This window comes from Hyla sarda, chromosome 8 (genome assembly GCF_029499605.1).
Source record: "Hyla sarda isolate aHylSar1 chromosome 8, aHylSar1.hap1, whole genome shotgun sequence".
Lineage (NCBI taxonomy): Eukaryota > Metazoa > Chordata > Amphibia > Anura > Hylidae > Hyla > Hyla sarda.
In genome coordinates, this window is record NC_079196.1 from 34647259 (window position 1) to 34791437 (window position 144179).

Below are 144179 nucleotides of genomic sequence, written 5' to 3' on the forward strand. Positions count from 1 at the left end.
TGGTCGTCCCTGCCCAAGCTTCTTTGTTACCAATTCCTCCCAGAAAGACTTTTGTTCCCCCACATATTCGCCTCCAGACTCTCAAATGGGGTCATTCCTCCCACCTGGCGGGTCATGCTGGAATCAAAAAGTCCATACAGCTAATTGCCAGACACTATTGGTGGTCTTCCTTGGAGAAAGATGTGACCGATTTTGTATGGGCCTGTACAGTGTGTGCTCGAGACAAGACTCCACGCCAGAAACCGGCTGGTCTTCTCCTTCCTCTGTCTGTGCCTGAACAGCCATGGTCTCATATAGCTATGGACTTTATAACTGACCTTCCTTCATCTCATGGCAACACTGTCATTTGGTGTTCGTTGATCGTTTTTTCAAAATGGCTCATTTCGTCCCACTTCCTGGCCTTCTTTCTGCGCCTCAGTTGGCGAAGCAATTTTTTCTGCACATATTTCGTCTCCACAGGCTTCCCACGCATATCGTCTCTGATAGAGGCGTTCAATTTATCTAAAAATTTTGGAAAAGCACTCTGCACTCAATTAAAGATCAAATTGAATTTCTTGTCCGCCTATCACCCTCAATCCAATGGACAAGTGGAAAGAGTAAACCAGATTCTTGGTGACTACCTGCGACATTTTGTCTCCTCCCGCCAAGATGATTGGGTTGACCTGCTGCCCTGGGCCGAATTCTCGTACAATTTCAAGAATTCTGAATTTTCCTCCAAATCTCCAGCTTTTGTGGTGTACGGCCGTCACCCGCTTACCCCCCCCTTCCCATTCCCACTTCATCTGGAGTTCCTGCCGTAGATGAATTGACACAAAATTTCTCCTCCATCTGGAAGGAAACTCAAAAGCCACTCCTACTGGCCTCATCTCGCATGAAGAGACATGCCGATAAAAAGAGAAGAATTCCTCCTGATTTTGCCCCCGGTGACAAAGTGTGGCTTTCCGACAAATACATCCGTTTCTGTGTCCCTAGCTACAAGCTTGGTCCTCGGTACCTCGGGCCTTTTAAAATCAAGAATCAAAACAATTCTGTCTCTTACAAGCTTCATCTTCCCTCCTCTCTTCGCATTCCTAACTCTTTCCATGTGTCTCTTCTCAAACCTCTTGTTCTTAACCGCTTTTCTCCCAAGGTCACTGTTCCTGTTCCCATCTCTGGCTCCTCTGATGTCTTCTCCGTTAAAGAAATCCTCGCTTCCAAAGTCGTCCGAGGTAAAAAAAATTTTGGGGTAGATTGGGAGAATTGTGGTCCTGAGGAGAGATCATGGGAACCCGAGGCCAATATTTTAGACAAAGATCTCATCCACAGATTCCTCGGTTCTAAAAAGAGGGGGAGACCCAAGGGGGGGGGGTACTGTAATGCCAAGCGCTCCGGGTCCCGCTGCCTCCCTGGAGCGCTCACTGCGTCCCTCGCTATCGGGTGGAACGACCTGGGGGTTACCTGCCGCAGCAAGTCCATCCCGCTTTGGTGAAAACCAGTAACCCCTTAGATTCCGTTCCCCTGGTACGGCCCACGCCATCACCTCACTGACACAGAGGATCCACTACCTGTGTCATCCCTGCATACCAGTCCGGATCCTGACAGCAGGCCATGGGGACTATAGATGACCAGACTTGAGATGGTGACAGACAATTGAGATGACTTGACTTACTCAGGACCGACTGGTGGCTTGAGGCCTCCAATGGCCGGACACAGGCCCTGGAACACTTGACTGCACTGGACTGAAGCAGGAAAGAGAGATATTACAGCCCCTCCCCATATTATATAGGGGGCTGTGCAAGGAGCCCATAGGTCACTTGGGAGGTCACCTGGTCACTGGGGTTCTCTGTGTAACAATACAATCATGTGGTACAGGTTTAAAGGTATATTACACTTATAATACATAACTACATATAACCTGTAAATACTATAGGGTTTGCTGCAGGAGAGCCCCAAGGACATGCAGGGACTCTGCCTGACAGGGCAGGAGTACAGTGCAGCAACATCCCATACTGGGACATTACACTGTATTCATTCCCTGTCTGATCCTCTCCCTGTGGCATCATTCATCACAAGGTAGCATGCTGTAAACACACCTCATTCTCCCTAAATGTGGGAATGTCCTAAAATATGTGTAAATGTGTGTGTGTGTGTGTATATATATATATATATATATATATATATATATATATATAGGGATGTATCTGTAGGGGCTGTTCATAGGAGATGACATCACTCAGGGGGTGGGGACAGAGCTCCAAAACAAGATCCAGACCCACCTCCTGAGACAACAAATGAAGTGGCTTTGTCTAATTTGAGAGGGAGGATCAGCTAAAGCAAACAATGAAAGGACTACACAACTTCCTGTAAGGGTTGAATCACACAACAACTTGCTGAAGCTGGTAGTAAGTTATTTGTCTTGGGGTGAAAGTTTTATTTAACAAATTGTTTGGAGGGAATAGGTATAATACTAGTGTTGGTTTCTTTTAAAGGGGTACTCCGGTGCTTAGACATCTTATCCCCTATCCAAAGGATAGGGGATAAGATGCCTGATCACGGAAGTCCCGCCGCTGGGGACCCCCGGGATCTTGCACGCGGCACTCCGTTTGTAATCAGTCTCCGGAGGGTGTTCGCTACGGGTCTGATTACCGGCGACCACACGGCCGGTGGCGTGTGACGTCACGCTCTGCCACTCAATGCAAGCCTACGGGAGGGGGCGTGATAGCTATCCGGGGACTGATTACAAACGGGGTGCCGCGTGCAAAATCCCGGGGGTCCCCAGCGGCAGGACTCCCGCGATCAGGCATCTTATGCCCTATCCTTTGGATAGGGGATAAGATGTCTAAGCACCGGAGTACCCCTTTAACCTCAACACTGCTGCTCTTTGACAAGAACCTTGTATAATTATGTGCACTAATATGAAAGTCCTGTATAATACTTATATTTGTGCCTTATACACACACACCTATTGTTAATTAAAGATTCATTTTATGACAAAAAAACAAACAAACAGATTTGAACAAGAAAATGGTCCGGTCTTTTTAGGTAATGGCTATTGATTTGGAAGAAATTTTCAGGAGCTCATTTATTGCATGAAAAGTAAATATATTTTGTGTGCCTAAAATCTTATTTTTTGAAAGCTTAAATGCCTGTATGTGCACATTAGTGTTAAGCGCAAATATTCGAAATATCCGCAAATATCGACACTTAGAATATTTAGAATATAGGGATATATATACATAATGACTAATATTTTTTATGTGAATTTATGCGAATATTTATGCGAATTTCGGCACTTCCAGACTGGACATTGATCCCTCCCTTCTTTTAGGTGAAAGATATAATTGCACATGCGCACTGTAAATTTCATTATGAATTTTCACATGGAAAAAAAAGAGAATAAACATAGCGAATATGCGAATATTCGTCCATATATTCGCGAAATATTGCAAATTCGAATATGGCCCCTGCCGCCCATCACTAGTGCACAATATTATAATTTCCACACATATAGCCACTGGTACATTTAAAACATAATCCATTTATGCAACTCACTGTCTGGATTCATGCTGTGTACATATATGTAACATACACAGCACTTCACTTTGCACATATGCCACCTGCACAGTGGAAAGTGTCGCACATGGGTCATTTACACCATATATGTGCCTCTATGACGTTGGACATTTGTTGTACTCATTCCTTTCATACATTGAAGAAATAATATGCAAAGCAACTCTCACCCCACTTTTCCAAGTTGTTTTCCCTTTTAGGTCAGTATTTCACTCCAACAAAGAGTCATAGAAACCGACTAAGAATGTAAGCCAAGCCAGAAATAAATCTACAGACAGCAGTTTTGGGGTTATTGCCCCTTATCAGGACAGAGCAGAGTGCCTGCTGGATAGTGAGAGGCTTATCACTGTGGAACTAACAGGTAAGGTTTCTTCTTAAAGTGTACCTGTCGTCAACAAAAACTCTTTATATAATGTAGATAATACCATTATATGTATATTTGTAATATACATTGGTTAAAAAATATGTATATTTTTGTCCCTGCAGCTATTGTCTGTGTGTCTCTATGAGGAGACCAAATACAGGAAGTGAGGGTGGACAAGCAGGGCTCTGTGCAGGGAGGCTCTGTGACATGTTACGGGCTCATACATCAGGATGATTGACAAGCCAGGAGTCTGTACAGATCCCTGCTTATCCTGCCCTCACTTCCTGTATTTGGACTCCTCACTGAGACAAACATGCGTTAGCTGCAGAGACAGCATTTTTTCACCCAAAAATATACACATTTTTTAACCAATGTATATTACATATATAAATATCATGTTATTATCTGCATTATATGAAAAGTTTTTGTTGACGACAGGTACACTTTAAGGAGAGTGTCATAAAAACATTTGGAGACTTATACGCCATTTATGTTCCACTGGAAATTCTGGGAAGAAAGGATTTGGAAAGCAGCTCTCACACCAGCTTTCTAAGTTTTCCCCTCTAAAGTAAGTGGAGGAAATGTATCATTGGTTTCACCCTTTTTTGGTGCTAAATTGTTGCAAATGTTTGTGCAACTCATTTAGACTAATTCCAGAAAACAAGTTAAATGTAGTGTGACGCGGTTATTTTGTGGCAGTGATCATTGATTTATCAACTGCAACTTTTTTAAATTTTTTTTAATTGTAGAACAATCTTGTCATAAACACTCAAAATTTTGGCGCAATCTCACACCTGCTTGGACCTCACTTAGAAACCTGTCTACATTTAAGCTACATTGTTATTTATTAAAAACGTGAAGCTTTTTCATAAATATGGTGAAAGTACACATAATGTACACCCAGACAAACAGGGGTAAAAAGAAGATGGTCCGGCCCATATGCGCACCCCTCAGCTGAGTAGAATTTCAATATTTGCAGATGACACTAAACTGGGTAGGGGGATCACCACAGAGGATGATAACATAATATTACAGAGGAATCTGGGGAAGCTGGAGGCTTGGGCACAGACATGGCAAATAAAATTCAATGTGGATAAAGGTATGGTTATGCACTTAAAGGGGTACTCCGCTGCTCAGCGTTTGGAACAAACTGTTCCGAATGCTGGAGCAGGCGCCGGGAGCTTGTGAAGTCATACCCCCGCCCCCTCAATGCAAGTCTATGGGACTTGTATTGAGGGGGTGGGGCGTGACATTATGAGGGGGCATGGCTATGACGTCACGAGCTCCCGGCTTCGGCGCCAGCGTTCGGAACAGTTTGTTCCAAACGCTGAGCAGCAGAGTACCCCTTTAAGCCCATGAAAACAACATGTACAATAATGAGCTAAATAGTAAAATATTGGGTAAAACTAATATCGAAAAGGGCTCTGTGACCAGTACCACGCAGCTCCTGCCAAGGCTAACAAAGTAATTAGCTATATCAAGAGAGACAGGAACATAGTTTTACTTCTGTATAAATAATTAGTCAGACCACATATGGAGTATTGTGTCCAATTTTGGGCACCTGTATATAAGAAGGATATGGCAGAACTGAAGAGGGTGCAGAGGAGGGCAACAAAGAAAATTAATGGTATGGGAGGATTACAGGACCAAGTCAGGTTATCAAGCTTGGGGTCATTTAGTCTGGATAAAAGACGTCTTAGGGGCGATCTGATCACAATGCACAAATATATGAATGGACAGTACAGAGATCTTTCTAGTGATCTTTTTATACTTAGGTTGGTAACCATGACAACGGGGCATCCTCTACATCTAGAGGGAAGAAGGTTTTACCATCATCACAGTTGTTGCCCCACATAGTAAATTCAATTGGGTTGCATGTGCACAGGGCTATGAAATCAGCTAATTAAGTTATTGTTTGACTATAAGCATTAGCGGTAACCCCAGGAATGTCTCGATAGACTACAACCTTTTCTTCTTCCAGCACATTATTTCATGTGAGCAGACAGAGCGGGGGGAACCCCCGGCGTAGTGGCGCCTTGACAGGGTTTTTAGTGGCCCTTCCATATGGAATAGGGGGGTAATTTGGGTTACAGGAGATATGGCAAGGCAATGGGGGGTATAAAGGGTTAATTTACTAGTGCCCCTTTAAGGTGGCCTGAAGGTGGGGTGAAAGGGAGGTCATCTGGAGGGAAGGGGGGAGTGTATATAAGGGGGTGCTATGGGGGATGGTACTCACCAGTTGGCGTGTGAAAGCAGGAAGAAGGTCCCGGCCACCCGCCCCTTTTTTGTCGTCTGGTTGTTTGGGTTTTGATCGGTGGTGTGAAGTGTGAAAGGGTCCCGGGGGAGGTAGTAGTTTGAAAGATAAATGTTTGAGATTGTTCAATTGGGCCTCCTGGTGGTGGTTCTGGGCCTCAGGAGTTTGAGGGATTGTGCAGAAGGTTATCTGGGTGCCCCTGGGCCAGGTGGTCTCGGCCAGGGGTAAGAGCATGGTGCACAAGTCTGATTGGGGGAGGGGAGTGCCCTATGGGACCTATAACACTGCAAAAAAAAAGTTGAAAAAAAAGTGAATAAAGATCATTTAACTCCTCCCCTATTAAAAGTTTGAATCACCCCCCTTTTCCAATAAAAAAAAAACACAGTGTAAATAAAAATAAAAATAAACATATATGGTATCACCGCGTGCGGAAATGTCCGAATTATAAAAATATATCATTAATTAAACCGCTCGGTCAATGGCGTGCGCGGAAAAAAATTCCAAAGTCCAAAATATATTTCCAAAATGATCAATAAGTCCTATCAATGCAAAAATGGTACCGTTAAAAACTTCAGATCACGGCGCAAAAAATTAGCCCTCATACCGCCCCATACACGGAAAAATAAAAAAGTTATAGGGGTCAGAAGATGACAATTTTAAACGTATTAATTTTCCTGCATGTAGTTATGATTTTTTCCAGAAGTCTGACAAAATCAAACCTATATAAGTAGGGTATCATTTTAATCGTATGGACCTACAGAATATATATCAGGTGTAATTTTTACCGAAAAATGTACTACGTAGAAACGGAAGCCCCCAAAAGTTACAAAACAGCGGTTTTTTTTCAATTTTGTCGCACAATGATTTTTTTTCCCGCTTCACCATAGATTTTTGGGCAAAATGAATGACGTCATTACAAAGTAGAATTGGTGGCGCAAAAAATAAGCCATCATATGGATTTTTAGGTGTAAATTTGAAAGAGTTATGATTTTTTAAAGGCAAGGAGCAAAAAACGAAAATGCAAAAACGGAAAAACCCCCGGTCCTTAAGGGGTTAACTGTTATTTATTTGGTTGTTAAATAAACGGGCCACATGGCCCAATTTTTCCACAATATGTGTCAGTGTCCTTTTTGGGGAAAAAGGGGGGGGGGGGTTATAATCGGTTGGGTGTGGGTTTAGAGGGGAAGGGATGTATCTAAAATCCCATCCAGTCATGTCTTTGATTCTACATGTGCAGTTATTTCTTTACTCCACATACAGTAAGACAGCAACTATCATTACACTTATTTCTTGATTCACCTATTTTTCTTTATTGGGCTAAAGGCCTGAAAGGGTTTTTCTCCTTCTCCTATCCAGACAGACAAGATAAACCCCTAATAGTGAGAGAGTGAGCTCTCATCTCCTCATTGTGGTATACACACGAAGAAAGCAGCACTCCCAGTGAGAGTGCACGGGTGCCAACACGCCCGGACCCGTGTTCACACAGTCCAGCAAAGAAAGGCAGTGGCAGCTGCACGTTGGGCTAAATAAAGACCCTTTTTCTTCATCACAGTTGGAGTGCCACTGCCTTTCTTTGCTGGACTCATTGTGGTATAGTTAGGGGCTGGAGAGGAGACGGTGAGGGGTAGGTTCCGGTGCAGCGCCCCCCTTATTAGGGCGTTACACTCCACCTAGTATTAGGGGTAATGACTAGGGTGACAATGTAGGAGTAGTGAGGTAGGGACCGTCTATATCTAGGCGCTTCCTGTCCGTAGTTCCTTTTCCCACATTCCATCCCATTCTTCACGCCCTCTTACCCTTTAGACCTACTGTAGGTTTGCATCATTCTCATGTACTCTGGACTCTTTTTTCAACCTTATCAACTAAGCACACCATATATATATATATGCTTCTCACACCGGACATACGCTAGGTTTGAGCCAGGGAAAAAAATGATATGTAATCCAACTCACACCACTCTTTTCAAATAGTTTTCCCTTTAAAAGAGTTTCCCTCTAAATAGAAGTCTTGGTTACTGACTGGGAATGTATGCCAAGCCAGAGATCTCTCCAGAAGGAAAGGCTACCCATCTGCAGACACTGTTTTGGGGGTAATTGCCCCTCATCAGTACAGAGCAGAGTATTGGCTGGGTAGGGAGAGGTTTATCACTGGGGAGGGGCAATCACCCTAAAACAGCTGTCTGACGATGGGTCTTCTCTTCCAATGGATTGGCATAGATTCCCAGTCAGTATATAAATGTAACCAATCACAAAATTTTACCATACGTGTTATATATGGCAAAATCTGTATCCTCATCATCCCCGTGGGACGTTTTTGCCCCAAGGGATGGTGAAGATGAGAAGTTATAAAGTTTGTGATGTCATAGTCCCGCCCCTCATGACATCACACCCCGCCCCCTCAATGCAAGTCTATGGGAGAGGGCGGGGCTATGATGTCACAAGCTCCCAGCACCGGCTCCAGCGTTTGGAACAGTTTGTTCCAAAGTGGAGTACCCCTGTAAAGCTTAGATATAGCTGGTCAGGGCGGATCAGTGATCAGCATTGTAGTGGTTAATCATGAACTGAGCAGTGGGCACTCACCCAGTAACCGGCTGGTCATGACTCAGTGTTGGTATTGGTGTAGTCTGATGCAGGTTAACTTCCCACTCGTGCAGTATAAACACTTTATCGAGGGTCGTGAAGCTAAAATTTTAATAAGAACACATAGCGAGCACTCCCACCATGTCCAAAATAATAAGCCCTCCATTATATATTGTAAATATTTTATACTTCCTTCACACTCACCTCAAATCCACTTCCTGTCTTGGTAAAGTGTAGAGTGTACAAGCTGCATGGAAAGTCTCAGACGTCTGTTCCCATGTAAGACAATAGAAGACTTCAGTGCAAATACAGGAAGACTATTTAACTGTAAAAATGAATGGCACCAGTTGGATAAAGGAATAAAAAATGCTGTTCTAGGGGACACTCCAGACTACACAACCAGACTGCTGTTATAGGGGAGGTCCAGACTACACAACCAGACTGCTGTTATAGGGGAGGTCCAGACTACACAACCAGACTGCTGTAATAGGGGAGGTCCAGACTACACAGCCAGACTGCTGTTATAGGGGAGGTCCAGACTACACAACCAGACTGCTGTTATAGGGGAGGTACAGACTACACAGCCAGACTGCTGTTATAGGGGAGGTCCAGACTACACAGCCAGACTGCTATTATAGGGGAGGTCCAGACTACACAGCCAGACTGCTGTTATAGGGGAGGTCCAGTCTACACAGACTGCTGTTATAGGGGAGGTCCAGACTACACAACCAGACTGCTGTTATAGGGGAGGTCCAGACTACACAACCAGACTGCTGTTATAGGGGAGGTCCAGACTACACAACCAGACTGCTGTTATAGGGGAGGTCCAGACTACACAACCAGACTGCTGTTATAGGGGACACTCCAGACTACAAAACCAGACTGCTGTTATAGGGGAGGTCCAGACTACACAACCAGACTGCTGTTATAGGGGAGGTCCAGACTACACAACCAGACTGCTGTTATAGGAGAGGTCAAGACTACACAACCAGACTGCTGTTATAGGGGAGGTCCAGACTACACAGCCAGACTGCTGTAATAGGGGAGGTCCAGACTACACAACCAGACTGCTGTTATAGGGGAGATTCAGACTACACAACCAGACTACTGTTATAGGGGAGGTCCATACTACACAACCAGACTGCTGTTATAGGGGAGATCCAGACTACACAACCAGACTGCTGTTATAGGGGGGTCCAGACTGCACAACCAGACTGCTGTTATAGGGGAGGTCCAGACTACACAACCAGACTGCTGTTATAGGGGAGGTCCAGAATACACAACCAGACTGCTGTTATAGGGGAGGTCCAGACTACACAACCAGACTGCTGTTATAGGGGAGGTCCAGACTACACAGACTGCTGTTATAGGGGAGGTCCAGACTACACAACCAGACTGCTGTTATAGGGGAGGTCCAGACTACACAACCAGACTGCTTGTTACGCCGAGCGCTCCGGGTCCCTGCTCCTCCCCGGAGCGCTCACGGCGTCTCTCTCCCTGCAGCGCCCCGGTCGGTCCTGCTGACCGGGAGCGCTGCACTGACATGGCCGTCGGGGATGCGATTCGCACAGCGGGACGCGCCCGCTCGCGAATCGCATCCCAAGTCACTTACCCGTCCCGGTCCCCTGCTGTCATGTGCTGGCGCGCGCGGCTCCGCTCTCTAGGGCGCGCGCGCGCCAGCTCTCTGAGACTTAAAGGGCCAGTGCACCAATGATTGGTGCCTGGCCCAATTAGCTTAATTGGCTTCCACCTGCTCCCTGGCTATATCACATCACTTCCCCTGCACTCCCTTGCCGGATCTTGTTGCCTTGTGCCAGTGAAAGCGTATAGTGTTGTCCAAGCCTGTGTTACCTGAACTCTTGCTATCCATCTTGACTACGAACCTTGCCGCCTGCCCCGACCTTCTGCTACGTCTGACCTTGCCTCTGCCTAGTCCTTCTGTCCCACGCCTTCTCAGCAGTCAGCGAGGTTGAGCCGTTGCTAGTGGATACGACCTGGTTGCTACTGCCGCAGCAAGACCATCCCGCTTTGCGGCGGGCTCCGGTGAACACCAGTAGCCTCTTAGAACCGGTCCACCAGCACGGTCCACGCCAATCCCTCGCTGACACAGTGGATCCACAACCTGTAAGCCGAATCGTGACAGTAGATCCGGCCATGGATCCCGCTGAGGTGCCGCTGCCAAGTCTCGCTGACCTTCCCACGGTGGTCGCTCAGCAATCGCAGCAGATTGCCCAACAAGGACAGCAGCTGTCGCAGTTGACCGCCATGTTACAGCAACTTCTGCCTCTGCTACAGCAGCAACCATCTCCTCCGCCAGCTCCTGCACCTCCTCCGCAGCGAGTGGCCGCTCCTAGCCTCCGCTTGTCCCTGCCGGACAAATTTGATGGGGACTCTAGATTCTGCCGTGGATTTCTGTCTCAATGTTCCCTGCATATGGAGATGTTGTCGGACTTGTTTCCTACAGAATGGTCTAAGGTGGCGTTCGTAGTGAGCCTTCTTTCAGGAAAGGCCTTGTCTTGGGCCACACCGCTCTGGGACCGCAATGATCCTGCCACAGCCACAGTCAAGTCCTTCTTCGCTGAAGTCCGTAGTGTCTTCGAGGAACCAGCCCAAGCTTCTTCTGCCGAGACTGCCCTGCTGAACCTGGTCCAGGGTAATTCTTCAGTGGGCGAGTACGCCATCCAATTTCGTACTGTTGCTTCCTAATTATCATGGAATAACGAGGCTCTCTGCGCGACCTTTAAAAAAGGCCTATCCAGTAGCATCAAGGATGTGCTGGCCGCACGAGAGATTCCTGCCAACCTGCAAGAACTTATCCATTTGGCCACCCGCATTGACATGCGTTTTTCTGAGAGACATCAGGAGCTCCGCCAGGAAAAAGACTTAGATCTCTGGGCACCTCTCCCACAGCATCCTTTGCAGTCTACGCCTGGGCCTCCCGCCGAGGAGGCCATGCAAGTGGATCGGTCTCGCCTGACCCAGGAAGAGAGGAATCGCCGTAGGGAAGAAAATCTTTGTCTGTACTGTGCCAGTACCGAGCATTTCTTGGTGGATTGCCCTATTCGTCCTCCACGTCTGGGAAACGCACGCACGCACCCAGCTCACGTGGGTGTGGCGTCTCTTGGTTCAAAGTCTGCTTCTCCACGTCTCACGGTGCCCGTGCGGATTTCTCCTTCAGCCAACTCCTCCCTGTCAGCCGTGGCCTGCTTGGACTCTGGTGCCTCTGGGAATTTCATTTTGGAGTCTTTGGTGAATAAATTCTGCATCCCGGTGACCCGTCTCGTCAAGCCGCTCTACATTTCCGCGGTCAACGGAGTCAGATTGGATTGCACCGTGCGTTACCGCACAGAACCCCTCTTGATGTGTATTGGACCCCATCACGAAGTGATTGAGTTCTTCGTCCTTCCCAACTGTACCTCTGAGGTCCTCCTCGGTCTGCCATGGCTCCGGCTTCATTCTCCCACCCTTGACTGGACCACCGGGGAGATCAAGAACTGGGACTCTGCTTGCCATAGGAAGTGCCTCTCCCCCCCTCCCAGTCCCGTCAGGCAAGCCTCAGTGCCTCCTCATGGCCCCCGTCCTGGTGACACACTGCCCCGTGCCAGGCTTCGCCCTCTGCCCTCCCTCCCCATTCCAACTCCTGCTGTACTGCCTGCCTTTGAGGAAACCCTCCATTCACTCCCGGTGTCCTCGTCCCAGGTAAAGCAGTTGTCGGACAAAAAAAGGGGGAGACCTAAGGGGGGGGGGGGGGGTACTGTTACGCCGAGCGCTCCGGGTCCCTGCTCCTCCCCGGAGCGCTCACGGCGTCTCTCTCCCTGCAGCGCCCCGGTCGGTCCCGCTGACCGGGAGCGCTGCACTGACATGGCCGTCGGGGATGCGATTCGCACAGCGGGACGCGCCCGCTCGCGAATCGCATCCCAAGTCACTTACCCGTCCCGGTCCCCTGCTGTCATGTGCTGGCGCGCGCGGCTCCGCTCTCTAGGGCGCGCGCGCGCCAGCTCTCTGAGACTTAAAGGGCCAGTGCACCAATGATTGGTGCCTGGCCCAATTAGCTTAATTGGCTTCCACCTGCTCCCTGGCTATATCACATCACTTCCCCTGCACTCCCTTGCCGGATCTTGTTGCCTTGTGCCAGTGAAAGCGTATAGTGTTGTCCAAGCCTGTGTTACCTGAACTCTTGCTATCCATCTTGACTACGAACCTTGCCGCCTGCCCCGACCTTCTGCTACGTCTGACCTTGCCTCTGCCTAGTCCTTCTGTCCCACGCCTTCTCAGCAGTCAGCGAGGTTGAGCCGTTGCTAGTGGATACGACCTGGTTGCTACTGCCGCAGCAAGACCATCCCGCTTTGCGGCGGGCTCCGGTGAACACCAGTAGCCTCTTAGAACCGGTCCACCAGCACGGTCCACGCCAATCCCTCGCTGACACAGTGGATCCACAACCTGTAAGCCGAATCGTGACACTGCTGTTATAGGGGAGGTCCAGACTACACAACCAGACTGCTGTTATAGGGGAGGTCCAGACTACACAACCAGACTGCTGTTATAGGAGAGGTCCAGACTACACAACCAGACTGCTGTTATAGGGGAGGTCCAGACTACACAACCAGACTGCTGTTATAGGGGAGGTCCAGACTACACAACCAGACTGCTGTTATAGGGAGGTCCAGACTACACAACCAGACTGCTGTTATAGGGGAGATCCAGACTACACAGCCAGGCTGCTGTTATAGGGAGGTCCAGACTACACAACCAGACTGCTGTTATAGGGGAGGTCCAGACTACACAGCCAGACTGCTGTTATAGGGGAGGTCCAGACTACACAACCAGACTGCTGTTATAGGGGAGGTCCATACTACACAACCAGACTGCTGTTATAGGGGAGGTCCAGACTCCACAGCCAGACTGCTGTTATAGGGGAGGTCCAGACTACACAGCCAGACTGCTGTTATAGGGGAGGTCCAGACTACACTACCAGACTGCTGTTATAGGGGAGGTCCAGACTACACAGCCAGACTGCTGTTATAGGGGAAATCCAGACTACACAACCAGACTGCTGGTATAGGGGAGGTCCAGACTACAAAACACGGCTGCTGTTATAGGGGAGGTCCAGCCTACACAGCCAGACTGCTGTTATAGGGGAGATCCAGACTACACAACCAGACTGCTGTTATAGAGGAGGTACAGACTACACAGCCAGGCTGCTGTTATAGGGGCGGTCCAGACTACACAACCAGACTGCTGTTATAGGGGAGGTCCAGACTACACAACCAGACTGCTGTTATAGGGGAGGTCCAGACTACACAACCAGACTGCTGTTATAGGGGAGGTCCAGACTACACAGACTGCTGTTATAGGGGAGGTCCAGACTACACAACCAGACTGCTGTTATAGGGGAGATCCAGACTACACATCCAGACTGCTGGTATAAAGGGAGGTCTAGACTACATAGCCAGGCTGCTGTTATAGGGGGAGGCCCGTACTACACAGCCAGACTGCTGTTATAGGGGAGGTCCAGACTACACACCAGACTGCTGTTATAGGGGAGGTCCAGACTACACAACCAGACTGCTGTTATAGGGGAGGTCCAGACTACACACCAGACTGCTGTTATAGGGGAGGTCCAGACTACACACCAGACTGCTGTTATAAGGGAGGTCCAGACCACACAACCAGACTGCTGTTATAGGGGAGATCCAGACTACACAGCCAGACTGCTGTTATAAGGGAGGTCCAGACTACACAACCAGACTGCTGTTATAGGGGAGGTCCAGACTACACAGCCAGACTGCTGTTATAAGGGAGGTCCAGACTACACAACCAGACTGCTGTTATAAGGGAGGTCCAGACTACATAGCCAGACTGCTGTTATAGGGGGAGGCCTGTACTACACAACTAGATTGTAGATACAAACACAGAAGCAGAACACTCAAATCCTTTTTTGAAAATCATATTCATAGGCTTTTAAAAAAAATAAAAATAAATAAAAACATATATATATATTTGTTTGTTGCACCTACTTCATGATCACATGCATGGCTTGTCACTAAGAATGCCGAGAAATTTACTCCAGTCGTCTCCATCAAAACATTTAGCGCTCAATCATTCATAACATAGATTCCTTCAGAAAATGACTTTTCCCTTCATTATCAAACACACCTTCATGACAATGGATTCGGCTAGGCCACAGAAAAGCGCGGCCCCTTCCTTAAAGTCGCACATTATTCGCAGCCACCATTTATCTAGTACACACGACTATTGTATTGTTGCTAATGAGCTTGCAAAAATATTTGACAGCCAAGCATGTTCCTTCAGTATTTGACAGCAGCAGATCATCGCGCAGCGCAAATTGCCTGCAGCATCTTTCAGCTAATGGATTTTCTATCTGTGTAAACCACAAACCCTGGGAGGAGAATAAAGAGCTATATTTCATTCTCTATCATACCATTCCATGCTTGTCAGGACCACAAGCACTTGCCGATTTATGGAAAAAATATAATATTACACTGTCAGGAAAGACAACAGGCTCAGCCTAATAATCCAGCGCTGCAGTGAGCTGCAACATTTCTTTTCTGTAATGCTGTAGAAATGAACATCTATACATAAATTACAACCCCTTTAAATTTCAGATACATCCATGATTATCATTTAAAAAAAATATTTGATTTGCTACAGCTGCAATTTCAGCATTAATAAGAGATCCACATATTCTCCTATAAAGCAATGTTCAGCCTCATCTAAATTAAAGGGGTACTCCGGTGAAAACCTTTTTTCTTTTAAATCAACTGGTGGCAGAAAGTTAAACATATTTGTAAATTACTTCTATTAAAAAATCTTAATCCTTCCTGTACTTATTAGCTGCTGAATACTACAGAGGAAATTCTTTTCTTTTTGGAATGCTCTCTGATGACATCACGAGCACAGTGCTCTCTGCTGACGTTATTATAATAATAATAACGCTTTATTTATTGTTGTCCTTAGTGGGATTTGAACCCAAGTCCCCAGCACTGCAAGGCAGCAGTGCTAACCACTGAGCCACCATGCTGACCTTAGCATACACCTGCTTTGCATACACCTGCTTTGCATAGTTGCTAAAATGGACAGAGATGTCAGCAAAGAGCACTGTGCTCATGATGTCATCAGTGTTCCAAAAAGAAAGGAATTTCCTCTGTAGCATTCAGCAGCTAATAAGTACTGGAAGGATTAAGATTAGAAGTAATTAACAAATATGTATAACTTTCTGCCACCAGTTGATTTAAAAGAAAAAAGGTTTTCATCGGAGTACCCCTTTAAGTAGTTAAAGGGGTACTCCACTGCCCCAGCGTCATGAACATTTTGTTCTGAAAGCTGGGTGCAGGCTGCGGGGTTGTGACGTCATGGTCACGCCCCTCATAATGTCACGCCACGACTCCTCAATGCAAGTCTATGGGAGGGGGCGTGGCGGCCGCCACGCCCCCTCCCATAGACTTGCATTGAGGGGGCGTGGTGTGACGACACAAGGAACCGTGGCCGTGGCGTCGTAACCCCGAAGCCCACACCCAGCATTCGGAACAAAATGTTCCTGACGCTGGGGCAGTGGAGTATCCCTTTAAAAAGCAAGTGAACCCTTTGGAATTGCCTGAGTTCTACATCTACTCTATAATCACAATTAAAGACAGATACAATTTAACATAAACATCAGTACCTTTTGTGTCTTTTATTGACCACATTAAGTATACATCCACGGTGCAGGGAGAAAAAAATAAGTAAACCCTTTAATTAGTAGATCCCCCTTTAGTCACCTTAAAGGGGTACTCCGCTGGAAAACATTTTTTTTTAAATCAACTAGTGCCAGAAAGTTAAACAGATTTGTAAATTACTTCTATTTAAAAATCTTAATCCTTTCAGTACTTATCAGCTGCTGCATATTCCAGAGGAAGTTATTATCTTTTTGAATTTCCTTTCTGTCTGACCACAGTGCTCTCTGCTGACACCTCCGTCCATTTCAGGAACTGTCCAGTGTAGGAGCAAATCCACATAGCAAACCTCTCCTTCTCTGGACAGTTCCTAAAATGGACAGAGGTGTCAGCAGATAGCACTGTGGTCAGACAGGAAGGAAATTCAAAAAGAAAATAACTTCCTGTGGAGCATACAGAAGTACTAGAAACATTAAGATTTTTTAATAGAAGTAATTTACAAATCTTTTTAACTTTTAGGCGCCAGTTGATTAAAAAAAAAAAGTTTTCCAGTGGAGTACCCCTTTAACCCCTTAACCCCTTAAGGACTCAGGGTTTTTCAGTTTTTGCACTTTCGTTTTTTCCTCCTTACCTTTTAAAAATCATAACCCTTTCAATTTTCCACCTAAAAATCCATATTATGGCTTTTTTTTTGTGTCGCCAATTCTACTTTGCAGTGACATTAGTCATTTTACCCAATAATGCACGGCGAAACGGAAAAAAAAAATCATTGTGCGACAAAATCGAAGAAAAAACGCAATTTTGTAAATTTTGGGGGCTTCCGTTTCTACGCAGTGCATATTTCGGTAAAAATTATACCTTATCATTATTCTGTAGGTCCATACGGTTAAAATGATACCCTACTTATATAGGTTTGATTTTGTCGCACTTCTGGAAAAAATCATAACTACATGCAGGAAAATTTATACGTTTAAAAATGTAATCTTCTGACCCCTATAACTTTTTTATTTTTCCACGTACAGGGCGGTGTGAGGACTAATTTTTTGCGCCGTGATCTGAAGTTTTTATCGGTATGATTTTTGTTTTGATCGGACTTTTTGATCACTTTTTATTCATTTTTTAATGGTATAAAAAGTGACCAAAATGCTTTGGAATTTTTTTTGCGTGTACGCCATTGATCGTGCGGTTTAATTAATGATATATTTTTATAGTTCGGACATTTACGCACGCGGCGATACCACATATGTTTATTTATTTATTTTTTTACACTGTTTTATTTTTTTTATGGGAAAAGGGGGGTGATTCAAACTTTTATTAGGGAAGGGGTTAAATGACCTTTATTAACACTTTTTTTTGTAGTGTTATAGGTCCCATAGGGACCTATAACACTGCACACACTGATCTTTTACACAGATCACATTATCGGCGCTTGACTGCTCCTGCCTGGATCTCAGGCACGGAGCAGTCATTCGCCGATCGGACACCGAGGAGGCAGGTAAGGGCCCTCCCGGTGTCCTGTAGGCTGTTCGGGACGCTGCGATTTCACCGCGGCGGTCCCGAACAGCCCGACTGAGCAGCCGGGTCACTTTCACTTTCACTTTAGAAGCGGCGGTCAGCTTTGACCGCCGCTTCTAAGGGGTTAATACCGCACATCACCGCAATTGGCGATGTGTGGTATTAGCCGCGGGTCCCGGCCGTTGATGAGCGCCGGGACCGACGCTTCATATCGCGGGAGCCGGCGCAGGACGTAAATATACGTCCTGCGTCGTTAAGGGGTTAAGGACCGGGGGTTTTTCCGTTTTTGCATTTTCATTTTTGCTCCTTGCCTTTAAAAAAATCATAACTCTTTCAATTTTGCACCTAAAAATCCATATGATGGCTTATTTTTTGCGCCACCAATTCTACTTTGTAATGACGTCAGTCATTTTGCCCAAAAATCTACGGTGAAACGGAAAAAAAATCATTGTGTGACAAAATTGAAAAAAAAAAAACGCAGTTTTGTAACTTTTGGGGGCATCCGTTTCTACGTAGTACATTTTTCGGTAAAAATGACACCTTATCTTTATTCTGTAGGTCCATACGATTACAATGATACCCTACTTATATAGGTTTGATTTTGTCGCACTTCTGGAAAAAATCATAACTACATGCAGGAAAATTTATACGTTTAAAATTGTCATCTTCTGACCCCTATAACTTTTTTATTTTTCTGTGTATGGGGCGGTATAAGGACTCATTTCTTGCGCCGTGATCTGAAGTTTTTAACGGTACCATTTTTGCATTGATAGGACTTATTGATCGGAGTTTGGAATTTTTTTGCGCGTGCACCATTGACCGAGCGGTTTAATTAATGATATATTTTTATAATTCGGACATTTCCGAACTCGGTGATACTATATATGTTTATTTTTATTTTTATTTATACTGTGTTTTTTTTTTTTTTGTGAAAAGGGGGGTGATTCAAACTTTTAATAGGGGAGGGGTTAAATGATATTCATTCACTTTTTTTTCCCACTTTTTTTTTGCAGTGTTATAGCTCCCATAGGGACCTATAACACTGCACACACTGATCTTTATCATTGATCACTGGTTTCTCATAGGAAACCAGTGATCGATGATTCTGCCGCTTGACTGCTCATGACTGGATCTCAGGCACTGAGCAGTCATTCGGCGATCGGACAGCGAGGAGGCAGGTAGGGGCCCTCCCGCTGTCCTGTAAGCTGTTCGGGATGCCGCGATTTCGCCGCGGCTATCCCGAACAGCTCCCTGAGTTAACTGGCAGCTTTTACTTTCACTTTTAGCCGCTGAGCTCAGAGCGATCGGCTCTGCGCGCTATTAGCGGCGGGTCCCAGCTTCACTATGACGCCGGGCCCGCCGTGATATGATGTGGGGTTACCGTGTAACCCCGCGTTATATCACGGGAGCAGGACCAAGGACGTACCTGTACGTCCTTGGTCCTTAAGGGGTTAACTAAACGATTTCTTGTAACAGTAACTATGGATGAATTTTAGTGGACACGATTGGTGCTAAATGGGGATCTACTGGTTTTTAAATTCATTGGTTCACTCACTTTTTCTCCCTGCACTGTGGATGTTTACTTAATAGGTTCAATAAGACATGAGTGCTACAGCTGTATGTATTATTAGTTTACTTGGAGTGTGTTTGTCTATTGTGACATCAGACCACACTCCATTAGTTATCAATGCACAAAGGCAGGTAATTCCAGAGGGTTCACATACTTTGTTCTTGCAACTGTAACTCGAGTTCCAGAATTGTAAATGTGGCCATACACTGTAGATGGAAGTAGGTTAAAGGGGCTAGCCAGGGTTACAAAATTAAACTAAGCTAATTTCTTCAAGTGATGAGTATTAAACATGCCATTTAAAGGGTTAATGGCGGACATCACCAAGATTGTTGATGTCCGCCACAATCACAGCTCCTGCGCTCGCTTCATGTAAATGATGTAAAGGTACTCCCTGCAGCAGGGCACCAGGATGTACATTTTCATCCAATGTCCTTAAGGGGTTAAATATAGCATTCAGACATTATTACAGATTAATCGTTGTTTAATGAAAAAGTAAAAAAGATTTATGCCTCTTAGAAATTAAGAGTAAAAACGAAATCGCAAAAATTAAAGCTGGCTGTGTCCTTAAAGGGGTACTTAAAGGGAAAACTTTTTTTTTTTTTTATCAACTGGTGTCACATAGTTAAACAGATTTGTAAATGACTTCTATTTCAAAATATTAATCCTTCCAGTACTTATAAGCTGCTGTATGCTTCACAGGAAGTTGTATTTCTTTCAGCAGTTATTTCCAGTCTGACCACAGTGCTCTCTGCTGACACCTCTGTCTGTATCAGGAACTGTTCAAAGCAGGAGAGGTTTGCTATGGGGATTTGCTCCTACTCTGGACAGTTCCTGACATGGACAGAGGTGTCAGCAGAGAGCACTGTGGTCAGGCTGGAAAGAATTCCAGAAAGAAATACAACTTCCTGCGGAGCATACAGCAGCTGATAAGTACTGGAAGGATTAAGATTTTTTTAATAGTAGTAATTTACAAATCTGTTTAACTTTCTGGTACCAGTTGATTAATTTTTCTTTTGTTTTCCACCGAAGTACCCCTTTAATTAACTGGTGCCCGAAAGTTAAACAGATTTGTAAATAGCTTCTATTAAAAAAAAATGCTGTATGCTACAGAGGAAGCTGTGTAGGTCTTTCCTGTCTGACCACAGTGCTCTCTGCTGACACCTCTGTCCATGTCAGGAACTGTCAGGAGCAGGAGTAAATCCCCATAGCAAACCTCTCCTGCTCTGGACAGTTTCTGACATGGACAGAAGTGTCAGCAGAGAGCACTGTTGTCAGACAGGAAAGAACTACACAACTTCCTCTGGAGCATACAGCAGCTGATAAGTACTGGAAGGATTAACATTTTTAGATGAAAGTAATTTACAAATATGTATAACTTTCTTGCACCTGAGCACCCCTTTAAGGGGTTAACATTCAGATTTTGTGGATTATTTTTCACTTTATGAAAGTAAGTACAGTGATCCCTCAACTTACAATGGCCTCAACATACAATAGTTTCAACATACAATGGTCTTTTCTGGACCATTGTAACTTGAAACCAGACTCAACATACAATGCTACGGACCATCCAGATCGGTGAAATGTGTCAATACCCGGAAGAACTGACGAATCAGAATGGACATTTTACTGATAAAACCCCTGTATTACTGAAGTGCATGCACTGACAGGCTGGTAGCGCCCCCTACAATACAGGGAGGTATTACATGTTCTGTACTCTTTACCTGTACCAGGGTTACCTGCTCCTTTGAACACCAGGTGAGGGCGACTCCATGTTACTCTTTTAGGACATTGGCCCTCATTTACTTAGAAAATCGGGTTGTAAGTCTACCTTGCTTTCTTACCCGATTGCTTTTTTCCCCTGGTATTTATTATTATGTCGCATCCTGTTTGTCGCACTTGGTTTTTGTTGGTTTTGGTTTCCAACTCCTCTGAGTTGTCGGGAAAAAATCCACAGCAATTCAACAAATTCGGGTTGGAAACCTTTATAAATACGTGGGAAAGCTCAGAAATGTCGGGTTACGCCTCTTTTTCGGGTTTGGGAAAATCCACATCGGGTCCGTCGGGAAAAAATGTTGCATCGTGTCCAGACTGGCGCACGATGTCTGCGACATGTCGCAGACAAAGATGCGCCAAAAAAACCCGACAAAACAAGTTGGGTTTAGACTAGTAAATGAGGGCCATTGAGTATTCTGTACAAAACCCAGAAGAAGCTCCTGTCCTCTTCATAGACCAGCATTTCCCAACCAGAGTGCCTCCAGCTGTTGCAAAACTACAACTCCCAGCATGCCCGGACAGCCGAAGGCTGTCTGGGCATGCTGGGAGTTGTAGTTTTGCAACAGCTGGAGACACCCTGGTTGGGAAACACTGACATAGAAAGTGATTTATAGCTCCCAGCAGATCTTTCTTACTTTTATATGTAAGGATTTGCTTTATCTATATTAGTTATCTACTTATTTTTCTTTAATCCTCACTTTTTCCTATTTTTGGATGACAATTTGGGGCTTCAGAACCAATTACCAGGTTTCCATAGCGTTATGGTCTCAACATACAATGGTTTCAACATACAATGGTCATCCTGGAACCAATTAATATTGTAACTTGAGGGACCACTGTATATGGGGGTTATATAGTCCTGTATTTGCTAGTAATATATGTAATTGCACAGATGATATACAGAGCCTAAACATCCAGTCAGATGGCGCTGAGCGCACGCTGGTATTGTCTGTCGGAGGATTCCTTTTTGTTGTATGACAGGTAGCATATGCTCTGCCAACAAATATATTGGGGGAGATTTATCAAAACCTGTGCAGAGGAAAAGATGCCCAGTTGCCCATAGCAACCAATCAGATCGCTTCTTTCATTTTGCAGAGGCCTCGTTAGAAATGAAAGAAGTGATCTGATTGGTTGCTATGGGCAACTGGGCAAATTTTCCTCTGCACAGATTTTGATAAATCTCCCCCATTGTTGAAATATATCTAAATCCATACGAAGGAGCTTGGTTTGGCTGACAGGTGACTAACAAAGGTAGGTACAATGGGGGAAATTTATCAAAACCTGTGCAAAGGAAAAGATGCCCAGTTGCCCATAGCAACCAATCAGATCGCTTCTTTCATTTTGCAGAGGCCTTGTTAAAAATGAAAGAAGAGTTCTGATTGGTTGCTATGGGCAACTGGGCAACTTTTCCTCTGCACAGGTTTTGATAAATCTCCCCCAATGTGTGATCAGCTGTTCTGGAAGGATCCAATATATTGCTTCCATACGCAGAATTCTTTAAAGGGGATGTGTCATCAGAAAATAACATATTGTTTAAATCAAGTTTTTATGTTAAACATATTTCGTGACAATATTTTCTTATTTTCCATTTTCATGTGCATTTTTTGGCCATAATTGAACAATTGGCTGTATTAATTACGCAGTGCAGAGCATAGCTTAAACGGATACTCTGTCTGATCGCAGGGGTCCCGCCGCTGGGACCCCCTGCGAGCTCTGTGCAGCACCCGGCGTTCATTTAGTCACGCCCTCTCCCACAGACTTGCATTGAGGGGCAGCAGAGGACCCCTTTAAGCCTAAAACTAAGCCAAGAGTTACTGTTCTGCCAGTGATGATAAAGAGAAGGGTACTGAAAAGTGGTCAACGCAGCATTACAGTGAGTAAGGCAGGATTGTCACGATAGATGAAACTCACAGACCAGACTCCCCCTCCCAGTGGAATGAGGAGTATTCCCAGACACATTTCCCAATCATGTGAATAGAACAGCATCAATCTATTGCTGCATATCTCTTAATTCTTTTGCAAGCAGCTCAAGCGAGAGGGCAGCTCACATAATAATGTACAAAAAAAAGGAAATAAAAAATTATAATTTAAAAATAGAAACCTGTTAGAAAAAATGTTTCAGTACCTGGCTCTAATCAGGACGAAAACAATCAAGGTGACACATTCCCTTTAAGTGACCGTCCAGCCACAAATCAAATAATCTTATTACAAGTAAGTTGAATATAGACTAGACACACCAAAATTGATGATGCAATCAAAGTAATTTTATTAAGCAATCCACATGCATTAAAGGAGTACTCCGGCGCGCACTTTTTTCCTTTTATCCCGTCCGGGCTGCAAAATAAAAGAAAACTCACTTTCTCCTACCTGCCAACGAGCCCCCGGAGCTCCGGGCTGTATTCTTCTTACTTCCTGTTAGCCCGGCACGTCACACGCAGCTTCAGCCTATCACTGGCCGAGGCGGGACATCGCTGCAGCCCGGGGACCGAATACAGGCCGGGGACCAAACACCTGTACCGGAGCTCCGGGGGCTCGTTGGCAGGTAAGAGAAAGTGTGTTTTCTTTTATTTTGCAGCCCGGACGGGATAAAAGGAAAAAAGTGCGTGCCGGAGTACTCCTTTAAGTGTTACGTTTCGGTCATAAACAGACCTTCATCAGACCTGATTGCTGCGGGCTTGGAGAGAAAAGGGTGGTCGGCCAATATTGCCGTGCTTGATAGGATCGTGCACTGCGACCATAGGTCGCAGTGCACGATCCTATCAAGCACGGCATTACTGACCGACCACCCGCTTCTCTCCAACCCAGCAGCAATCCGGTCTGATGAAGGTCTGTTTATGGCAGAGGGACCCCAGGGGAGAGGCACAGGAAAACCCATATCTTAATGAGAAAATGCGCATAGATTATACCATAGGCCACCCCGCCTAGGTTTAGGGACTAGTTTTAGGGTCTAATAGCGTGTATCTAGGTCCACTAGGCCCCCGCATATTCTCCCTTTCCCCCCCCCGTTTTAAGCTAGGGGTTCCCCGCTCCCCAGCGGCCATTCACGCCTCAATTACAGCTGTTTTTATCTTACTTATTTGTATAATCTATGCGCATTTTCTCATTAAGATATGGGTTTTCCTGTGCCTCTCCCCTGGGGTCCCTCTGCCTGCATCGTTCCTCCTTACATATATTCTTTGATTAGTAGGAGGTCCACTACTTTAATCTGATTGGATATATTTGTTCAGTATCATTTACATCACTTGGTAACACTTTCCTCATCATTACTAATCCGGGTTTTCTCTTTGGTGTAATCTGGACTTATCCAAATAAAGCCCTTTTAGTTCATGGGCAAGCTTACCTCTGACCCATGAACCGTACTTATCCCACGGAGCTCAAAGGGTTAACTGTTCTTTGCCCGCTACCCCGCGATACGAGCGGTGTGTAGGTTACGCCCTCCAGCGTCAGGCGTTCGCATGGAGACGGCGGACGGGCGGAGACTCCTCCCATGGCTCCGGAAGCGGATAAGACGTCAGACGCCGTCAGCTCCGGACATGTGTGTGAGAAGCCGGCATACAGCTCGGCTCTCCGCCACTGCGGGTTACACACATTGTCCGGAGCGCCTTATACTTACCTCTTACGCCAGAACCGTGAGTAAATATCTTCCCTTGCAGGTATTGATCATAACTACCATAAGGGATAGGTGGAGAACAATATATTCCTCTATGCTTTATTACAGGTTTCACGTCGAGTCCCGACAGGACCGTGAGTGTATTTTTTTGTACTGTGGCTAGGCATCTCCCCTTCCCAGCTACGACATGTTGTACTGAATATGGTTTCTTGTTGTCTGCATCTTTCTTACAGGTGGAATCTGGGAAGGGTGAAGGAAGCGTTTCCGATACTTCGAGCCACATCCTGGCTATAGACCATTATCCAATAATTTACTGTGGATAAATGATTTTTTGCTTTATGGCATCCATTTGTTGAGCCCCTGAGGAGGACACATGTTACTTTGTGCCGAAACGCATAGGGCCGTTGTGTCATGGGATACATCTAGTCCCTCTGGGCAGATTGTATCCTGGATGTGATATCTTGTTATATATACTTGGGATTTTGTCCCCTGGTCTATATTTTAGCAGCATAGCTTTGGCGTACTATTGCTAAGAGGCCCCTATCTGGGTCAAATGGCTGATTATTATTCATCACTATTATTATAATATTTTAGAGGTGGTTATTAAAAGTTATATTTTATGCACACTCCCCCCATTTTTTCCAATTTAATTTTTGGGAGCTGATTAATTACACTGGTCCGTAGATACCACATCATCTACCTGTATATCATTAGTTATCTGGGGAAAAGCAATATGCTGAGGATCTCTGCATGAAAAAAAAACCTTTACTTATCTCCTGCCCTCCCCAGGAGCCTCTGGTATCCTGCTCCTGGCCTCTGGTGCAATCCTTTTTTGGTTCTGGGGCCCAGGACCTCACAGTGCAGCTCAGCGAATCACAGGCAGCAGCAGTGTCCCGCCTTGGCCTGTGATTGGCTGGGCGGCAATGTGATGTATTAGCCCTGAGCCCTGGTCTTCTTTTAGTGCCCGGACCCAATAGGTCACATTGCCACTCAGCCAATCACTGGCAGAGGCGGGACCCCTTTAACTCCAGAAAATACACTGGACCAATTGCATTTGTATGGGGGAACTCCTCTTGTAAAGCTGTTGTTTTAGCAAAGAAAACACCTTTCGAAAAGTGGCGGCTGGGGAGATCAGCTGACTTCTCCAAGCCCACATCCTGGTTCAAAAGAAGCCATAAAAAGCTTTCTTCATTTATCTACCCCTAGTAAAGAAAAGTAATTAATAAATGTGAATTGACACCTTCCCTAATAAAAAAAATCCCCCCCCCCTTTTCCCATAAAAAATATATATATGTAAACAAAAATATACATAAACATATGTGGTATCGCCGCATGCGTAAATGTCTGAACTATAAAAATATAACATTAATTAAACCGCACAGTCAATGGCATATGCATAAAAAATACCAAAGTCCAGATTTGTGTATTTTTGGTCACTTTGTATACCCTAAAAAAAATTGTAAAAAAAAGTCCCATCAAAACAAAAGCTACAGACCACGGCACAAAAATATGAACCCTTACACATCCCCACATACCGAAAAAGTTATAGGGGTCAGAATAGGAATTTTTTGAAAGTACTAATTTTCATACAAAATTTTTTAATTTTTAAAACAAAATCAAACCTATATAAGTTTGGTATCATTTTTATCGTATGGTCCTACTGAAAATTGGAAGCCCCCAAAAGTTACAAAATTGTGTATTTTTTTTTCAATTTTGTCCCACAAATAAAAAAAATAAAAAAAAAGACATTTAAAATGTAGACTAACCTGCAATTTTTACATTTGATTGTGTGAACATGGCCGCAATGCGCAGTTTTGTTCCGCTTTCATTGACAGACATGGACGTTCACCAATGTAAAACAGAAAACCTATGTTAAAAACGCAACAAAAACTCCCAGTGTGAACAGATGATGGGCACAGATGTGCAGCGTTGGAGGGCACTGCGCACTATATATAACCATATTACTACTTCATCAGCTCTAGGTGCTGCAGATCTATTGAGTGACTCAGGAGGACTCGAGATTTATTACAACACATTCTTGGCCCGTATACTTGTTGATGTCTTTACTTCCTGGCCGGCTCAATATATACACACTGCAGGACATGCCGTCTCACTCCTAATATATGTTTTACACAACAAAACATTTTGTACATACAGCTTTGTCTCCTCTTCAGGTACTTTTATGGTAATGTCAAAAGAACTTCGTAAAAAGTGATTAATTCATCAGTTAAAACAGCAGTAGTAGTTTGTGAACAGAATAATAAAGTCATTGTAGTAAAATAAAAAGAAGACTGGTGTATATGGTGATAAGGGACCATGCACACAAGCATCATGGCTTTGTTTACTATCTAGCCTTAAAGGGGAATTCCAGGAAAAACCATATATATATAGCAAATAGATTAAGACAGCACCTCAGTCGTCCAGAGTAGAAGAAGAAAATGAAAATGGGGTGCCCGCATTCCTGGAACCTGGGTCCACTGGTTCCTCAATCAAGATAAATAAAGATGATGCAGCACTCCACAAATATGCAAAAGGTGGTTGTTTATTCCATCATGTGCAAAGACAACGTTTCACCAGTCTCTCACTGGCTTTCTCAAATGGCTCCAGAAAGTTGAAAATATTTGTAAATTACTTCTATTACAAAATCTTAATCCTTTCAGTACTTGAGAGCTGCTGAAGTTGAGTTGATCTTTCCTGTCTAAGTGCTCTCTGATGACACCTGTCTCGGGAACTGTCCAGAGTAGAAGCAAATCCCCATAGCAAATCTCTTCTACTCTGTGCAGTTCCTGAGACAAGCAGAGGTGTCAGCAGAGAGCACTGTTGCCAGACAGAAAAGAACAACTCAACTTCAGCAGCTGATAATTATTGGAAATATTAAGATTTTTTAATAGAAGTAATTTACAAATCTGTTTAACTTTCTGGAGCCAGTTGATATCATTTTTTCCCCCTAGAATACCCCTTTAATAAAGCTGTTATAGAGGTAGATGAATCATTTACAGTGTCTTCTATAGAGGTCATATGAAAACCATAACAAACCATGCAGAGAGAAAAACAGGGCAAATGGCGCTGCCTTGTGCCGTTACCTTTGGTGGCCAAATATTAGGTTCAATGTCGTTGCCTACGTATCTCATGGTGTTGGGCTAAGAGCTCAACACCTCTAAGTGCATGGAAACAATTGCGTGGCTGCCACGACCTGAATCCCGCCTCATGGGAAGTATGCTGAAGAATCTCTTGGAACTGCTGGAGGACCTGCAACGGAGGAAAACATCAGGTTTGTTCCAGGCACACCCCGCTTCAATGGAATTCACTACAAACTCAGTGTTAGGAATAAATAGATTATTTTATTGTTAAAAAGCGACAATGGCAAAATAACCTATTTATTCCTAACACAGAGTTTGTAGTGAAGTACATTGCAGCGGCATGCACCCGGAATAAACCTGACGTTTCCCTCCGTGGATGTCCTCCAGCGGTTCCAAGAGATTCAGATGAAAGCCATAATGTAATGTAAGCAATATATACGCCATTCAAAGTAGCCATATGTACAGGTTCTGTTCCCATGATTCCATAGTGTAGATCATTTTCCATATATGCTGCATGGGTTCCTTAAGATGTAGATTATTGGAAATGCAATTGACAACATATACACCAAGGTGCTCAAAGACTGAATAGCCAAAGGTATTTTTCAGCCAGGCACTTCTACCTGCTTTCACAGATAGCATCCAACTTCATCCCTCACCAGAAGTGGTGAGGTTGTAGGGCTGGCTGGAGCCCTGCTGTGACTAATAGGGTAGTAAAGAGGTTTTCTATGAGTATAAGGAGAGTAGTTGGGGTCACTGTGACTACTGGGAAGATAAAGGAGGAGCTTGCTGTTACAACTAAATAGGTAGGAGGGGTCTGTAGTGACTTGGCATCTGGAGGGGCTTGCTGTGACTGCTGGGGGAGTATGGGAGACCTGCTAAGACTTTGTGTGGGAAGAGAGGCTATCGTCAGGAGGTCAGCTTGTCTGGACATTTCACGCTTGACCATTTTGTTATTGAGAGCCAGGCTTATTTCACCTTTACCCAGCCACCATGTGTTGGCTATAGCAAATGGTTAGCTACTAGATTTCACTTGCAATTGTTCTTGCTGCCCTTTCTTAAAAGGATTTACTGGCATCTTTGAAAAATTGATCTGTGGCAGGAAGAAAAAAAAGCTATACTTATCCCTCCACTCGCTCTTGCTGTTCTGGGCTCCCTGTCAGATGTGCCCCAAGGAAGCTCCTGTAGAGTCAGTGTGGGGCACAAAAGCCAGTTAGAGTTCATGTACTCTTCCTCTGGCATGTGACCAACTTGCCAACGTCTTTAGTGTATGGGGACATTATCATTGTATTTTAACCAGGGAGTTTGAAGAGGTGGCAGCAGCTCTGAATCGGGAGTGAGCAGTGGGGTGAGAATGTTTTTTTTTTCTACATTTTTTCAGGCAATGCCTTATCCCGTTCAATATTTTAGAGAGTCAAAGCAACCCAATCAGCTGATAAACCAGCAGTAGTTCATTTGTTGGCTGATCACTTTTCCTATTACAGTAAGCGATGTCGGCCTGTTTGGCCAATTATTGTCCCATGTGATATGGACCTTAGATAGTACTGTTATGCCTACTGGGAGTATGGGGGGTCTGGTTTGACATCTGATTTGAAGAAGACACTGTTGTTACTACCAAGAAGAACTCTATTTTGACTACTGGGGGACAAAACTTCAGGAGACATGTTAGGCCAGGCTCACACATCTCTGGATGTGCACCAAATACTCTTCAATTGTCTTAAGGCCTGGCTCTACAGATTGTCATTGGAGGTCTATAACTTTTAGTGCTGGTTCCCAGACAAGGCTAAGCTCTGTCCAAGGTTGTTCTAGTGCAGCGTTTCCCAAGCGCGGTCATCAAGTACCCCCAACAGGTCATGTTTTCAGGATTTCCTTAGTCTTTTGCAGGTGATATAATATTGGTGATACCTGGTGCACTGACCATAAATATATGACCTGTGAGAGACTAAGGAAATCTTGAAAACATGACCTGCTGGGGTTACTTGAGTACCAAGCTTGGAAACACTGAGTAACTTTAGGGGAAGGATATCAAACACAAGAAATACTGTAAAAGATTTCAGAAAAGAGTTGTTTCTTATAAACACTCTTCAGAGAATTGCCGAAATGATAAGGAGTCTTGTTTATCTCTAAAACATTAATGCCTTCCTTGTTATCTGTACAGAACGTGTTTATGTATCAATTACTCCTCTACAGTGTAATGTTATGCTCCAATAAAACACCGTCATGAATTTTTTCCCACCTTACATGAAAGTGAACTTATAACATAAGAGGAGAACTAGTGTCGAGATAAAAATGTTCCTTCTACATTAGAAAATATTGTTAGCCATGTAACACCTCAGCGGGGAGCCATCTTACATCCCTGTCACCTTGAGCGTGGCGTTCTCTCTAATTCCATCACCAAAGGAGAGTGGACACAATCACTCATCACATCCTTGATTTAATACTCTACTAAATAGAATTCATGAGGAGGATAATCCGAGCACCGCTATGCTTGTGATGAAATTAAGCTGCCAAACCTTTCAAGTGATTGTAATTGCATCCTATTATATACTGCGATTTAAAACACTTTTAATAGAATATACACTGGTAAGTCCACATTGAATTTTTTTGTGGTGTATTGAGTGCAGCTTGTCAAGTATCCATAATGCTATACATTAAGGTTAGATTAGGCAACGATAGTGTTCAATACCTTCAATTAAAGTCTAAGTACTTTCACAAGAGCCCAGCTGAAAATATATAGAATCTTTTCGCTAATGGTTTTCTGGTACAGGTTTCCCAATCTCTTTTTATAGCTATAGAATTATAAGTGATAACATTCTGTCTGCCTGCAGCTACCAACAATGAGACCCTAGGAATTTATTTTATACTGTTGTATTATTAGAGGAGGTTTTCTTGCATTACTAACTTGTTGGGGGTCCGACCAATATGACTCCCACTAACCATGAGAACGGGGGACCTAAGATAAGTTTAAGTTTGGACAATGGTCAAGTATTTGCACTGCTGCTTCTCGATAACACACAAAGAAAATCCCAGTATATCTAGAGGTCCATGGTATAAAAATGCTGCTTTTTAATCCACCTGTAACACCGATGGTCAATAAGTGCCAGCATACTATGACTTCCAGCACTAACCACCGCTGGCTCTTGGTCCATACCCTGCATGCTCTCCCCATCTGCTACCATGCTGCTTTTTCCTCCTGGGCTGTTTCTGCTGTAGCCATTAAGGGGCCCCAGCTGCCTTTTCTGTCCCTTATAGTGGTTGTGACACATTCAAAACCTGTCCCCACCTGTCCTGGCTAGGCATTTCCCATTTATAACTACCTAGCCCATTCTGTGGTGCCTTTGCAATATTGTAGTTCTGCCATAGTGAAGGTGGAAAGAAATATACAACGAAAAACCAGCTCACCGCCTTATATCACTGTAGATCAGAGGATCTCTTGATAGTTTTGGAAGAACACGGACTAAAAGTCCAGGCTGCATTCTTGGTGTGAACAGATTCATAACGAAAAATGTGCAAAACTTGGTTTTGTTTGGGAGCTGGAGTTTTGCACATTTTTCATTATAGTGAAGGTGGGTTATCCCTGATCTTCTATCCTGGATCTGACCTGTGTCTGTTCACTTGATGTTGCTTCTGCCTGACCCTTGTGTATAATGCTGACCCTCCAGTGCATGACCCGGACTGTTAAACACTGAACCTGTGCCAACCAGCTTTTTAACTTTAATGCTCCCTCCTTGCTGTGCAGGAACTAAAGCCCAAACCTATTCACTAGAATGGAACTGTGTTGCACCTATGGTCATAACTGGTAGATGAAAGAAGCACTGTTAAAGGGGTGCTCTGGGGAAGTAAAGAAAAAGAAAAATGCCCCCAAACCACCACAATACCTGTTCTGTGTCCCCTGTAGTTATCCTTGTGATTTTGCCAGCTCCTGTGGCCCCTGTTGTATCCTGAATGTTTTTCCTTGCTTGCAGCCCAGAATATAGCTCCCAGCAGTCAGTGCAGCTCCGTGTAATGGCTGCCAGCCTATTGCTTTTACTATCTGTGTGCATGCTGTGTTGTTGTAAACACAGTCAGCAGCACACACTGTACATGTATTTTCTTTCAAACTATCCCCCCAGCAATAAATCATGCTATGCTCTGAATGGCAGCAGTCAGTGATTATATCTACAGCAGGCAAAGATCTGCGTTATGTGCTGAGGAGACTTCTCTGATGGCAAGTTCCTCACTCAGGGAGGGGAGAAGGAGGGGAGGTGTGACTGTGAAGCCAGTCTTCCAGGAGGGTGAGGGCTAGTCTCAGTGAGGGCTTTGCACAAAGATAAGGTGGATCTGACAGTTACGTCTTTCTCTCACTCCCTGCATGTAAGTGACAGCTGGAAGAGGGTGGCAGCAGAGTGTAGATAGTTGACTACCTACTATGACACTGTTATACTGACGTGATGTTGCAGCCATGAAGTATGGGCTCTGGCCTGAGGCCCTTGCAGGTAGCAGATAAGCTACATAGTCTTTTTACAACTTTTTCACCTTGGATGGGAACCCCAGATGCCACAAGCTGGATGTGTTGCACCCAGTTACCCATATGGTGCCCCAAAAGAAGAAATTGGACATAGTGCCCCACCTATAAACCATTGAGCATTGCTGCCATCCGGTGTGTTTGTGCCAGAATGAAAAACGTTGCATGCATCATTTTTTGTTCCAGTGCAAACACCGGAGATAGACTTTGCTGTTTTGCTAAACACATGTAAACCTGATTTTAGATGGGGAAATGCTCCCAATGAACATCACCAAATCTTGTGTTCAGTCTCCTAAACCCTAATTTAATATCACCTACATCCCTGTATATATTTTATTCAGCATGTTGTTCATAGCCCAGTGAAGCTATTCCACAGCGCTCCTAAAAACAGCTGGAAAATTCACATCCATACAACCCTTGCCAAGAAAGCTGTCATAATAGAATTAGCCTTTGGTGCTCTCTTCTCAAATACATGCCAAAGGATAAACATGAATATCTTTGATTCGGTTCATTAGTGTTATATTTTGCTACTGGTTGGATTTAAAGAGTCATTTGGTCGAATTCTCATGCATCATGTAGGACATTAAAGGAAATGTGTTTCTTTCAAGTTTTCTTTAATTGTGTCCTATACTAGCGAAACCCTCTCTGCTTTGAAGGAACGTAATAACATTATGCGGCTCATTTCTATAATAATAGCCATCTCTGAACTCTCCATCAACACAATGAGATCCGCTCCTATTGATTAAAGGGGCTCATCACTTTCATGCTGCTAAAAGGACTATTAAAAATTGGTTGGAATCCAGGTTGTCACAGTGCTAGTAAAATACAATCAGGTTCCATGCCTATAGAATAGTAGTATAGTGTGTAGTCAAGTTCCCGTTCCAATGTGGTTCCAGTCGATCATCTCATATACACTGCAGTAATTCAAGTGTTGGATTTTGTTGGAATTACTGCCGTTTATTAAAGGGGTACTCCACCCCTAGGCATCTTATCCTCTAGCCAAAAGATAGGGGATAAGATGTCTGATCATGGGGGTCCCTGCTGCACCAGGCGTATGTGTAGAGCATCGGGTGCAGCACCAGAGCGCTGGAGGCTCGTGACATCATGGCCGCACCCTGCTCGTGACGTCACGGCCATGCCCCCACAATGTAAGTCTATGGGAGGGGGCGTGCATTGAGCGGGCGTAACAGTGATGTCACGAGCCTCTGCCCTGCATCGCCAGTCAACTAGCATGGAGCAAAGTTCGCTCCATGCACCAGATGTCTGGGGTGCCGCAGCCGAGATCGCTATGGTTCCCAGCAGCAGCACCCCTGCTATCAGACATCTTATCCCCTATCCAGTTCTAATGTTCAGCAAGCTTTCCCCCCAGGCTCGGCTCGGCTCGCTCATCTCTACTGGTGAATCCAACCAAACAAAAACATGGGGGCTCAACCTCTATATCAGAGTACATATCAGGGTGCAAAGCAGTACATCCCAATAGCCATATCCAAAATAAAGGAGAAAAAGCGGATATACTAAAGTGCAGTGCACACCTATCTGTAACAACAATATTCTGTATAAAATATTAATCTTTATTAGCAAATGTTACAAATAACACGTAGTACAATTAAAAACAATAAAAATTCCGCTAACCAGAGCAACCTCCTACATAAACATGAGGGGAGGATATAACCACCTTCAAGTGGGCACATGTATATAAATGGTGAGCAGATAATACTGCTCAGTCCGTCCAAAACCCAACCCTTATGTATAAACCATATATGTGGCAGAAAAAACAATACCTAGTGTACAGAATCAAATTACACAGTATAACATGAGGGTAAAGTAATACTTTCCTAAATTCTATACACAGGCTGGATTGGCTATCCTACAGAGCATAAGTATAGCAATGAATGTAAAGGTAAAACGTGCAAACTAATGCAAGATACCAGACGGAGATTAGACTGATGCAGGTATGAACAGGTCGCAACATGTGCCCCACGCGTTCTGTCGCTGATAGGCATTGTTTTGTCTGGCACGTATATGGTTTATGTAACAGTGAGCGCTCCGGTCCCCTCCTCTGTACCGGAGCACTCGCTGCCCCTGCCTCCGTCTATTGTGTAGCGGCGCGTCCCGGTCAGACACACTGACCGAGAGCGCGGGGATTCCGCCGGCAGGGATGCGGTTAGTGTGGCGGCTGATTCCCGCACACGAGCCGCATCCCGCATCCTCTCACCTGCAGCCCCGTCCTCCTGCGCTGCCTCGGTCTCCCGGCGCGCGCGGCCCCGCGGCTTCATGAAATTTAAAGGGCCAGCGCACCATTGATTGGTGCCTGGCCCTCACTGCCCATATAAATGTCTCCTGTCCCTTCCTGCCCTCGCCAGATCTTTAGTGCCTTGCGCCTAGTGAAAGCGTTCCTATTGTTCTGTGTTGCCCTTACCTGTTGCCGACCCGTTGCCCGAGACTACCGCTAGTGAACCCGTTCTGCCTGCCCTGACCTGTTGCTTGACTGTCGCCTGTGAACCTGAGCCGCCTGCCCTGACCTCTGCTACGTCTGACTACGCTTCTGCCTGCTTCTACTGTACCGCACCATTCTCAGCTACCAGAGGGGTCGAATCGCTATCGGGTGGAATGACCTGGGGCTACCTGCCGCAGCAAGACCATCCCGCTTTGCGGCGGGCCCTGGTGAAGACCAGTAGTCCCTTAGACTCCGTTCCCCTGGTACGGCCCACGTCATCGCCCCTCTGGTTCAGTGGATCCATCTCCTGTCACCTGACCGGTACGTTACAGTTTACACATGAGGTTGGGGTTTTGGACGGACTGAGCAGTATTATCTGCTCACCATTTATATACATCTGCCCTCTTGAAGGTGATTATATCCTCCCCTCATGTTTTTGTAGGAGGTTGCTCTGGTTAGAGCAATTTTAATAGTTTTTAATTGTACTGTGTGTTTTTTGTATCCATGTATTTGTTACGCCTAGCGCTCCGGGTCCCCGCTCCTCCCCGGAGCGCTTACGGCGTCTCTCTCTCCGCAGCGCCCCGGTCAGTCCCGCTGACCGGGAGCGCTGCACTGTCTTGACCGTCGGGGATGCGATTCGCACAGCGGGACGCGCCCGCTCGCGAATCGCATCCCAGGTCACTTACCCGTCCCGGTCCCCCGCTGTCATGTGCTGGCGCGCGCGGCTCCGCTCTCTAGGGCACGCGCGCGCCAGCTCCCTGAGACTTAAAGGGCCAGTGCACCAATGATTGGTGCCTGGCCCAATTAGCTTAATTGGCTTCCACCTGCTCCCAGACTATATCTGATCTCTGCCCCTGCACTCCCCTGCCGGATCTTGTTGCCTTTGAGCCTAGTGAAAGCGTTACTGTGTTTGTCCATACTGTGTACTTGACCTCCTGCTGTTGCCTTATTGACTACGATTCTTGCTGCCTGCCCCGACCTTCTGCTACGTCCGACCTTGCTTCTGTCTACTCCCTTGTACCGCGCCTATCTTCAGCAGTCAGAGAGGTTGAGCCGTTGCTAGTGGATACGACCTGGTCACTACCGCCGCAGCAAGACCATCCCGCTTTGCGGCGGGCTCTGGTGAACACCAGTAGTGACTTAGAACCGGTCCACTAGCACGGTCCACGCCAATCCCTCTCTGGCACAGAGGATCCACCTCCTGCCAGCCGGCATCGTGACAGTAGATCCGGCCATGGATCCCGCTGAAGTTCCTCTGCCAGTTGTCGCCGACCTCACTACGCTGGTCGCCCAGCAAGCTCGACAGATCGCCCAACAAGAGCACCAGCTGTCGTACTTGACCACCATGACTCAGCAACTTCAGTCGCAGCTACAGCAGCTTCAGTCTCAGCTACTGCAATTTCAGTCACAGCTACAGCAGCAACAACCTTCTCCTCCGCCAGCTCCTGCACCTCTTCCGCAGCGAGTGGCCACTCCTCGCCTCCGCTTGTCCCTGCCGGACAAATTTGATGGGGACTCTAAGTTTTGCCGTGGCTTTCTTTCACAATGTTCCCTGCACTTGGAGATGATGTCGGACCAGTTTCCTACTGAAAGGTCTAAGGTGGCATTCGTAGTCAGTCTTCTGTCTGGGAAAGCTCTGTCATGGGCCACACCGCTCTGGGACCGCGATGACCCTGTCACTGCCTCTGTACACTCCTTCTTCTCGGAAATTCGAAGTGTCTTTGAGGAACCTGCCCGAGCCTCTTCTGCTGAGACTGCCCTGCTGAACCTGGTCCAGGGTAATTCTTCTGTTGGCGAGTACGCCATACAATTCCGTACTCTTGCTTCTGAACTATCCTGGAATAATGAGGCCCTCTGCGCGACCTTTAAAAAAGGCCTATCCAGCAACATTAAAGATGTTCTGGCCGCACGAGAAATTCCTGCTAACCTGCATGAACTCATTCATCTAGCCACTCGCATTGACATGCATTTTCTGAGAGACATCAAGAGCTCCGCCAGGAAAAAGACTTAGATCTCTGGGCACCTCTCCCACAGTCTCCGTTGCAATCTACGCCTAGGCCTCCCGCCGAGGAGGCCATGCAAGTGGATCGGTCTCGCCTGACCCAGGAGGAGAGGAATCGCCGTAGAGAAGAAAATCTTTGTCTGTACTGTGCCAGTACCGAACATTTCTTGGTAGATTGCCCTATCCGTCCTCCACGTCTGGGAAACGCACGCTCGCACCCAGCTCTCGTGGGTGTGGCGTCTCTTGATTCAAAGTCGGCTTCTCCACGTCTCACGGTGCCCGTGCGGATTTCTCCTTCAGCCAGCTCCTCCCTCTCAGCCGTGGCCTGCTTGGACTCTGGTGCCTCTGGGAATTTTATTCGGGATTCCTTGGTGAATAAATTCCGCATCCCGGTGACCCGTCTCGTCAAGCCACTCTACATTTCCGCGGTCAACGGAGTCAGGTTGGATTGCACCATGCGTTACCGCACGGAGCCCCTCCTAATGTGCATCGGACCTCATCACGAAAAAATTGAGTTTTTGGTCCTCTCCAATTGCACTTCCGAAATTCTCCTTGGACTACCCTGGCTTCAACACCATTCTCCTACCCTGGATTGGTCCACAGGGGAGATCAAGAGCTGGGGTACCTCTTGTTTCAAGGACTGCCTTAAACCGGTTCCCAGTACTCCCTGCCGTGACCCTGTGGTTCCCCCTGTAACCGGTCTCCCTAAGGTCTTTATGGACTCTGCCTGCCATAAGAAGTGCCTCTCCCCCCCTCCCAGTCCAGTCAGGCAAGCCTCGGTGCCTCCTCATGGCCCCCGTCCTGGTGTCACACTGCCCCGTGCCAGGCCTCGCCCTCTGCCCTCCCTCCCCATTCCCACTCCTGCTGTACTGCCTGCCGTTGAGGAAACCCTCCATTCTTTCCCGGTGTCCTCATCCCAGGGGAGGCAGTTACCGGACAAAGAGAAGGGGAGACCTAAGGGGGGGGGGTACTGTTACGCCTAGCGCTCCGGGTCCCCGCTCCTCCCCGGAGCGCTTACGGCGTCTCTCTCTCCGCAGCGCCCCGGTCGGTCCCGCTGACCGGGAGCGCTGCACTGTCTTGACCGTCGGGGATGCGATTCGCACAGCGGGACGCGCCCGCTCGCGAATCGCATCCCAGGTCACTTACCCGTCCCGGTCCCCCGCTGTCATGTGCTGGCGCGCGCGGCTCCGCTCTCTAGGGCGCGCGCGCGCCAGCTCCCTGAGACTTAAAGGGCCAGTGCACCAATGATTGGTGCCTGGCCCAATTAGCTTAATTGGCTTCCACCTGCTCCCAGACTATATCTGATCTCTGCCCCTGCACTCCCCTGCCGGATCTTGTTGCCTTTGAGCCTAGTGAAAGCGTTACTGTGTTTATCCATACTGTGTACTTGACCTCCTGCTATTGCCTTATTGACTACGATTCTTGCTGCCTGCCCCGACCTTCTGCTACGTCCGACCTTGCTTCTGTCTACTCCCTTGTACCGCGCCTATCTTCAGCAGTCAGAGAGGTTGAGCCGTTGCTAGTGGATACGACCTGGTCACTAATGCCGCAGCAAGACCATCCCGCTTTGCGGCGGGCTCTGGTGAACACCAGTAGTGACTTAGAACCGGTCCACTAGCACGGTCCACGCCAATCCCTCTCTGGCACAGAGGATCCACCTCCTGCCAGCCGGCATCGTGACAGTATTTTTATATATTATTTGCTAATAAAGATTAATATTTTATAGAGATTATTGTTGTTATTCATAGGTGTGCCCTGCACTTTAGTATATCTTCTTTTTTCTCCTTTGTTTTGTACATTTCTACTGGTGACGTGTGCAAATATTGTGATGTGGTAACTTACAGTAATATAAGGCAACACATACTGTGACTGGCCACAGAGCAGGGACAATCCATTAACTAATAACTAGATGCAGCAAACACGTGGCTGGGCAGAAATAAAGCAAATAAGTCTCTCAGTAGCAGAACGGTCAAGAGTGAAAAAACACATCTTTGTAGTTCAATATTCGAGTCCAGAAAAGCTCAGTTCCTGATAGTCGGCTCCTCTATTTTTCCAGTAGTCCCAGCAGGCCTTCCATACTTCCCCAGCAGCTACAGCAAGTCCCTCCTACTTAGTAGATCCAAAGACTCCTCCCACTGTGAGCAAGGAGGTGGATTAATACCGGTCACCTATTATGTGCACATAGCAAGGACAATCCAACCAATCACTAGATACAGCAAACACATTGCTGGCAAAGCTAGGACAAACAGGACTCTCTGTAATAGGGCGGAAAGGCTAAAAACCATAACTGAGGATTCTAGGGTTCAAAACCAGATAAGGTCAGTTCCTGACATCATATTTACTGAGTCAATGTGCAACTGCACTGACTTTAGATACGGTATGAATGTCATTGGTTTTCTACCCAAATTGCATTTCTATGTGAATCCATGACAAAAAATGTTAAATGGACACTGTCAGATTTAAAAATGTTTTATATGTTGTACAACTTGGCAAAAAATTTACCAATTTTTTATACTTCATGAAAAATGTCATCTCCTTTTTATGGAAATCATGGCTTATAAAAAAAAAAGTCCACTAGATTATCATTAAATAATGTACTGTTACTTTAAGGGATTGCAGCAGAGTGAAACAGGTGACCCTGATGCCTAAATGTAGTATCCCCAAACCTAGCTTTTATATAGAGTAGGGGAGAAGAGTTGGTCAGTGTAGTCTAGGCCTAGCCTCGATGTAGTGAGGAGTTGGGAGCTAAAGTGAGGAGAAGAGTAGTGTCTAGACAGAGGAGTCTGGAGGAGTTGGTCTAGTGTGTGGAGAAGTCGGAGGAGGCCTAAGGTAGAAAATCCAAAATCTGCAGCCTCCTCAGTCTCCAGAAAAACCCCATTGCTGGGGTGAATGTCAAAGCCTGGTGGTAAGCAAAAAAAACTCTTGGGGAAAAGTAGTCTTCAATCAGTCAGTCAGTCCGCAGAGAGGGGGATATGTATCAATAATGATGTTACAATGTGTGATTTTATGTATGTTTTTTTGGGTCAAATGGAGCGTAGTTGTGCCAAAATTATCAATTGTCGCAAGCAAGTTTGTAATTTTGGCACAAATGCAGTTAAAGGCAGTTAAATCTGACCTTGGGACTTTGGCTGGTTCACAGAGGTTAAGCTCGCACAGCCAGGGCCTTTTTCGCTGTTTTTAATTTGTGCATTAGGGGGGATATTCATCCAGACCTCTGCCTTTGAAAAGTGTTGCATTTTCCCCTAGCAACCAATCAGGTTACTTCTTTTATTGTTCAGGGTCCTTTTTCCACTTTTTGCTTGAACACTGTTTAAATATTCTACATTCTATATTTGTTGCTATTCCCGGATTTTTTATTTATTTGACTATACTACAGGGGCTGTAAAATTGGTGTAGTTCATATTATTGTGTCTGTACCTGTGTGTGATGGTTTTCTCACAATTCTTCTCTGATTTTCACCACAATATTTATTTTTAACTGCATACAAAATGACTGTTGTCTCTGATTTTTCCCAGGCTGCAATGCGGCCGAGACCTGACTCACTAGTCAGCTGATGACAGGGAGCCTGTCTGCTTCAATGGGTGGAGGGATCAATCTGCAACTAATGCAACAGCTGTAGGCAACCTGAACCACAGGTCTTTTGAATGGATGCAGCTCATTTATGTTTCAATGGGTGGGGTGGCTGATGTGTGGGAGGGAGGAAAATGGAATTATGGGATTTGCAAAAAAAGAAAACTCAAACAGGAAATACCAGTTCACAAAAGCTAGCCACAGTGTTATGATAATCTCCCAACACAGCCATTTAGCCCCAAGACAAGCGCAGATCCTTCCTAAGCATGTCCATTACTGTCTGGCAGGTACATACTAAAATTATCTTATTGTGGAGTACCCCTTTAATGAAGGTATTTGCATAAAAATTTGCGCCAAATCAAAAAGTCGCAAATAACGAATTCCAAACAATGCATGATTTTAACTGAAATCACGACTAACACCATCAAATCAGTGATAATGTTCTAAACCATTTGGCGCAACTGTTTGTTGCAAAAAGTAACATATAAAGGAAACAGCGACAAAACCAAGTAAAAAAAAAAAACTGTGTAAAATCCTTCCAATATACCGCTCAGAGTCTTCACGTCCAGTGTGGTCTGTCATTAATCTCAAAGTCTGCAGTCTTCAGCAACAGCAAGCAAGGCGAAAGGCTCCCCGGATTTACTCAGTCTGTACTGTGACGGACTTACCAACTTCTGCCTTAGAAAAGATAGTTATGTGTAACCTTGCATCGGTGTATTCATTTCACCGCGTCTGGCCCAGGAGAAGTTATCTCATCCTTGGAACGTGGAGGTTAACGTTGCCCTGGCGTCACAAACTGCACCCTACATCTTTTTATTCAGTCCCCCCACCACCATCACCAGTGGCTGCCACACAGGCCAGGCAGGGACAAAGTCCAGTAAGAGAGGGCGGGACTAGCACTCTTCTGTGCTCACTCCTGTCCTGTCTATCAGACTGCTACATAAAAACAGAGAGGAGGGGGTTACCGAGCAGCCTGCAGTGTTTGGATGGAGAGACTCAGGGAGGAAGTGAATGCATGGTGAGTGAGGGCGGGCTCAGTGCTTGCCTCAGAACAGAGACATTTGTGAGCTTAATACGGAAGCTAGACACATAAAAAATACATGTAAAGCATCTGCATGACCTAGTGAGTAACATATAGAAGCATTAAGGTACGCTTTAAGGCCTATTAAGAATATGGAGGCATATTTTATACAGGTAACCTATGTGCCATTTCTAATATTCTGGCCTTAGTGCCCCCTCAGACACCAGGAGAGCATGGGGCAACTACAGCCCCTGCACCCCTATTGTTTTACTCTAGACCAGTGGTCTCCAACCGGGGTACCTCCAGATGTTGCAAAACTACAACTCCCAGCATGCCCGGACAGCCAACGGCTGTTTTGCAACATCTGGAGGTCCGCAGGTTGGAGACCACTACTCTAGACTGTAGAGAAGAATATGGACAGATCTAAAGCATGCCAGATTGTTCACCACTTTTTAATGCTGTAGAACCTTATCCAAAAAGCACTAGCACCTCTATAGGCGCTAACAATCTTTTTTGCGACTCCCAGTATAATACATTTAGTAAGATATATAGCCGCCCACGTGTAAAAGTCGATAAACTAAGGTCATTTGTCTTTGACGCACCATAAAATATTTATGTGGATTTTTGCAGAACACCCTAGGAAAATCAATATTATATCATGTCACATTTCGGCTGAGGACCCTTTGCCCACATTTAGATATGCATGAGACCCTTGATGCGATGTGCGCCCTGTCAGATTATAAATAATTCCGACAATAAAGTAGTCACCGCCGAGCGCATCTAGGAGGCTCTGTTGTTTGCACTTTAAATGGAAGCTGTAGGAAAGTAGGTTAAGTATAAAGACTTGTACTCCATAAATGCCCCCACATAGAATGTGCCCTTTCAATGAGTCGTGCAATGTTGTCAGCGGCGCCTGATGTTAGTACATATAGGGGGAGATCTATCAAAACCTGTGCAAAGAAAAAGTTGTTCAGTTGCCCATAGCAACCAATCAGATCCCTTCTTTCATTTTGCAGAGGCCTTGTTAAAAATGAAAGAAGCAAGCTGATTGGTTGCTATGGGCAACTAGGCAACTTTTCCTCTGGACAGATTTTGATAAATCTCCCCCATAGTACGTTATTTTTTTTATATCCATAGAATATAACATACAAACCATTATAAGAACATTGCATAATTGCGATTTAAGCATCATTAATAGATGAGCAGGGACCAAGTTGTGATGTTCAATTACCAACCGTAGCTTAAAGGGGTACTCCGCTGGAAAAAAATTTTTTGGGAAATCAACTGGTGCCAGAAAGTTAAACAGATTTGTAAATTACTTCTATATAAAAAATCTTAATCCTTCCAGTATTTATCAGTTGCTGTATACGCCACAGGAAGTTCTTTTCTTTTTTAATTTCTTGCCAATCTGACCACAGTGCTCTCTGCTGACACCTCTGTCCATGTCAGGAGAGGTTTGCTATGGGGATTTGCTTCTACTCTGGACAGTTCCTGATATGGACAGAGGTGTCAGCAGAGAGCACTGTGGTCGGACTGGAAAGAACTACACAACTGCTTCTGGAGCATACAGCAGCTGATAAGTACTGGAAGGATTAAGATTTTTATACAGAAATAATTTACAAATCTGCATAACTTTCTGGCACCAGTTTATTTAAAAATAAAAAATTCCCACCAGAGAACCCATTTAACCTCATATATCCTTTAATCTAATGTTTCCCAACATCGGTGCCTCCAGCAGTTGCTGTGCGGCTATGGCTGTCCGGGTATGCTTGGAGTTTTGCAAGAGGTGGAGGCAGCCATGTTGGGAAATGCTGCTCTTTAACCCTTCAACAGTTTATCCTAACCTGTGCTTGGGCTCCTAAATGAGAATAATAACACTTTTGCTCAAGCACAGGTCAGACTAACTTTCAGGGAGGGTAAAGCAGAAAAGAAAAGATGAGAAAAGGTAGATAAAAAAAAAATTATGAGTGCTGAAAATTTAATTTTTTTACCCATCCTCAAGATTAAAATTAGTTCTGTCACTAAGGAGTTAAAAATAGATTTGAGGCACCCAGTAGATTAACTTGACACATATATTTAAAATCCACAATAATAAATACATTTTTGAAACAGTTATTCCAATTTTAATGGGACTGTTAAGTGGTTACTAGTACCCCCCCCCACCAGAAAAAAACAACAACTGTTATATGTTGCTCAGTACCTCAAGCTGATCCTGTACATCTAATTTTTATGTGTCTACGACCTACAGTCATGGTCGTACATGTTGGTACCCCAGAAAATTTTCACAGAAAAGTATTGCAGTAACACATGTTTTGCTATACACGTTTATTCCCTTTGTGTGTATTAGAACTAAACCAAAAAAGGGAATTGGACATAATGTCACATCAAAGTCCAAAAATGGGCTGGAAAAAATTATTGGCACCCTTAACTTAATATTTGGTTGCACACCCTTTGGAAAAAAATAACTGAAATCAGTCTCATCCTATAACCATCAATAAGCTTCTTACACCTCTCAGCCGGAATGTTGGACCACTCTTCCTTTATAAACTGATCCAGGTCTCTCTTATTGGAAGGCGCCTTTTCCCAACAGCAATTTTAAGATTTCTCCACAGGTTTTCAATGGGATTTAGATCTGGACTCATTGCTGCCACTTCAGAACTCTCCAGCACTTTGTTGCCATCCATTTCTGGGGGCTTTTTGACGTATGTTTGGGGTCATTGTCCTGCTGGAAGACCCAAGATCTCTGACACGGGGCTGTACAGTGCAAACCAAAATCCATTGGTAATCCTCAGATTTCATGATGTCTTGTACACATTCAAGGCACCCAGTGCCAGAGGCAGCAAAACATCATTGACCTCCACCATATTTCACTGTAGGTCCTGTGTTCTTTTCTTTTTAGGCCTCTTTCCATTTTCGGTAAACAGTAGAATGATGTGCTTTACCAAAAAGCTCTATCTTGGTGTCATCTGTCCACAAGACGTTTTCCCAGAAGGATTTTGGCTTACTCAAGTTCATTTTGGTAAAATGTAGTCTTGCTTTTTTATGTCTCTGTGTCAGCAGTGGGGTCCTCCTGGGTCTCCTGCTATAGCGTTTCATTTCATTTAAATGTCAACTGATGGTTCATCAATTTTTCTCTTTTCTCTCGCCCAGGGAGATTAGCTACAGTGCTATGGGTTTCAAACTTCTTGATAATGTTGCGCACTGTGGACAAAGGCAAATCTAGATCTCTGGAGATGAACTTGTAACCTTGAAATTGTTGATATTTTTCCACAATTTTGGTTCTCAAGTCCTCAGACAGTTCTCTTCTCCTCTTTCTGTTGTCCATGCTTAGTGTGGCACACACAGACACACAATGCAAAGACTAAGTGAACTTCTCTCCTTTTTATCTGCTTTCAGGTGTTATTTTTATATTGGCCACACCTGTTACTTGCCCCAGATGAGTTTAAAGGAGCATCACATGCTTGAAACAATCTTATTTTTCCACAATTTTGAAAGGGTGGCAATCATGTCCAATTTGCTTTTTTTCCTCCCTGTTACGCCGAGCGCTCCGGGTCCCCGCTCCTCCCCGGAGCGCTCGCTTCACTCTCTCCGCTGCAGCGCTCCGGTCACGTCCTCTGACCCGGGGCGCTGCGATCCCGCTGCCAGCCGGGATGCGATTCGCGATGCGGGTAGCGCCCGCTCGCGATGCGCACCCCGGCTCCCCTACCTGACTCGCTCCCCGTCTGTTCTGTCCCGGCGCGCGCGGCCCCGCTCCCTAGGGCGCGCGCGCGCCGGGTCTCTGCGATTTAAAGGGCCACTGCGCCGCTGATTGGCGCAGTGGTTCCCATTAGGGTAATCACCTGTGCACTTCCCTATATTACCTCACTTCCCTTGCACTCCCTGGCCGGATCTTGTTGCCTTAGTGCCAGTGAAAGCGTTCCTTGTGTGTTCCTTGCCTGTGTTTCCAGACCTTCTGCCGTTGCCCCTGACTACGATCCTTGCTGCCTGCCCCGACCTTCTGCTACATCCGACCTTGCTTCTGTCTACTCCCTTGTACCGCGCCTATCTTCAGCAGCCAGAGAGGTTGAGCCGTTGCTAGTGGATACGACCTGGTCACTACCGCCGCAGCAAGACCATCCCGCTTTGCGGCGGGCTCTGGTGAAAACCAGTAGTGGCTTAGAACCGGTCCACTAGCACGGTCCACGCCAATCCCTCTCTGGCACAGAGGATCCACTACCTGCCAGCCGGCATCGTGACAGTAGATCCGGCCATGGATCCCGCTGAAGTTCCTCTGCCAGTTGTCGCTGACCTCACCACGGTGGTCGCCCAGCAGTCACAACAGATAGCGCAACAAGGCCAACAGCTGTCTCAACTGACCGTTATGCTACAACAGTTACTACCACAGCTTCAGCAGTCATCTCCGCCGCCAGCTCCTGCACCTCCTCCGCAGCGAGTGGCCGCTTCTGGACTACGACTATCCTTGCCGGATAAATTTGATGGGGACTCTAAGTTTTGCCGTGGCTTTCTTTCCCAATGTTCCCTGCATCTGGAGATGATGTCGGACCTGTTTCCCACTGAAAGGTCTAAGGTGGCTTTCGTAGTCAGCCTTCTGTCCGGAAAAGCCCTGTCATGGGCCACACCGCTCTGGGACCGCAATGACCCCGTCACTGCCTCTGTACACTCCTTCTTCTCGGAAATCCGAAGTGTCTTTGAGGAACCTGCCCGAGCCTCTTCTGCTGAGACTGCCCTGTTGAACCTGGTCCAGGGTAATTCTTCCGTTGGCGAGTATGCCGTACAATTCCGTACTCTTGCTTCAGAATTGTCCTGGAATAATGAGGCCCTCTGCGCGACCTTCAAAAAAGGCCTATCCAGCAACATTAAAGATGTTCTGGCCGCACGAGAAATTCCTGCTAATCTACATGAACTTATTCACCTAGCCACTCGCATTGACATGCGTTTTTCCGAAAGGCGTCAGGAACTCCGCCAAGATATGGACTCTGTTCGCACGAGGCGTTTCTCCTCCTCGGCTCCTCTCTCCTCTGGTCCCCTGCAATCTGTTCTTGTGCCTTCCGCCGTGGAGGCTATGCAGGTCGACCGGTCTCGCCTGACACCTCAAGAGAGGACACGACGCCGTATGGAGAACCTCTGCCTGTACTGTGCTAGTACCGAACACTTCCTGAGGGATTGTCCTATCCGTCCTCCCCGCCTGGAAAGACGTACACTGACTCCGCACAAAGGTGAGACAGTCCTTGATGTCTACTCTGCTTCTCCACGTCTTACAGTGCCTGTGCGGATGTCTGCCTCTGCCTTCTCCTTCCCTGCTGTGGCCTTCTTGGACTCTGGATCTGCAGGAAATTTTATTTTGGCCTCTCTCGTCAACAGGTTCAACATCCCAGTGACCAGTCTCGCCAGACCCCTCTACATCAATTGTGTAAACAATGAAAGATTGGACTGTACCATACGTTTCCGCACGGAGCCCCTTCTTATGAGCATCGGATCTCATCATGAGAGGATTGAACTTTTGGTCCTCCCCAATTGCACCTCAGAAATTCTCCTTGGACTTCCCTGGCTTCAACTTCATTCCCCAACCCTGGATTGGTCCACTGGGGAGATCAAGAGTTGGGGGTCCTCTTGTTCCAAGAACTGTCTAAAACCGGTTCCCAGTAACCCTTGCCGTAACTCTGTGGTTCCTCCAGTAACCGGTCTCCCTAAGGCCTATATGGACTTCGCGGATGTTTTCTGCAAAAAACAAGCTGAGACTCTACCTCCTCACAGGCCTTATGATTGCCCTATCGACCTCCTCCCGGGCACTACTCCACCCCGGGGCAGAATTTATCCTCTCTCTGCCCCAGAGACTCTTGCCATGTCCGAATACGTCCAGGAGAATCTAAAAAAGGGCTTTATCCGTAAATCCTCCTCTCCTGCCGGAGCCGGATTTTTCTTTGTGTCCAAAAAAGATGGCTCCCTACGTCCTTGCATTGACTACCGCGGTCTTAATAAAATCACGGTTAAGAACCGCTACCCCTTACCCCTCATCTCTGAACTCTTTGATCGCCTCCAAGGTGCCCACATCTTCACTAAATTGGACTTAAGAGGCGCCTATAACCTCATCCGCATCAGAGAGGGGGACGAGTGGAAAACGGCATTTAACACCAGAGATGGACACTTTGAGTATCTGGTCATGCCCTTTGGACTGTGCAATGCCCCTGCCGTCTTCCAAGACTTTGTCAATGAAATTTTTCGTGATCTGTTATACTCCTGTGTTGTTGTATATCTGGACGATATCCTAATTTTTTCTGCCAATCTAGAAGAACACCGCCAGCATGTCCGTATGGTTCTTCAGAGACTTCGTGACAACCAACTCTATGCCAAAATTGAGAAATGTCTGTTTGAATGCCAATCTCTTCCTTTTCTAGGATATTTGGTCTCTGGCCAGGGACTACAGATGGATCCAGACAAACTCTCTGCCGTCTTAGATTGGCCACGCCCCTCCGGACTCCGTGCTATCCAACGCTTTTTGGGGTTCGCCAATTATTACAGGCAATTTATTCCACATTTTTCTACCATTGTGGCTCCTATCGTGGCTTTAACCAAAAAGAATGCTGATCCCAAGTCCTGGCCTCCTCAAGCAGAAGACGCCTTTAAACGACTCAAGTCTGCCTTTTCTTCGGCTCCCGTGCTCTCCAGACCTGACCCTTCCAAACCCTTCCTATTGGAGGTTGATGCCTCCTCAGTGGGAGCTGGAGCTGTTCTTCTACAAAAAAATTCTTCCGGGCATGCTGTCACTTGTGGTTTTTTCTCTAGGACCTTCTCTCCAGCGGAGAGGAACTACTCCATCGGGGATCGAGAGCTTCTAGCCATTAAATTAGCACTTGAGGAATGGAGGCATCTGCTGGAGGGATCAAGATTTCCTGTTATTATCTACACCGACCACAAGAACCTCTCCTACCTCCAGTCTGCTCAACGGCTGAATCCTCGCCAGGCCCGGTGGTCTCTGTTCTTTGCCCGATTTAATTTTGAGATTCACTTTCGTCCTGCCGATAAGAACATTAGGGCCGATGCTCTCTCTCGTTCCTCGGATGCCTCAGAAGTTGATCTCCCTCCGCAACACATCATTCCACCTGACTGCCTGATCTCCACTTCTCCTGCCTCCATCAGGCAGACTCCTCCAGGAAAGACCTTTGTTTCTCCACGCCAACGCCTCGGAATCCTCAAATGGGGTCACTCCTCCCATCTCGCAGGTCATGCGGGCATCAAGAAATCTGTGCAACTCATCTCCCGCTTCTATTGGTGGCCGACTCTGGAGACGGATGTTGGGGACTTTGTGCGAGCCTGCACTATCTGTGCCCGGGATAAGACTCCTCGCCAGAAGCCCGCTGGTTTTCTTCATCCTCTGCCTGTCCCCGAACAGCCTTGGTCTCTGATTGGTATGGATTTTATTACTGATTTACCCCCTTCCCGTGGCAACACTGTTATTTGGGTGGTCGTTGATCGATTCTCCAAAATGGCACATTTCATCCCTCTTCCTGGTCTTCCTTCTGCGCCTCAGTTGGCTAAACAATTTTTTGTACACATTTTTCGTCTTCACGGGTTGCCTACGCAGATTGTCTCGGATAGAGGTGTCCAATTCGTGTCTAAATTCTGGAGGGCTCTCTGTAAACAACTCAAGATTAAATTAAATTTTTCCTCTGCATATCATCCCCAGTCCAATGGACAAGTAGAAAGAATTAACCAGATCTTGGGTGATTATTTGCGACATTTTGTTTCCTCCCGCCAGGATGACTGGGCAGATCTCCTTCCATGGGCCGAATTCTCGTATAACTTCAGGGTCTCTGAATCTTCCTCCAAATCCCCATTTTTCGTGGTGTACGGCCGTCACCCTCTTCCCCCCCTCCCTACCCCCTTGCCCTCTGGTCTGCCCGCTGTGGATGAAATTTCTCGTGACCTTTCCATTATATGGAGAGAGACCCAAAATTCTCTCTTACAGGCTTCTTCACGCATGAAGAGGTTCGCGGATAAGAAAAGAAGAGCTCCCCCCGTTTTTTCCCCTGGAGACAAGGTATGGCTCTCCGCTAAATATGTCCGCTTCCGTGTCCCTAGCTACAAGTTGGGACCACGCTATCTTGGTCCTTTCAAAATTTTGTGTCAAATTAATCCTGTCTCTTATAAACTTCTTCTTCCTCCTTCTCTTCGTATCCCTAATGCCTTTCACGTCTCTCTTCTCAAACCACTCATCCTCAACCGTTTTTCTCCCAAATCTGTTCCTCCCACTCCTGTTTCCGGCTCCTCGGACGTCTTCTCGGTCAAGGAAATTTTGGCTGCCAAAAAGGTCAGAGGGAAAAATTTTTTTTTAGTAGACTGGGAGGGTTGTGGTCCTGAAGAGAGATCCTGGGAACCTGAGGACAACATCCTTGACAAAAGTCTGCTCCTCAGGTTCTCAGGCTCCAAGAAGAGGGGGAGACCCAAGGGGGGGGGTACTGTTACGCCGAGCGCTCCGGGTCCCCGCTCCTCCCCGGAGCGCTCGCTTCACTCTCTCCGCTGCAGCGCTCCGGTCACGTCCTCTGACCCGGGGCGCTGCGATCCCGCTGCCAGCCGGGATGCGATTCGCGATGCGGGTAGCGCCCGCTCGCGATGCGCACCCCGGCTCCCCTACCTGACTCGCTCCCCGTCTGTTCTGTCCCGGCGCGCGCGGCCCCGCTCCCTAGGGCGCGCGCGCGCCGGGTCTCTGCGATTTAAAGGGCCACTGCGCCGCTGATTGGCGCAGTGGTTCCCATTAGGGTAATCACCTGTGCACTTCCCTATATTACCTCACTTCCCTTGCACTCCCTGGCCGGATCTTGTTGCCTTAGTGCCAGTGAAAGCGTTCCTTGTGTGTTCCTTGCCTGTGTTTCCAGACCTTCTGCCGTTGCCCCTGACTACGATCCTTGCTGCCTGCCCCGACCTTCTGCTACATCCGACCTTGCTTCTGTCTACTCCCTTGTACCGCGCCTATCTTCAGCAGCCAGAGAGGTTGAGCCGTTGCTAGTGGATACGACCTGGTCACTACCGCCGCAGCAAGACCATCCCGCTTTGCGGCGGGCTCTGGTGAAAACCAGTAGTGGCTTAGAACCGGTCCACTAGCACGGTCCACGCCAATCCCTCTCTGGCACAGAGGATCCACTACCTGCCAGCCGGCATCGTGACACTCCCTTTTTTGGTTTAGTTCCAATACACACAAAGGGAATAAACATGTGTATAGCAAAATGTGTTACTGAAGTCCTATTCTGTGAGAAATACTTCATTTTCTAGAAAAATTTCAGGTGTGCCAACATTTACGGCCATGACTGTATATTTCTTTCAGAATTACCTTTACTTACTTGCCATCATTGCTCAGTGAGGTTTTTGTCCATGCAGAGGCTGGGGCGTGTCCCTCTCTTCTCCTCACTGTGTTGACTCCTCCTCCCTCATTCTGCTCTGACTCACAGCAGCTCTGGACCTGCCTGCAGCCCTGTCAATCACTCATGGTGTCCATGACATGTCTATGACCACTGGACACTGCAGGACTGGTATGTGTCCCAGGAGGCAGGGGGACCCATAGTGGACAGTTTTTTTGTCTGGATTATGAAATACTGAAACTTTTCTGATGAAAGAAATTGCAAAACATATTGTTTTTGCATGCTTTATAAAATTAAAAGTTATTGAATCTAACAGTGCCCATTTTCGGCTTACTTGCTATTTTGACTGATGTAATCTCTGTAGTTCTGCCAATGTGTTTGAGTGTGCGCGGAGAAAGGGGAATAGGTGATGGTAGGGGTCCCCCATAGGTCTTGGAAAGCAGTGAGACACTTGTGCAGCCTTATCCTTGTTGACCAAACAGATGTGGTCCTTCTGACAACTACCACCTTGGCAGCAGATAAAAAAATTTGTAGAATACCTGGGTATCAACAATATCTACTGGGCCAGGTCACCATGTGACCCAGACTCTGAAGACTTCTTACTAAATTGAACTGATACTCATCTTGGTACACACTGACGAATTCCTCCGCCTCCTCAGCAGGATATCCACTTCTCAGCTAGAAGGTTTATTTACAGAGACCTCCCACCTTTTAGGGCTTTCTATCCCAAAGATTTGTCTAGTTCAGTGTTTTCCCATCAGTGTGCCTCCAGCTGTTCCAAAACTACAACTTTTAGCATGCCTGAAGTTGTGGTTTGCCAACAGCTGGAGGCACAATGGTTGAAAAACACTGGTCTAGTGCATTCAAATCACTCTTGCCATGACACAGAATAACCATAAGTTGTCAGCAGGACACAGAATGTACATTAAACAATAAGGGTATTATTTTGGCAACAATTTTTGTTTATAATTAGGGCCAGGGAGGTAGTAAAGAGAAAACAAAAATAAAGCCATACACCTGCCTTCCTCGCTCCCCCACCTCCGCTGGTACAGAGGAGCTCCGGTCCCTGCTGTGCAGCACAATTCTGGGAGTTATGTAAACATTGCAGCATGCAGAGTAATGCCATTTGTGCAACTCTCAACTCTAGGGGGTTTGGTCAAGCCCCTTGTGACATCATGCCATGCCCCCTCAATGCAAGTCTGTGGGAGGCGGAGTGACGGCGTCACGCCCCCTCCCATAGCCTTGCATTGGGGGGTCATGGCTGAACCACTCAGCGCACACACAGCGTTCGTAACTAAATGTTATTGGAGTACCCCTTTAATTTCCCCACTCCCTGCAGGTGCAAACTGCCAAAAGATGGCCACAAAAAGGAAGAGGATGAGCTGGGACAACATTTTAGGCATGCATAATATGCATTATAGTGGAAATGCTGAAAAAATAGGATAATATCATAATGTTATCACAGCAAAATGATTGGGAAGGGGGTCGGTTTCAGCCACGTTGTATTAAGACTCATGCAGTGGGACACTGCATAGTCCACTGTTTCTGCAGACCTTTGTACTTTACTGAAGCTATCTGGAAACTCATTGTACCTGTCATCAACAAAAACTTTTTATGTAATGTAGATAATACCATTATATTTATATTTGTAATATACATTGGTTCAAAATTGTGGATATTTTTGGGTGAAAAATTCTGCCCCTGCAGCTATTGTCTGTGTGTCTCCATGAGGAGTCCAAAAACAGGAAGTAAGGATAGGACAAGCAGGGATCTGTGCAGACTCCTGACTTGTCAATCATCCTGATGTATGAACCAGGAGCATGTTATAGAGCCTCAGTCAGGGGTCAAGTCCTGGGAAAAAAGTGTAGGAACTCACCCAACATTTCCACTTAAAGGGTTACTCCGCTCCCCAGCTTCCGGAACATTAAGTTCCGAACACCGTGTGCGGATTTCCGTGTTTACACCTGTCCCCCTGGTGACATCACGCCCCGTCATGTGACATCACGTCCCGCCCCCTCAATGCAAGTCTATGGGAGGGGGCATGATGGCCGTCACATCCCCTTTTAATAGACTTTTATTGAGGGGGCAGGCGTGAACACGGAAGCCCGCACACAGCATTCGGAACTCAATGTTCCGGACGCTGGGGAGCGGAGTAACTCTTTAAAGAGGTACTCCACCCCTAGACATCTTATCCCCTATGCAAAGGATAGGGGATAAGATGTCTGATCGCAGGGGTCCTGCCGCTGGGGACCCCCGTGTTCTCCCTGCTGCACCTGGCCTTCGGTTAGAGCGTGCAGCGCCGGAGGCTCGTCACATCACACCCCTTCCCATAGATTTGCATTGAGGGGGCATATGTTCACATGAGTTCCTGCAGGACTTGAGCCCGGGCCTTGGTGCTCACTGTCTTGCTTTGTGTACAGAGCCCTGCTTGTCCCCCCACACTTCCTGTATTTGGACTCCTCATAGAGACACACATGCAACAGCTGCAGGGACATAACTAAGCACATTTTTTAACCAATGTATATTACAAATATACATATAATGGTATTATCTACATTATATAAAAAAAAATTGTTGACGACAGGAACACTTTAAACTGATCCATTTTCATAATTTTATTTCCTGAAATTTTCGCTTTGAATACAGCATTAAGTCTAAAGAGGAAACTAAACAGCCTAATTGCCCTGTGAAGTTATTGAAGATAAAGTAGTCTGAAGAACACTCTGTTTTCTAGAAATGACAGCGCTCCACTTTAAGAGCATAAGCACTTTACCTCTCTGAGGACAACACTTCACTGAAGATCTCACTTATCAACCTTTCCATTTTCTTTCAAGGGGCCCAAAGTACATCTATCACTTGGAAACTTTTAATTGGAGGAGAAAAAGGTTACGGGCAATTTCTTAATGCTCGGAGTGAAGCGCAGCATATTGTATTGCCTAAAAGTGAGATCATTATGGTAATTATCCACCTAGAACTGAGCAGGATCGGCAGCCGTACACTCAGGACTCCTTTTAGTATCATTATTATGTTTACAGAACTTTCTTTTATCTTCTAGTGCAGTAAAATTGCTTTAATTATTTGTTTTAGTCAAAGTATCGACATAATGTGTACACTGAGGAAAATAAATAAAAACTGTCTAAGTCCGTGGGCACATGGCAGAATTTCTGCATGTCAGCATCAATTCCGATGGCAGAATTCATGCAGAATTTCTGGATGTTTTCTGCATCATACCGCAGCACAGTTAAAAAGGTAGCCTATTTAAGGCCATATTCACACGTCGGAATTCAACGGGATTCTGCTGTGCTGAGCACATGGTGGAATTTCCGTGGCAGATGTTTCCGACACGGAAATTGCATTTTCCGTGTCCGCAGAAATAATTAATCTGTTCATTCTTTCTGTTGACACCGCACAGAATGCATAGCTGTCTATCAGGCAGTGCATTCCTGTGCAGTCTTAGGGTATGTTCACACTACAGATAATGAACGGAATCTGGGCTTGCAGAATTCCGCGAGCGGAGATTCCATTCTGGCGGCCGAGGCCGCAAAACATCGTCGGTAGGACCGTGCGGCACTGCGTCATCACCATTGACGGCTATGCAGTGTTCGCGGACTTCCACGCAAAGAATGAACATGTTCTTTCTTTGCACGGAACAGTTTCAGCGGCGGAATTGTCTGCCGCTGAAATTCCGCAGTGTGAACGGGTCTCGCGGAAACCCATTCACACTAATGTTTATGATGACAGCACGTAATTCTGCGGGAATTACGTAGTGTGAACATACCCTTACCAGTCTCTGGAATGTTACACACAGAGACATTGCACGGTTTGAACACAGCCTTAGGCTATGTGCTGACATTCTGGAGACTGCTAAGACCGCACGGGAATGCACCGCCTTATAGACCGCTATGCGTTCCGTGCGCAGTACGCAGAAAGAATGAACGTGCTCACTCTTTCTGCGGACACAGTAATTGAAATTTGCACAGCGCAGCAGAATCCCATTGAATTTAATGGGATTCTGCTGCTCCATAATCTCCGGTGGAATTGCAATACGGAATTCCACACAGAAATTGCAGACTTGTAAACATGGCCTCAAAGCTAAGTTTTAATTCTGCGCAAATGTTCTGAACATATTGTTCAGAACGCTCGAAGCCAGAGGCCATGATCTTTTCATCACAAACATGCCCCCTCGTGTCATCACGCCACGCCCCCTCCATTCATGTCTAATGGAGGGGGCATGCCAGCCGACACCCCCCCTCCCATAGACATGAATGGAGGGGCATGGTGTGACATCACGAGGGGGCGTGGCTGTGAAATCACGACCACTGCCGCAGGAACTTGGCATTTGTGTAGGACACTGGGTGCTGCAGGAGATCGCAGGGTCCCCAGCAGTGGCCTGCCCACGATCAGACATCTTATCCCTATCCTTTAGATAGGGGATAAGATGTCTAGCAGTGGAGTACCCCTTTAAGTCAACTCTTCTCTGTATGCTCTATAGGACATATGGATATTATAGAGATAGCCCTATTAGTTAGGGAGAAGAGCCACTAAACAAAGGGCAATTTTTACTCTGGTGGACCTGGTCTATCTATATATTACAGGGATGGGCATTCATTTCATTGGCCAGTATATAAGGCTTCAGTCAGGTGGACACAACATAGCCACATTCCATGTTACAGTCCCAGGACCTCCACAGTTCAAGCTTAAAATCTCAGATCCCCATAGAGTTGTCTTGATGAGAACTAGTTCCGCAGACAGCTATCCTATGTATATTGTCAGCTATATTGTGTATATGGTCAGCTATATTATGTATATGGTCAGCTATCCTATGTATATTGTCAGCTATATTGTGTATATGGTCAGCTATATTATGTATATGGTCAGCTATCCTATGTATATGGTCAGCTATCCTATGTATATGGTCAGATATCCTATATATTTGGTCAGATATCCTATGTATATAGCCAGCTACCCTATGTATATGGTCAGATATCCTATGTATATGGTCAGCTATCCTATGTATATGGCCAGCTATCCTATGTATATGGCCAGCTATCCTATGTATATGGTCAAATATCCTATGTATATGGCCAGCTATCCTATGTATATGGTCAGATATCCTATGTATATGGTCAGCTATCCTATGTATATGGTCAGCTATCCTATGTATATGGTCGGATATCCTATGTATATGGTCAGCTATCCTATGTATATGGTCAGCTATCCTATGTATATGGTCAGATATCCTATGTATATGGTCAGATATCCTATGTATATGGTCAGCTATCCTATGTATATGGTCAGCTATCCTATGTATATGGTCAGATATCCTATGTATATGGTCAGCTATCCTATATATTTGGTCAGATATCCTATGTATATAGCCAGCTACCCTATGTATATGGTCAGCTATCCTATGTATATGGCCAGCTATCCTATGTATATGGTCAGATATCCTATGTATATGGCCAGCTATCCTATGTATATGGTCAGATATCCTATGTATATGGTCAGCTATTCTATGTATATGGTCAGCTATCCTATGTATATGGTCAGCTATCCTATGTATATGGTCAGCTATCCTATGTATATGGCCAGCTATCCTATGTATATAGCCAGCTATCCCATGTATATGGTTAGCTATCCTATGTATATGGTCAGCTATCCTATGTATATGGTCAGCTATCCTATGTATATGGTCAGCTATCCTATGTATATGGTCAGATATCCTATGTATATGGTCAGCTATCCTATGTATATGGTCAGATATCCTATGTATATGGCCAGATATCCTATGTATATGGCCAGCTATCCTATGTATATGGTCAGATATCCTATGTATATGGTCAGCTATCCTATGTTTATGGTCAGCTATCCTATGTATATGGTTAGCTATCCTATATATATGGTCAGCTATCCTATATATATGGTCAGCTATCCTATATATATGGTCAGCTATCCTATTTATATGGTCAGCTATCTTATGTATATGGCCAGTTATCCTATGTATATGGTCAGCTATCCTATGTACATGGTCAGCTATCCTATGTATATGGCCAGTTATCCTATAAATATGGTCAGCTATCCTATGTATATGGTCAGATATCCTATGTATATGGTCAGTTATCCTATGTATGTGGTCAGCTACCCTATGTATGTGGTCAGCTATTCTATGTATATGGTCAGCTATCCTATATGTGGTCAGCTATACTATGTATATGGTCACCTATCCTATACATATTGTCAGCTATACTATGTATATGGTCACCTATCCTATACATATTGTCAGCTAACCTATACATATGGTCAGCTAGTCTATATATATATATGGTCAGCCATCCTATGTATATTTGGTCAGCTATGCTATGTAAATGGTCAGCTATCCTATATATGGTCAGCTATCCTATGTATATTGTCAGCTATCCTATTTACAGTCATGGCCGTAAATGTTGGCACCCCTGAAATTTTTCAAGAAAATTAAGAATTTCTCACAGAAGGATTGCAATAACACATGTTTATTCCCTTTGTGTGAATTGGAACGAAACCAAAAAGGGAGGAAAAAAAGCAAATTGGACATAATGTCACAAACTCCAAAAATGGTCTGGACAAAATTATTGGCACCCTTAGCTTAATATTTGGTTGCACACCCTTTGGAAAAATAACTGAAATCAATGGCTTCCTATAACCATCAATAAGCTTCTTACACCTCACAGCCAGAATGTTTCCTTTGCAAACTGCTCCAGGTCTCTTATTGGAAGGCACCTTTCCCAACAGCAATTTTAAGATCTCTCCACAGGTGTTCAATGGGATTTAGATCTGGACTCATTGCTGCCACTTCAGAACTCTCCAGCACTTTGTTGCCATTCATTTCTAGGTGCTTTTTGACTATGTTTGGGGTCCTTGTCCTGCTGGAAGACACAAGATCTCGGACACAAACCCAGCTTTCTGACACTGGGCTGTACAGTGCGACCCAAAATCCGTTGGTAATCCTCAGATTTCATGATGTCTTGTACACATTCAAGGCACCCAGTGCCAGAGGCAGCAAAACAACCCCAAAACATTATTGACCTCCACCATATTTCACTGTAGGTACTGTGTTCTTTTCTTTGTAGGCCTCATTCCGTTTTCAGTAAACAGTAGAATTATGTATTTTACCAAAAAGCTCTATCTTGGTCTCATCTGTCCACAAGACATTTTCCCAGAAGGATTTTGGCTTACTCAAGTTCATTTTGGCAAAATGTAGTCTTGCTTTTTTATGTATCTGTGTCAGCAGTGGGGTCCTCCTGGGTCTCCTGCCATAGTGTTTCATTTCATTTAAATGTTGAAGGATAGTTCGCGCTGACACTGATGCTCCCTGAGCCTGCAGGACAGCTTGGATATCTGGGGAACTTGTTTGAGGCTGCTTATCAACCATCTGGACTATCCTGCGTTGACACCTTTCAGCAATTTTTCTCTTCCGTCCTCGCCCAGGGAGATTAGCTACAGCTCCATGGGTTGCAAATTTCTTGATAATGTTGCGCACTGTGGACAAAGGCAAATTTAGATCCCTGGAGATGGACTTGTAACCTTGAGATTGTTGATATTTTTCCACAATTTTGGTTCTCAAGTCCTCAGACAGTTCTCTTTCTGTTGTCCATGCTTAGTGTTGAACACACAGACACACATGTATATAGTTTGTATATAGTCAGCTATCCTATATATGGTCAACTATCCTATATATGGTCAGCTATCCTATGTATATGGTCAGCTATCCTATATATAGTCAGCTATTCTATGTATATGGTCAGCCATCTTATATATGATCATCTATCCCATGTATATTTTCAGATTTGGTCAGCTATCCTATGTATATGGTCAGCTATCCTTTGTATATTGTTACGCCGAGCGCTCCGGGTCCCCGCTCCTCCCCGGAGCGCTCGCAACATCCTCGCTACGGCAGCGCCCCGGTCAGATCCACTGACCGGGTGCGCTGCGATACCGCCTCCAGCCGGGATGCGATTCGCGATGCGGGTGGCGCCCGCTCGCGATGCGCACCCCGGCTTCCGTACCTGACTCGCTCTCCGTCGGTCCTGTCCCGGCGCGCGCGGCCCCGCTCCCTAGGGCGCGCGCGCGCCGGATCTCTGCGATTTAAAGGGCCACTGCGCCACTGATTGGCGCAGTGGTTCCAATTAGTGTGTTCACCTGTGCACTCCCTATGTATACCTCACTTCCCCTGCACTCCCTCGCCGGATCTTGTTGCCCTTGTGCCTAGTGAAAGCGTTCCCTTGTGTGTTCCTAGCCTGTGTTCCAGACCTCCTGCCGTTGCCCCTGACTACGATCCTTGCTGCCTGCCCCGACCTTCTGCTACGTCCGACCTTGCTTCTGTCTACTCCCTTGTACCGCGCCTATCTTCAGCAGTCAGAGAGGTTGAGCCGTTGCTAGTGGATACGACCTGGTCACTACCGCCGCAGCAAGACCAACCCGCTTTGCGGCGGGCTCTGGTGAACACCAGTAGTGACTTAGAACCGGTCCACTAGCACGGTCCACGCCAATCCCTCTCTGGCACAGAGGATCCACCTCCTGCCAGCCGGCATCGTGACAGTAGATCCGGCCCTGGATCCCGCTGAAGTTCCTCTGCCAGTTGTCGCCGACCTCACCACGGTGGTCGCCCAGCAGTCACAACAGATAGCGCAACAAGGCCATCAGCTGTCTCAACTGACCGTGATGCTTCAGCAGCTACTACCACAGCTTCAGCAATCATCTCCTCCGCCAGCTCCTGCACCTCCTCCGCAGCGAGTGGCCGCTTCCAGCCTACGACTATCCTTGCCGGATAAATTTGATGTGGACTCTAAGTTTTGCCGTGGCTTTCTTTCACAATGTTCCCTGCACTTGGAGATGATGTCGGACCAGTTTCCTACTGAAAGGTCTAAGGTGGCTTTCGTAGTCAGCCTTCTGTCTGGAAAAGCTCTGTCATGGGCCACACCGCTCTGGGACCGCAATGACCCCGTCACTGCCTCTGTACACTCCTTCTTCTCGGAAATTCGAAGTGTCTTTGAGGAACCTGCTCGAGCCTCTTCTGCTGAGACTGCCCTGCTGAACCTGGTCCAGGGTAATTCTTCCGTTGGCGAGTACGCCATACAATTCCGTACTCTTGCTTCTGAACTATCCTGGAATAATGAGGCCCTCTGCGCGACCTTTAAAAAAGGCCTATCCAGCAACATTAAAGATGTTCTGGCCGCACGAGAAATTCCTGCTAACCTACATGAACTCATTCATCTAGCCACTCGCATTGACATGCGTTTTTCCGAAAGGTGTCAGGAGCTCCGCCAGGATATGGACTTTGTTCGCACGAGGCGTTTTTTCTCCCCGGCTCCTCTCTCATCTGGTCCTCTGCAATCCGTTCCTGTGCCTCCCGCCGTGGAGGCTATGCAAGTTGACCGGTCTTGCCTGACACCTCAAGAGAGGACATGACGCCGCATGGAGAATCTCTGCCTGTACTGTGCCGGTACCGAACACTTCCTGAAGGATTGTCCTATCCGTCCTCCCCGCCTGGAAAGACGTACGCTGACTCCGCACAAAGGTGAAACAGTCCTTGATGTCAACTCTGCTTCTCCACGTCTTACTGTGCCTGTGCGGATATCTGCCTCTACCTTCTCCTTCTCCACTAAGGCCTTCTTGGATTCCGGATCTGCAGGAAACTTTATTTTGGCCTCTCTCATCAACAAGTTCAGCATCCCAGTGACCAGTCTCGCCAGACCCCTCTACATCAATTGCGTTAACAATGAAAGATTGGACTGTGCCGTGCGTTACCGCACGGAACCCCTCCTAATGTGCATCGGACCTCATCACGAAAAAATTGAGTTTTTGGTCCTCTCCAATTGCACTTCCGAAATTCTCCTTGGACTACCATGGCTTCAACGCCATTCCCCAACCCTTGATTGGTCCACAGGAGAGATCAAGAGCTGGGGTACCTCTTGTTTCAAAGACTGCCTTAAACCGGTTCCCAATACTCTCTGCCGTGACCCTGTGGTTCCCCCTGTAACCGGTCTCCCTAAGGTCTATATGGACTATGCTGACGTATTTTGCAAAAAACAAGCTGAGACTTTACCTCCTCACAGACCTTATGACTGTCCTATTGACCTCCTCCCGGGCACTACTCCACCCCGGGGCAGAATTTATCCTCTGTCCGCCCCTGAGACTCTTGCTATGTCCGAGTACATCCAGGAAAATTTAAAAAAGGGGTTTATCCGCAAATCCTCCTCTCCTGCCGGAGCTGGATTTTTCTTTGTGTCCAAAAAAGATGGCTCCCTACGTCCTTGCATTGACTACCGCGGACTTAATAAAATCACGGTAAAGAACCGCTACCCCCTACCTCTTATCTCTGAACTCTTTGATCGCCTCCAAGGTGCCCACATCTTTACCAAACTGGACTTAAGAGGTGCTTATAATCTCATCCGCATCAGGGAGGGGGACGAATGGAAAACGGCATTTAACACTAGAGATGGACACTTTGAGTATCTGGTCATGCCCTTTGGCCTGTGCAACGCCCCTGCCGTCTTCCAAGACTTTGTTAATGAAATTTTTCGTGATCTCTTATATTCCTGTGTTGTTGTGTATCTGGACGATATTCTGATTTTTTCTGCCAACCTAGAAGAACACCGCCAGCATGTCCGCATGGTTCTTCAGAGACTTCGTGACAATCAACTTTATGCCAAAATGGAGAAATGTCTGTTTGAATGTCAATCTCTTCCTTTCCTAGGATACTTGGTCTCTGGCCAGGGACTACAAATGGACCCAGATAAACTCTCTGCCGTCTTAGATTGGCCACGCCCCTCCGGACTCCGAGCTATCCAACGTTTTTTGGGGTTCGCCAATTATTACAGACAATTTATTCCACATTTTTCCACCATTGTGGCTCCTATCGTGGCTTTAACCAAGAAGAATGCCAATCCTAAGTCATGGCCTCCTCAAGCGGAAGACGCCTTTAAACGGCTCAAGTCTGCCTTTTCTTCTGCTCCCGTGCTCTCCAGACCTGACCCATCTAAACCCTTCCTATTGAAGGTTGATGCCTCCTCAGTGGGAGCTGGAGCGGTTCTTCTACAAAAAAATTCTTCCGGGCATGCTGTTACTTGTGGGTTTTTTTCTAGGACCTTCTCTCCGGCGGAGAGGAACTACTCCATCGGGGATCGAGAGCTACTGGCCATTAAATTAGCACTTGAGGAATAGAGGCATCTGCTGGAGGGATCAAAATTTCCAGTTATTATTTACACCGATCACAAGAATCTCTCCTATCTCCAGTCTGCCCAACGGCTGAATCCTCGCCAGGCCAGGTGGTCTCTGTTCTTTGCCCGGTTTAATTTTGAAATTCACTTTCGCCCTGCCGACAAGAACATTAGGGCCGATGCTCTTTCTCGTTCCTCGGATGCCTCGGAAGTAGAGCTCTCTCCGCAACACATCATTCCTCCTGACTGCCTGATCTCCACTTCTCCAGCCTCCATCAGGCAAACTCCTCCAGGGAAGACCTTCGTCTCTCCACGCCAACGCCTCGGAATCCTCAAATGGGGTCACTCCTCCCATCTCGCAGGCCATGCGGGCATCAAGAAATCCTTGCAACTCATCTCTCGTTTCTATTGGTGGCCGACTCTGGAGACGGATGTTGTTGATTTTGTGCGGGCCTGCACTGTCTGTGCCCGGGATAAGACTCCTCGCCAGAAGCCTGCTGGTCTCCTTCATCCTCTGCCTGTCCCCGAACAGCCTTGGTCTCTGATTGGTATGGACTTTATTACAGACTTACCCCCATCCCGTGGCAACACTGTGGTTTGGGTGGTCGTTGATCGATTTTCCAAGATGGCACATTTTATTCCTCTTCCTGGTCTTCCTTCAGCGCCTCAGTTGGCAAAACAATTTTTTGTACACATTTTTCGTCTTCACGGGTTGCCCACGCAGATCGTCTCGGATAGAGGCGTCCAATTCGTGTCAAAATTCTGGAGGGCTCTCTGTAAACAACTCAAGATTAAATTAAACTTTTCTTCTGCTTATCATCCTCAATCCAATGGGCAAGTAGAAAGAATTAACCAGGTCCTGGGTGATTACTTACGGCATTTTGTTTCCTCCCGCCAGGATGACTGGGCAGATCTTCTACCATGGGCCGAATTCTCGTACAACTTCAGAGTCTCTGAATCTTCTTCCAAATCCCCATTTTTCGTGGTGTACGGCCGTCACCCTCTTCCCCCCCTCCCTACTCCCTTGCCCTCTGGTTTGCCCGCTGTGGATGAAATAACTCGTGATCTTTCCACCATCTGGAAAGAGACCCAAAATTCTCTCTTACAGGCTTCATCGCGCATGAAAAAGTTTGCCGATAAGAAAAGAAGAGCTCCCCCCATTTTTTCTCCCAGAGACAAGGTATGGCTCTCCGCTAAATATGTCCGCTTCCGTGTTCCCAGCTACAAATTGGGACCACGCTACCTTGGTCCTTTCAAAATCTTGTGCCAAATTAATCCTGTCTCTTACAAACTTCTTCCTCCTCCTTCTCTTCGTATTCCTAATGCCTTTCACGTCTCTCTTCTTAAACCACTCATCATCAACCGTTTCTCTCCCAAACTTATTTCTCCTACTCTCTGGTTCTTCGGACATCTTTTCCGTAAAGGAGATACTGGCCTCCAAAAAGGTCAGAGGAAAAACTTTTTTTCTGGTTGACTGGGAGGGCTGTGGTCCTGAAGAGAGATCCTGGGAACCTGAGGACAATATCCTAGATAAAAGTCTGGTCCTCAGGTTCTCAGGCTCTAAGAAGAGGGGGAGACCCAAGGGGGGGGGGGTACTGTTACGCCGAGCGCTCCGGGTCCCCGCTCCTCCCCGGAGCGCTCGCAACATCCTCGCTACGGCAGCGCCCCGGTCAGATCCACTGACCGGGTGCGCTGCGATACCGCCTCCAGCCGGGATGCGATTCGCGATGCGGGTGGCGCCCGCTCGCGATGCGCACCCCGGCTTCCGTACCTGACTCGCTCTCCGTCGGTCCTGTCCCGGCGCGCGCGGCCCCGCTCCCTAGGGCGCGCGCGCGCCGGATCTCTGCGATTTAAAGGGCCACTGCGCCACTGATTGGCGCAGTGGTTCCAATTAGTGTGTTCACCTGTGCACTCCCTATGTATACCTCACTTCCCCTGCACTCCCTCGCCGGATCTTGTTGCCCTTGTGCCTAGTGAAAGCGTTCCCTTGTGTGTTCCTAGCCTGTGTTCCAGACCTCCTGCCGTTGCCCCTGACTACGATCCTTGCTGCCTGCCCCGACCTTCTGCTACGTCCGACCTTGCTTCTGTCTACTCCCTTGTACCGCGCCTATCTTCAGCAGTCAGAGAGGTTGAGCCGTTGCTAGTGGATACGACCTGGTCACTACCGCCGCAGCAAGACCAACCCGCTTTGCGGCGGGCTCTGGTGAACACCAGTAGTGACTTAGAACCGGTCCACTAGCACGGTCCACGCCAATCCCTCTCTGGCACAGAGGATCCACCTCCTGCCAGCCGGCATCGTGACATATATGGTCAGATATCCCATGTATATGGTCAGCTATCCTATCTATATGGTCATCTATCCTACGTATATGGTCAGCTATTCTATATATATGGTCAGATATCCCATGTATATGATCAGCTATCCTATAAATATGGTCAGCTGTCCTATGTATATGGTCAGCTATCGTATGTATATGGTCAGCTATCCTATATATATGGCCAGCTGTCCTATGTATATGGTCAGCTATCCTATGTATATGGTCAGTAATCCTATATATGGTCAGCTGTCCTATGTATATGGTCAGCTATCCTATGTATATGGTCAGATATCCCATGTATATGGTCAGCTATCCTATATATATGGTCAGCTGTACTATGTATATGGTCAGCTATCCTATGTATATGGTCAGTTATTCTATGTATATGGTCAGCTATTTTATGTATATGGTCAGTTATTCTATGTGTATGGTCAGTTATCCTATGTATATGGTGAGCTATCCTATGTATATGGTCAGCTATCCTATATATATGGTCAGATATCCTATGTATATGATCAGTTATCCTATGTATATGGTCAGTTATTCTATGTGTATGGTCAGTTATCCTATATATATGGTCTACTATACTATATATATGGTCAGCTATCCTATGTATATGGTCAGTTATTCTATGTATATGGTCAGCTATTCTATGTATATGGTCAGTTATTCTATGTGTATGGTCAGTTATCCTATGTATATGGTCAGCTATCCTATGTATATTGTCAGATATCCTATGTATATGGTCAGATATCCTATGTATATGGTCAGATATCCTATGTATATGGTCAGTTATTCTATGTATATGGTCAGATATCCTATGTATATGGTCAGATATCCTATGTATATGGTCAGTTATTCTATGTATATGGTCTACTAAACTATGTATATGGTCAGTTATTCTATGTGTATGGTCAGTTATCCTATGTATATGGTGAGCTATCCTATGTATATGGTCAGCTATCCTATATATATGGTCAGATATCCTATGTATATGATCAGTTATCCTATGTATATGGTCAGTTATTCTATGTGTATGGTCAGTTATCCTATATATATGGTCTACTATACTATGTATATGGTCAGCTATCCTATGTATATGGTCAGTTATTCTATGTATATGGTCAGCTATTCTATGTATATGGTCAGTTATTCTATGTGTATGGTCAGTTGTCCTATGTATATGGTCAGCTATCCTATGTATATGGTCAGTTATTCTATGTATATGGTCAGCTATTCTATGTATATGGTCAGTTATTCTATGTATATGGTCAGATATCCTATGTATATGGTCAGTTATTCTATGTATATGGTCTACTATACTATGTATATGGTCAGTTATTCTATGTATATGGTCTACTATACTATGTATATGGTCAGTTATTCTATGTATATGGTCTATTATACTATGTATATGGTGAGTTATTCTATGTATATGGTCTACTATACTATGTATATGGTCAGATATCCTATGTATATGGTCAGTTATTCTATGTATATGGTCTATTATACTATGTATATGGTGAGTTATTCTATGTATATGGTCTACTATACTATGTATATGGTCAGATATCCTATGTATATGGTCAGTTATTCTATGTATATGGTCTATTATACTATGTATATGGTGAGTTATTCTATGTATATGGTCAGCTTTTTCCTTCCACTTCTTTTTTCACAAATTAATTGTTTTTTTTTGTTTTCTTCTCTAACATTATTTTTCACTCAGAACTTTTTTCATTTTTACTTTCCCATTCGTCCCTATCTGATACCCTGAATCTCTTAATTCTTTTTGCATCCCATGTAATTATGTTTTTCTTGCCTACAGACATATATATCACAGTTTGCTCCAACACAAAATTAGGATGTGACATCTTATGGGAATGAAAAATACATATTCCCAAATGCCACTGCAATTACCGGGTCCTGTAAAGGTCAGTGCACATTACTAACACAATGGTGTACTGAGCCCTGCATGTGTACGATAATATGTCACCGCTCACAGCTGCACGAGGACGCTAATACTCAATTATCATTACTCTGCGCTAATCTTATGTATAGGAAATTACTTTTTTAATAAAAGGGACCATTTAAGACATTGGTCCTGGGTTTGACCCGGCAAAGAATAAGACTAGAAGTCCATAGTAGTACAACAGGCAAAGTAAAGTCACAGCTGTGCAGCCTTAATGATTCCTAATGGGTAAAAAGTTGTGCAAGAATTACAGAATTCATTTTCGGTTCCAAAATATAGAGTTCAATTTAGTTTTGTTTATTGTCTTTTCTGTTGTGGAAAGTGCTTAGAGAAAGATGTGTGGCTAAGGGGAGTTTTAAAATTAAAGAGTACCTGTCACCAAATAAACTACTCTAAACTTACGCTATGTTCCCTAATTATCCTAACACCCCTCCTGCCCTTAAAAATGTTTTCAGAGCTTTAAAAAGCTCTGTATCTTACCTTCACTATTGCTCACAGAGTGTGAGTTGGCGGCAGGAGGAAGTGGGCGCTTCCCAGCAGGAGCGACATCACTGAAGCCTGCTGGGGGACCACATCCGTCCTCTCATCGTTGTGGTCTCCATGTTGGTCGGGGTCTGAGTGTTCAGACCCAAACCAACTGGTAGAATGAGCTGTGAGAAAAGCTCAGCTAAATAAAATGTGAATAAAATGGTATCTCAATAAAATGGTATCTGTTATTAGTAATAAAAATGTATATGTTATAGATAAGTCTATTTGAATTACCTTTCCAATAAATCCAATAAATATTTGTAAATGTATGTGTTAAATTAACCCCTACCCCTAAAACTTTGCCCAACAGGGGTTCTCCTTTTGGTCCTGCAGGTAATTCAAGTGAGACCTCAGAAGGGGAGACTTCAGCTCAGCACAGTGTATAAAGCCAAATATTTTAGCTCCTTTTGCAGCTGCTGGGCAGAGTTTACAGGCTGTAGAGTTCAGTGCTGAGAGCTGTGGGGGGGGGGGGGGGGGGGGTCTAGCTGTGCTGTAATGGGTGGGCTGACTGATGTGTGGGAGGTTGATAAGTTACCTCCCAGCTAGAAAGAAGGGATGCTGGGGATTGTAGTTGGAGGGAGGGAACACAAACAGGGAATTGCAAGTTCACACAAACAAGCCAGCAAGGTTATGGAGGACTCAGGACATGGCCATTTACCACCAACAAAAGCACAAATCCTTGCTAAGCATGTCCATTACTGTATGCCAGGTAAGTAGTAAAGTTACCTTATGTTGGATAAACACTTTAGTGTACAACCTAATAGAGTATGTATCAGAACAGCAATATTCAATGACGTACAAACATTACTACAAAACAACTCTGACCCATCGAGTTCTCGACTCTGCAAGAAGATTGAATGTGTCCTGTGGTATCTGGTACCAACATGTCAGAAGCAGATATAGGTCATGCAAGGTTTGAGGTCTGGTCTCCATGGATTGGACTTGTTTTTCCAGTATATGCCACAAATCAGGTTGGGATTTGGAGTATTGGAAGGCCAAGTCACCACTTTAATCTCTTTATCATGTACCTTATTCCTGAGTTAGTTTTCAGTAGAACATCGCCTATCACATTGGCTTTATTATATATAGTGGTTCCATATCTTCCTCTGGTAAGTGACACACATGCACCCAGCTGTCCACATGATGTTAAAGAAAATGGGATCCATTAGAATAGGATGCCTTCTTCCATTGATGCTCAGGTGCCCATTATACACACTGTTAACAGTGGACAGGGCTCAGCAAGGGTGCTCAGTATACAGGATTTGGTCAGTAACACTATGATGGTAATATGCATGTTGATAATATTCCTCCTTGTGGTCCCCGTGAAAATAGTTTCCCTCTGTAGGTAGGCCCATCTGTAGCTAGTGGGCCCATAGAAGTAGTGCATAGTTGCTCCCAGTAGGTAGGTCCCCCTGTAGATAGTTGCCCCCTAGAGGTAGTAGCAGCCCCCTATAAGAAGGTAGGCTGTAGGTAGGCTTCCCTGTAGATAGTAACTCCCTGTAGGAAGTAGCAGCCCCATGTATATAGTTGAAGCCCCCTTTATATAGTAGCAGCTCCACTTTAAGTAGTAGTAGCCCCTCTTTAGGTAGTAATAGCTCCCCTTTTAGGAAGTAGTAGCCCCCCTTTTTGGTAGTTGCAGCCCACCTTACCAAGATTAGAAAAAAAAACATACTCATCTGGCTACAGCACAGTCCATAGTGTCACCTCTGCTCTTCCCTCCTCTTCTCTTCTGCTCTGATGATGATGCCGGAGTGAAGTGAAAGAGATGTTAATGCGGGCGGCCACAAGAGTAATAGACAGGCCAAGGAGCCATTGACTCTTTGCTTCTTCAAACTTTACCGATGAGCTCTTCATTTAACTATAAGCATATAATAAAGATGTACTTATAGTAAAATGCGTTCAGGACTTGACTGCTCTGTGGAAACATCCAGTGTCCCCGATGGACAGTCCGGTCCTGGTTCTCTTTACTGTAAGATTATTCACACTGTGAATTTTTCTACTAAAAGAGCAATCACACTATGGAGCTCTACAGTAACAGCAACTTCAAATCAAATTTGTGTCCAAAGGGCACTTAAGCCCTTATGTCCTCACACCTATAATACTTAACCTGTATTGGATATTGATAAAATAACCACAATAAATAAAGAATCACAAATTAAAATCACAGCTCCTGTGGACTATCCTCACCTAGTGAAACTCCTTGTGACTAATACCCCAATATGACAACTCCTCCAAAAAGAATTATTATTGGTGAGTCCAGTCTATAACTGGTGCATATTGACCTCCTTATTTAGTGCCTATCCGGCTGCTATCTTTGGATACTTGGTGACAAGTAACTCTCACTCAATTCTTTGGTACCCAATTAATATAGACCCCCACACAATTTATACAATATAACCACTGAAGTGGTGTCAGTTCCCGATAATTGGGGGATGATTGGAAGCAAAATATTTATTGATGATGTGTATAACTCATAGATAATATGGGTACAGATCTTGGATAGGTGGATCAGGCCAGTGATATAGGGCAAAGGGCTACCACTTATGGATTCCACTATTATTCCCACATAAAGGCCACAAAACAACTGCTACATCAATTCTTTATACCATTGTGCGCTGAGAAGGTGGTGAGGGCACCCCCAGTGTACGCTACCACTAGTTATACTTATTGTGAAATCACTGATTAGGCACTACTGTAAGAGCAGTCACACTGGGGAGTTCCCTCCTGAAAAAGTAGTCTCACTGCAGAACTCTGCTGAAAGAGCAGTCACACTATGGGGCTCTCTCTACTGTAAGAGTATTCACACTGTGGAGTTCTCTACCGTCAAAATCTGTCACACCATTGAATCTCTACTGTAAGAGCATTCACACTACAAAGCTTTCTGCTGTAAGAGTGTTCACATTATGGAGCTAAAACTGTAAGAGCAATCACATACAAAAAAACACTCTACCCCTATTGGGCAGTGAGGTCACAAAGGTTATTAGCAAAGCTCAAGTCCTGCAGGAACGCATGGGAATGGAACACCAGGAACACCATTCCTGTTAGCAAGAGTCCTGCAGCACCAGCCCTTTGGTGGAAATCTACACTTTTTCCCCCAGGACTTGACCCCTGGTTATTAGCCATATAAAATAAGCTCCAGGAGTCATAGCTGGTGAGTATCTGTTGGCATAGGAGTGATCGAAGCCAGAGGGGATGATGACTTCAGGATGAGCAGAATAGATTTTCTAAGATGATAAAAAAAAAAGTTTGCTCTTGCTACAGGGATTTCACCACTCTTGTCCATTGTCCGTCCATTTGACCTGAGATTAGCTGCAGTACCAGACACTGACCATGGACTGGAGTGGTGCTATTTTTGCAGCCCTTAAGCATTAATATATATATATATATATATATATATATATATATATATATATATATATATATATCCTCTAAGGCTTCTTTCACACTAGCAAATTACTCCGTTTAGCAAGTTCCGTCGCTAGTTCCGTCCTAGACTATAATGGGATTTTCTAACGGACGTATAGGATTTGGTTACTGCCGGTGACAGCTGGTTTTAGGACGAAACTAGTGACGGAACTTGCTAAACAGAGTAATTTGCTAGTGTGAAACAAGCCTAAGGGTAACTAGAACACATCATTTGTTCTCATCCTGAGGCATGATGGACAGAACCATAGCCGCAGTGTATGTGCTGCCATATGTGTGCAGTGTCCTATTGTAGAGGTATTCTACCTTAAAGGGGTACTCTGCTGCCCCAGCATTTGGAACATTTTGTTCCCAATGTTTGAAGTGGGCGATGGGGGTCATGGGGTCACAGCCACGCCCCAAGAATTGCAGATTTTCGGTCATGTGAACAGGGCTGTAAATATAGGGAATGCAGGGGTAGCAGTCGCATCGGGGCCCTGGTGGCTGAGGGTGCCCCAATACGCCTTTGCCCCTTAAGAAGACACCAGTATTATAAATGACAAATGGTAACATGGGCCCCAAAAGCTACAAGCTACACCTCTGCATGTGACCATAGCCTAACTACCATTGCAGCTTACATTAAGGTATCACAAAAATCTAAGGGTTAAATATTTGCACAACATCTGTTTCAGATGAGTGGGTCATTTGGTCACATGACACAATCCCCAGTTAAGTTTCTATGTAGAAGCTTCTGAAAAGGCTGAGGGAGGAATCTCTAGTCTAACCTCCCTCTCCCGAAAAGGGCGGGACCCAAAACCACTATCTTTAGCCAGAGCAGTACACATCTCTGCTAGCTCTGCTCCTGTTCAATCACAAAAGGGTATATACCTAGTCAGAGTGTATATCCTAGATTCAGTTAGTAAAGTGCAGGCCAGGGAAGAGAGAACACCTCGTCGAGTGCACCTCCTGGGTTCAGACTCTTCAGTGTCCTGTCCAAGCCAAAGCTTGCTACAAGCAAGTCAGTACTACTATTCCAGTTGCACCTAACCTAAGCCATATCTGGGTTGCAAAGGACTCAATGGTCATCTGCAGTTCACGCATTATCTATTGGTCAGAGAAAGAGACTAACTGAGCAAGGAACCCTCTGCTTACACTAATCTCTGTCTGGACCTACGGTCAGAGTAAGTGTGGTGTGGCTCACATAGTTTATTATGCTGCAAAACTATAAGTAAAGTTCAGGTAAACCAACCTGTTCAGGCCCTCGACAGTAGAGTTGGAAATAATTGGACTATACTTGTAACCGGTATGCCAATTCATCACCACTAGCGACACTACTTACAAGTTATTAAGGCAGAGTTAAGCTTGTTTTGTGTTTTTGTATAAGTTTTGTACTTTTATAATAAAAAAAGAGTGTCAGCAAAGAGCAATGTGGTCAGACAGAAAAGAAATCCAAAAAGAAAATAACTTCCTCTGGAGCATACAGCAGCTGTTAAGTACTGGAAGGATTAAGATTTTTTAATACAGGTAATTTACAAATCTGTTTAACTTTCTGGCACCAGTTGATTTTAAACATGTTTTCCAGTGTACCCCTTTAAGTAGCTTTTTAAGCCTCCAGTTCTCGAAAAGTGACTTTTCACAAGCTGTTGTTTTTTTTTTTTTGTGGGTTTATTTTAGAAAGCAGAGCAGATGGAGCAATGTGCAGGTACATTAAATGAAATCCCTCTTCCAGGTTACATTGTGCCACAGCAAGAAGTTAATTTACCATGAAATAGAACAAACTGCTGGGAATGTCTGGTCACTGAGAGCAGAAAAACAGATTCTGCATCCATGGCAGTGTTTCCCAACCAGGGTGCCTCCAGCTGTTGCAAAACTACAACTCCCAGCATGTTGGACTGTATAGAATTATATAGTATAGGTCAGTGTTTCCCAACCAGGGTGCCTCCAGCTGTTGCAAAACTACAACTCCCAGCATGCCTGGACAGCCGTTGGCTAAGAGTTGTAGTTTTGCAACAGCTGGAGACATCCTGTTTTGAAAACACTGATCTATCAGCACGTAACAATAACATTCTTATTCCCATCTACTCATTTATCAGTGGGCACATACATGTATACATTATATTATCGCAGTTCCATTTAAAGCTTTAAAGGGGAACTTCCGTGGAAAACTTTTTTTTTTAAATCAACTGGTGCCAGAAAGTTAAACAGATTTGTAAATTACTTCAATTAAAAAATCTTAATCCTTCCAGTACTTTTTAGTGACTGTGTACTAAAGAGAAATCCAAAAAAGAAGTGCATTTCCTCTGATGTCATGACCACAGTGCTCTCTTCTGACATCTCTGTCCGTTATAGGAACTGTCCAGAGCAGCATATGTTTTCTATGGGGATTTTCTCCTACTCTGGCAGTTCCTAAAATGGACAGCAGAGGTCAGCAGAGAGCACTGTGGTCATGACATCAGAGGAAATAAATTTCTTTTTTTGGATTTCTCTTTAGTATACAGCCCCTAAAATGTACTGGAGGGATTAAGATTTTTTTTAATAGAAGTGATTTACAAATCTGTTTAACTTTCTGGCACCAGTTGATTTAAAAAAAAAGTTTTACACGGGATTACCCCTTTAATATTAACCCCTTAGGCCAATTTTCGTTTTTGCACTTAATTTTTTCCTCCTCCCCTTCTAAAAATCATGCCGCTTTCAATTTTCCACCTACAGAACCATATAAGGGCTTATTTTTTGCGCCACCACTTGTACTTTGTAATGAACTCACTTCTTTTATAATATAATCTGCGGCAAAACAAAAAATAAATAAATAAAAAAACACAATTTTGTAACTTTTTAGGGCTTCTGTTTCTACGCAGTGCATTTTTCGTTAAAAATGACACCTTATCTTAGTTCTGTAGGTCCATACGGTTACAAGGATACCCAATTTATGTAGGTTTTATTTTATTTTACTACTTAAAAAATTATAAACTACATGCACCAAAATTAGTATGCTTAAAATTGTCATCTTCTGACCCCTATAACTTTTTTCTTTTTCAGCATACGGAGGTATGAGGGCTCAATTTTTGCGCTGTGGTCTGTAGTATTTATCAGTACCATTTTTGTTTTGATGGAACTTTTTTTTAAATATTTTTTTTAAAATTTTTTTATGGTATATGAAGTGACCAAAAATGCACAATTTTGGACTTTGGTATTTGTTTTAACATTACAGACACCGCGGTCAACTTTGATTGTGGCGTTTAAAGGGTTAATGCCGGGCATCGGCCTGATCGTCGATGTCTGGCATTAACCCTGGGTCCTGGCTGCTGATAGTAGTCAGGATCCACAGGGTATGAAGTGTGCCCAGCTTGTGAGCATGTTTCAAACCCTGGAAACGGGACCAGGGCGTACAGGTACACCCTGCGTCCTTAACAGGTTAATGATTAATATAGTAGACAATCTTGACCATATAACGTACCATAGAACGTTATATGGCCAGGGAATGGCTTCAGTGGATATAACCAGCTCAATCAGCGCTGACGGACCAGGACACAACAAGGAGCATAAAAACGGACTTTAATGACCAAGATACAACGCGTTTCGTTGCCCATGCGCAGCTTCTTCAGGCATAATAAGGTAGAGGCAGGAGCAGACTTATAAAGGTAAATATTAACCCTTTAAATAACAATTCAAATAAAAAAAAGTAAAAAGATTAACCCCTTACGTGGCAACCAGAATCGATGCAGTGAGTCACCACTAGAGGGCCGTGATCCACTGCATGCATATAACAGAAGGATAAAAATGTATTAAAATAGCATCATATCCCTAATACCTCAAATGTAATATATGGTATAGAATTACATATATAAAGTATAATTACAAAATATATGACCTAAATATATCAAAAAATAAATAAAAATACAAAAATCCAAATAAAATAAAATTCCGGATCGACATACCAGCAATATCACATAGAAAAAGTAAAAAAATATATGTTTTTTTCTATGTCATGTTGCTGGTATATCAATCCAGAATTGTATTTTATTTGGATTGTTGCATTTTTATTTCTTTTTTGATATGTTTAGGTCATATATTTTGCATTTACATTTTATATATGTTAATTTGGAACAGAGAATGCTCATATCCCATATCCCATTCATGTGAATGGAACAGTTCCTGACTATTGTAGCCTATGTCCATGCAGCTTGTTGTAAATCATATCACTAAATGCTGTAAAAAAAAACTAAAACATCTCAGGCAAGATGGCTGCCTCTATAATAATGTACAAAAAGGAATAAATAAAAATTACAACCAGAAAATAGAAAATGGTTCGAAAAAAAAAAATATATATATATATATATATTTTGGTATCTGGTTCCAATCAGTAAAAAAAAATCTAGTCGATACATTCCCTCTAATGTTTTATATAATGTTGCAATTATTTACATTTATTTTTAAGCATACTATATAGCATGCTGTGCCTTATGATCAAGAGTTATACCATGGCACAGGCATCAGAAAAGGCAAATCAGTGTGATTAAAGAGTTAAAGAGTACCTGTCATGATCTTGATATATTTATAATCCTCCCAATTCACTCCCCCAATCATGACAAACCACCCCCTGCCTTTATTTTTATTTTTCTACCTACATATTGTTCTTTATATTTTGCTTGTTCTCACTAAAATTCACGGATAGGAAGGGGCGTTCTTTGGCAGGTGTCACATTATCACTTTGCTACATACAGCTGAGAGCAGTTTAGTGTGTGATGGGCTGTGATTGGCTGAGGCTCCCTTCCATGCTTGAAACTACAATTCCCTGCAACCTGGTGGAGAATGATACCCTCCCCCCCCACCCACCTAGCAGTCACTTCACCTGTTAAAGCTCAGCCATGCTCCCTTTCAACTCCTGACTAGTGTTGCTCGCGAATATTCGCAATTCGAATATTATTCGCGAATATCGCATATTCGCGAATTCGCAAATTTCGCGAATATAGCGCTATATATTCGTAATTACGAATATTCGTTTTTTTTGTTTTTTTTCTTCACAGTACACATCACAGTAATCATCCCTCTCTGCTTCCAGCTTGTGTGGTGTAAAGAAGGCTGTAATACTACTGTGTGAGACTGGCGCGCAAAAATTCGCATATGCGAAAATTAGCATATGTTACTTTTCGCATATGCGAAGTTTCGTGTATGTTAATTTTGTATATGCTAATACTCACATATGTTAATTTTCGCATACGCGAATTTTTGCATATGCGAAAATAAAACGAGAAAATAACGAATATTCGCGAATATATGACGAATATTCGTCCATATATTCGCGAATATTCGCGAATTCGAATATGGCCTATGCCGCTCAACACTACTCCTGACTAGTTATGTAATGTCTCGGGCCGCACTGCAACCTGGGAAAAACCAGATGACACTCATTTTGTATACTGCTAAAAATGAACATCTGGGCAAAGATCACATAAGAATTGCAAGATCATCCTTCAAATAATGTACAAACACTATAATATGAACTACACTAACTTTACAGCCCCTGTAGCATAGTCAAATAAAAAAAAAACTGGAACTGGAATACCCCTTTAAGTATAAGCACATTCTTCGGATGGCCTCCAATGATTTTGTGCAGTGCACGTCAATACAATTGATGGGTTTATTTTTAAATATTCCCATTATCCTAATGAACAAACAAATCACTAAGTTTGAAGTGCGGCCACCATGTCAACCGAGCAAATCAAATGTGTCACATTAATACGAAGCCCTTTACCACATGACCTGAAAATGTCAAAGTTTTGGCCAATTAACACCTTGCTCTGGATCCAGTGGCTGATACTAATTAATGTGGTGTCAGCGGATGGTAACTAATGTACTGGGCTGAGATAACTCATCACAATGAACTTTACAAGGAAAAAAACAAGTTGCACAAGAAGAATTTGTCCCCCCAGTAATAGATCTCACTGAGGACTCGGTTTCACTTGCAGAAAGACATCTTTTACAGGGGTTGTCCACCATAGGGTGACTTTAGTACTTACAGTACCTGCCAGACAGTATTGGACATGCTTAGGAAGGATCCGTGCATGTCTTGGGGTAAAATGGTTATGTTGTGAATCCATCAAAACACTGCTGCTTTCTTTTTGTGAAATGGCTATTTCCTGTTGGTGTTCCCTCCCTCCAACAAGTCCCATAATACCTTGTTTGTAAGTGTGAGTTGACTTTTCTCCCTCCCATACATCAGACACTCCACCCATTGATGCACACCTGGGACAAAGCCCTGTGGAGAATAATGTCCCTCCCACCCAGTGGACGCTCCACCCATTGAAGCAGGACAGGCTCCCTCTAAACACCTGACTAGTGATGTAATTGTTATGGGCAGTGCTCCGGCCATTCATTCTGGAACGTGAGCACTCCCTCTCCCCAGACATTAGTGGTCCCCGGACTCGTAGTGCGGGATGCACCCACACGCGTGTCCTGGGCGTTGCCAAGGGCAACACTCCAGAAACTACCATATATTATAACCGAAATCTGCACTAGCTTCTTAGATGGCACAGGTTTAATTTTATGGTGCATGAACAGAGATGTGCTAAAGCTTAGCAAGCAGGTCGTGTTTCTGAAGAAATTTGTCACATCCTACTTCATTTGCCCTCTGTTTAATACTGGGGCTTAATACTGGGGCAAGGGGTAGGGGCTAGGTAAGTATTTTTTTTATATATATATATATTTTTTTTTCCCACCTTAAGCAGGATATGAATTTTACCAAAATGCTAAATAATCCCCCCTAGTTCTGTATTCAACTTTGTGCAAATTTTCCATTTACTGACAGCAAGCAGAAATATTGAAGGAATTGATCCATTCAGTATAGAAAGCTGCAGAATATGTCTAGAAATAAAAGCTATATTTAGAATCCTCTGCACAGTCACTAAAGCAAAATGTGTAACATTTTCCGTACATTACATAGAGAAATTCTAGATATAAATCTCACAAGGAATATTTGTAAACAAGACGTTGTGTGTATAGAAGCATCATGTACAGCAGAAGGGAGCGTCTTACCACAAGGCGTACCTAACAACATATAACAAGGGCAATTCCTCCTTAGGGAACTAATTAAAATAAATTACCATCTGCAGATGAAGTGGCCTCCCTCCTCTGCCCCCCTCCTTCCTCCTCTACTTTCCTCTTCCCTCATCTGCCTCCCTCTTCCCTCCTTTGCCCCCCTCCTTCCTCCTCTTCTTCCCTCCTCTGCCTCCCTCTTCCCTCCTCTGCCCCCTCCTTCCTCCTCTACTTCCCTCCTCTGCCTCCCTCTTCCCTCCTCTGCCCTCCTCCTCCCTCCTCTGCCCCCTCCTCCCTCCTCTGCCCCCCTCCTCCCTCCTCTGTCCCTCTCCTCCCTCCTCTGTCTCCCTCTTCCCTTCTCTGCCCCCTCCTCCCTCATCTGCCTCCCTCTTCCCTTCTCTGCCCCCTCCTTCCTCCTCTGCCCCCTCCTCCCTCCTCTGCCCCCCTCCTCTGCCCCCTACTGCCTCCTCTGCCCCCCCTCCTCTGCCTCCTTCCTCCCTCCTCTGCCCCCTACTTCCTCCTCTGCCCCCCCTCCTCTGCCTCCCTCTTCCCTTCTCTGTCCCCTTCTTCCTCCTCTGCCCCCCTCCTCCCTCCTCTGCCCCCCTCCTCCCTCCTCTGCCCCCTACTTCTTCCTCTACCCCCCCTCCTCTGCCTCCCTCTTCCCTTCTCTGCCCCCTTCTTCCTCCTCTGCCCCCCTCCTTTGCCCCCTCCTTCCTCCTCTGCCTCCCTCTTCCCTTCTCTGCCCCCCTTCTTCCTCCTCTGCCTCCCTGTTCCCTCCTCTGCCTCCCTCCTCCCTTCTCTGCCTCCCTGTTCCCTTCTCTGCCCCCTCCTCCCTCCTCTGCCCCCTCCTTCCTCCTCTGCCCCCTCTTCCCTCCTCTGCCCCCCTCCTCCCTCCTTTGCCCCCCTCCTTCCTCCTCTGCCTCCCTCTTCCCTCCTCTGCCCCCCTCCTTCCTCCTCTACTTTCCTCTTCCCTCCTCTGCCTCCCTCTTCCCTCCTTTGCCCCCCTCCTTCCTCCTCTTCTTCCCTCCTCTGCCTCCCTCTTCCCTCCTCTGCCCCCTCCTTCCTCCTCTTCTTCCCTCCTCTGCCTCCCTCTTCCCTCCTCTGCCCCCTCCTTCCTCCTCTACTTCCCTCCTCTGCCTCCCTCTTCCCTCCTCTGCCCTCCTCCTCCCTCCTCTGCCCCCTCCTCTGCCCCCCTCCTCCCTCCTCTGTCCCCCTCCTCTGTCCCTCTCCTCCCTCCTCTGTCTCCCTCTTCCCTTCTCTGCCCCCTCCTCCCTCATCTACCTCCCTCTTCCCTTCTCTGCCCCCTCCTCCCTCCTCTGCCCCCCTCCTCCCTCCTCTGCCCCCTACTTCCTCCTCTGCCCCCTCCTCTGCCTCCTTCCTCCCTCCTCTGCCCCCTACTTCCTCCTCTGCCCCCCCCCCTCCTCTGCCTCCCTCTTCCCTTCTCTGCCCCCTTCTTCCTCCTCTGCCCCCCTCCTCTGCCTTCTCTGCCCCCTTCTTCCTCCTCTGCCCCCTCCTTTGCCCCCTCCTTCCTCCTCTGCCTCCCTCTTCCCTTCTCTGCCCCCTCCTTCCTCCTCTGCCCCTCTTCCCTCCTCTGCCCCCCTCCTCCCTCCTTTGCCCCCCTCCTTCCTCCTCTGCCTCCCTCTTCCCTCCTCTGCCCCCCTCCTTCCTCCTCTACTTTCCTCTTCCCTCCTCTGCCTCCCTCTTCCCTCCTTTGCCCCCTCCTTCCTCCTCTTCTTCCCTCCTCTGCCTCCCTCTTCCCTCCTCTGCCCCCTCCTTCCTCCTCTTCTTCCCTCCTCTGCCTCCCTCTTCCCTCCTCTGCCCCCTCCTTCCTCCTCTACTTCCCTCCTCTGCCTCCCTCTTCCCTCCTCTGCCCTCCTCCTCCCTCCTCTTCCCCCTCCTCTGCCCCCCTCCTCCCTCCTCTGTCCCCCTCCTCTGTCCCTCTCCTCCCTCCTCTGTCTCCCTCTTCCCTTCTCTGCCCCCTCCTCCCTCATCTACCTCCCTCTTCCCTTCTCTGCCCCCTCCTCCCTCCTCTGCCCCCCTCCTCCCTCCTCTGCCCCCTACTTCCTCCTCTGCCCCCTCCTATGCCTCCTTCCTCCCTCCTCTGCCCCCTACTTCCTCCTCTGCCCCCCCTCCTCTGCCTCCCTCTTCCCTTTTCTGCCCCCTTCTTCCTCCTCTGCCCCCCTCCTCTGCCCTTCTCTGCCCCCTTCTTCCTCCTCTGCCCCCCTCCTTTGCCCCCTCCTTCCTCCTCTGCCTCCCTCTTCCCTTCTCTGCCCCCTTCTTCCTCCTCTGCCTCCCTGTTCCCTTCTCTGCCCCCTCCTCCCTCCTCTGCCCCTCCTTCCTCCTCTGCCCCCCTCTTCCCTCCTCTGCCCCCCTCCTCCCTCCTCTGCCCCCCTCCTCCCTCCTTTGCCCCCCTCCCTCCTCTGCCCCCCTCCTCCCTCCTCTGCCCCCCTCCTCCCTCCTCTTCCCCCCTCCTCCCTCCTCTGCCCCCCCTCCTTCCTCCTCTGGCCCCCTCCCCCCTCCTCTGCCAAATTCTACCCTCCTTTCCAGGATATCTTCCCTGTGCCAAGATTTTGTACTGTAATGTCTAAGGTTTAATTAAGCAATAAGCAATGAACCATAGCTTCCACTACCATCAGTTTCAGCGTGGCGCAGGTACAAGGACAGTGGGCACCCAAGAAAAGCTGGGCACATCTACTACTTTCCTGATCCCAATAGTAATAAGAATATATTTGTATTCATGGTTTCATTGCTATGACTCTGATACAATTATTCCAATTTGCACATCTATTTCTGAGTAATACGTGTGAACTTTCATTAATTTCTTTGTTTCTAATTTGTTCTTGACTATTGTCTTATCTCTATTTTTCCAGGGACTCTACAGCTGTTTCCCAATTAGGGTGCCTCCAACTGTTGCAACACTACAACTCCCAGCATGCCCGGACAGCCTTTGACTGTCCGGGCATGCTGGGAGTTGTAGTGTTGCAAAATTTGCATATTCGCTATGTCCGTTCCCTTTTTTTTCATGCGAAAATTCGTATTGAAATTCGCATAGTGAGCATGCGCAATTATATCTTTCACCTAAATAAAGGGAGGGATCAGTGTCCTCTGAAAGCTCCGATATTCGCAAATATTAGCATATTCTCATATACGAAATATTCGCGCTCCACGCCGTCTCCCACAGTAAGTAATATTGGAGCCTTCATAGACCACAAGCTGGAAGCCGGGAGAGACGATCACTTTTTTTTTTTACATCAATGTTGTAAAGAAAAAAAAAAAAAAAAAACGAATATTCGTCATTATGAATATATATCGCTGTATTCTAAATATTCATGAAATCGCGAAGTGCCGATATTCACGGTAAAAATTAGCATTTCGAATATTTGCGCTCAACACTAATGACTAATAACTGAATGTTCTATAATAGGCTGCAGTCTGTCCGTCTACTCCCAGTGCAGGCAAAGCGTCAATACAATTTGGCGCGTCTTCCTTTGGGAAATAAATGTCACATTTTGTTTTTGAAAGCGCCTCCTCAGGGACAGACACAGACGTCACGTTTCAGTTCCGAAGACAAACTTTTGTCAAACCCTGGCGAACACATCACGGATCCATCTCTAACTGAACGCCTCCTCTGCAGCCATGACACGTTGTACGCACACGTAGACTTTTTGATGTATTTTTTTTATTATCTCCAATGGTTGGTAAGGCTTTCAGGAGGATAAACCTGCCATCTGTGTAAACTATCAGAGTCATCATAAATGGCATACGAAATTAATTCACAAATTAATTCACTTAATGGCATCTGGCAGCGGCGCACATTACAGACACATACAGTTTGGTTTGAAATTGATTTAGTATTTTTTTAGGGTGAACTTTTCATATATTTATTGTGGCAGTGTGGCAAGGAAAGGGTGTATTTCCTTGGCTCACCCTGCAGAAGCTCTCACCTGCTTCTTAAGTAATGAGGCAGGAGGGAAGGGAGGTGTGTATATGAGATGGAGACTCAGTCTAATGTGGGCTCTTCCTAGGAGACAGCATGCGGGCTGTAGGGAAGAGACAGAGCCTGCTGAGGAGTACACAGCCCGAGCTATGAGTGGCTCAAAGAGAGGGACATTGTTACGCCGAGCGCTCCGGGTCCCCGCTCCTCCCCGGAGCGCTCGCTTCACTCTCCCCGCGGCAGCGCTCCGGTCACGTCCTCTGACCCGGGGCGCTGCGATTCCGCTGCCAGCCGGGATGCGATTCGCGATGCGGGTAGCGCCCGCTCGCGATGCGCACCCCGGCTCCCCTACCTGACTCGCTCTCCGTCTGTTCTGTCCCGGCGCGCGCGGCCCCGCTCCCTAGGGCGCGCGCGCGCCGGGTCTCTGCGATTTAAAGGGCCACTGCGCCGCTGATTGGCGCAGTGGTTCCAATCAGTGTGTTCACCTGTGCACTTCCCTATATCACCTCACTTCCCCTGCACTCCCTTGCCGGATCTTGTTGCCTTAGTGCCAGTGAAAGGGTTCCTTGTGTGTTCCTTGCCTGTGTTTCCAGACCTTCTGCCGTTGCCCCTGACTACGATCCTTGCTGCCTGCCCCGACCTTCTGCTACGTCCGACCTTGCTTTTGCCTACTCCCTTGTACCGCGCCTATCTTCAGCAGCCAGAGAGGTGAGCCGTTGCTAGTGGATACGACCTGGTCACTACCGCCGCAGCAAGACCATCCCGCTTTGCGGCGGGCTCTGGTGAAAACCAGTAGTGGCTTAGAACCGGTCCACTAGCACGGTCCACGCCAATCCCTCTCTGGCACAGAGGATCCACTACCTGCCAGCCGGCATCGTGACAGTAGATCCGGCCATGGATCCCGCTGAAGTTCCTCTGCCAGTTGTCGCTGACCTCACCACGGTGGTCGCCCAGCAGTCACAACAGATAGCGCAACAAGGCCAACAGCTGTCTCAACTGACCGTTATGCTACAACAGTTACTACCACAGCTTCAGCAGTCATCTCCTCCGCCAGCTCCTGCACCTCCTCCGCAGCGAGTGGCCGCTCCTGGGATACGCTTATCCTTGCCGGATAAATTTGATGGGGACTCTAAGTTTTGCCGTGGCTTTCTTTCCCAATGTTCCCTGCATCTGGAGATGATGTCGGACCTGTTTCCCACTGAAAGGTCTAAGGTGGCTTTCGTAGTCAGCCTTCTGTCCGGAAAAGCCCTGTCATGGGCCACACCGCTCTGGGACCGCAATGACCCCGTCACTGCCTCTGTACACTCCTTCTTCTCGGAAATCCGAAGTGTCTTTGAGGAACCTGCCCGAGCCTCTTCTGCTGAGACTGCCCTGTTGAACCTGGTCCAGGGTAATTCTTCCGTTGGCGAGTATGCCGTACAATTCCGTACTCTTGCTTCAGAATTGTCCTGGAATAATGAGGCCCTCTGCGCGACCTTCAAAAAAGGCCTATCCAGCAACATTAAAGATGTTCTGGCCGCACGAGAAATTCCTGCTAATCTACATGAACTTATTCACCTAGCCACTCGCATTGACATGCGTTTTTCCGAAAGGCGTCAGGAACTCCGCCAAGATATGGACTCTGTTCGCACGAGGCGTTTCTTCTCCTCGGCTCCTCTCTCCTCTGGTCCCCTGCAATCTGTTCCTGTGCCTCCCGCCGTGGAGGCTATGCAGGTCGACCGGTCTCGCCTGACACCTCAAGAGAGGACACGACGCCGTATGGAGAACCTCTGCCTGTACTGTGCTAGTACCGAACACTTCCTGAGAGATTGTCCTATCCGTCCTCCCCGCCTGGAAAGACGTACGCTGACTCCGCACAAAGATGAGACAGTCCTTGATGTCTACTCTGCTTCTCCACGTCTTACTGTGCCTGTGCGGATGTCTGCCTCTGCCTTCTCCTTCTCTACAGTGGCCTTCTTGGACTCTGGATCTGCAGGAAATTTTATTTTGGCCTCTCTCGTCAACAGGTTCAACATCCCGGTGACCAGTCTCGCCAGACCCCTCTACATCAATTGTGTAAATAATGAAAGATTGGACTGTACCATACGTTTCCGCACGGAGCCCCTTCTTATGAGCATCGGATCTCATCATGAGAGGATTGAACTTTTGGTCCTCCCCAATTGCACCTCGGAAATTCTCCTTGGACTTCCCTGGCTTCAACTTCATTCCCCTACCCTGGATTGGTCCACTGGGGAGATCAAGAGTTGGGGGTCCTCTTGTTCCAAGAACTGTCTAAAACCGGTTCCCAGTAACCCTTGCCGTAACTCTGTGGTTCCTCCAGTAACCGGTCTCCCTAAGGCCTATATGGACTTCGCGGATGTTTTCTGCAAAAAACAAGCTGAGACTCTACCTCCTCACAGGCCTTATGATTGCCCTATCGACCTCCTCCCGGGCACTACTCCACCCCGGGGCAGAATTTATCCTCTCTCTGCCCCAGAGACTCTTGCCATGTCCGAATACGTCCAGGAGAATCTAAAAAAGGGCTTTATCCGTAAATCCTCCTCTCCTGCCGGAGCCGGATTTTTCTTTGTGTCCAAAAAAGATGGCTCCCTACGTCCATGCATTGACTACCGCGGTCTTAATAAAATCACGGTTAAGAACCGCTACCCCTTACCCCTCATCTCTGAACTCTTTGATCGCCTCCAAGGTGCCCACATCTTCACTAAATTGGACTTAAGAGGCGCCTATAACCTCATCCGCATCAGAGAGGGGGACGAGTGGAAAACGGCATTTAACACCAGAGATGGACACTTTGAGTATCTGGTCATGCCCTTTGGACTGTGCAACGCCCCTGCCGTCTTCCAAGACTTTGTCAATGAAATTTTTCGTGATCTGTTATACTCCTGTGTTGTTGTATATCTGGACGATATCCTAATTTTTTCTGCCAATCTAGAAGAACACCGCCAGCATGTCCGTATGGTTCTTCAGAGACTTCGTGACAACCAACTCTATGCCAAAATTGAGAAATGTCTGTTTGAATGCCAATCTCTTCCTTTTCTAGGATATTTGGTCTCTGGCCAGGGACTACAGATGGATCCAGACAAACTCTCTGCCGTCTTAGATTGGCCACGCCCCTCCGGACTCCGTGCTATCCAACGCTTTTTGGGGTTCGCCAATTATTACAGGCAATTTATTCCACATTTTTCTACCATTGTGGCTCCTATCGTGGCTTTAACCAAAAAAAATGCTGATCCCAAGTCCTGGCCCCCTCAAGCAGAAGACGCCTTTAAACGACTCAAGTCTGCCTTTTCTTCGGCTCCCGTCCTCTCCAGACCTGACCCTTCCAAACCCTTCCTATTGGAGGTTGATGCCTCCTCAGTGGGAGCTGGAGCTGTTCTTCTACAAAAAAATTCTTCCGGGCATGCTGTCACTTGTGGTTTTTTCTCTAGGACCTTCTCTCCAGCGGAGAGGAACTACTCCATCGGGGATCGAGAGCTTTTAGCCATTAAATTAGCACTTGAGGAATGGAGGCATCTGCTGGAGGGATCAAGTTCTCCTGTTATTATCTACACCGACCACAAGAACCTCTCCTACCTCCAGTCTGCCCAACGGCTGAATCCTCGCCAGGCCCGGTGGTCTCTGTTCTTTGCCCGATTTAATTTTGAGATTCACTTTCGTCCTGCCGATAAGAACATTAGGGCCGATGCTCTCTCTCGTTCCTCGGATGCCTCAGAAGTTGAACTCTCTCCGCAACACATCATTCCACCTGACTGCCTGATCTCCACTTCTCCTGCCTCCATCAGGCAGACTCCTCCAGGAAAGACCTTTGTTTCTCCTCGCCAACGCCTCGGAATCCTCAAATGGGGTCACTCCTCCCATCTCGCAGGTCATGCGGGTATCAAGAAATCTGTGCAACTCATCTCCCGCTTCTATTGGTGGCCGACTCTGGAGACGGATGTTGTGGACTTTGTGCGAGCCTGCACTATCTGTGCCCGGGATAAGACTCCTCGCCAGAAGCCCGCTGGTTTTCTTCATCCTCTGCCTGTCCCCGAACAGCCTTGGTCTCTGATTGGTATGGATTTTATTACTGATTTACCCCCTTCCCGTGGCAACACTGTTATTTGGGTGGTCGTTGATCGATTCTCCAAAATGGCACATTTCATCCCTCTTCCTGGTCTTCCTTCTGCGCCTCAGTTGGCTAAACAATTTTTTGTACACATTTTTCGTCTTCACGGGTTGCCTACGCAGATTGTCTCGGATAGAGGCGTCCAATTCGTGTCTAAATTCTGGAGGGCTCTCTGTAAACAACTCAAGATTAAATTAAATTTTTCTTCTGCATATCATCCCCAGTCCAATGGACAAGTAGAAAGGATTAACCAGATCTTGGGTGATTATTTGCGACATTTTGTTTCCTCCCGCCAGGATGACTGGGCAGATCTCCTCCCATGGGCCGAATTCTCGTATAACTTCAGGGTCTCTGAGTCTTCCTCCAAATCCCCATTTTTCGTGGTGTACGGCCGTCACCCTCTTCCCCCCCTCCCTACTCCCTTGCCCTCTGGTCTGCCCGCTGTGGATGAAATTTCTCGTGACCTTTCCATCATATGGAGAGAGACCCAAAATTCTCTCTTACAGGCTTCATCACGCATGAAGAAGTTCGCGGATAAGAAAAGAAGAGCTCCCCCCGTTTTTTCCCCTGGAGACAAGGTATGGCTCTCCGCTAAATATGTCCGCTTCCGTGTCCCTAGCTACAAGTTGGGACCACGCTATCTTGGTCCTTTCAAAATTTTGTGTCAAATTAATCCTGTCTCTTATAAACTTCTTCTTCCTCCCTCTCTTCGTATCCCTAATGCCTTTCACGTCTCTCTTCTCAAACCACTCATCCTCAACCGTTTTTCTCCCAAATCTGTTCCTCCCACTCCTGTTTCCGGCTCCTCGGACATCTTCTCGGTCAAAGAAATTTTAGCTGCCAAAAAGGTCAGAGGGAAAAATTTTTTTTTAGTGGACTGGGAGGGTTGTGGTCCTGAAGAGAGATCCTGGGAACCTGAGGACAACATCCTAGACAAAAGTCTGCTCCTCAGGTTCTCAGGCTCTAAGAAGAGGGGGAGACCCAAGGGGGGGGGTACTGTTACGCCGAGCGCTCCGGGTCCCCGCTCCTCCCCGGAGCGCTCGCTTCACTCTCCCCGCGGCAGCGCTCCGGTCACGTCCTCTGACCCGGGGCGCTGCGATTCCGCTGCCAGCCGGGATGCGATTCGCGATGCGGGTAGCGCCCGCTCGCGATGCGCACCCCGGCTCCCCTACCTGACTCGCTCTCCGTCTGTTCTGTCCCGGCGCGCGCGGCCCCGCTCCCTAGGGCGCGCGCGCGCCGGGTCTCTGCGATTTAAAGGGCCACTGCGCCGCTGATTGGCGCAGTGGTTCCAATCAGTGTGTTCACCTGTGCACTTCCCTATATCACCTCACTTCCCCTGCACTCCCTTGCCGGATCTTGTTGCCTTAGTGCCAGTGAAAGCGTTCCTTGTGTGTTCCTTGCCTGTGTTTCCAGACCTTCTGCCGTTGCCCCTGACTACGATCCTTGCTGCCTGCCCCGACCTTCTGCTACGTCCGACCTTGCTTTTGCCTACTCCCTTGTACCGCGCCTATCTTCAGCAGCCAGAGAGGTGAGCCGTTGCTAGTGGATACGACCTGGTCACTACCGCCGCAGCAAGACCATCCCGCTTTGCGGCGGGCTCTGGTGAAAACCAGTAGTGGCTTAGAACCGGTCCACTAGCACGGTCCACGCCAATCCCTCTCTGGCACAGAGGATCCACTACCTGCCAGCCGGCATCGTGACAGACATGAATTGTGAGTAGAAGGTTGCAGGGGACATATGTTTAACCGGCTGAGGGAAGCTCAGCGGTTGTTAGTCAGGACAAGCTGATCTGTTTAGTCAGTGACCAGACGGTCTAGGATTTTGTTTTGTTCCTGCTTTTTTGTTTATTTTTTTCCCTGCAACCTGTCTAATAAAACTAGCAAGGTGCCAGATTTGCATTATAAGCGTTTGTTTGCTGGTTTATTGAGAAGAAACGCATCCTGTGGCGTAGTCCAGGACGATCCCAAAGCTAATCCCTAAGACGGATCGTCACATTAGGTAAAGTGTACCTTCCACTGAAAAACTTCTTACATGTCATACTGATCTGTATCCCCACTTATCGCTAGGGGGGGGGGGGGGGGTAGAAGTGTGCGGCTGTGCAGGTTGTACCTCTTTATCTCTGCTATGCACAGCTAAAGCGAACAGTATATGGTTACTAAGAAAGTCTATGGGACTTAAAGGGGTACTCCCGTGGAAAAGTTTTTTTTTATTTTTTTTTAAATAAACTGGTGCCAGAAAGTTAAACAGATTTGTAAATTACTTCTATTAAAAAATCTTAATCTTTCCAGTACTTATTAGCTGCTGAATACTACAGAGGAAATGGTTTTCTTTTTGGAACACAGAGCTCTCTGCTGACATCATGAGCACAGTGCTCTCTGCTGACATCATGACCACAGTGCTCTCTGCTGACATCTCTGTCCATTTTAAGAACTGTCCAGAGTAGGAGAAAATTCCCATAGCAAACATATGCTGCTCTGGACAGTTCCTAAAATGGACAGAGATGTCAGCAGAGAGCACTGTGGTCATGATGTCAGCAGAGAGGTCTGTGTTCCAAAAAGAAAACCATTTCCTCTGTAATATACAGACCCTAAGAAGTACTGGAAAGATTAAGATTTTTTAATAGAAGTAATTTACAAATCTGTTCAACTTTCTGGCACAGTTGATATACAAAAAAGTTTTCCACGGGAGTACCCCTTTAAAGGGGTACTCTGGCGCTAAACATCTTATCCCCTATAAAAAGGATAGGGGATAAGATGTTAGATCGTGGGGATACTGCTGCTGGGGACCCCCGCGATCTCCGGTGCGGCACCCAGGTCATTCGTGCGCGGAGCGTACTCTGCTCCTTGTCGGATGAATGGCAACTTTCAGGTCTATGGGAGGAGGCGTGACAGCTACGTACTAGCCACTGCGCCCCCTCCAATAGAAATGAATGGAGGGGGCGTGGCGTGACATCACGAACATGGGAGCTTCACACTCCCGGAGATCACGGGGGTCCCCAGCAGCGGGACCCCCACGATCTAACATCTTATCCCCTATCCGTTTGATAGGGGATAAGATGTTTTGCGCCGGAGTACCCCTTTAATGTATACATTTTATACAGAAAAAGACGATGACCAAACACTTGGAAACGATAGCTTTATTGAACATCACTTGACACTGTTAAAACCGACCATACCATTAGGCGCATCTGACGGTATGGTTGGTTTTAACGGTGTCAAGTGATCTTCAATAACGCTATCGTTTCCAAGTGCTGGATCATCGTCTTTTTCTGCTCATTGCGTGCCATGCCGGGCACAGATCCGTGCACTACATCGGAGTGGTGAGCTGGATTTCTTTTTCATATTTTATACATTTTATACAGATGAAAAGGATAAATGTATATGTTAACAAATGCTGACAAAAGATGCTGCTGTACGCCATACAGGTTGGATGCAGGCTAGGTGTGTACTTGTGCAACACGTCTGGGGTAGATCTGCATCAAAATCCACATGTAGAGTATGCACAATTGGCTGTGGTATAAGAAATGGTCATGGCAGCTCCCTTTGGAATCGCCAACCAATGACATCCCAGACAAGCTTGATGGGAGACAAGTCTGGAGATGCTGAAGGCCATGGCAGCATGTTTGGGCCACGCAGGCTGCTCACAATAACATGAGCATCATGTAGCTTGCGGCTGCCATGTTAAAAATGGCTCCTGGGACACTTTTGAGAAATGGCTGTACCACTTGGTCCAGGACCAAGTCAATGTAACACTGTGGTATCCCAGCACCAATGGCTGTCCTGTTGCTTTGGACTGCTTTGGGCAGACCTGCAGCACAGGTGTTAGGCCCACCAAAGCACTTATTGTTATATTAATTATGTTTCACTTTTTTTTCCCACTGAAATGAAGAGTAGAGAGGGTTAGCTACTGTACATTATGTCACCCCTCACTATAATCCCAAGTGTAGGACTGATATGACATTTCTTTGGGAAGGCCTTTTCATGGCATTGCCCACCTGGTCATCAGACCAGTGACCAACTATCATTGTGTCTGAGACAAATGCAGGATGCATTAATGAAGAGGATAGACCTCTGTCCCAGCCTCCATTGCTGTCTTGCTGTACACATGATATCCTTTGATGGTGGTGGCACGATGTCAATGGAACAAATGCAGCTGGACGTCTGGCTTGTAGCCCAATGTCATGCAAGTGTTGTCTGATGGTTTGTGTAGACGTTGTTCAATGGCCTAAGCTTGGTTTGTGACGTCCAGTTTCACTTGCAGCACAGAACAAATCACTAGGCACTATTTTTTCTCATCTAACAATCTGCCTTTGCAATGATTAACCTTAGTGAACCTCTTGCTATCATCCCAGTTCATTGTTGGTCTCCACACCAGTGGGGCATGCAATGGTGAACAGTGCAGACATCTCGGTTCACACTCGTAGAGATCTTCTGGAGTGATAAACCAAGATCTATTAGTTCCAGGAGTCTGGTCCTCTCTGTTTGCAACCATTGGTGATGGCTGGCGCATTGATGAACAGAAGGCATCCCACAAGGATACTGACGTAACCTCATTTCTAAGGTTCTATGTGTCCATAAAAATTCACTTTCAATCTGACTTTTATACCATAGAAGTCTCTCCCACATGTTGTAGATCGGCGCTTGGTACTTGAAAATGTGATCATTTGCAGATCTGAGCGACACCTTCTACTTCCTCGATTTGAGAAACCTCACAGATGGTCATTCTTGGGGTTGCAATTTCAATGTTGTGAAGTGTATATCCTTAAAATTAAAAGGGCTCATAAAGCTAAAAATATCCGACGAGCACCCATTTTATATCCAACAAGCACCCTTCTTATATCCGACGAGTACCCATCACCCTTCTAAATATATATATATATATATACACATATATATATATATATATATTAAAAAAATGGGGGGCTGGGTTAAAAAATAAATGTAATTTTAAAAAAAATGTAATGATAAAAGTTGTCCCCATATTACATACCCTCTAGCTACCATTATGATGGTGCCCATGTCCACACTTATCTCTACTTTTTGGTTACATCTAATCGATCAATCGGCTTAGATGTCAGCTTTATTCATAACCGATTAATCGGTTGGTCGATTAGTTGATCAGCCAATTTCTAAAGTTCACATACACTTAGCGATTACCACTATATATATATATATATATATATATATATATATATATATATATATATATATATATATATCTACATGCAGCAGTGGTCCTCGGCAGCCCTGTAGTGAAGAGGGGGCCGAGCACACACCATCTTCTGCTTTCTGCAGCCCCTTTCTGCAGCTATTGTGAGTCCCCGGTTGTCTGGCCACAGGTAAGAAAATAGCCCTTACAAGGAAAAAAGAAAAAGAAAATTGCAATTAAAAAAATTATTATACATATTTAAATAAAAAGTTCCTGTGGTAACCCAGTACAGAATATAGTATTCTGCCTATCCTGTGAGGCAGATGTTGTCTTTAGTGTCCATCTTGGACCCACATTACTCAGGGCTCTATATACAGTAATGTTATGCTATGGTTAGTTTATTGTCCTTTTCTGCATTCCTGTTACTTTAAGCCTGTTAAACATTAGAAACCCTGTTGTTAGGGGATGAGGTGTATGAGGTGAACCATGTGACTTATCTGCCCGATGGGAGTCCTCCAAATCTGCCCCTTATATAGTGTGGTAAGAGTTCAGAGTTCAGATCTGCAGACTAGTGCAGATGTAGCTGAGGTGCAGTTTGGAGAAGTTTGAAGTGAGTCTGTGAGGTGATCTTCCTGTTTATCCCCTTTGCCCAGGTGAAAGTCAAGCCTAGCGGTAAGAATTAAGTCTGGGGATTCACGTCATTCAAGTCAGTCAAGCAGCACAATCGACTACAAGTCCCAGCAAGCTGATCAGCTTCCAAGGTTCACCCTGCACCTCCCTTTATACCAATCTGAGCTGTAACAGATTTTATCATCTATTCTGCCTCATTAAAGTCAGAATCGGAGTACTTATTGCCCTGTGCCTAACCACGGATAACCACGTCCTGGCGTCACGAAAAAGGTTAATTTGCACATTACCCTCACCCGACACCACAGTCCTCCTCTCAATCTCCGAAAAGCTTAGCATCTAGCCGACCCCACAAACTCTCTCTTAACCCAATAAGGACGCAGGGTTTTTCCGTTTTTGCATTTTCATTTTTTCATCACCTTCTAAAAATCATAACGCTTTCAATTTAGCACATAAAATTCCATATTATGGCTTGTTTTTTGCGCCACCAATTCTACTTTGCAGTGACATTAGTCAATTTACCCCAAAATCCACGGCGAAACGGAAAAAAGATAAATTGTGCGACAAAATTCAAGAAAAAATTTCATTTTGTAACTTTTGGGGGCTTCCGCTTCTACGCAATGCATTTTTCGGTAAAAATAGCACCTCATCTTTATTCTGTAGGTCCATACATTTAATATGATACCCTACTTATATAGGTTGGATATTGTCGTACTTGTGGAAAAAATCATAACTACATGCACGAAAATTTATATGTTAAAAGTTCTCATCTTCTAACCCCTATAACTTTTATATTTTTCCGTGTACGGGCCGGTATGAGGACTCATTTTTTGCGCCGTGTTCTGAAGTTTTTATCGATGCCATTTCTGCATTGATTGGACTTTTTGATCACTTTTTATAAATTTTTTCATGATATAAAAAGTGACCAAAAATACGCTATTTTGGACTTTGGAATTTTTTTGCGCGTACGCCATTGACCATGCGGTTTAATTAATGATATCATTTTATAGTTCGGACATTTACACACGCAGCGATACCATGTTAATGTAATGTTATGTTAATTTTTATTTTTATTTACACAGTTTTTTTTTATGGGAAAAGGGGGGTGATTCAAACTTTTATTAGGGAAGGGGTTAAATGACCTTTGTTAACTTTTTTTTTCACTTTTTTTTTTGCAGTGTTATAGCTCCCATAGGGACATATAGCACTGCACACACTGATCTCCTATGCTGATCCCTGCAGAGCCATTGCTTTGCACGAATCAGTGAGATAGGGGCTCGATTGCTCAGGCCTGTAGCTCCGGCTGAGAGCAATCAAACCCCGATCGGACGCCACAGAGACAGGTAAGGAGACCTCCGCCTGTGTCCCAGCTGATCGGAACATCCCGATCAGCCCGACTGAGCTGCTGGGAAGCGTTTACTTTCACTTTCAGACGCGGCGATCAACTTTGATCGGCGCGTCTGAAGGATTAATAGTGCGCAGCACAGCGATCAATGCCGCGTGCTGTTAGCCCAGGGTCCCGGCTATGAGCGACCCGGTGTGATGCGGGGTCACGGCGTGACTCCGTTTTAAACACCGGGACCGGGCGTAGGGCGTACAGGTACTCCCTATGTCCTTAAGAGGTTAAAGGAGAACTCCAATGCAAAGCTTTTCCTGTGACAATGAAGCAGTAATGAAAGTTATATAGGTTAGGCTTGTACTTGCGTTTCCTATTCTGAAGCTCTGATGGACATTTTCTGACCGGATGTTCAGTAGTTCTGGCTGGTGCGATGATGCTCGATTATTTTTTTTTCATTCCGGGCCGGCATCTTTAGCCCGATGACTCATTGTGCTGTATATATTCAGCATTTGCAGAGCCCTAATTGGCCCAGCTCTGCAAACACCCTTCTTATAGCCTCATATGCGGCTTGCGCATGCGCATTTTACTGTTGTTGCAATTGGGTCATGTGTTCTACCTGGACCAATAATAAAGCCCCTATCTACGCTAGCGTAGCTAGTACGCTTTGACATACAGTGAAAGGCTGATTCCAGCTGCATGAATACTACAAGTCACAGCATGCCCATACATAAAAATGATGTATGGGCATGCTGGGACTTATAGCTTTGAAACAGCTGGAGACAGGCTAGTTGGCAAAGTTAATTTTTTTTTATTACCATGATGGTTGGGGATGGTGCTTAGTGCAATACTTTCCGTTGGTTGGGCAAACTGCTGCTCCAGCAATACAGCATCTAGCTATGTAAGCTGTACGCTTACAACGCTAGATGCTAGCGTGAGCACGCAGCGCCTGCCGACAGCTCATTGGCGATTCGGCAACATGTGAGGACGGATGCACTTTGAATGGGTGGGGATATGGAGATGGGAGGGCAATGGGGGCGTAGTTTATTATAATTAGAGGGGTTGGCAGAGCAGGGGGAGGGCAGGAGCGGACCGGACATTATGCTAAGGCATTATGGGAGATGTAGTCTTTTACGCTACACTCCCTATGCACTGTACCCGGAAGTGACTGGATTTTCAGATGGGCATATCAGAGGAACTGCTGGACCAATTCACGTGAAAATGGGCTCTATCAACAGGTAGGAGCCTAGGCTATATTTAGGTATTACTTTAGTGCATCAGAGTTCTTCTTTAACACACAATGCATCCCTTACCTAAAACACACAGAAGACCCCGGCCCGATCCCCTCCCTTCATTAACTCCCTCCCCAATCTAACTTTATCCAATTAGTTGATTAATCAAAACAATAATTGGACAACTAATTAATTATGAAAATAATCGTTAGTCACAGCCCTAATTACAAAACAAACCAATGCCCATTAGGCCAATCACTGGCTGAGCAGGAATTTTGTGTGTGTTGAGATGGAACCAGGAAATGGACATTGAAAGGGACCCAGGCTCTGTCGTAATGGCAGCGGTGGAGGATCAGTGAGGTAAGTTCTGCTCTTCTTTAAACCAGTTTGCTCCCTTTTTCTTTTTATCTTAAAGGGGTACTCCGGTGGTTAATTTTTTTGACTATATGGCACCTTCTTTGTGAGTTTTGTTTTTTTGCAATATACATGTGTTATATGTTTTGGCAGCATGTGTGTGTTTTTCTTACCTGTTTGTTGGGCAGGAAGTTCTGTAGTTCAGAGGGTTTTCTTTTACTGTTGTCCACAGTTCTGAGTCTGTTGTGAACAAGATGTCACAGCTTTTTTTTTTTCTGTCTGCATGATAGAAATAAGCCACGCCTCTCATCTCATCCAGCTGAGTACACAGCTCCTCCCCTCCCCCTGCTCTGTATTCTAAGGATGCAGGTCTGCACAGGAGAAGGAACACAGAGCAGATAAGTGTTATCTGAAGGGGAGGATGAGAAGGTGCAGGGGCTGGGGATGTATGGACTGCAGGGGAATAAATCTCATACTGGGAATGATATCTATATGTGAATGACACATGCTGGGAGTTGTAGTCCCTGTTGTGTGTGTGTGTATGCTAGTGTGTACAGACCTGTGTGCCTCCAGCTGTTACAAAACTACAACTCCCAGCATGCCCGGACAAACTTTGGGCATGCTGGGAGTTGTAGATTTGCAACAGCTGGAGGCACACTGGTTGGGAAACACTGTTCTAGCCTATTCAGAATACACATCATGTTACACCAGTGTTTCCCAACCAGTGTGCCTCCAGCTGTTGCAAAACTACAACTCCTAGCATGCCCAAAGGCTGTCAGGGCATGCTGGGAGTTATAGTTTTGCAACACCTGGAGGCACCCTGGTTGGGAATCACTGGTGTATGCCCTATAGAGGTGTGGTGAACTACAACCCCCAGGAGACTACATAGGCAGCATGCTGGTGTTATATCACAGACTGAAGACTCCTGAATGACACATGCTGGGAGTTGTAGTCCCTTTTGTGTGTGTATGACAGTGTATCCCAACCAGGGCTGATTATATTAGTGGGGCTGACCCGGGAAAATAGTAGGGTGGGTAAAGGGCGGAACAAAAAAAAAAAAGGAGCCGCCCCAAACCAGCAAGGCATGTGGCATGCTGGGATTTGTAGTTTTAAGCACAGCAAGAAACCGGAAATAGAAGAAAAGATAGGAAAACAAAGTGGGGGATAAAAAGACAACAAAGAACGGAAATAGAGTAGGCTAAACAACATGAATAGAAATGAAACAAAACAAATAGGGTAAGTCACAAACGGAAAAACACGTTGACCACCGGAGTACCCCTTTAAGCCCTTTACAACTGAAGTGACAAGTCAGAAACTTTATAAAACTTTAGGTGCCTTTTAAATAAGCTAATAACCTACTATACTAAGCTACCATTTCTGAAGGATGTCCAATACATGTTATTTTGTTAAAATACAAAAATGTAGGGGTTTAAAAAAAAAGTGCATATGGATTTTCTCGGCATTAAAGGGGCATGCTTTAAAAGTGGAAGATTTGCAGAACGCCGTTTTCTTTGCATAGAACAATCCTTTGTGGAGTAAGCATGTGTTTTGTAAGCAGTCCACAATAAAGCCGCGAATCCAGCTAATACGCCTGTCCATCAAACCCTCCGGTGAATGCGGCTTGTAATGAGCTTTATTTTCGGGCCTTTCAGCATTGTATTAAAGCTGCGGATTCCTAATTTTCTGTAATTAGCCAGGCACATGATAAATGGCATTTTAACTACTGGCAGGTATGACTGATAATGACAAAATGACAGTAATCATAATGGATTTGGCGCACATATTATGTGTAATGTATTCATCTGTTATTATGGCACCTAGAATAACAAGATGAAAGTGTTGTCTATATGTAAAAGCAAATTGTGTTAATAGACACAGTTAATCATCTGCACAGTATACAACGTTTATAGGTTGTAATTATTAGGGTATAACAGACAAATGCACTAATGTACAAATAAGCTCATTAACATTTACCGTATAAACAACATAGTATAATGTCATCAGGAGCTAAGCAGATGATATATACAATACAGTACAATCTGCAGGTACTATGCTATAGAGAAGGGGGAGCTGAGCAGATGATATATGCAATACAGTACAATCTGCAGGTATCATGTTATAGAGCAGGATGAGCTGAGCAGATGATATATACAATACAGTACAATCTGCAGGTATCAGGTTATAGAGCAGGAGGAGCTGAGCAGATGATATATACAATACAGTACAATCTGCAGGTATCAGGTTATAGAGCAGGATGAGCTGAGCAAATGATATATACAATACAGTACAATCTGCAGGTATCAGGTTATAGAGCAGGAGGAGCTGAGCAGATGATATATACAATGCAGTACAATCTGCAGGTATCATGCCATAGGGCAAGAGGAGCTGATCAGATGATATATACAATACAGTCCAATCTGCAGGTATCATGTTATAGAGCAGGAGGAGCTGAGCAGATGATATGTACAATACAGTACAATATGCAGGTATTATGCTATAGAGCAGGAGAAGCTGAGCAGATGATATAAACAATACAGTATAATCTGCAGGTATCATGTTATAGAGCAGGAGGAGATGAGCAGAAGATATATACAATACAGTACAATCTACAGGTATCATGTTATAGAGCAGGAGGAGCTGAGCAGATGATATATACAATACAGTATACTCTGCAGGTATCATGTTATAGAGCAGGAGGAGCTGAGCAGATGATATGTACAATACAGTACAATCTGCAGGTATCGTGCTGTAGAGCAGGAGGAGCTGAGCAGATGATATATACAATACAGTACAATCTGCAGGTATCATGTTATAGAGCAGGAGGAGCTGAGCAGATGATATATACAATACAGTATAATCTGCAGGTATCAGGTTATAGAGCAGGAGGAGCTGAGCAGATGATATGTACAATACAGTACAATCTGCAGGTATCATGTTATTGAGCAGGAGGAGCTGAGCAGATGATATCTACAATGCAGTACAATCTGCAGGTATCATGTTATAGAGCAGGATACAGCATACAAATGCTGACTCATTTCGGGTCCTGGCGACTGTTAGTCATGACATGTAGTTAAATCAAAGCATATAGAGCATACAAATGCTGATGCATTTTGGGTCTTGACGACCCTTAGTCATGGCATTATGTGAAGAAGGGATGTATCTTTATTGTAGAAAAATCATTACATACACAGCATAGTAATGCTGAAACATTTTGGGTCCTGTTGACCCTTAGTCATTGCATGACCCAAGGAACAGATGTATCTTAATTTAAAGGGGTACTCCATCGCTGGGGTCCTGCAGCTGGGACCCCTGCAATCTCCGCACAGCACCCTATAGACATGCATGGAGGGGACATGGCGTGACCTCACGATGGGGGCGTGGCGTGATGTCCTGACCACTGCCGCCGTAACCCAGCATTCGTTCAGAATTCTGGGTACTGCACAGTACCCCCACAATCAGACATCCCATCCCCTATGAGATAAGATGTCTAGCAGCAGAATACCCCTTTAAGTTAAATCATAGCATTTAGAGCATACAAATGCTGTTGCATTTTGGGTCTTGTCGACCCTTAGTCTTTTTTTTTTGTTATTTAATATTTTTTAGCCAAAGTGCCTGCTGAAACGGAAAAGTGCATTAAGCTGAAACTGTAAAAAGGTGTAAGATCAATGCATCCTACAATATTTAAAGGGTAACTCCACCCCTAGACATCTCATCCCCTATCCAAAGGATAGGGGATCAGATGTCTGATTGCGGGGGTCCTGCTGCTGAGTACAACCGGAATATCGGCTGTAGCACCCCGCTTTCATTACTGCACAGAGCAAACTCACTCTGTGCGTAATGATGGGCAATACAGGGGCTGGAGCATCGTGACATCACGGCTCCGTCCTCTTGTGACGTCCTCTGCCCGCCCCCTTAATGCAAGTGTATGGGAGGGGGCATGACGGCTGCAACGCCCCCTCCCATAGACTTGTATTGAGGGGGCGGGCCGTGACATCACGAGGGGGCGGAGCCGTGATGTCACGATGCTCCAGCCCCTGTATTGCCCATCATTACGCACAGAGTGAGTTTGCTCTGTGCAGTAATGAAAGCGGGGTGCTACAGCCGAGATCCCGCCGGCCGGACCCCCGTGATCTGACATCTTATCCCCTATCCTTTGGATAGGAGATAAGATGTCCTGGGGCGGAGTACCCCTTTAAGGCCAATGCTAATTCTCTAGAAGCAGTACTAATTCTGGAAGGCTTTCAAATGTTAAAGGACTATACAAGTTCTAGTGAGGGTGAGCGGCTCTATCAGCTTAAAATGTGCGCAACATTCACAATTAAAGTATATTGGGCACTGCTTTTTAAGGATGTGGCTATTTTGGGCCTGCTGTGTCCATCCTTTAAACTTTTTTTTTTTTTTCTACGATAAAAAGGAGAAAAATATCAACTTGGTAACAGGCTGTAATTTACATTTTTTTAACCATTTTGTTTCTACAGCTGCTCTACAGACATACAGTATGTGTCTCCATGGTAACAGACAACAAACTTACCCTGTGTAGTCTGATCTTGCACTCATACTCCTTTCTGTCTGTCCTTTAGACTTGTTTTAAACTTTTTTGAGTAGTCTTTGAGCCAAAGTCCGAAGTGGATCCAGCAGAATGGAGAAGTATAGGTCTTTCCTTTATATTTCCCATTCCTTTTGAATATTTTTCTAGCTTATTTTTTTCTAATTTACCCAACATACTTTAACATATATCAGAGAACAAATGCAATGCCAGCAAATACGACTGCAGGATTAGACTCTACAATACTTACCGTATTTTTCGCCCTATAGGACGCACCGGCGTATAAGACGCACCCTATTTTTAGGGGCAAAATCTAAAAAATTTAAGATTTTGAACCCAATAGTGGTCTTCAACCTGCGGACCTCCAGATGTTGCAAAACTACAACTCCCAGCATGCCCGGACAGCCGTTGGCTGTCCGGGCATGCTGGGAGATGTAGTTTTGCAACATCTGGAGGTCTGCAGATTGAAGACCACTGCATAGGAGGTAATACTCACGTGTCCCCGCCGCTCCGGACCCGTCACCGCTGCCCTGGATGTCGCTCCATCGCCGTGTCCCCGTCGCTCCGGAACGTCTCTGCTGCCGGCCGGGTATCCTCGCTCTCCGTTGCCGCCATCACATCGTTACGCACGCCGACGCATGTACGCGACGACGTGATGACGAGGAAGGTGAGCGCCGCCCATACAGGGGATCCCTGAACGGAGAAGACACCGAGGAGGCAGGTAAGGTCCCTCCCGGTGTCCTGTAAGCACTAACCCGACAATTCAGTCGGGCTATTCGGGACCGCCGTGGTAAAATTTCACCGCGGCGGTCCTGAACAGCCCGACTGAACAGCCGGGTTAGTGTCACTTTCCCTTCAGACGCGGCGGTCAGCTTTGATCGCCGCATCTGAAGGGTTAATACAGGGCATCACCGCGATCGGTGATGTCCTGTATTAGCTGCGGGTCCCGGCCGTTGATGGCCGCAGGGACCGCCGCGATAGGTGTGTATTCGCCGTATAAGACGCACCGACTTTTTCCCCCCAGTTTTGGGGAAGAAAAAGTGTATCTTATACGGCGAAAAATACGGTATTTATTGTCTGTTACCATGGAGATGCATTGTCTGAATTGGAGCTGTGGAAACAAAACCCAAGGATTATATTGCTTTGATCTTTTGTAATATTTCTTCATCTTTCATATTTTAAAGGCAAATTGTATAAATAGTATAAATATTGATGTGCATGAATGTTCTTTAATGTTTGTTCAAATTACATAATACTGTGATGGATGTCCCAGTACGTGATGATGTGGTCCCCGTACTGTCCTCCTGCCCTGTCAGGCAGAGTCCCTGCATGTCCATAGGGCTCCCCTGCAGCATACCCCCATTATGTATATAGGTTTGCCTCATATAATGTACTGTTGCTTTAATGTTTGTACCACATGATTGTTACCCAGAGGGCTCCAGTGACCAGGTGACTCCCCAAGTGACCTATGGGCTCTTTGCACACACCCCCTATATAACCAGGGGAGGGGCTGCATTCTCTCTTCTGCTGTATGCTGAGGTCCAGTGCAGTCGTCTCAGTGTCTGTGTCCAGAGCATTGGAGGCCTCAAGCCTAAAGTCCTGCAGTCACAAGTCGGTCATCAGTAAGTCAAGTCATCTTATTGTCAGTCACCATCTCTGTCAAGTCAAGTCCATCTGTAGTCACCATGGACTGCACTAAAGTCAGTCTAACTACTGCAAGCCCAGCAAGCCTGCGAGGTCCCCCTGTGTCACTGATACTCTCCCTGGGATATATAGCTGTACTGCAAAGACTATATCACCTGTCTGTTCGACGCCGCGCCATTTAGGAGGCGGCGTCTCGGACTGGCAAGGAGGGGGTTAAATAAAGTTAGAAGAAATAAAATGAGGAGCTGGAGAAATAGGGGGGGGGGGGGTGTAACCTAGAAGGGCAGGAGGACAGGGATAGGCTAGGTTAACAGGAAGGGGAGGAGGAGTAATAGGGGATAAAATGTGTTGCTGAGGCTTCCGGCTTCCTCTTTTGTGGAGTCCCCGGCAAGTGTGAAGATGTACCGCCCACCCACCCCTTGTACGTTCTGTTTTGGTATATATAAAATAAATAAATAAATTAAAAAAAAAAAAAAAAATTGGTAATAGTTGGTATATAAAAAAAAAAAAAAAAGGAAATATTATGTTACTTTGTGTCGGTGTTTTATCCCTTGGTTAAAGGTGGGTCCCGTGGGACTTTTAGGGCTATTCGGCTGGATGGTGCCTGTTGGGTCTTTGTGACCTTGGGATCTGGTGATGTGGAGCGGGTTGTGGTTTGGTTCCCATTTTAATGTTATTCTCTTTTAGGCTAAGTCACAGCGTGGCGGAGGAGAAATTTGGAGGAGATTTTCCTGGAGAGTAGAGTGTGATGCCCGTCGAAGAGGGCGGCCGGCTGACCGCTTACCTCTGAGAGTGTTCAATCAGAAGTTCGGATATAAATGGTTTATTTTAATGGTTATTAAATAAACGTTGTGGCCGACTCCCAGTTGTCCAGCAAAAGTTAGAAGTGGTCAGTGTTTTTATTATATCCAGCGAACAGTTAGAAACATAAATAAACTGAAGGTCACCTATTGTCAGTCTTGCCTCAGTAAAGCTGCCGTTATCCTTAATCTGGCGTTGGTGTCTTCATTGCCCCTGCCTAACCCAGGATCAGTGGTATTACCTTCGGATGGTTAAGGCTAAACCATGCCCTGGCATCACAACAAAAAGGGGTTAATACCATCTGCCCCTTGGGCCATAACATCTGCCCTGCATCTACCCTGCACCTCACCCCCCTACTCCACAATACCAATAGAAAAAAAAATATTTGAGAAGGGATAACAATAAAGTGGCTGCAAAGGTGGGCAAATCCTTAAAGGGGTACTGCACCCCTAGACATCTTATCCCCTATCCAAATGATAGGGGATAAGATGTCTGATCGCGGGGGAGACCGGCTGCTGCGATCTCCGGGCCAGCATTCCGAGTATTTACGTTCAGAGCACTGGTTTCGTGCAGCCATGGTCGTGACGTCACTCCCCCTCCATTCATGTCTATGGGAGGGGGCTGACATCACAACCACAGCTGCCCAAAACCCTCATTTTTACCATAAATGTTCATAACACCAGGGTGTGGAACTGGAGATCACCGGGTCCCCCAGCGTTTGGAGCCCCTGCGATCAGACATCTTATCCCCTATTCAAAGGAAAGCTGTGGTCACCCCTCATCCGGCACAGAGCGGAATTCTCTCCGTGCACCTGATGACTAGGGTGCCACACCGGAGATCGCGGGGGTCCCAGCGGTGACCCCTCATGATTAGACATTTTATCCCCTTTAAGTACCCCTATAAATGGGTACTCCGGCACTAAGACATCTTATCCCCTATCCAAAGGATAGGGGATAAGATGCCTGATCGTGGGGGTCCCGCCGCTGGGGACCCCCGTGATCTTCAACGCCGCACCCCGTTAGAATCAGCCCCCGGAGCGTGTTTCTTCCGGGTCTGATTACTGGCGATCCCGGGGACGGAGCATAGTGACATCACGGCTCCGCCCCGTGTGATGTCACGCTCCGCCCCCTCAATGCAAGCCTATGGGAGGGGGCGTGACAGCTGTCACTATGCTCCGTCCCCGTGATCGCCAGTAATCAGATCGGGAGCGAGCACGCTCCAGGGGCTGATTCTAACGGGGTCCGGCGTGGAAGATCCCGGGGGTCCCCAGTGGCGGGACCCCCGCGATCAGGCATCTTATCCCCTATCCTTTGGATAGGGGATAAGATTTCTTAGTGCCGGAGTACCCCTTTAAGTACCCCTTTAAGGAAACAGCATTTTCTGATGAGGAAGGCTAATTTATATATATATATAGTACAACATTTTACCGACAGCAGATTCTATGTCTATTTGTAGATTATTCGCTGTCGTGATAATTCATATGCACCTTGTTAAGGGATCAAGTTCAGATTTACAAGACTTCCATCTCCACATTTCTAGTCTCTTCCAGAAGTACAGTAAATACAGCGTGTTTGTTGTCTAGGATGATGAGAAAGTCACATGACCTCACCAAGAACCTTTCATCTCCACTGAGAATTTATTTTAATCCCCTGTCAACTTCAAACACCCTCCTTTGTGACCGAGAATTATCAGGTCCCTTTCTGCGCACAGACAATCCTCTCGCTGTCCACACAATTGACAGGCTCACTTGTTTGCTTAGAAAAATGTTATTTGCTTGGAAATATTTATTTTACATTGTTGGTATTGAGGTTATTTTATATTCTTTATATTAGCATCTGATACATTGACAATAATATTTGTATAAACATCGCATTATGAAGAGATGAGAGATGGTACATATGCTCTATACCAGTGGTCTTCAATCTGCGGACCTCCAGATGTTGCAAAACTACAACTCCCAACATGCCGTTGGCTGTCTGGGCATGCTGGGAGTTGTAGTTTTGCAACATCTGGAGGTCCGCAGGTTGGAGACCACTGCTCTATAGTCTCTTCCTGCAGCTTAAAACATACATCTCAGTGCCATAGAACCTCATAATACTCACCTCAGCCGCTGGAGAACCTCATAATACTCACCTCAGATGCTGTAGAACCACATAATACTCACCTACGCTGCTTTAGAACCTCATAATACTCACCTCAGCTGCTGTAGAACCTCATAATACTCACCTCAGCTGCTGGAGAACCTCATAATGCCCACCTCAGCTGCTGTAGAACCTCATAATACCTCAGCTGCTGTAGAACCTCATAATACTCACCTCAGCCGCTGGAGAACCTCATAATACTCACCTCAGATGTTGTACAACCTCATAATACTCACCTACGCTGCTTTAGAACCTCATAATACTGACCTTAGATGCTGTAGAACCTCATAATACTCACCTCAGCTGCTGGAGAACCTCATAATGCCCACCTCAGCTGCTGTAGAACCTCATAATACCTCAGCTGCTGTAGAACCTCATAATACTCACCTACGCTGCTTTAGAACCTCATAATACTGACCTCAGCTGCTGGAGAACTTCATAATACTGACCTCAGCTGCTGTAGAACCTCATAATATTCACCTCAGCTGCTGTAGAACCTCATAATAGTGACCTCAACTGCTGTAGAACCTCATAATACTGATCTCAGATACTGTAGAACCTCATAAAACTCACCTCCGCTGCTTTAGAACCTCATAATACTGACCTCAGATGCTGTAGAACCTCATAATACTCACCTCCGCTGCTTTAGAACCTCATAATACTGACCTCAGATGCTGTAGAACCTCATAATACTCACCTCAGCTGCTGTAGAACCTCATAATACTGACCTCAGCTGCTGTAGAACCTCATAATACTGACCTCAGCTGCTGTAGAACCTCATAATACTGACCTCAGATGCTGTAGAACCTCATAATACTCACCTCCGCTGCTTTAGAACCTCATAATACTCACCTCAGCCGCTGGAGAACCTCATAATACTCACCTCAGCTGCTGGAGAACCTCATAATACTCACTTCAGCTGCTGTAGAACCTCATAATGCCTACCTCAGCTGCTGTAGAACCTCATAATACCTCAGCTGCTGTAGAACCTCATAATACTCACCTCAGCTGCTGAAGAACCTCATAATACTCACCTCAGCTGCTGTAGAACCTCATAATGCCCACCTCAGCTGCTGTAGAACCTCATAATACCTCAGCTGCTGGAGAACCTCATAATACTCACCTCAGCTGCTGTAGAACCTCATAATACTCACCTCAGCTGCTGGAGAACCTCATAATACTCACCTCAGCTGCTGTAGAACCTCATAATACTGACCTCAGATGCTGTAGAACCTCATAATACTCACCCCCGCTGCTGTAGAACCTCATAATACTCACCTCCACTGCTTTAGAACCTCATAATACTCCCCTCAGATGCTGTAGAACCTCATAATACTGACCTCAACTGCTGTAGAACCTCATAATACTCACCTCAGATGCTGTAGAATCTCATAATACTCACCTCCACTGCTTTAGAACCTCATAATACTCACCTCAACTGCTGTAGAACCTCATAATACTCACCTCAGATGCTGTAGAACCTCATAATACTCACCTCCGCTGCTTTAGAACCTCATAATACTGACCTCAGATGCTGTAGAACCTCATAATACTTACCTCAGCTGCTGTAGAACCTCATAATACTCACCTCAGTTGCTGCAGAACCTCATAATACTGACCTCAGCTGCTGTAGAACCTCATAATACTGACCTCAGATGCTGTAGAACCTCATAATACTTACCTCAGCTGCTGTAGAACCTCATAATACCTCAGTTGCTGCAGAACCTCATAATACTGACCTCAGCTGCTGTAGAACCTCATAATACTGACCTCAGATGCTGTAGAACTTCATAATACTAACCTCCACTGCTTTAGAACCTCATAATACTCACCTCAGCTGTTGTAATACACTGCAGAGTCTCATAATACATACTTATGAAGACTATCATAATAGAGTATGCATCTCAGCTGCTGAACAACATCATGATACACATCTCAGCTGTTTTAGAAAACCATAATGCATATATCAGCTGCTGCATAACATCTAGATTTTAGGACATCATAATACACACTTTGGGGGGAAAACATCATAATGCATATATTTCAGCTGCTTCATAATACAGACTTCAGAGGCTGCAGAATATTATCATACACACCGCAGCTGCTGCAGAACATTTAGAGCATCATAATGCACATTGCAAAGGCTGCAGAATATTATACAACATGCCTGAGATGCTGTGGATCATAGTTTAGACATCAGCTGCTGCAGAACATTCTAGTTAGAGTTGAGTTAAAGGGGTATTCCAGGAATTTTTTTTTATTTGACTGTGCTACAGGGGCTGTAAAGTCAGTGGAGTTCATAATATAGTGTCTGTACCTGTGTTTCATGGTGGTCTCGCAATTCTGTGATTTTTGCCCCAAGGTTTATTTATATACAGAGTTAATTATGATATGTGGTACATCACACCTTTGTATAATATGTGGTACATCACACCTTTATATAATATGTGGTACATCACACCTTTATATAATATGTGGTACATCACACCTTTATGTAGAAAAACTGTGGATAGAGAGGAAACAGAAAAGAGCGCGACAGCGTGCTGTTACTCCTAGCAACCGTGGGTGAGTGTGAACAGAAACAATTCTGCTCACCTTTTGGTGTTGTATTGCGGGTACAACACCATATAGCGTAGTATATAAAAACTTGGGAGTGCTGCCACGTCACCTTCCCCGTCTTGGAATGATCCTAGGCGGTCTCGGAAATGGAAAGAACTGTGGTCTGCATTGCAGCAGAAAATATCGGTGTGTTCGGGCGCTCTCCTCACAGATGTTGGTCAGTCCAGGAATGGGAAGTGATATAAGCAAATGGACTTTATTTGGCATAAAAGATAAAAAAACAATAAAAAGGCCATATGACAGGGGGTGGGACTACGCGTTTCGAAGGGGAGTGATCCCCTCTTCGTCAGGTCCAATGGTTATTCAGGGAGAAGATGCCGACATTTATACCGCAAATACAGTATATCTATTAAAATAACATCCTCAATTGTAAAAAATACAATAAAATGTTTATACACAAAACTGTACCGAGACAATTTTAATATTATAAAGAGATCGATAAAATACCAATGTGCAGTTGTATCTGTAAATTGTGCATAGGTGACTTAGTGCTACGAGTACTAGTAACCCTTTCTGTACGGAACCTTGATGTTCTGGTTCGCTAGAGGAAGTGCAGGCTCTGTTTAGTGCAACAGAATGGAACCGGTCCGTTCCTAGTATGGGACACTCCTGGAGATAAAAAAAACTATATATGCGGGCTGCATTAATTCTTAGATGGGTAATATTTAAAAAAAAAAAAAAAAAAATCGGATATTAATAAATAGTATAAAATGATTTATATTTTTATTTTATATTTTTAATACCATATTTTTGAGGTTTGATATATCTTAATTGCATAAACATGCTGGTAGATTTTAGCAAATCAATTCGATCGCTTCATTAAGCCCGTGTGGTTGCAACGTTTGAAGATGGTAGATCCAGTACATCTCCTTTTTTGCCAGAACCTCCAAACGATTTCCACAATTTTCGGGGAAGTGGTCTATAGGTAAGATGGTTATGCTATCCTTCCTTCCTCCATGTTTTATCGACAAGTGTCTGGAGAGACAATGGCACATAAAGTTATTTTTAATATTACATCTGTGCTGATTTAATCTAATATGTAATTATTGTGATGTCCGGCCCACATACTGTTTACCACAGTTGCAAGTGACAAGATAGATGACAAAATTAGTCTGACAGGTCATATGGAATTTTATTGGAAATTTTTCTTTCGTATATGAGCTGAAAAATTCTGTACTCCCATCTTCAATTCTCAGACAACAGAGGCATCTTTTCTTTCCACATTTAAAAACCCCCTTAGTTTGTGAGGATTCTATAGAGGTGTCTTTTTTGTATGTTTGTCTCTTCAATTTGCTCGGAGCGATGATATTCTTTAATTATACCATCCCAACCAAGACTCACCTTCAGGAGAGCACCCTCATTAAAGAATATTAGCGCTCCAAGCAAATTGAAGAGACAGACATCCTCCTATCTCAACCTCATATCCCGTCCTCCTATCTCAACCTCATATCCCGTCCTCATATCCCGTCTTCATATCCCGACCTCATATCCCGTCCTCATATCTTGACCTCATATCCCGTACTCCTATCCCTTCCTCCTATCCTCTCCTCAGATCTCGTCCTCATATCCCGTTCTCATATCCTGACCTCCTATCTCGTCCTCATATCCCGTCCCCATATCACATCCTCATATTTTGTCCTCATAGCCCAACCCCATATCGCGTCCCCATTTCCCGTCCCATATCCTGACCTCATATCCCCTACCCATATCCCGTCCTCATATCTTGACCTCATATCCCGTCCTTATATCGCGTCCTCCTATCCCGACCCCATATCCCGACCACGTATCCCATCCTCATATCCCGTCCTCATATCCCGTCCTTCTATCTCGACCTCATAACCCGTCCTCTTATCCCGTCCTCCTATCTCGACCTCCTATCCCGTCCTCCTATCCCATCCTCCTATCTTGACCTCATATCCCGTCCTCATATACCGACCTAATGTCCCATCCTCATATGCTGTCCTCATATCCCGTCCTTCAATCTCGACCTCATAACCCGTCCTCTTATCCCGTCCTCCTATCTCGACCTCCTATGCCGTCCTCCTATCCCATCCTCCTATCTTGACCTCATATCCCGTCCTTATATACCGACCTAATGTCCCATCCTCATATCCTGTCCCCAGGTGGGACTGATTTGTGGTGAAGATATTGTAAGCGAAAATAGAAGGGACGTGGCTTTGAGGGACTGTGCATGATTTGCAAGCCCGTCCTCATATCCTGACCTTATATCCCGACCTCCTTTCCCATCCTCCTATCCTGTCCTCCTATCACGACCCTGTATCCCGTCCCCATATCCCAACCTCACATGCCGTCCTCATATCCCGTCCTCCTATCCCATTCTCTTATCTCAACCTCATATCCCGTCCTCATATCCCATCCTCCTATCCCTACCTCATATCCCTACCAAGCCAGACCGATGCACAAAAAGGGTAGATATTAAAAGGAAAATGTAGGTGTGTCTTTGTGAGATGGGGTGTGGCTTGCAAGCCTGACTGACACATTCACCAGGAGATGCAGAGCGGAGCTTGTGGAGTAAGGTACTGGAAGTCCCATATACTTGCATGGGACTTGAAACAAAAACCCATATTTTATATAAGGGTGTAGGTAAGGGTTAATTTTATTTGACATATACCGTATATACTCGAGTATAAGCCGAGTTTTTCAGCATGATTTTTCCTGCTGAAAACACCCCCCTCAGCTTATACTCGAGTGAACTCTCCACCCGCAGTGGTCTTCAACCTGAGGACCTCCAGAGGTTTCAAAACTACAACTCCCAGCAAGCCCGGGCAGCCATCGGCTGTCCGGGCTTGCTGGGAGTTGTAGTTTTGAAACCTCTAGAGGTCCGCAGGTTGAAGACCACGGCGGCCTTCGACATCATCCAGCCCCCTCTCACCCCCTTTAGTTCTGTACAGTACTCGCCTCCGCTCGGCGCTGGTCCGGTGCTGCAGGACTGTCCGGTGAGGAGGTCGTCCGGTGGGATAGTGGTTCCGGGCTGCTATCTTCACCGGGGAGGTCTCTTCTAAGCGCTTCGGGCCGGCCCCAGAATAGTCACGTTGCCTTGACGTCGACGCAGAGGTATGTTCATTACCAATGTACCTCTGCGTCATCGTCAAGGCAACGCCTCTATTCTGGGCCCGAAGCGCTTAGAAGAGGCCTCCCCGGTGAAGATAGCAGCCCGGAACCACTATCCCACCGGACGACCTCCTCACCGGACAGTCCTGCAGCACCGGACCAGCGCCGAGCGGAGGCGAGTACTGTACAGAAGTAAAGGGGGTGAGAGGGGGCTGGATGATGTCGAAGGCCGCAGTGGTCTTCAACCTGCGGACCTCCAGAGGTTTCAAAACTACAACTCCCAGCAAGCCCGGACAGCCGATGGCTGCCCGGGCTTGCTGGGAGTTGTAGTTTTGAAACCTCTGGAGGTCCGCAGGTTGAAGACCACTGAGGGCGGATAGTTCACAAGAGGATGATGAAGGGGGGGGTTTGGGATGATGACAAGGGGATGATGAAGGGGGGTGGGGATGATGACAAGGTGATGATGAAGGGGGGGTGTGGGATGATGACAAGGGCATGATGAAGGGGGGTGTGGGATGATAAGGGGATGATGAAGGGGGGGAGGGGATGATGACAAGGGGATGATGAAGGGGGGGTGTGGGATGATGACAAGGGGATGATGACAGGTGATGATGATGAGGGTCTGGATGATGACAGGGTGAAAATGATGAGGATGTTAATGACGGGGGTCTGGATGATGACAGGGGGGATGATGTATTTCCCACCCTAGGCTTATACTCAAGTCAATAACTTTTCCTGGGATTTTGGGGTGAAATTAGGGGCCTCGGCTTATACTCGGGTCGGCTTATACTCGAGTATATACGGTAAGTAATATGTGTACCAGGTATTATTGAAATATCTCCAGCCGTACGGAAGTTATAAGGGAACATACATTTCCCATAGATTAGCATGGGACTTTAAACAAAAACCCTGACCCTCACAAATGGGGGTTGAGTTTTATATATATAGATGGGGTACATCACACCATTATTTAATACGTGGTACATCATACATTCTATTACATCTCTTTTACCATTTATAACCTAACTATATAGTTGGTAGAGATTATCTCTGTTTCATATCAAACTATGAACATATTTCTATACAAATCGAACATATGAATAGCTATATATATGTATTATAATAATGTACAGTATTTTATATTAGTTTCCGCTCATATACTCTGCAGTGTATATGCAGCACAGGCCTATATTCTATTTACTTGCATGAAATAAATTCAGTGGAAACAGAATGTTGGGTCTGTGAAGATTCGTATATTTTATGATTAGCTAAAAAAAAAAAAAGAGTAAAAAAAAAATCCAATCAAAATGGAAATGTTATTTTGGATGGATGAAAAAGCAGAATACATGTTTTTGGAACTGTAAATATGCAGCCATGGATGGGCTATCAAACAAAGCGCTGTTCTCCTGTCGCACATTTCTCCCCATTACCAGTGAGTGGAGCTTAGATTGGAGATGTCAGAGTGTGGAGGGCTCAGCTGCTGCGCCAGCCCCACAGGGGAAGAGATTTACGTGTCTCCGAGCTGCCATCAGGTCTACAAAACCTGATTATACAGAATGCATCTTTAAGGTTTTACATGATTATTGCACTATTGTTACATGGGATATTAAACAGGTAATTTTTTTTTTTAATATCAACTTTCGAGATTTGACTATGACATGTGCACCTTGCCCGACTCCATCTTTTCTTCAGCGTGCCTAGCAGCTTCTTCGGTCATCCTGACAATGGCCCTGTATGGCCAATCAGGAGGTAGAAGTGCTGAGCCAATCAGCTGTGGCTCCCGACAGCAAGACATTTAACCCCTTAGGGACTCAGCTGTTACGCCGAGAACTCCGGGTCCCTGCTCCTCCCCGGAGCGCTCGCGGCGTTCACCTTCTTGCAGCGCCCCGGTCAGACCTGCTGACCGGGATCGCTGCATTGATGCGCCCGCTCGCGGCTCGCATCCCGGTCTCCTCACCCGTCCTGTTCCCCGACGGCTCTGTCCCGGCACGCGCGGCCCCGCTCCCTATGACGTGCGCGCGCTGGCTCTCTGCGATTTAAAGGGCCAGTGCGCCACTGATTGGCGCCTGGCCCAATTAGTGCTCACACCTGTGCCCTCTCTATTTAACCTCACTTCCCCTTCCCTGCATTGCCGGATCTTGTTGCCTTGTGCCAGAGAAAGCGTTTCCTTGTATGTCCCAAGCCAGTGTTCCAGACCCTCTGCCGTTGCCCCTGACTACGATCCTTGCTGCCTGCCCTGACCTTCTGCTACGTCCGACCTTGCTCTTGCCTAATCCCTTGTACGGCGCCTGTCTCAGCCGTCAGTTGGGGTTGAGTCGATATCGGGTGGAACGACCTGGGGGTTACCTGCCGCTGCAAGTCCATCCCGCTTTGCGGCAGGCTCTGGTGAAAACCAGTAACCCCTTAGACTCCGTTCCCCTGGTACGGCCCACGTCATCACCCCACTGACACAGAGGATCCACCACCAGTATCCTCACAGTATCCGGATCCTGACATCAGCCCATTTTCACCTTAAGGACGCAAATTTTTGTTTTTGCATTTTTGCTTTTTCCTCCTTCCTTTCTAAAAATCGCTTTCAATTTTGCACCTACAGACCCATATAAGGGCTTGTTGTTTTCGTCACCAATTGTACTTTGTAATGACATCACTTATTTTATAATATAACCTGCAGTGAAACCCAAAAAAAATTATTTGTGGGGTGAAAAAATAAATGCCAATTTGTAACTTTTGGGGGCTCCCATATCTTTATTCATACAGTTACAAGGATACCCAATTTATGTAGGATTTATTTTATTTTAATACTTAAAAAAAAAAATTATAAACTACATGCACCAAAATTAGTATGTTTAAAATTGGCAACTTCTGACCACTATAGCTTTTTTATTTTTCAGTGTACGGGGCGGTATGGGGGCTCTTTATTTGCGCTGTCATCTGTAGCTTTTATTGGTACCATTTTTGTCTTAATGGGACATATTTTTATGGTATATGAAGTGACCAAAAATGCACAATTTTGGACTTTGTTTTTTTTTTTTTTTTTTACGTGTACGCCATCAACTGTGTGGTTTAGCAAACCTAATATTTTAATAGTTCGGACATTTACCACGGCGGTACCAAATATGATTATTTTTATTCTTTATTACATTATTTTATTTAAAAAATGGGAAAAGAGGGGTGATTTAAACTTTAAAATGGGAAGGGGTTAATGAACTTTTATAAAATATTTTACACTTTTTTTTTTTGCCCCCATAGGGGCTAAAACATGCAATCTTCTGATTGCATATACTGATCAGTGCTCTGCCATTGCAAAGCACTGATCAGTGTAACCGGCGCTCTTCTGCTCCTGCCTGCTGCGCAGGCATGGAGCAGTAGATCGCCGATCGGACAACGGAGAGGCTGGTGAGGACCCTTCCGTTGTCTGGTAAGCTGTTGGGACAACTGAGAGGCAGGTGAGGACCCTCCCGTCGTCTGGTAGGCTGATCGGGACAACGGAGAGGCAGGTGGGGACCCTCCTGTCGTCTGGTAAGCTGATCGGGACATCACAATTTTGTCGCGATAGTCCCGGTCAGCTCTGCTGAGCTGCCGGGATTCTTTTAATTTCGTTTGATAGTGGTGTCTAAAGGGTTAATGATAGTGGTGTCTAAAGGGTTAAAGGGCATTAGCCGTGGGTCCTGGCTGCCCGTCCTCTGCTGATGAGAACGGTTTAAACCTGGTAAACGGGACCAAGGCGTACAGGCATGCCCTGAGTCCTTAAAGGGTCACTCTCATTAAAACAAATTTTTGCTATTGCCCTCTTTATGGTAAATAAAAAATATTTCTAATATACTTTGTTAAAAAAAATGAAGTTTTCTATGTTTTATTTGTGCTTAAAAAAGCTCAAGAGCACATTTCCCCCCAACTCATACACAGACTTTGGACCAAAGTCCAAACACAGGAAGTGCAGCCTGGAGTGCTGAGGGGGGGGGGGGGTGTCCAGCCTCATCCAATCATAGCTCCTCTCACACATAACTGCCATACGCTGTTGGCTGGACACCCCCCTCCCTCAGCACTCCAGGCTGCACTTCCTGTGTTCGGACTTTGGTCCAAAGTCTGTGTATGAGTTGGGGGAAAATGTGCTCTTGAGCTTTTTTTAAGCACAAATAAAACATAGAAAACTTCATTTTTTTAAACAAAGTATATTAGAAATATTTTTCATTTACCATAAGGAGTGCAATAGCAAAAATTTGTTTTAATGAAAGTGCCCATTTAACCCCTTAAGGACCGTACGTCATGACACCCTGGTACTTAAGGACCCATGACGAAATCATTCAGCAGGCATCCCGTGCAAACGCCCAGGGGGGTCATTAGACCCCCTCATGTCGGCGATCGCAAAAAAACGCAAGCAAATTCACACTTGTGAATCGCTGCGATTCCGGTGATGCAGGTCACTGGTGACCCGCTGACCCGGAGATACAAGGTGATCGGGGGTGTAGGATACACCCCCTATCACCTCCCGTAACTATGGGGAGGTGGCAATTTCGTCACCCCCCCCCCCCCCCCCAGGATCGCTGCTATTGGCAGCCAATAGCAGCCGGCAGGGGAGAAGTTAACTGCATCCTCCTGCAGCTCCCGCGGCTGGCTGAGTTCAGTCAGCGGTCAGAGCTGCTGGAGGAAGACCGGGACCCCCCCTCTGCTGAGATTGGAGCCCCCACAGAAGGAAAGAAGCCCCCCATAGATCAGGGAAAGAATACAGCCCAGGGAAAGGTAGGGTAAAAAGTAAAATAAAAGTAAAAAAAAAAATAAAAAAGTTAAAAAAATGTTCCCCCCCCCCCCCCGACCTCCTAATAGGTCCCCAAGGGTCCGCCGCAATTTTTCAGTGTGACCCGGGCCCTATTAGGGGTTCAGAGCGTTGCATTTGGCCCCCCATTTTTTTTTTGCCACAGCGCTTCCCCCCCCCATACAGTTTAAAGTTACACCAATCAATACTCCCCACCCCCCCAACACACCCCCACACCCCGCCACCGTAGAAAAAGGTGCTGGCTCGCCAGGCATTTTCGGCAGCGGAGTCATACGCTTTTCGGGTGCGGGAGTGGGTGCGCATTCGGGAGTGTTAGGGATGGCCACACACATCACATTCCCAGAATGATGATTCAGAGCACAGGGTATGGGGTGGGCATATTTTTTAGTTTTGGCTATGCTCTGGGTCATCATTCTGGGAACATAATTTATAATTTTATGTCCCACTGTACCCCATTTCAGTTACTTAGTGTACCCCAGTTATTCACCCCATGTAATGCCCCTAGAGGGGGGGTCCCACTGTTCTGGCTCCATAGGAGAAAGCCAAAGCTCCAGGACCCTGACTGATCTCCGGCACCTCTGAGACCGGTGTTCATGCTGTTTACGCCAAGATATGAGGTATGTCCTTACTCCTAAGAAATGTATTTACACATTTACAATGACATTTTCTCCTTTTACCACTTGTGGTATTTTAGTGTAAAAAAAATCAAATTTTTCATTTTCACATCCCACTTCATGAATATTTATCAAACACCTGTGGGGTGTTAAGGCTCACTGTACCCCTTGTTACGTTCCTTGAGGGGTTTAGTTTCTAAAATAGTATGCCATGTGTTTTTTTTTTTGCTGTCCTGGCACCATAGGGGCTTGCAAATGCGATATGCATTTCAGCAAAATTTGCTAATGTGACTCCTTCTCTTCTGAGCATTGTAGTGCGCCCGCAGTGCACTTGACATCCACACATGGGGTATTTCCATACTCAGAAAAGATGGGGTTACACATTTTGGGGGGCATTTCTCTTATTACCCCTTGTAAAAATGTAAAATTTTGGGAAAAAACTGCATTTTAGTGGAAAATAAGAATAAAAAAACATTTAAACATCCAAAGTTGTCAAACACCTGTGGGGTGTTAAAGCTCACTGTACCCTTTGTTACATTCATTCAGGGGAGTAGTTTCCAAAATAGTATGCCATGGGTTTTTTTTTTTGCTGTCCTGGCACCATAGGGACTTCCTAAATGGGACATGCCCCCCAAAAACCATTTCAGCAAAATTTACTTTGCAAAAGCCAAATGTGACTCCTTCTCTTCTGAGCATTGTAGTACGCCAACATAGCACTTGGCGTGCACATATGAGGTATTTCCATACTCAGAAGAGATGGGGTAACAAATTTTGGGGGGCATTCTTTCCTATTAACCCTTGTAAAAATGTAAAATTTGGGGGAAAACTAGCATTTTAGTGAAAAAAAAAATCATTTACACGTCCAACTTTAACGAAAAGTCGTCAAACACCTGTGGGGTGTTAAGACTCACTGGACCCCTTGTTACGTGCCTTGAGGGGTCTACTTTCCAAAATGGTATGCCATGTGTTTTTTTTGCTGTTCTGGCACCATAGGGGCTTCCTAAATGTGACATGCCCCCCAAAAACAATTTCAGAAAAACTCACTCTCCAAAATCCCACTGTTGCTCATTCCCTTCTGAGCCCTCTTCTGCGCCGATCGAACACTTTACATACACATATGAGGTACTTCCTTACTCGAGAGAAATTGGGTTACACATTTTAGGAAGATTTCTCTCCTTTTACCCCTTGTAAAAATTCAGAAACTGGGTCTACAAGAACATGCCAGTTTAAAAAATGAAGATTTTGAATTTTCTCCTTCACTTTGCTGCTATTCATTTTGAATACTTTGAGGGGTGTAGTTTTTATAATGGGGTCATTTGTGGGGTATTTCTAATATGAAGACCCTTCAAATCCACTTCAAAACAGAACTGGTCCCTGAAAAATTTCGATTTTGAAAATTTGGTGAAAAATTGGAAAATTGCTGCTATACTTTGAAGCCCTCTGATGTCTTCCAAAAGTAAAAACATGTCAACTTTATGATGCAATCATAAAGTAGACATATTGTATATGTGAATCAAGATATAATTTATTTGGAATATTCATTTTCCTTATAAGCAGAGAGCTTCAAAGTAAAAAAAAATGCAAAATGTTAAATTTTTTCATCAAATTTGGGAATTTTTCACCAAGAAATGATGCAAGTATCGACAAAATTTTATCGCTAACATAAAGTAGAATATGTCACGAAAAAACAATCTCGGAATCAGAATGAAAAGTAAAAGCATCCCAGAGTTATTAATGTTTAAAGTGACAGTGGTCAGATGTGCAAAACATGGCCATGTCCTACAGTGACAATTTGCTGGGTCCTTAAGGGGTTAAGGATTGGGGATGCAGGGCGTATGCATACGAACTGTGTCCCCAAGAGGTAAAATTTGCTCTGTTTAAACACCTGTTACTATGATCGAGGTTCCCACCAGTCACTTGTGTTCACATTCCCTGTGCTCATATTGTGCCTTTCCTGACCTTTGCTTGTTCCCTGACCATTCATTCATCTGCTGATTTTGTACTACACCACTGTTTAAATTTGACCCACTGCAGGTCTTTACATTGTTTTGTCTTTGATTTTGTACTTTGCTTCTCTTCTGTTCTGACCCTTTGGCTTTTTTCCTGGTTACCCCCTTGTTGCTGATTTTGTACCTTCCAGAGGAAGAGGAGGAGCTTGTTCTGGTCCAGCCTCTCCACTGAGAGGAAGATTAAGTGTAGCTAGTTTACACTAGCCTCTTTAGTGAAAGGATGCTTTAAGGCAGCCTTAATGCTGACAGGTGCACTAGTCCTCCCCTTCATGTAAGAGGAAAAAGTAAACAGCTGTTTACAAAGGTAAAAAATCATGTAATCCTTCTAGCTCAAATATCATGGAGGCTGGGCTGAGCTGCTGGGGGAAAGCCTCCTCCCCCTTCCACCACTCCCTGCCCTTCCTCATTAAAGTCATTGTGGAATATCTGCAACAAACCCACAGCTTATCCTTACCATAAATTGACATGCTGTGATTTTTTTCCCCGTAACCTGCGTATGAGATTTCTTAAAGTCTCATCCCCATTGCTGCTATTGCTATACACTCTTTGTTTTCCGCAGTGTAAAAGTCCTGTATGAATATACCCCTAATTTAAAAAGGTGACAACTGTGCATCAAGCAGTCATATTATAAATATATCGTGAGACACGTCCCTCATTCGCGCCTCCCTGCTATTGCTGTATTAGTAGAAGGTTATAGAAATGCCATGCATCTGAAAACAATATTAATATCACTGTTTTCACAGCAGATACTTTCCTTATTTAAAAGGATCTTGGGGCGCACACGATCTGCCGCACTTGTACGTTTTTTTTGGTGACCTTTAAAGAATTTATTGTGTGGAAAATGTTGAAATGTCCCTACAAGGAAGGCAGAAAGAAGGTAATTTAAACACAGCTTGTGGTGGGACTATGCGATCTATCACATCCGTGAACATCCGTAAAGCGCATTTTGCAGAAAAAGACTCCCTGCTGACACTGCACAGGTTTGCAGACAAATTAAGCAAGATTTCGATTTTCACGCACTTAATATTGTCAGCCTGCTACTTCTTCTCACGTGAGAGGGCGGAATCCATTTCAGGCGAAATCAAAAATTGTTTAGAGAGGTGTCTGTGCATGCATCGCTAGGGGAGGGTGGTATATTGTGCGCTGGATGGACATGCAAATGTATAAATAGTATAAAGTCTCAATAAGCTTTGCTCAGTCCATTCTAATTTAAATATGAAGGTAAAATGTCAACTTGTTACTTTGTATCCAGTGGAGATTACCTACAGCAAAACCATCATTTTGTATCTTTGTACACACATATATATATATATATATATATATATATATATATATATATATATTGTAAGGATTCCTCCTTGGGGATTAGCTCTGGGATCGTCCTTGACCACGCCACAGGGTGCGTTTCTTCTCAATAAACCAGCAAACAAACGCTTATAATGCAAATCTGGCACCTTGCCAGTTTTATTAGACAGGTTGCAGGGTAAGAAATAAACAAAAAGCAGGAACAAAACAAAATCCTAGACCGTCTGGTCACTGACTAAACAGATCAGCTTGTCCTGACTAACAACCGCTGAGCTTCCCTCAGCCGGTTAAACATATGTCCCCTGCAACCTTCTACTCACAATGTCACTCTCTTTCAGCCCCTCATAGCTCGGGCTGTGTCCTCCTCAGCAGCCTCTGTCTCTTCCCTACAGCCCACATGCTGTCTCCTAGGAAGAGCCCCAACTATTCTGTCTCTTTTCCTTTTAAAACACACACTTTCCCTTCCTGATACCTCATTAATCAGGCCACAGGTGGAGCATTCTGCAGAGATAGCAAGGGAAATACACCCTTTCCTTGCCACACTGCCACAATATATATATATATATATATATATATATATATATATGTATATATATATATATATATATATATATATATATATATATATATATATACCGTGTTTCTCCGAAAATAAGACCGGGTCTTATATTAATTTTAGTCACCAAAAACACACTAGGGCTTATTTTCAGGGTAGGGCTTATATATTTACATGTTATGGGCACAGCTCTGCCCCCCAACATCCCCCCCCCCCCCCCCCCTGCCGGTTTATCAGCCAAACGTTGCTCCCCACATCGGGGGACTAATCGTATGTCACCCGCGAGCGCTGCTTCTCTCCCCCCCCCTGCCAAATAATTATCAGCCGCTGCGCTGTACTTTGTATTCCTGTGCCCGGGCTGCAAATATTAAAAAAACAAACTTTAACTTACCTTCGTCCTCCGTTACCGCGTTGCTAAGGATCCGGCCTCATGGTCCCTCCGCTGTTCTTGCTGCGGTCCTAGGGATGGGAACGTCACAGAGCCTTCAGCCTATCACCGGCCGCAGTGATGTCCCGCCTCGGCCGATGGTAGGCTGAGCCGACTGTCATGTAAGAAGCCGGCCGACTCCTTACATGACAATGCGCTCAGCCTATCATCGACAGAGGCGGGACATCGCTGCGGCCGGTGATAGGCTGAAGGCTCTGTGACGTTCCCATCCCTAGGACTGCAGTTTGTTTTTTAATATTTGCAGCCCGGGCATTGCCTAGGTCAGTGGTCTTCAACCTGCGGACCTCCAGATGTTGCAAAACTACAACTCCCAGCATGCCCGGACAGCCGTTGGCTGTCCGGGCATGCTGGGAGTTGTAGTTTTGCAGCATCTGGAGGTCCGCAGGTTGAAGACAACTGGCCTAGGTCTTATTTTCAGGGTAGGGCGTATTTTCGGGGAAACAGTTGTATATACAGTTGAAACCAGAAGTTTACATACACTATATAGAAAGACACATATGCATGTTTTTTTTTTCACTATCTGGCATGAAATCAGAATAAACCTTATCCGTTTTAGGTTAATTAGGATTACCAAAATTATTTATATTTGCCAAATGCCAGAATAATGAGAGAGAAATCATTTTTTAAGGCATTTTATTACTTTCTGCAAAGTCAAAAGTTTACATACACCAGGATTACTATGACTTTAAACAATTTGGGAGAGCCCATATGATGATGTCATGTCTTTGGATCATCATAGGAAAGTCTGAAGACATCAGCCAAGATATCAGGAAGAGAATTGTGGACTTGCACAAGTCTGGATCATCCTTGGGTACAATTTCCAGAAATCTGCAGGTGCCTCGTTCATCTGTACAATATATCTAATACACTTAAGGGGATACAACTAAAGCAGTGTTTTAGTGTTTTCCCAAACAGTGTATCTCCTGCTGTTGCAAAACTACAACTCCCAGCATGCCCAGACAGCCAAAGGATGATAGATAGATAATATAATAAAATAACAATAATATTTATTTATATAGCACCAACAGTTTCCGCAGCACTTTTCAATCGATAAATAGATGACAGATGAATAGAGATAGATAGATAGATAATGAGAGTACAGCCAAATAATAAAGTGTCAGGCAGTCCTGTCTGATTCTTATTGGTTATTTCAATATCTGCAGCTACAAACACCAATGGCCTGAGCTCAAAAGATGAAAAAACCCGTTAGCTCCAATGGTCGTGTTTTTTTTTAACCAATATATAACCATCAATGCATTCCTGTCACCTTTTAAAGGGGACATGACGTCATCTGGGAGGTATACTAGAAATCTGTAATATAAGTATTGAACAGATAGCAGAACGCATATACTGTGAATAGAAGTAACACTTATCAGTACATGAGGCATGTGGTGGACTTTTAGGGGGAGATTTATGAAAACCTGTCCAGAGGAAAAGTTGCCCATAGCAACCAATCAGATCGCTTCATTCATTTTTAACAAGGCCTCTGCAAAACGAAAGCAGCAATCTGATTGGTTGCTATGGGCAACTGGGCAACTTCTTTCTTTGCACAGGTTTTGATAAATCCCCCCCTTAAAGGGGAAGTCCAGTGGTGAAAACTTATCCCCCTATCCTAAGGATAGGGGATAAGTTTGAGATCGCGGGGGGTCTGACCGCTAGGGCCCCCTGCGATCTCTCTGTACGGGGCCCCGGCTCTGGGCCCAGATAGCGGGTGTCGACCCCCGCACGACACGCCCCCTCAATACATCTCAATGGCAGAGCCGGAGATTACCGAAGGCAGCGCTTCGGCTCTGCCATAGAGTTGTATTGAGGGGGCGTGTCGGCCGCCGCTTCGTGCGGAGGTCGACACGCCCCCTTCCCGCGGGCTGTCAGGGCTCCGTACAGGAGATCGCGTGGGGGCCCCAGCGGTCGGACCCCCCGCGATCTGCAACTTATCCCCTATCCTTAGGATAGGGGATAAGTTGCTCACCACTGAGTCACCACTGGACTACTCCTTTAAAGGAGTACTCCGCTGTCAACGAAGGGCGAAAACGTACGTTCAGGGCTGGAGGAGAGGTATCTCGACTACAGAGTGCACAGTGTATTCCATCAGGTGTTTATTTGATATGCTTCCTAGCAGCTATGTAATTCTCCTTTTTTGTTTATTTTGATTGATTATCCTTATTTACAATGAGACGTACATCTCTACTTATCTTGTATCTCTGTGACCTCCAGGTACTATGGGGGAGATTCATCAAAACCTGTCCAGAGGAAAAGTTGCCCAGTTGCCCATAGCAACCAATCAGATCGCTGCTTTCATTTTGCAGAGGCCTTGTTAAAAATGAAAGAAGCCATCTGATTGGTTGCTATGGGCAACTTCGCAACTTTTCCTCTGGACAGGTTTTGATAAATCTTCCCCATTGTGATTAATATTTCGAGTTTACCCCTCCATTTTTGCCAATTATCTATTCTATTGCAATTTTTAATGTTGCTTGTATTTTTTACTTACATATTCAATAAAGTTTTTTGGATTATTTGATTGATCCTAGTTTTGTGGCCTATGTTTTAGTGATTATATTTACCTGGCCCCCTCTATTTATGAGGTAGAGCTTTTCTATGTTTTCTTTGGTGATCAAATATCAATCAATGCAAAAGCGTTTCGATTTTTATTTCATTTTCGTTACTCGAGTCTTCATTTCCATGGCTGGGATTCTCGCCATAATCGCTTGCTGTACTGATTTAGTTTTAATTGGTCTTTTTGCCGGAGATGTCGCCAGTGATTTTCAGAGCGTCATTTTCCACGTTAATTGATTTTCCACTCGCTGTCGTGTGCCGCCTGCGTACGTATGCAGATCATTTCTTTTCTGGGACAAACATTGGAGTAATTTGCAGTTCGTTCCTGTTATTTGACAATGCAGACACAAAAAGAACACATCACTGCAGGATTGTCCTGCACACAGTGCCTCGTATTCCTCAGGCTAGGATAACTAGGATCTTCTAGGACCACTGGGGGTCTGACCTCGCAGACCCCTGCTGATCGGCCCACTGAAGAGGATAGGACGAGCTACAGTGCATGGCAAAACATATTTATTACATGGAGCAGGGCATGGGATAAATCTGGTGCTGATCACATTTCTTACTTCAGTACCCCACTATGTATGGCGATTCCTCTGCAACTTTTTAAAGGGGTACTCCGACCCTGAGACATCTTATCCCCTATCCAAAGGATAGGGGATAAGTTGTATCACCGTTGCCGCTGGGGACCCCCGCAATCTTGTTTTCGCCACCCACCTGTTTGAGCTGCACGCCGCAGTGCCAGCTCACAAACAGCCGGGTGGCGACCATGGGGCCGGTGTATTGTGAAGTCACGACTCCGCCCCCATGTGACGTCACCCCCGCCCCCGCTATGCAAGTCTATGGGAGGGGGCGTGACAGCCGTCACGCCCCCTCCCATAGACTTGCATAGCGGAGGGCGGGGGGTGATGTCACACGGGGGTGGAGTTGTGATGCCATGATACTCCGACCCTGTGGACACACGCCCCCTCCCATAGACTTGCATAGCGGGGGCGGGGGGTGATGCCACACGGGGTGGAGTCGTGACGTCATGATATTCCGGCCCTGTGGTCGCCACGTCCCCTCCCATAGACTTGCATAGCGGGGGCGGGGGGTGACGTCACACGGGGGGCGGAGTCGTGATGTCACGATACTCCGGCCCCGTGGTCGCCACCCGGCTGTTTGTGAGCTGGCACCGTGGCATGCAGCTCAAACAGGTGGTTGGCGAATACAAGATTGCGGGGGTCCTCAGCGTCGGAACCCCCGCGGTGAGACATCTTATACCCTATCCTTTGGATACGGGATAAGATGTCTCAGGGCCGAGTACCCCTTTAACCCGTGAGACAAATGTGTGACTTTTTAATAATGTTGCCGGCAGTCAGTTTCTAAGCCAAGTCAAAACTGGTGTAGAATTGCACCTTAGTTTGCGAAGTTGCGCCAAACAATGCGCTAAAAAAGTCGCACATAATAAATTCCTGACCACTGCATGATATCAACTGAAATCACCACTTACAACGTTGCTTTAAATGTTCTATTTGAATTGTTGCAAAACTTTGTCGCAATAAACAACTGTGCCACAAAAAAGCTACAAAACACAGCCAAAATAATGGAGTAAAAGGTTTGTTAAAAACACCTCCCAATGTCTATATCAGTAATGAAAAAGAGTTGTGACCTTCTAAAAGTAGTACCTGATCAAACATTCATGGTCTATTTTAAGGATAGGTTATCAATACTTTAGACTTGGAGAACCTAATAAGAATTAAATCGGAGGCCAGGCATGCTAGGAGTTGTAGTTTTGCAACCATTGGAGGTCCACAGTTTGCTAACCACTGACGAACAGAATAACCTGAGGAACCAAATGATCAAAATGGGTGATGATAATTGTCCCTATACTGCTGAACATTTGACTGTTATTTACGAAGCCTGAAGGTTCTCGACCCAGGAATGCCCCAATATCACTCATTTTCAATACAATAAGCATTAAAGCCTGCACGATTACTCATTTGTGGGACCAGCCCATAAAAATTTATTTTGCTGACAGATATTTTGATTGTGCTGCACTGTGCTGCATCGGACAGGCAACTAAGGAAGGAAGTATCTGTGAATGTACTACTGACAAACAGCCGAGATCTGAAATGGAGAGAATAAGAAATAGCACCATGTAAAGGAATCTAGTAAGAGCACTAAAAACACCTTGTCACTGTTACGCCTAGTGCTCCGGGTCCCCGCTCCTCCCCGGAGCGCTCACGGCGTCTTTCTCCCTGCAGCTCCCCGGTCGCTCCCGCTGACCGGGAGCGCTGCACTGTCATGGCCGTTGGGGATGCGATTCGCACAGCGGGACGCGCCCGCTCGCGAATCGCATCCCAGGTCACTTACCCGTTCCCGTCCCCTGCTGTCATGTGCTGGCGCGCGCGGCTCCGCTCTCTAGGGCGCGCGCGCGCCAGCTCCCTGAGACTTAAAGGGCCAGTGCACCAATGATTGGTGCCTGGCCCAATTAGCTTAATTGGCTTCCATCTGCTCCCTGCCTTTATCTGACCTCTTCCCATGCACTCCCTTGCCGGATCTTGTTGCCCTTGTGCCTAGTGAAAGCGTATTGTGTGTCTAAAGCCTGTGTACCAGAACTTCTGCTATCCACCCTGACTACGAACCTTGCCGCCTGCCCCCGACCTTCTGCTACGTCCGACCTTGCTTCTGTCTACTCCCTTGTACCTCGCCTATCATCAGCAGCCAGAGAGGTGAGCCGTTGCTAGTGGATACGACCTGGTCACTACCGCCGCAGCAAGACCATCCCGCTTTGCGGCGGGCTCTGGTGAAAACCAGTAGTGACTTAGAACCGGTCCACTAGCGCGGTCCTCGCCAATCCCTCTCTGGCACAGAGGATCCACTACCTGCTAGCCGGCATCGTAACAGTCACCAGTGAAGGGTTAATATAACCAACTAATGCATGCATTTTTTAAAAATATTTAAAAACAACAGGTATGCTTTAAGTTTTAGTTATATAAAACTTTATGCAAAAGCCAGTTTTGAATTACAGATTTTCCATTCAGAGTTATTCCAAGCTGAATAACTCGGCGACGCATATTTTACACGGAATTTAACAGTGGAAATATAAGCATTGGGAAAAAAGCCAGAAAAATTAGATTCTTCTGTTCCTTCTTTTATTGGAATCCGGATTTAGGAATTTCTGTGGCAGAAATTGTGCAGTGTGAACTATGCAGCAGAATCAAACAGAGGGGGCTGCAAGGGGGATATCCATAATGTGAATAGGGTTTCTAATCATAGGAATATCAGTTCACTGCTGAAAACAACCACTGGACCCTCAGACTTTCTGCATTATAGATGCTAAATTGAAGGAATTTTACTTGTACAGGAAACAGATTTGTATCTAGGATGTTCATTATGGCTGAATGCTTGGGGGAAATGACCTTAACCCCTTAAGGACCCAGCCATTTTACACCTCAGGACCCGGCCATTTTTTGCACATCTGACCACTGTCACTTTAAACATTAATAACTCTGGAATGCTTTTAGTTATCATTCTGATTCCGAGATTGTTTTTTCGTGACATATTGTACTTTAACTTAGTGGTAAAATTTTGTAGTATCTTGCATCCTTTCTTGGTGAAAAATCCCAAAATTTGATGAAAAATTAGAAAATTTAGCATTTTTCTAACTTTGAAGCTCTCTGCTTGTAAGGAAAATGGATATTACAAATATTTTTTTTAATTCACATATACAATATGTCTACTTTATGTTTGCATCATAAAATTGACGTGTTTTTACTTTTGGAAGACACCAGAGGGCTTCAAAGTTCAGCAGCAATTTTCAAATTTTTCACAAAATTTCCAAACTCACAATTTTTCAGGGACCAGTTCAGGTTTGAAGTGGATTTGAAGGGTCTTCATATTAGAAATACCCCACAAATGACCCCATTATAAAAACTGCACCCCCCAAAGTATTCAAAATGACATTCAGTAAGTGTATTAACCCTTTAGGTGTTTCACAGGAATAACAGCAAAGTGAAGGAGAAAATTCACAATCTCCATTTTTTACACTCGCATGTTCTTGTAGACCCAATTTTTGAATTCTTACAAGGGGTAAAAGGAGAAAATGTATACTTCAATTTGTAGCCCAATTTCTCTCGAGTAAGCACATACCTCATATGTCTATGTAAAGTGTTCGGCGGGCGCAGTAGAGGGCTCAGAAGCGAAGGAGTGACAAGGGGATTTTGGAGAGTACGTTTTTTTGAAATGGTTTTTGGGGGGCATGTTGCATTTAGGAAGCCCCTATGGTGCCAGAACAGCAAAAATCCCCCACATGGCATACCATTTTGGAAACTAGACCCCTTGAGGTACGTAACAAGGAATAAAGTGAACCTTAATACCCCACAGGGGTTTCACGACTTTTGCATATGTAAAAAAATAAAAATTAAATTTCACTAAAATGTGTGTTTCCCCCCAAATTTCACATTTTTTCAAGAGTTAATAGCAGAAAATACCCCACAAACATTGTAACCCCATCTCTTCTGAGTATGAAGGTACCCCATAAGTTGACCTGAGGTGTACTATGGGTGAACTACAATGCTCAGAAGAGAAGGAGTCATATTTGGCTTTTTGAGAGCAAATTTTGCTCGGGGGGCATGTCGCATTTAGGAAGCCCCTATGGTGCCAGGACAGCAAAATAACCCCCACATGGCATACTATTTTGGAAACTAGACCCCTTGCGAAATGTAATAAGGTGTAAAGTGAGCATTTACCCCCCACTGGTGTCTGTCATATCTTTGGAACAGTGGGCTGTACAACATTTTTAATTTGCACAGCCCACTGTTCCAAAGATCTGTCAGACACCAGTGAGGTGTAAATTCTCACTGCACCCCTCATTACATTCCGTGAGGGGTGTAGATTCCGAAATGGGGTCACATGTGGGGTTTTGGTTTTTTTGCGTTTGTCAAAACCGCTGTAACAATCAGCCACCCCTGTGCAAATCACCTCAAATGTACATGGTGCACTCTCCCTTCTGGGCCTTGTTGTGCGCCCCCAGAGCACTTTGCGCCCACATATGGGGTATCTCCGTACTCGGGAGAAATTGCGTTACAAATTTTGGGGGGCTTTTTTCCCCTTTACCTCTTGTCAAAATGAAAAGTATAGGGCAACACCAGCATGTTAGCGTAAAAAGTTTATTTTTTTACACTAACATGCTGGTGTAGACCCCAACTTCACCTTTTCATAAGAGGTGAAAGGAGAAAAAGACCCCCCAGATTTGTTAGGCAATTTCTCCCGAGTACGGAGATACCCCATATGTGTCCCTAAACTGTTGCCCTGAAATACGACAGGGCTCCGAAGTGAGAGCGCCATGTGCATTTGAGGCCTGAATTAGGGATTTGCATAGGGGTGGACATAGGGGTATTCTATGCCAGTGATTCCCAAACAGGGTGCCTCCAGCTGTTGCAAAACTCCCAGCATGCCTGGACAGTCAACGGCTGTCCGGCAATACTGGGAGTTGTTGTTTTGCAACAGCTGGAGGCTCCATTTTGGAAAGAGTGGTGTACCAGACGTTTTTCATTTTTATTGGGGAGGGGAGGGGGGCTGTGTAGGGCTATGTGTATATGTAGTGTCTTTTTACTTTTTATTTTATTTTGTGGTAGTGTAGTGTTTTTAGGGTACAGTCACACGGATGGGGGGTTACAGCGAGTTTGAGCTGCCGCGCAAAATTTGCTGCATCGCAAACTTGCAGCCCGATACTCACTGTAAGCCCCTGCCCATGTGAACGTACCCTGTACATTCACAGGGGGGGGGGGACCTCCAGCTTTTGCAAAACTACTACTCCCAGCATGCCTGAGAATGTTTGGGAGTTGTGGTTTTGCAACAGCTGGAGGCACACGGGTTGGGAAACACTGAGTTAGGAAACAATGTTTCCCAACCAGTGTGCCTCCAGCTGTTGCAAAACCACAACTCCCAAACATTCTCAGGCATGCTGGGAGTAGTAGTTCGGCAACATCTTTAGAGCCAGATGTTGCCGAACTACAACTCCCAGCATGCTTGGAGTTGTAGTTTTGCAACATCTGGAGGACTACAGTTTGCAGACCACTAATACAGTGGTTCCCAATCTGTGCCCTTCCAGATGTTGCAAAACTACAACTCCTAGTATGCCAAAACTGTCCAGGCATGCTGGGAGTTGTAGTTCTGCAATATCTGAAGGGCCAGATGTTACAGAACTACAACTCCCAGCATGCCTGGACAGTAAGGGCATGCTGAGGATGTGTAGTTTTGCAACATCTGGAAGGGCACAGTGGTCCAAAAACTGTGGACCTCCAGAAGTTGCAAAACTGCAACTCCCAGCATGCCCAGACGCCAAGGGCTGTCTGGGCATGCTGGGAGTTGTAGTTTACAGGGTCCCAATACAGCAATGCATGTCGCTTTACGGCGACGTGCATTGCTGTAAAGGGCTCGACCGCGGCTGAAGATCTACTCACCTGTCGCCGCCGCCGCCGTCTTCATCGTCTGGATCTTCAGGGACGAGGTAAGTACCGGGGCCGGGCCCCAGCACTCCCCCGTCCCCCGCCGCGTCCTCCGCTCTTCCTTCCGTCCTCTCCGGACTTCAAGGGGCCGGCCAGGACAGGAGGAAGTAACCGCCCCCCCTCCTGCGATTGGTCGGTTAACTAACCGACAGATCGCAGGGAATAGGAGGAGGTGGCAGGCTTGCCACCTCGCTCCTATGCTTTAGCATGGTCCTGGCTGTCTGTGACAGCTGGGATCATGCGAAATTACCGGGTGGTCGGGTCCCAAAGACCCGATCAGCCCGGTATCGCTGCAGATCGCAAGGGCGATTTCCCTTGCGATTTGCGGCGATCGCCAACATGGGGGGCCTACATGGCCCCCCTCGGTGTTTGCCCTGGATGCCTGCTGAAGCATTTCATCAGGCATCCGGTTCCGATCTCTGCCCGGCGAGCGGCAGAGACTGGAAAACGCCAGGACGTACGGGGACGTCCTGGGTCCTTAAAGCCCAGGGTGCGGGGACGTCCCCGTACGTCCTGGGTCCTTAAGAGGTTAAAGGGGTACTCCGGTGAAAACCTTATTTCTTTTAAATCAACTGGTGGCAGAAAGTTAAACATATTTGTAAATTACTTCTATTAAAAATCTTAATTCTTCCAGTACTTATTAGCTGCTGAATGCTACAGAGGAAATTCCTTTCTTTTTGGAACACTGATGACATCACGAGCACAGTGCTCTCTTCTGACATCTCTGTCCCTTTTAGCAACCATGCATAGCAGATGTATGCTAAGGGCAGCATGGTGGCTCAGTGGTTAGCACTGCTGCTTTGCAGTGCTGGGGACTTGGTTTCAAATCCCACTAAGGACAACAATAAATAAAGCGTTATTATTATTATAATAACGTCAGCAGAGAGAACTGTGCTCGTGATGTCGACAGAGAGCATTCCAAAAAGAAAAGAATTTCCTCTGTAGTATTCAGCAGCTAATAAGTACAGGAAGGATTAAGATTTTTTAATAGAAGTAATTTACAAATATGTTTAACTTTCTGCCACCAGTTAATTTAAAAGAAAAAAGGTTTTCACCGGAGTACCCCTTTAAAGGGGTTATCCAGGAAAAACTTTTTTTTATATACAGTGGGGATCAAAAGTTTGGGCACCCCAGGTAAAAATTTGTATTAATGTGCATAAAGAATCCAAGAAAAGATGGAAAAATCGCCAAAAGGCATCAAATTACAGATTAGACATTCCTATAATATGTCAACAAAAGTTAGATTTTATTTCCATCATTTACACTTTCAAAATAACAGAAAACAAAAAAATGGTGTCTGTAAAAGTTTGGGGACCCTGCAGAATTTAATGCATGCACTGCCCCCTTTGCAAAGCTGAGACCTGCCAGTGTCATGGATTGTTCTCAATCATCATCTGGGAAGACCAGGTGATGTCAATCTCAAAGGTTTTAAATGCCCAGACTCATCTGACCTTGCCCCAACAATCAGCACCATGGGTTCTTCTAAGCAGTTGTCTAGAAATCTGAAAATGAAAATAGTTGACGCTCACAAAGCTGGAGAAGGCTATAAGAAGATAGCAAAATGTTTTCAGATGTCAATATCCTCTGTTCGGAATGTAATTAAGAAATGGCAGTCATCAGGAACAGTGGAAGTTAAAGCAAGATCTGGAAGACCATGAAAAATATCAGACAGAACAGCTCGCAGGATTGTGAGAAAAACAATTCAAAACCCTCGTTTGACTGCACGATCCCTCCAGAAAGATCTGACAGACACTGAAGTTGTGGTACACTATTCCACTATAAAGAGATACTTGTACAAAAATGGTCTTCATGGAAGAGTCATTAGACGAAAACCTCTTCTACGTCCTCACCACAAAAATCAGCGTTTGAACTTTGCAAATGAACATATAGACAAGCCTGGATCATTTTGGAAACAAGTTCTGTGGACCGATGAGGTTAAAATTGAATTTTTTGGCCGGAATGAGCAAAAGGAAAAGAAGGGGAACAAAATTTAATGGAAAGAACCTCTGTCCAACGGTTAAGCATGGGGGTGGATCAATCATGCTTTGGGGTTGTATTGCAGCCAGTGTCACAGGGAACATCTCACGAGTAGAAGGAAAAATTGATTCAATAACATTTCAGCAAATTTTGGATGCTAACTTGATGCCATCTGTGAAAAAGCTGAAGTTAAAGAGAGGATGGCTTCTACAAATGGATAATGATCCTAAACACACCTCGAAATCCACGGGGGATTACATCACTGAAGGTTTTGCCATGGCCTTCACAATCTCCTAACCTCAACATAATTGAAAATCTATGGATAGACCTTAAAAGAGCAGTGCATGACAGACAGCCCAGAATTTTCAAAGAACTGGAAGACTTTTGTAAGGAAGAATGGGCAAAGATTCTTGGATGGCTACAAAAAGCCTTTACAAGCTGTGATACTTGCCAAAGGGGGCAGTACAAGATATTAAATCTGCAGGGTGCCCAAACTTTTGCAGATGCCATTTTTTTGTTTTCTGTTATTTTCAAAGTGTAAATGATGGAAATAAAATCTAACTTTTGTTGACATATTATAAGAATGTCTAATCTGTAATTTGATACCTTTTGGAGATTTTTCCATCTTTCCTTGGCTTCTTTATGCACATTAATACAAATTTTTACCTGGGGTGCCCAAACTTTTGATCCCCACTGTATCAACTGGCTCCAGAAAGTTAAACAGATTTGTAAATTACTTCTATTAAAAAATCTCAATCCTTTCAGTACTTATGAGCTGCTTAAGTTGAGTTGTTCCTTTCTAAGTGCTCTCTGATGACACCTGTCTCAGGAACTGTCCAGAGTAGAAGCAAATCCCCATTGCAAGCCTCTTCTATTCTGTGCAGTTCCCAAGACAACCAGAGATGTCGGCAGAGAGCACTGTTGTCAGACAGAAAAGAACAACTCAACTTCAGCAGCTGATAATTATTCTACTATTAATAGAATTAATTTACAAATCTGTTTAATTTTCTGTAGCCAGTTGATATGTATATATATATATATATATATATATATATATATATATATATATATATATGAATTTTTTTCCTGGAATACCCCTTTAATCTTGAAGCACAAAGGCCTGTATGCAGAACAGCAATAAATATCCTCTGGACGGCTGATAGGAGGAATTGACATGTGATGAGAGAAGAACAGACTGCCCGTAATTGAATGACAGGCACCAGCAAATATTATCATCTACTGATTCATGGGATGAGAGTTGCCATGTTTCTTTTATAATGTATCCTGAGGCACTGTGCAAATGTTTTATGATTTCCTGCCTGTTGTGTAGTAAGTCAATTACTCTAAGTAACATATGTCGCTATTCTGTGCACAATGTAGATCACGGCTCACCCAGTCCATTTGCCTCCATAGTCAAAGGCATTCATTGTTTATAAGGGAAGAAAAAGGCTAATGTGTTCATATAGGTTAATGGTGGACATTTACTAAAGTATGTGTGTGGTTTTCCAGGCACATTTTTTGACACTGGATTTATCTTTTGTGACTTTTGAAAAGCCGCACAAAGTTGCTCAAATATGACCTGCCACACCAGAGTGCAATGAGTGTGTGCACCACGTCAACAGCATAATGCGTGGCCAACCAAGGGGGCTGGAGCTACAGCTGAAAGTAAACTGAAATGCAATTCAATTGGGCCATGTATAACAGTGTTTCACATTATCAAAGATGGGTTTATGTACACTGTGTACAGTGTGCTCTGTGGACTGTACTCCATCAGACGCCATATAGAGTATCCAACTTTCACACCAGGCAGGGAAGAGTGCATCTATAAATTTACCCACAACCTCTGTCCCTGTCTTCCTGACAATGCACCTTAAACAGCGGACTTCCAACTGGGTGACGTTCCCTACTGTGGAAAGGTGTAGGGTGTCAGAAAGGTCAGAGTAAAAGGACAGTCAGGCATGTCATGAACAAAAACTTAAGGCAAGAAGTAAACCAGAAAACAAGCTGAGGTCAGAATACCAGTACGGATAGGAAAGACAAACAAACACACAAGCTGGGTAAGACTGGCCAAGGTCAGCAACAGGCGGGCAACGCAGTACAGAATCATCGGGCAAAAAAATGGTCAGGTCATAAGCAAGGAGGTCAGAAATACTAGTAAGCAAAGGACAAAAGAACATTAGGGATTTAAATATCCTGCCTCCGGAAGACAGTGCCTCCTCTGATTTACCCAGCTGCCACAACTCTTGATTGGCAAGTGACAAATGGCTCTGCGACTAGCAGAGCCATATTCACGGAAGAAGCAGAGGGCATGCTGCCTGAGCCTAGACAGGTAAGACCATTATTCCAGCTGAGTACTCTGGAAGCACTGCTTTCAGTATCTCACAATGCATTGCAGAGTAAAGTTTTGTATTATGATTCATAGAACATTCCAAAATGTATATACTTGTGTGAATAAGACCTAAACCAACATAACCCAGATCACATTTGGGTGCATGACTTACAGTCAGTGTTGGACTGGGGCACTCTGTTGGAGCAGTGTGAATTAGCTTGTAGTGTAAAGCCTAATGGGACTTCTAGTACTCCAGACATGGGTAACCTAGTCATGTGTTCTGCTGTTATCTAGCTTTACCACTGACCTTTTTGCATTCATGAAGGCACTTATCCTAAAAGACAGGAAAAAATTATGGTCTGCAGCCAGAGACTACATTCAGTGTATATTGGAATTTTTCCCTAATTTTTCTGTGTGATTATATTTAAAATTGAGAAAAAACACTTGAAATCACTGAGCGAGGAAAAGTAATCTTGTGGTTGAAGTGAAAATTAGAATTTATGCCATTAGTTTTTTTTTTGTTCTTTTTGAAAAGTCGAATCATTTGATCACAGCATGAACAGAGCGAGGGTGAGCCTAAAAAAAAACCCAAAATAACTATAAAGTATGATTACTGCTCAGGACTGGAGTGGGGAGCAGACTGTCAAAGAGTGTCCTCTTTTAGGTTTTCAGCAATTCTTTGACTGTCGCAGAGCAATTTCACATCAAAGAAAGTTTTCGTTGGGAACTTTTTGAATTTTATTTAGAATCCATAAGGACTTGTGACAAAAGATGACAACTGCAGACTAGTAAATATATAAGAATATCTGTTAAATAAAACCCATGAGAAACAAGGAAAGTATTTTTCTGACAGAGGGGGTTATTTCCTAAGAGTGGAGTGTAGTTTTCTTTGTGGATCTATATTCCTGACAGGTATTTTTCCAAAGTATTTACTAATGTTCGCCTACATTTTGCACTTTTCCCTACGTTTTCCTTTTTTTTTTCCTCTTACAAATATTGGGATCTGTCGGTTTTTCCTCAGCTCAAATCCACCATATTTTCTGTGGAAACCTTAGTAAATGTGTTGGGATTTTTCAAAACTGCCGGGGACTCGCCCCTTTTGTCGGGACCTTGCACCCTTTCTCCATGGCCATGCCCCCCTTTTCGGGTTTTTCTTGTAAAATGGAGGGTTTCGTTTTTTTGGTCGCAAATTGTGCGAATGTGTGGAACGTGCAGCACAATTTGGGCACAAAACCTGAGAAAAAGAGTCGGGATCATATTAGTAAATAACCCCCAGAATTGTTAAAGAAAAATAAAAGCGGTTCCTTTACTTTATTTGACAAATATCAATAACATTTTGAAACAACTCCACTCCACACCCCTAGCCCACTATGGGTTTCCCTAATGTGAGGTATTTTCAGCCGAGGCTTCGGGGGCTGATTGCTGGAGAGACAGAGATGAAAAGCAGCCACAGCCAGAACTGCAGCTCAAACCTACCAGGTCTGAACCTACCTCTATTGACATTTTTGTGAGTTTGCTTGGGGCCAGATATTAGGCCCACAGTAGGATAGTGAGATGTTCTGATATTTAGTTAGAGCCGGACAGGCTTAGGTTTTGTTGTTTTGTTTGCACTATGCTTTGTGCCTAAACTCATTCAAATAAAATATCCTCTTGGACATTTGAAACCTACTGCCTGTGTGAATACTGTCATTGCCGACCCCACTGTGTGAGCTGTTCCCTACAATTGGTGGAGGATGCGGGCAAACCTGTTGCTAGGAGCAACGGAATGCCAAAATGCTGCATTTGAATTGTGCTAATCCCAAAGCCCAATGGGACGTGTAGATTCTGTAATGACTTCAGAAAATTAAATGAGTTCTCAAAATTTGATACATACCCCATGCCCCGGATAGATGAACTTATTGAGAGGCTTGGGAGGGCAAGGTACATCACAACACTTGACCTTACAAAGGGTTATTGGCAGATACCGTTATCTGAGGAGGCTAAAGAGAAGACTGCATTCTCCACTCCAGAAGGCCTGTTTCAGTATGTTGTGATGCCATTTGGGTTACATGGGGCCCCTGCTACATTTCAGAGGCTGATGGAACTAATCTTGAGACCACATTGTGATTATGCCGCTGCTTACCTGAACGATTTGGTAATTTTTTCATCTGATTGGAAAAGTCACCTCTGTAAGGTACAAGCTGTGTTAGATGCCATCAGTAATGCAGGCTTAACCATAAACCCTGAGAAATGTGCAGTGGGTCTAGAGGAAGCAAAATACCTTGGTTATATTATTGGTAGAGGGCTGGTTAAACCCCAGATCAATAAGATTGAGGCGATACAGAACTGGCCCAGGCCATTAACAAAGAAACAGGTGAGGGCCTTCCTTGGCACAGCCGGGTACTACCGTCGGTTAGTGCCCAACTTTGCCTCAATTGCTGCACCATTAACCTCTTAAGGACGCAGGGCGTATGGATACGCCCTGCATTCCGAGTCCTTAAGGACGCAGGGCGTATCCATACGCCCGTGGGAATTCCGGTCCCCACCGCTAGCCGGTTGGGGACCGGAGCCGGATGCCTGCTGAAATCATTCAGCAGGCACCCTGGCACATCGCCCAGGGGGGTCCTGAGACCCCCCCCCCCCATGTCGGTGATCGGAGAAAATCGCATGTCAATTCAGACATGCGATTTTCTCCAATTCCAGGCTGATCGGGTCTCTGGTGACCCGATCACCCGGAAAATAGGGCTGATCGGAGTTGTCAGCAACAACCCCGATCAGCCTAAAGGATAGGAGTGAGGTCGCAAAGCTGCGATCTACTCCTATCCCCTGCCATTACTCAGAACGGAGTTCTGACCAATGGCAGCGCAGGACAGGGGGTTGCCATGGCAACCCCCCGTTCTGCCTGCCCCTGGATGTTGAGGGGCTCTGGGAAGAAGATGGAGGCCGTACCTGCAGGAGAAGATGCCTGGGGACCTGGGATCTTCGCTGGAGCCTGAAGGATCCTGATCAGGTAGGGAATCGACAGTGGGGGGGGGGGGGGGGGAATTGAAAGTGAAAGTAAATCGATCTTTACTGTGGCAACCACTAGGGGGGCCAAACTGCAACTCCCAGCATGCCCAGAGAGCCAAAGGCTGTCTGGGCATGCTGGGAGTTGTAGTTTTGCAACATCTGGAGGGTCACAGTTTGGAGACCACTGTTACAGTGGTGCCCAAACAGTAGCCCTCCAGATATTGACATCTGAAAACGTTTTGCTATCTTCTTATAGCCTTCTCCAGCTTTGTGAGCGTCAACTATTTTCATTTTCAGATTTCTAGACAACTGCTTAGAAGAACCCATGGTGCTGATTGTTGGGGCAAGGTCAGAGGAGTCTGGGCATTTAAAACCTTTGAGATTGACATCACCTGGTCTTCCCAGATGATGATTGAGAACAATCCATGACACTGGCAGGTCTCAGCTTTGCAAAGGGGGCAGTGCATGCTATAAATTCTGCAGGGTGCCCAAACTTTTACAGACATAATTTTTTTGTTTTCTGTTATTTTGAAAGTGTAAATGATGGAAATAAAATCTAACTTTTGTTGACATATTATAGGAATGTCTAATCTGTAATTTGATGCCTTTTGGCGATTTTTCCATCTTTCCTTGGATTCTTTATGTACATTAATACAAATTTTTACCTGGGGTGCCCAAACTTTTGATCCCCACTGTATATAAAAAAAAGTTTTTCCTGGATAACCCCTTTAAAGGGGTACTCCGGTGAAAACCTTTTTTCTTTTAAATAAACTGGTGGCAGAAAGTTAAACATATTTGTAAAGTACTTCTATTAAAAAATCTTAATCCTTCCTGTACTTATTAGCTGCTGAATACTACAGAGGAAATTCTTTTCTTTTTGGAATGCTCTCTGATGACATCACGAGCACAGTTCTCTTCTGACGTTATTATAATAATAATAATGCTTTATTTATTGTTGTCTTAGTGGGATTTGAACCCAAGTCCCCAGCACTGCAAGGCAGCAGTGCTAACCACTGAGTCACCATTCTGCCCTTAGCATATATCTGCTATGCACGGTTGCTAAAAGGGACAGAGATGTCAGCAGAGAGCACTGTGCTCGTGATGTCATCAGTGCTCCAAAAAGAAAGGAATTTCCTCTGTAGCATTCAGCAGCTAATAAGTACTGGAAGGATTAAGATTTTTTAATAGAAGTAATTTACAAATATGTTTAACTTTCTGCCACCAGTTAATTTAAAAGAAAAAAAGTTTTCACCGGAGTACCCCTTTAACCTCTTAAGGACGCAGGGCGTATCCATACGCCCGTGGGAATTCCGGTCCCCACCGCTAGCTAGTCTCTGGTGACCCGATCACCCGGAAAATAGGGCTGATCGGAGTTGTCAGCAACAACCCCGATCAGCCTAAAGGATTGGAGTGAGATCGCAAAGCTGCGATCTCCTCCTAACCCCTGCCATTACTCAGAACGGAGTTCTGACCAATGGCAGCGCAGGACAGGGGGTTGTTGGCAACCCCCGTTCTGCCCACCCCTGGATGTCAAGGGGCTCTGCAAAGAAGATGGAGGCCGTACCTGTAGGAGAAGATGCCTGGGGACCTGGGATCTTCGCTGGAGCCTGCAGGATCCTGATCAGGTAGGGAATCCACAGTGGGGGGGGGGTTGAAAGTGAAAGTAAATCGATCTTTACTGTGGCAACCACTAGGGGGGCCAAACTGCAACTCCCAGCATGCCCAGAGAGCCAAAGGCTGTCTGGGCATGCTGGGAGTTGTAGTTTTGCAACATCTGGAGGGTCACAGTTTGGAGACCACTGTTACAGTGGTGCTCAAACAGTAGCCCTCCAGATGTTGCCAAACTACAACTCTCAGCATGCCTCGACTGCCCAGGCATGCTGGGAGTTGTAGTTCTGTAACATCTGTCCCTTCAGATTTAGCAATTTTCATGACATTTTTGAAAATTGCTGCTCTACTTTGAAGCCCTCTAATTTTTTCAAAAAGCAAAAGTATGTCCATTTTATGATGCCAACATAAAGTGGACATATTGTGTTTGTGAAGAAAAATAAAATTTATTTGGAATATCCATTTTCCTTACAATTAGAGAGCTTCAAAGTTAGAAAAATGCAACATTTTCTAAATTTTCATGAAATTTTGGGATTTTTCACCAAAAAAGGATGCAAGTAACGCCGAAAATTTACCACCAAAATAAAGTAGAATATGTCACGAAAAAACAATCTCAGAATCAGAATATTCGGTAAAAGCGTTTTCGCGTTATTAATTTGTAAAGTGACGGTGGTCAGAATTGCGAAAAAGGGCTCAGTCCTTACGGTGAAAAAGGGCTGCGTCCTAAAGGGGTTAAAAGACTTAACAAAGGGCGGTAAGTCAGTAATGGTGAAGTGGACCCGAGAGGCAGAAAAGGCTTTCCAGAGCCTAAAGTCTGCCCTGTGAGAACAGCCAGTGCTTGTTTCCCCAGATTTCAGCAAACAGTTTCTGTTCCAGACGGATGCGTCTGATACAGGTTTGGGAGCCGTCCGGTCCCAAGTGGTAAATGGGGAAGAACACCCAGTAATGTTCCGGAGTAGGAAACTGACCCCAGTAGAGAAAAATGATGCCATAGTGGAAAGAGAGTGTCTTGCCATCAAGTGGGCATTGGTGTCCCTGAAATATTATCTGCTGGGTAGAGAATTTGTTTGGGTGACAGACCATGTTCCTCTGGCCTGAATGAAACGAAATAAAGAGATAAATTCAAGAGTGAACAGATTGTTTCTGTCCTTACAACATTTCAATTTTAAAGTGGAACATAGACCGGAGAAATTACAAGGGAATGCAGGTGCATAGTCCCGGGTGTACTGTATGGTCACTAAAAATCACCAGACCTCTGGTCTAAAGAAGAGGGGGGGGGGGGGTCATGTGGTAAAGTGTACGGAAAAGTGGTGGATGGGGTGTATATCTCACCTGGTTTCCTTTGCCAGGCACGATATGGGAAATCCAGAAGGTTATGCTGTTTTAGCAGAGCATAGTCTGCTGGGGCTATTTTTGTTTATGTTACATGGGCTGGATTTCTTGGACTGGAGGACAGCTTGGAAGTGGGAGAGCTCCAGTCCACACCCCTAGTCCTATGGGTTTCCCAAATGTGAGGTCTTTTCAGGTGAGGCTTCAGGGGCTGATTGCTGGAGAGACAGAGATGAGAAGCAGCCACAGCCAGAACTGCAGCTCAAACCTACTGTTACGCCGAGCGCTCCGGGTCCCCGCTCCTCCCCGGAGCGCTCACAGCGTTCTCTCATTCGCAGCGCCCCGGTCAGACCTGCTGACCGGGTGCGCTGCGATATTACTCCCAGCCGGGATGCGATTTGCGATGCGGGACGCGCCCGCTCGCGATGCGCATCTCGGCTCCCGTACCTGACCCGTTCCCCGTCTGTGTTGTCCCGGCACGCGCGGCCCCGCTCCTTAGGGCGCGCGCGCCGGGTCTCTGCCATTTAAAGGGCCGCTGCGCCACTGATTGGCGCAGCAGGCCTAATCAGTATTCTCACCTGTGCACTCCCTACTTATACCTCACTTCCCCTGCACTCCCTCGCCGGATCTTGTTGCCATTGTGCCAGTGAAAGCGTTCCCTTGTGTGTTCCTAGCCTGTGTTCCAGACCTCCTGCCGTTGCCCCTGACTACGATCCTTGCTGCCTGCCCTGACCTTCTGCTACGTCCGACTTTGCTCTTGTCTACTCCCTTGTACCGCGCCTATCTTCAGCAGTCAGAGAGGTTGAGCCGTTGCTGGTGGATACGACCTGGTTGCTACCGCCGCTGCAAGACCATCCCGCTTTGCGGCGGGCTCTGGTGAAAACCTGTAGTGACTTAGAACCGATCCACTAGCACGGTCCACGCCAATCCCTCTCTGGCACAGAGGATCCACCTCCTGCCAGCCGAATCGTGACACCTACCAGGTCAGAACCTTCCTCTTTTGACATTTTTGTGAGGTTGCTTGGGGTCATACATTAGTCCCACAGTAGGATAGTGAGATATTCAGATGTTTAGTTACAGCCGGACAGGCTTAGGTTTTGTTGTTTTCTTTGCACTATGCTTTGTGCCTAAACTCATTACAATAAAACATCCTCTTGGACGTTTGGAAACTACTGCCTGTATCAATACTGTCATTGCCGACCCCACTGTGTGAGCTGTTCCCTACATAGGTTATAGTGCGGGTAACAGCATGAAAATGTGGGGTTACTTGCTTAAATTAATGAAGTATAGCCAGCGTTATATGTCTTTATTATTTTAGCTGTATTGCGCAGCTCTGTGCAATGGAAGCAGGGCGCTGGCTTACCACACTCCCCTGTCTCCTCCATATTCCCCACTCTGGCCTGCCCCCGTAAGGCTAAGTTTCCACTTGTTTTTTTCCTGGCAGTTTTTGGAAAACTGCCACTGCAGTTTTTGAGCCAAAGCCATAAATGTATTCAAAAGGAATAGAACTTATAAAGGAAGGACTTACACTTCTCCTCCATTATGGATCCACTTCTCACTTTGGCTCAAAAACTGCAGTGGCAGTTTTCCAAAAACTGTCAGAAAAAAAAAACAAGTGGAAACTTAGCCTTATGAATATTCAAAAGTATTCACTCTCACATCCATAGGACATGAGTCTGTCTGCGCTCTGCTCTCTTGCACCCTGCTCGAGCAAAGTGTAGGCTCTCATATCCTTGTGACTTGAGAGTGAATTCATTTAAAATATTCATTACAGGGGCGGCCAGAGCAGGTAATATGGAGGAGACAGGGGAGTTTGGCAAGCCGGCACCCCACCTCCATTACGCAGAGCGGCGCAATACAACTAGAAGAATAAAGACGTGTAACGCTGGCTATACTTCATTAATCCAAGTAAGTGACCCTGCATTTTCATGCTGTTCACCTTCCCTGTAGCCCAGTATATTGGGTTTAGTGCGGGAGAACAGCCGGTCAGTTTTCCTTTAATACTGTAAGTGTTCATAATTAAACCTTTAAAGTATGTAATTTTTTTTGACACATCCTTTCTAAATAGGTCTAGAATGTGTATTGTAGTGTGCCTGGTATCGCAGCTGAGCAATGGAAGGAAGTGTTTTACTCCAACATGTACATATGCATGGGGATGGGGGAGGGGAGTGTCCTTTTATAGCTCCATGCAAACCATAGAAATTTCAATTTCTCAGAAATGCCAATGTCATATGTTACAATTCTAGTCATGACCAGGTCATTAATAACATGAATTCTATCCTATTAGACAATCAGACAGCGCTGCTGAATTATTCAGTCTGTTGTGTAACCTCCAGGTTATAATGGCGCAGCGTGGACAGAAAAAATAAAAAGCGTTTCCTGCTTGTCCTTCAAATAAGATGAAAACACGTTCCAGGAATGCGACTTGTTTGGAGGATATGAACAGTCTGTGCTTTATATTCTGTTAATGCATTCTAATTTAAGATCCAGCGACCTGAGTTGTTTGGTGTTACGACCTTTATGTTGTTAATGCACTCAGCGGAGGTTGCACAGCGTACGTCTGTTTCTGCTGTAATATCCACTCGGCCCGTAAAAGATTTTAGAAATAGCTGTAAATTCCATTAGTGCGATGTGTGGTTAAAGTTACAGGCTATATAATACATATCACCTTCAGAAGAGAGCGGAGAGCAGCAGAATACATCATAGAAGAACATGGCTCAGTGTAAAGGCTATAATATCCACTATGGGCCATTTATAATATTGGTGTCTTCTTGGGTTACCATCTTTCTTGCAAAAAAAAATACCATGCTAATTTGCATAATTATTGTATATGCGTGACATCACAGGATACATATGTGCGGGGGAAATTTTGTTCTATTCTGACCCCTATAACTTTTTTATTTCTCCTAATATGGGCCTGTATGAGGCTCATTTCTTGTTCCCCGATCTTTTTAACGGTACCATTTTTGTTTTGATGTGACTTTTTGATTGCTTTTTTTTTTTAAATTAAATATAGGAGTTGCAGTTAGTTACTAACTACATCTCCCAGCATGCCCTGATACAGCCTGTGGCTCAGCAGCTGCCCCAAATGAAAACTACAACTCCCAGCATGTTGGACTATATAGTAGTATATAGTATAGGTCAGTGTTTCCCAACCAGGGGTGTCTCCAGCTGTTGCAAAACTACAACTCCCAGCATGCCCTGATACAGCCTGTGGCTCAGCAGCTGCCCCAAATGAAAACTACAACTCCCAGCATGTTGGACTATATAGTAGTATATAGAATAGGTCAGTGTTTCCCAACCAGGGGTGCCTCCAGCTGTTGCAAAACTACAACTCCCAGCATGCCCTGATACAGCCTGTGGCTCAGCAGCTGCCCCAAATGAAAACTACAACTCCCAGCATGTTGGACTATATAGTAGTATATAGAATAGGTCAGTGTTTCCCAACCAGGGGTGCCTCCAGCTGTTGCAAAACTACAACTCTCAGCATGTTGGACTATATAGTAGTATATAGTATAGGTCAGTGTTTCCCAACCAGGGGTGCCTCCAGCTGTTGCAAAACTACAACTCCCAGCATGCTCTGATACAGCCTGTGGCTCAGCAGCTTCCCCAAATGAAAACTACAACTCCCAGCATGTTGGACTATATAGTAGTATATAGTATAGGTCAGTGTTTCCCAACCAGAGGTGCCTCCAGCTGTTGCAAAACTGCAACTCCCAGCATGTTGGACTATATAGTAGTATATAGTATAGGTCAGTGTTTTCCAACCAGTGTGCCTCCAGCTGTTGCAAAACTACAACTCCCAGCATGTTGGACTATATAGTAGTATATAGTATAGGTCAGTGTTTCCCAACCAGGGGTACCTGCAGATGTTGCAAAACTACAACTCCCAGCATGCCCTGATACAGCCTGTGACTCAGCAGCTGCCCCAAATGAAAACTACAACTCCCAGCATGTTGGACTATATGGTAGTATATAGTATGCATCAGTATTTCCCAACTAGGGGTGCCTCCAGCTGTTGCAAAACTACAACTCCCAGCGTGCCCGGACAGCCGTTGTCTGTCCGGGCATGCTGGAAGTTGTAGTTTTGCAACAGCTGGAGGCGCTCTGGTTGGGAAACACTGGTATGTGGTGCAACATTCCGGGAGTTGGTGGATTGGTTATATAGATACCGGCCATTCCATTGCCGGTATTTTTAATATAAAAATACCGGCAGGATCACCAAAATGCTGGCTGTGCCAGTAAAATACCTGCCAGGTGGCAACCCTAGTGTCTTTACATAGCAAAGGAACCTTTGGTCGTCTCAGGTACCAGGGCCAGAATGCAACTGCTTCCTCTGCATATCCTATTGCTGCACCCTCGGTAAGATTAAAATATTACAGTAGAGAGAGAGACTTTATATAGCACCACTATTGATTAGTTGCCTATTGCCCTCACACAGATTGCTTATATGTTTGATAACTAAGGGATGCCCACATATAGATTCTAATGGGTAGAGGCTAAATACTGTATGCCCATGTGTTGACACAATGGGTAGGACTGGCCATATACTTTTGGCCATATAGTGTATGTGGACACCTGACCATCAAACAGATATGAAATGGTTGTATACCCCAGTCCAAATTCATGAGCACTAAAGGGGTTATCACAAGATGAAACGCAGTGGTCCAATCTTTAGGACCCCCACCAATTACTAGATTAGAGTTTAGTTGTCTCCCGAGTGAATGAAGCAGCAGCGCACGTGCTTGGGCACCACTCTATTTACTCTCTATGGGACAGTCAAACATCTGCAGTTCTGCACTTATTCTGCATAGAAAATCTGCAGCAAAATCTGCATGTGTGAATGTACTCTAAGGGTAGGCTTGCACATAGACAGCGTACTGCACACAGCGCTGAGGTGGGTAAAGCCATGTGTGTCTCCTCTTGGCAAAATGCACAGCGTATTTTCCTTTGCGCAGCGGATTTCTCGCAGCGTTAATAATGCTGCATATACGCTAGGGATCGACCGATTATCGGTATGGCCGATATTATCGGCCGATAATCACGATTTTGGGCATTATCGGTATCGGCAATTACCTTGCCGATAAGCCGATAATGATCCGCCCGGCGATGACCCGCCGCACCGTGGGGGTGGTCCGGGCCATCCATCCTTCCTGTAGTGTCCGTGGCCGTTACGGGTGGAGGGTGCACCGGTATGGGCTGTCCTTCTCCGGGGGTCCTCTTCTCCACTCCGGGCAGGCTCCGGCCTAGTACGCTACATAGACGCCGCTACGCCGTGACGTCAGGACAGCCCGGACCGGTGCACCCTCCTTCCCTCATACCGGAATATCGGTATAAGTTATCGGCTATCGGCCCTAACCTCCACCGATTATCGGTATCAGTATCGGCCCTAAAAAAATGATATCGGTCGATCCCTATATGTGACCCTACCCGTAGAGGGACATTTATCAATGTTTGCTTATGTATTCTTTTTTTTAGTAATTTTTTCCTTACTTTTTTTTTGCTTATGTGCGACGTATTTATCAACTGCTTTCAGCCTGTTGATAATTTTCTTTCACGTAAGCAATTTTTCCTTTTTTACTTTGGTAGTAGCTTTTTCTGCTCCATGTTTGAGCTGGAGTAAATTTAGTCAATTTTTAACGCTGTTGCGACTTTTTTTTGCGCAGTTGCGACTGTCGCAGTTAATAAATACCTGACTACCCATAGTCCATTTTAAAATTATTACTACATAGTAAATTTTAGGAAAACTTGCTTTTCTCGCTTTCCAGTCAAAATGTCCCACGAAAAAGCGTGTAGTCGCAGTTGCGACAATTTTGCGACAATTATAGTAAAGAAAACCTGACTAAACCCCTTGATAAATGTCCATAGTAAAGAGTAATTTCCACAGAACACAGTGATTACTCAGGTGACTGCTTCATCAAAGCATACAAAACACCTGTAGTGGGACACGGCACGGCATGGCCGTCATACCGGAACAGGAAAAGGCCAAACCTCTGTCCCAACACTGGAAGCATACAAAAGCCCAAACTCAGCACCACACCATAATCCCTTTTACATTCTAGGTCCAAAGCATTCCAGTTCTTCAGGCATTGTCCAAATCCAGATTCATTCATCAGACTGCCAGACCATGCAACATGATTCATCACTCCAGAAAATGCTCCAGCGGCAGTGTGCTCAACAGCTGAAGTTTGCCATTGTGCATGGCAATTTTAGAATTGTCGGCAGCTGCTTCATCATAGAACATTTTATAGTAGGAATGAATTTGCAATAATGTTTTCACGTCAGGTAGGGAGCTGTGAACCCCTAAACTTACCCCAGCCACTGTCCCTACCTGCTTG